The sequence below is a fragment of the Nuphar pumila genome, chromosome 3 (assembly GCF_984573655.1).
Source record: "Nuphar pumila chromosome 3, dmNupPumi1.hap1.1, whole genome shotgun sequence".
NCBI classification, from domain to species: Eukaryota; Viridiplantae; Streptophyta; class Magnoliopsida; order Nymphaeales; family Nymphaeaceae; genus Nuphar; species Nuphar pumila.
In genome coordinates, this window is record NC_143251.1 from 26320315 (window position 1) to 26464493 (window position 144179).

The following is a 144179-nucleotide window of genomic DNA, read 5'->3' on the forward strand; positions in this document are numbered from 1 at the left end:
ATTTGTTTTTAAATGAATGAATAAATGTATGAGCATATTCATTTTTAAATGAATGTATGAGAAAGTTTATTTTGAATAAATGAATGAATATATGTATGAGCAAGTTCATTTTTTAATGAATGTATGTATAAGCATGTTCATTTAATGATGAGTGCATAGGAGTGTCAATGGATCAGGTTTGACCTGAATACAACCCGTTCCCAACTATATAGGGCTAGGATTTGGTGATAAATAAGAAGGTCTGATTAGAAGGGTGCAATTAATATATGGAGTCCGGTGTTGTTTGTGAAATTTTATACGAGACCTTAGGGTTTGGTGATAAATAAGAAGGTCTGATTAAAATATGGGTTGGACTTGAGGAGTCTGATTAATATATGAAGTCAGATATTATTTGTGAAATTTCATACCAGGCCCGGGCCCAACCCGAGTTTCAACAATCTACAAAATTTTAATGTAAAAAGATAAAAAGTATTATTTTATCATGTATGGTTCAGGTCTGTTGATGTAATCCTTATGGGATCCAAATATGGTAGGTTTGATTAGACCCTGTACCATACTCTCAAATCAGGTCTGAGTTTGGTTCTACTCGAGTCCAAACCAAACCCAACCTATTGCCACCCCTAGTGGTGCTTAAGGGGAGAGGGGGATGTGCTAATGTGATTTTGTTTTGTCGTTAAGGTGCCCAAAGGACTGTTGTAGGGCGAGCTAGTAAAGGTGTAGATGGTCTAACTCAGGTTGGTATTATAGGCATGTTCAACTTAATCGGATCTTATACAATCAGATCCATATTCAAACTCAGAGTTGGTTGAGGATCAGCCAAAATCAAATCCAGATCTGACATGCTTAAACTGACATCTACATGTATATAGATTCACATTTTAGTTGGATTTGGAAGCAAAACTTGATACTGAATTCAAATATGATTATTCATCCCATTTTGGCTACCAAATCCGACCAAACAGATTTGGATTGAGTTGGATATCTGATTTGAATCTTAATTGTTTACATCACTACGAGCATGGCTTGCAGGATAGCATCAATAAGGAATGGGAGTTAGCTCTCGATTTTGTTGGTGCTACCCAATGGAATCCAATTCAATGGCTTACAGTTTTGATTCCAACAGAAATGGGTTTCTCCAGACCAGGATTAGACTAGAGGTGTTGGGATCATAAATCGATCATATGGTTTGATTTAGAGTTATCGGAAAACTCCTAGGTAAGTGAAGAAGTGTGTTTTCCTGAAGTGAGTTTCAGAAGCGCGAAATATCGTGCTTTCAAAATGCATTGAGAAGCGTACTTTTTTTTTTATATATATTTATATATTTTTCTCTTTTTCCGTTTTTCCTTCGCTTCTGGTTCGCTTCCTAGGTAGCTTTCAGTTCACTTACTGGGTCGCTTCCGAGACAATTCCTAATTCACTCCTAAGTTGTCCCACACTTTTTGCTTCTTAAAATTTTGAAAGTGCCTCACTTCTCGCTTTTGCTTTTGGTATCGCTTTCCGGTCTCGCTTTCTCGACTGGCAACCATGGTTTGATCTACCATTGAAAAAACCAAACACTAGTATGATTAAAATAATAATTTTTTTTATATTTTACACATTGAAATGTTTTGGATCTTAATTGGAACCCGGCTCACTCTGGGGTTTGGCATGAAATTTCATAAACCATACCCGGTCCATATATTAATGGGGCTCTATTTCATAAACCATACCTGGTCAGTATACTAATCAGATTCTATAGGTCTGATCCTAATTCTTAATTGGTCCTCATTCTTTTATGCCAAACCCAGATCCTATCGAACCTGGTACAAGTACCGGATCGGGATATTCCCGACCCTCTGGCACCTCTCAACGTTCAAATACTATGCACCCTCCCTCTAAGCAATGCTAGGCAGGAACGCAAGGAATTCCCCTTCCACTATAAACTCCGGCAAGTTCCTCTTCAATAAGACGTTCATCCTTTCTCCGGAAATTGGGTCCAGAAGAAGGAAATCCAGCTAGTTCTGTGATTCCCACCAAACGTTCGACGAATTGCCTGAAAGGAACCTGTCCTCTCGTGCAGCCTTAATCGCTTCATGTTATCGCGAGAAACGGTTTGAAGAAGTTATTTCTCTGTTTCGATCGATTCATTGTGATGGCAATGAATGTGGTCGTTCGGTAATGCTCTCCGTCTTGAATTCATGCTGAAAATTGTCGGCATTGTCGGGAGGTAAACAGGCTCATTCGCTTGTGATGAAGACTAACTGTGCTTTGGATGTCGTGGATAGGAACGTTTTGATCTCTGTTTATGCAAAATGTGGCAAACTAGAGGATGCGATCAAAGTGTTTGATGAAATGCATGGCAGAGATTTGGTGTCCTGGACTTCGGTTCTTTCTGGGTTTTCTCAGGATGGGTTAGCTTGGGAGGCTCTGGAATTTTTTGCGCTTATGCATGCCCAGGGCGTAGGGTTCAGTGACTATGGCTATTGGGTCGTGTTGAGAGCTTGTATCCTTTTAGATACTATTCGTAATGGAATGTTGATTCACTGTCTTGTCATGAAGACTGGTTTTGAAGCTCATGTCTTTGTTGCTAGCTCCCTTGTCGATATGTTCATGAAATGTGGCACAGTGGCAGCACCCAATATGCTCGTCGAGTGTTTGATGACATGGATGAGCGGAATGTAGTTTCTTGGACTTCAATGATTGCAGGTTACGTGCAAAGTGACGATGGGGAGGAAGGCCTTCGGTTGTTTCGTGAACAGAGAGTTAGGGTGCCTCCCGATCCATTCTCCTTCTCGTGTATTCTAAGTGCATGCGCAAATTTACCTGCTCTTGATCAGGGGAAGCAGATCCATGCACAGATCATCAGATTTGGATATGAAGTGCAGATCTTTGCTGGGAATTCTCTTGTCGACATGTATTCCAAATGTGGGTGCTTGGCAGATGCAAAACAAATACACTCAGAGATGCCAATCCGAGACGTAATCTCATGGACTGGAATGATATCAGGGTATGCTCACCATGGATTTGGAGCAGAAGCACTACACATGTTTGAATTGATGAAAGAAGCAAAAGTCAAGCGGAATGCTGTTACCTTTGTGTGTGTATTACATGCTTGTAGTCACTCAGGCTTGGTCGAAGAAGGAATCAAGCATTTTAATGCGATGAATGAAGAGTTTGGCATCGAGCCATCCGAAGAGCATTACACATGCACAATTGATCTTCTTGTGGGTGCAGGGCGTTTAAAGGAGCCAGAGGAATTCGTGAAGATGCCATTTGAGCCTAGTGCATCCTCTTGAGGTGCATTGTTGAATGCATGCAGGTTGAATGGGGATGTGGGTCTTAGTGTAAAGTGTGCAGAACTCTTCAAGTTGGAACCTCATGTTGCAGCTAACCATGTCATGCTAGCAAACATGTATGCTGCTAATAGAAGATGGCAGTATGTAGCTAGGTCAGATTGGTGTTGAAGGACAAGGGAATCAAGAAAGACGGTGGGTACAGCTGGACTGAGGAAGCAGGAAAGGTCCATGTTTTTGGTGTAGATGATAACATGCATCCACAGAGTGAGCTCTTCACTCTGTTCTTGAACATCTGTATATGGAATTGAAGGATTCAGGGTATGTCCCTGATTTAACTGATTCTTTTTCCTGAAAACAAAGAACTATTTACAGAGAAAAGAGGGATTTCTTTTTTCATCTTTAGTCTATTTTATGAACTATTTTTGGGGGGATCACTCAATAATAGCAGTCACAAATGTTGTCGGTTTCTTAAAAATCTTCCCGTTTTATGGTGAGATTTCAAAAATTGATATAGTCCAAAAAAAATGTGAATTTTCAAAGTATCATCTACTTTGAAAATATCATGTTTTTATCATGACATTATTGCATTATTAATGTAGTATTCATATATTTCATGCATTTTAATGTTTTTCTTATATTTTTATATATTTTGTTCTATATTTTTAAATTTAAATTCACCAATATTTTCCCAAGTTTTTTTCCAAAAAAACAAATCTTTTGGTTTGTCCTGAGATTTTCCTTTGCCAAAAAAATCCTGATAACTAGATTTATGACTTTGAATAATAGATTGATTGGAAGCATTCCTAAAAAAAAAGGGCAATAGATTGATTGGAGGCACAGATGTGCTCTTCTTGTGATTTTGGTGTCACTAGACAGTATGGTTGCTCTTATTAGTGCATGGATAATGGGTATGGAACTATGGTTACTGCATCATGAATCATAACCTGGATTATGCTTGCATCTTATGTTTGTTTGGTGGTTAGCAAGAGAGATTGGATATGGATTCACATAATCAAATGGGTGCTAATGCAATGGAAAGATATACAAAACAAGGAAGGTATGATTTAGGACGGTCTGAAAAAGAAAACGAAAAATGATTGTATTGTATGACAAAAATGATGCATTTTCCCAAATGCTCCAAAATTTTTGAAATCTACCTGCTATCCAAAACAGCAAATAGGCAACTTTTTAATACCTTTTTACCCTTAGAAAAGCAAACGTTACGAAGTTCGCACGATATATCATTCCACCTGCTTGTTAAGGCAAAACCTCACTTAAATGTACATTCACAAATATTTTTTTTGCACCTTTCAAGAAGCGTGCAAAAATTATGTTATTTATATGGTTTTTTTTGTTAATCGTAAAATTACAAATACCTTAATAAAATCGCATATTTTATACCAAAGTCGTGGGATACCATGCAAACCCTCTTTCTCATTTCTTTAATTGTCACTTAAATGTATGTTTGCATCTATTTTTTTGTGGTATTCACGAAGCGCACAAATATAACTTATGTGAACCTCCTTATGATCGCAACTCTCAAACATGTATAAGAAGATCACACACCTAATTATGATTTGTAATTAAGTAAACATTATTTTGTAAATGTCTGTAAATGCAATTGTAATTGAATTTCTAAATCATTATAAATTAAGTGATTTGTATATTTGTTTTAAATTTGGATGTAAATAGTTGTTAAATTATAACAGAAAATGACTGCTGAATTTTAAATGTTTGTTAAATTATAATATGAAATGCCTGTTGAATTATAGCAGAAAAATGATAGATTTACGATTTTATGAAACTCCACAAATAATTGTTGCGAACAATAACCAAGAGTTTCATTTTTTTAGAATTTAGCAACAAATATTATGCAATTTTATAGAACTTCACAAATAAATATTGCGAACAATAGCCAACACATGTGATTTTAACTTAAATGCTTCCCAACAAAGAGTTGTGAGGATACAGAACACCGCATTTATGTTTTGCGAGCATAAAGAAATTTGATATTTTCGCAATACAAAACAAGTGTTTTTCCCAGAGTTACCGGAAGCTCCTAGGCATATGGGGAAGCACGCTTCCCCGATACGCGCTTCGGAAATGCGAAACATCGCACTTCCAAAATGCGTGGGGAAGCGTCTCCCTTTTTTGGGAAGTGTGCTTCCCTTTTATGGGAAACACACTTCCCATTTATGGGAAGCGCGCTTCCCCCACACTTTCTCATTTTTTTTCATTTTTTCGCTTCCGGTTCGCTTCCTAGGTCGCTTCCAAGACGGTTCATAATTTTCTTCTAAGTGGTCCCACGCTTCCCCGCTTCCTGAATTTTTGAAAGTGCCTCGCTTTCCGCTTCCTCGACTGGTAACTCTGGTTTTTCCTCATATATGTAATTTCAACATAAGATATGTTATTTTAACCTAAATGTTTCACAACAAAGAGTTGCGAGGATATGAAACTCTGCACAATTAGATATACGATCTTCTTATACATGTTTCAAAGTTACGATTAAAGAAGATTCACAAAAGTCATATTTGTGTGCTTTGTGAATACCACAAAAAAATAGGTGCAAACATACATTTAAATAACAGTTAAAGAAAAAAGGTTCACACGGTTTCTCGTGACCTCGAAACAAAGAAAAAGCTTGTTAAAAATTAAACTTTTGTATTTTATAAAATGTGATTTGTGATGTATCTTATCTATAAGAGTGTTGTACATTATTCACATTTGTGTCAATGGTATCACCCATAATTACCAAGAAGCGAAATGGATAAAGGAAGCGATGCATGAAGCGAAAACAGAGAAGCTAGTGTTAAAAAATAGTATGAAGCGTGAAGTGTGAAGCAAGATTCATTTTAGAAGCAATTGTGAAAGCGTATAGGAAGTGAAAAAAATAAATAATAACATGAAAACACAAAAAAAACAAAAGGAAAAGTGAGAGGGAAACTAAAATGATGCTAAAGGAAAGCAAGTAGGAAGCACACTTCCCTCAAATGGGAAGCGAGTTTTTCCCACACTTACTACTATTCCCCCTTTTGGGTAAAGTGTAGCGCATCCCGCTTCAGAAGCATGCTTCTGGGGAAGTGCACTTTCCTCCCTTAGGGGGGCACTTTCTGTAACTATGGTATAACCCATATTTCAAAAGTGTTGAGATTCTCAAGACATATAATGCCAAAAAGCTGTTTTTTTTTTAACAAGGAACCCTTGCCAAAGCAAGGAAAAACCCCACGTGGGACTCCACGACCACCCTACCTTTTGTGGCCAACCTCTGAAAGCTATAGATACACTCATGCACTAGTGGGATTTGATCAGGGGTCTTGAACTCAACACCTTCACACGGCAACCTCCGCGGTGGTATAATGCCAAAAAAAAGTTGTATCATGTTTTGTGGTGATATAGCACAAGAAAAATTGTATTAGTTTATGTTAGTAGGTATATTTTTAAATGTTTCATCATTTTTCTAAGAAAACCAGGTTTTTCAATATATTATGAGATTATCCGAAGAACCACACTTATGACATTCATTTGCATGACAGTTTGAAGAAGATTCATGAATAGTATCCAATTTTTTGGCAAAATAACTCACGATAATTGATGCCTTTTTTTTTTGCTTTTGATGATTTGTGATCATTCTTGAGAGTATGGATAACCTATATTAGAGCTACTTGGGTAGCTTAAGGGACCTATTTGGGAATTGGATGTTTGAAAAAAGTGGAGGAAATGGTAAAGGTTCGTGGAGTCAAGGATTCCAAAAGTTATGATTTTGTTGTTTTGGCCTAAATGAATTATGTCTTTCAAGTGCTTGAATAGGGAAGCTCAAGCTCATGATGAAGATCTAGCCCTAGGTCCCACTACTCTCGTGCCAATTATAAAAAAATTAGGATTGGGATGTGCATAGTGAGTGATTTGAAATATAGAGGGAGAGAGGGAGATTCATGAAATGACCTTCTTCAAAGGGGGTCAGATCTTTTTTAGGGATGATCCTCATTGTACCAGGGCAAGGGGTTTTATAATCTTTCCTAGGGTAGTCGTGCTATGAATGTTCATTTCAATGGAGTTTTTATTTTAAACATTTTTGGTTTTCATGAGTTACGAGCCTACCATTTTGTGGCACTTGGGATTCTCACGTGGGAGACCCTATGACCACATTTAGATCTAATATCCAACATCTTTCACTTGTCCATATAGGGTAAACAAGCATATTATATTATAACTGGTGCATCATGTATCACTTATAACACTTCATGACAAAACATGCACCAAATAAACTTCATAATTCCTTGAGTTATATCAATATCTAAGTATGATGTTTTTTTCACATGCTATAGGTTATTTTTTTCACACAATCGTAGATTTTTTTGTCATTCATATTTAATTATGAGGTTTTTTCACATGTTATGGATTATTTCTCACATAGTTATGTGGTCTTTTCATTATCATATGAACCATAATTTTTTCATATATGGTATGAGTTTAGCCATGACATCATCGCACTCATTTCACATAACTATATAGGTTTTTCGTTATGACATAATTCAAATATTAACTCTTAATGTGCAATACCATATTCAAACAAATATATCATATTGCGGGTTCTACTTTCTTAGTTAGTCATGGAGTTCTTATGACTCTTCCATGTCAATACAATCTGACATCATGTCTATATGCACATTAGTGGAGTACTATAAAATTTTATCAACTCATGAATTCATGATAAAACATGATTTGACAAACATAGCAAATATTTTTATTTTTCAAAATTTCACCATAGTCAATACTCTCACTATTCACATGCATCATCATTATATGCAACATGTTTTAACTTTTATCAGGTTAATTATCACCTGATCATTTTAGATAAACATATTTAGATTAAAACAATCATAAATATAATTACTAAAGTTATGAATGCTACCATGTTGTATACCATACACAAACCTTCTAAAACATGAAAATATCTCTTCATGCATTTATACAACAAAACCCCATAAGGAGTATGATTTATGATGATTATTTATCATCATATGTAAATAAATATTTACATGTATGTGTAAATAATAATTCAGCTCCCACTTTTCTAATATATTTTAATTAAGAAATATATGCATATTAAGACATCACAAAACTGGTCCATAGGAAAAATAAATCTCGATGCAAGCTTAAATAACTTATGAAAATTCATGCATCACAAGAGATTGGACCATTGTCCAAATCCATTTTCTTATATTTTAAATTCAAATGGATCTACACCACACATAACATTATACATATCTGAATCTATCCAGGTCAAATCAAGACACATACAAAATATATTATTAGGACCAAATATCGGGTTTGATACTATTCAGATCCATCATAAAACTTGGACCAAATCTAGAACCATACAACATATTCGCTAGTATATTTTCCAGATCTGTTGCTTGATCAAATATGTATCAATTCCATTAGAGGTCTTAATAAGAAACTATCCAAAGTATGCATGCATCAAACTATACATAGTTTCATATATCCAAGTTAAATAAACTTGATTGTCATTGCACTAATTTGGAACCACAATAAATCTATATATAATAGGACCAAACAAGGGTTATCCATAAGCACATGCAATAAAGTAATATGCAAACATATAAAATGTTCTCAGATTTCATATGGACCCAACTCACCTATATCATGTATATATTTCATTCAAACCATAACAAGGTACATATCACACCACAAGTTTTGAGTCAAAACCAGTTATAAAACTGGATCTCAATTCTTTGATCCATGTTGAGTTATTTTACTCAATACCCAAATAACCTCAAAACTCATAAGATGACCCATTCAAATATGATAATATCGTTTCTTAAATCTAAAAATATTCAACTCGACCTATTTAGATCCATTCAGGTTCAACCAAATCTAGTATTGATCCAAGCATCATATCCAATATTGATCCAAACATTAGATCCAATATGATTAAATCCAATCCAACTTGATCCACCATAAAACTTGACCAATACTAGGTCATACCGGATCCATATATAACACGATCCAAATATAAACAAAATATATAGCATATAAGAAACAATATTCAATCAAACAAAGCATTTGCTTTTAGGATCCAATAATAGATACATGCTAAAAAAATCAAAATCTCTTAATAGATCCAATAATAGAATGAATATCATGATTTTAACCCCATACATATTACCTTAACCGAATATCAAACTCATGAAAATAATTCATGATCCAAATCTATCGGGATAAAGCATTGAGAGGTATTTAGTAAACCAAAAATACTTTTCTGCAAAATCAGAAAAGTCAGAAGGTAGATCCGGCAAAAATAACAAACCAAAACACAAAAATAGAATTTTGAAAACTTGCTGAGTAAAACAGAAAAGTTTAGGTGATTTTAAATAATTTGAGAAAGTTTGAGAGCAGTTCTGACAAAAACAAACATTGCAACTTTGTTTTGAGTATGTTTTAAAGAACAAGCATGTTTTTGAAATTTCCCGAAGTCAGAGGCCTCAGATAACAAAAAAAGAATGAGGGCAAAAAAATAAAACAACTTTAAGAAAAAGAAAATGAAACACTCTAACCTTCTCAAACCCTAACCTACCCTCTTTTGAATTTTTCTTTTTTTTTTTTTAGTTTCCTCTGCATCAGCATCCGCCAGTTCCAGCACAACTGCCTGGTGGGCCGTAGGGATCGATCGTTCGTTGGAGGGGTCTCCACCGCCTTCTCTGCAGCCTGCTTCCTCCGGCAGCTTCGTCGCCCCGCATCTGAGCACCACCATCATCGCTTGACGCTAGTGGCTTTGCCTAACTCAGCCGCCCTGTGGAGGGGTCTCTTCCACCTCCTCTAACACTGGTAGCAGGGGTCGCCGGAGTCCGGCGACCACCTGATGGAGGGGGTCTCCTACTCCTCTGACGCTGGCAGCGAGCACCCGATGGAGGGGGGGGTCCTCTGCCACTAAGGCCACCATCCTCGTCCTCCCGCTTCCCCGTCCGCGACCTTCGGAAACACCTGGTACACTGCCGTGCTCACTATCCACCAGATCCTCCTCGATTTCCATGCGGCCAAGGCCGAGCCCACCTCCCTGAAACTAATGTTCAACCATAGCTGCAACACCTTACTCACGCTAGAGATGTCTCTGATACTGGGAGGAGAACGTTTTTGGGCTTCACCCTTGTTTCACCTAAAAGGAATCCTAATTCCTCCAAATCATCTCTATTAATTTCCTCCAACTACCCTTTTCCAAACTTAGCCTATTTTTAATGGGGGAGTTGAGACATAAACAACATAGGCCATATCTTTTCAACGCTCGCAAGCGTGTGTTAAATTAAACTCAAGTATGAGGAGACTAAAATAGTTGAAAACAATTGGAAATCTTAATTTTTAGAAAAAAAATAACAAATAATGGAAATTCACAATAGCTAGAAAATTATTCCGTATCATCAACTGAGCTATCTAGTCTCCTCTTCTTCTTCTTATCTATTTCTAAATGAGATAATTATAGTTTTGATGGGTTTAAGCTTCTTAATCTTGCTTAAGTTTTACAATTATAATAAGTTTGAAAATTTAAATTTAAATTTAAATATGCTTTGAAATTCTAAACATGGATCAGATATTTAGATTCAATATCCAATACAATGTAAAAATTGGAAAATTTCCTTTTAGATGCCAACCTTTTACCCCTAATTTCAAAATACGGGCCTCATGTCTCTGAAATTCCTGACATGGGCTTCTGTTTTCTGAAAACTGCCAGATAAAGCCATACCTCTATCTATTATTTCCTATTAACTCAGGTTAAATCATAAATTACAATAATAAGCTTAATGTTCAAAATATTTAGAAACAATTTTTTATATGCAGCTGAGCTCCACTGCTGATGACCATCCATCTCAACATTTCTCGAGATGAACACCACCCCCATCTCAAGAAATGCCAAGATTGGTGGCTATCAAGCAGGACGCTGCATATAATGTGAAGTGAAATATTTATCCTTTTCTTTCTTGTAAAGATGAATTGAGTATTTTTCAATCCGGGAAAGAGGGTACTGGGAACCAAAATAATCACATTTACCGAGATGATGAATGTTAACCCAAGTTCCTTATTTAGCAGTTTTAAAGAGATCTATCATCACATATCAAGAAAAGTGAGCCCCCCCCCCCCCCCTTTTTTTTTTTTAAAATAAGAGTAAAAGATTGGCTCCTAAATGAAAACATCACCTAGAAATTCAAATTATGCAAATCAAAAACTACCCACACTGTGAATTATGCAAATTCAAATAAACCTGATCATTTTTGCAAATTTATGCAAATCAAAAGGGACTCTATTTACGAGAAAACTACCCACACTGTGAATTATCTAGGAAAGACAAAAAAAGAATTCAAGAAAAATGCTGAAAATAATAAAAAATTGCAAAAACTTCACAAAAACTGAAAATAACTAAAATTAAATAAAAATAATAATTTCAATATTTTCATCAACTCTAAAACGTCCATTATACATAGGAATCTCATCCTTTTATAGATGAGGTCTCATAAATCCCAATCCAAGTAAACTACTTAATTTGATAAAAATGGTAAAAAGATTACACTTATCTTAATTAAGATATAGATCAAGCATAAAGATTCAATATCAATTACAAAATAACCTTAAATACGAAAAAATGATCCAAATGATAAAAATATCTAAAAACATCAAAATGAATCCAATCTGATCTTTATGAACCCGGGTCTTGTGTTGTGCTCCTACATCATTCCCCCCAAAGTTTGAGAAGACTTGTCCTCAATCTTGATCTGGCTTACACTTCTTTCGTTATCGTTCCACCTTGTAGGTTATGAGCCCAGAATACGGAGCCAGATTTGCATACTGCTCCACAGATTTAGTAGCCCAAGTTGTTTAAATATGTGCTTGAAAGCTTAACATATTCTTCTTGAACCAACTAAAGTCATTTGGATCCTGAGTCAAGTATGCTTCAAATGTATCTAATGTAGGCATGATCCAAAGTGAAGAAGTATATAAGCAAATGAAATGAACATCTCGCTCTTTCAACCTGTGCTCCAAGCATTGGTCCAGATCTTATCTTTGAACCCAAAAACTCAAAAGAATCGGGCCAACCGAAGAATGAGCCGGGGTTTGAAGACCCAAATTAATGTGTCTGTCCCGAATACAGTCTGCATCGACCTGAAGCTACTTTGAACCAGTTCGAACCTGCCCAGAATCGGTGGACAAGTGACCAAAATCAAGTTCAGGTTGTGTTACCGAGACCAACCTAATTTTCAAACCAGTTTAGTTTCTTAATTGAACCCTTCCTTGTCGCTAGTGGAGGCACCATCCACTTTGGCGTCACTTCCAACAAACTGTGGGGGGCATTGGCTGCCTGGATCTGCCCAACGGGCGAACTCTGGTCAGGGTCTTCCCAATATTGTACCCATGTTGCAACTCATTGATGAAGGAGCAGACTCCCTCAGCCACCATGTTTTTGTCCACACTTATGTCAACAACGACAGGAAGAGGAGGCGCCAAATGTGGGGCACCCTCTGGTGGGGTAGGGTTTGACTAGCGGTCTATTATGAGTGGCAAGGAGAGAGGGAGGCAGTGAGGGATATGGGAAAATGAGGGAAGGTGGAGACAACAGAGCAAGGTTCACCACCAATGGGGGTTGGTTGCCCCAGTCGGTCTGCCTCGTTCGGCAAAAACCCATCGAGTGGTTGCAGGTGTGATGGTGGATAGGGTTGTGGAGACTCCCTGCCGGCCTCCACCCACCGGCATGGAGGAACAAGGTTGGTCAATGTTGGTGAAGATGGGAGGTAACAGTGGTGGTGGTAGAAACGAACAATTCCACAAGGAGGGAGGGTGGAAACCCTCCTCGTGTAATTTTTTTTTTCAAATGGTTTTATAAATCACAACAGAAATTCAAAATGGGATAAAAGCTCTCACTTATTACAGATTCACCATATCATTCACACATAAATCTAAAATTTAATATTCAAATTTAATAAAAAGTCCATTACAAAATTTTAATTAATAATATCAGAGTTCTTAAACAAATGTGAATGTTCACAATCCAAAACACTAGCAAAAAGAGAAAAGATTTGGCTTGGTTCTTACCGTAACCTCTCGCCATCATTGGTTCTCTAATCACTACCTAAAAAATATTTTAATAATATGGTCAGACTTAACAAGTCATGAGTACGAAAGCACTATTCAATACACATAAATTAAAACAAGCATGCAAAAGTATACTTCAACACTCACACATGCTGATATCAAATAATATCTTAAAGATGAATATGATGCAATGCTTACACGATTTTCAAACAATCACATTTGCATATTTCTTTCAACCAAACATAATTACACATTCATAAACATTTTAAAATGCATGAGAGTTAATAATGCATGCACTTACCATTGCAGAATGATCAACTCTTTATGCATGAGTGGCTTTAATATCTTTAATTAGATTTTTGTTTTAAATGATGTATGCCATGCCTAACTAAATGGACAGTCAATTTAGGTTTCAGTTTTTAGCCCTATGGGTACTAACACAAGTAGTAACCTAGATTAGGAGCATGGCATAGGTAGTATTTTCATATAATTATAGCTTTAGCCTAGCCGAACACCATTCACCAGTGTCGGGTGAGAGATGACTAAAGCGAGAGAAGCTCCCAATCAGATTTTACTCATGAGATTCTGTCATCAATGATGCAGTCTAATGTGGAGGGTTCTCCTATCTTCGTGGTTGGGGATGAGCAACCTTCTGTACTAAACAACGATATTCATAAAGCTAGAACTACCATTTACCCACTCCGTGTAAACATTAGTATTTAGTGTTACATGTTCAATCTTTTCTAATTCGTTGATTTCATGCAACACACATTTCCAATCAATTTAAACAATTCAGGCCTCTCCAAGGCTCATGGATGCACATGTTTCAAATGTGAGTCATTAACCATACATTAATGCACTTATATACATTTTTAACTCAAACATTCATTCATTAATATGGGTCATAAACAATTAAAGCATCCACATTGAATTATATTTCATGTTCATTTCGTTCAGTTCAATAGCAAATAACGACAAAAGCCAACTAGTGCATAAGCACTTTATTCAGTTCATACCCCAAATTCGACACTCATTCACTTCATAAAAATTTCTTTAATAGTATATATATAGCACTACTCAATTCGTATAAAAGCATATTTGAATGCCTTACAAAATATTATATGTATTGCTAACAGGGCCCTTATCCAGTTTGGGATCGGTCGGACCCCCAATTTGTCTAACTGTTACAAAGCTATCTACACTCCACAAAGTATTGCTAATCGGGCCCTTTGCGGGTTCAAGATCGATCGGACGCTCAATCTATCTGATTGTTATGACTGTTATAGAGCTATGTACACTCTACATATAGAGATGAATTTTTGAAAAATTATAGAAAATTCTGTCAGCTTTTCGATGCCATAAACCGTTCGTAAAAATTTCTCCATATGACGAAGATACAACAAGTTTAGTGCACGCCTATACTTTTTTGTTCACACTGTCACTATTCAGTGCTCACTCCGAGAACCGAGTCCAAAATTTCACATATTGTGTGAAAATTTGATAGTTTTCTAATGCAATAAACCATTCATAAAAACTTCTCTGGACGAGAGAGATACGAACGATTTACCGGTCGAGTGTTAGGGCAAATACAAAATAATGAAAAACATGCATTCGGGTGAGCAAAAATAGGCTGCCTGAATTGAAATTTCCAAAATTTATTCAATAACAACACTTCAAATATTATTTCAAAAATCTTAAATTATGAGATTACATATTTTCCTATAGATAAATCCTATTTTCACATCCGTTAGGCTAGAAAATCGATCTGTCTTTCCAAAAATTATTTGCTTAGAAAAGTTTTTGGTATTTTTCTTAGATTCATGCATAGATTCATTTTTTTTCACAACAACAATGACATATTTTCAATTGACAGCATACAATACGAATAAGGGCATCAATTCAAGAATTCTCACTAAATTTTTCATAAAAAAATCAATTATATGTTAACTTAATGTATTTCAAAAACAATTTTTACTTTTGAAAAATCCATCACACACGATTTGCATTAACCTTAGGTATTTCGAAAGCAAGTTTGACTTGTTCTTTTTTTCTTTTTCTTTCCTTCCTCCTTTTGCTCCTTTTTTTTTTCTCTTAGCTAACTAGCCCATCCTAGAAGCTTCTAGGATGGGACGGCTCCCTCTTGGCGGAGTCTCCCCTTTGGTTTTTAGTAACTTTTGACCTTTGGTTCTTAAGAGTTGATTTTTTTGTAACATTCACAAAGTCTTCAATTTAAAGTTTTAAATTGAATTTCCAACTAAACCTTGAGGTGTCAGATAGGATGGGCCCCATAGGGGATGGCCCACCTATGGACCTCTACTCTTTTATGAGTTTTAGTTAAATCCAATTTTATATTCTATTATTTCTTTATTTTATTAATTGATTTTATTTAATATTTTGGATTTCAAAAATTTAAAAGCTACATTTCAATTTTAAATAAAATGACTCTACATGTAATCCAAATTATTTCAAATACATATGAAATTCTTTTAAACACTAATTTATCTTAATTATCTAAATTTTTTCTCAAAATACCATTTTTACTAAAAATAAAATTTGAAAGCAATTTCCACTAGGGTCGGTGGGACAAATAGTTGTTTTGAAAAAAAAATCTAAGATTTAGTCTATTTATTTTATAACACTTATCATCATTATCCAATTATTATTTATAGAAATACTAACAAAAAATTTATGAAAAATTCATAAAAAATTGCATGTATTACATCCAATCTCTCCCAAAAAAATTCATCTTCGAAATTTGGCAAAGGTTACATACCGAATAGGATTGGATATTTCGCTTTTATTTCTGCTTCTAGCTCTCATGTACATTCTTAGAGCATATGGTGTTGCCATCATATATTCACTAAAGGAATCGTGACTCAATAGCTTGATCACCAACCTCACTCAAACATACAAGAGACCTACAGGGTCGCCTATATAAAGCCTCGTATGAAGCCAAATCGATGCTCGAATGATAACTATTACTATAGGTGAACTCGACTAGCTTCAAGTGTTTACTCCAATCGTCCTTCTATTTCAATGCACAAACATGCAACATGTCCTCTAGCATAAGGATCATCCTCTCTGACTATTTGTCTGCCTATAGGTGAAAAGTTGTGCTAAACTTAAGCTTTGTCCCCAAAGCTTTCTAAAGTTGTCCCCAAAACTTGAACTTAAATCTCGAATCTTTGTCTGAAATGATTGAAACAGGTACTCTATGTAACCTGACGATCCCATCCACATACAAGTCTGCTAGACTCTCTAGGGTCTGATTTGCCCTGGTCGGTAAGAAGTGCATTGACTTTGTAAGGTGATCCACTATGACCCATATAGTATCGTACTAGTGTCGTGTCCTGGGCAGACCTACCATAAAGTCCATGGTAATGTCTTCTCACTTTTATTGAGGTATCTTGATTGTCTAGAGTGTTTCGTCGGGTCTCTGATATTCTATCTTGACTTGTTGGCATACCAAATACCTCAACACATACTCTGCAATATCCATTTTCATGTCATTCTACCAGTAGTTCCTTTGCATATCCTTATACATCTTGGTGCTACCTGGATATATAGTGTTCTTGGTTCTTTTCGCCTCGTCAAGTAGCTTCTTTTATAATTGTTGATCATCTGGCACCTATAGCCTTTGATTATACAAGATGTTACCATCTTCTTCTAGATGTAGGGCAGACTCATCATGTTTGCATGCTGCAACCATCTTTGCAAAGCTTGGGTCATCCTTCTACTGAGCAATAATTCGATCCATGAGTTCAGTTTGCACAGCTAGGCTTATGATATGAATGTGACCTAAATTTGTGTCAAAAGGTCTCTAATCAATTAGATCCTTAAGTAGTCTTCACTCGTTGTTGATCATGCTTGTAAGGCTTTTTGCTTTTCTGCTCAATGCATTAGCCACTACATTGACTTTCTCTGGGTGGTGGGATATGAAAAAGTCATAATCCTTTAAGAACTCTAATCAGTACATTTGTCTTATATTTAGATCTTTATGTGAGAAAATGTACTTGAGACTTTTGTGATTAGAGAAAACCTCAAACTGCTCTCCATACAAGTAGTGTTGCCACATCTTAAGTACAAAAATTATAGCTACTAGTTTCAAATTATGCATGAGATAATTTCGTTCATGCATTTTCAATTGGCGAGAAACATACGCTATGACCTTACCATGTTGCATCAATACGCAACCAAGTTACGTACCTGGTGTGTCACTATAGACCATAAATCTTCCATGGCCTAAAGGTAGAGTAAGTATCGAAGTTGAAGTAAGTCGCTTCTTTAGCTCCTAAAAGCTTTCTTCGCATTTCTGAGTCCATACGGACTTTATCCTCTTGCGAAGTAGCTTAATCATCGATGTAGCTATCTTAGAAAAATCCTTAATAAGTCTTCTATAATATCCCGAAAAAACAATAAAACTATGGATATTTGACATGCACTTCGGTTGTTTCCAGTCTAAGACTGCTTCCACCTAACACAATTTCAAAAACACAAGATTTAAACAAGTTAGGCTAAAAATCCTAAGGAGGATTTTCTTCGAAGCATATTCATTGAGGTGAATTTACCTTAGAATGGTTCACTAACACCGTCTTTTGAGATCACATGTACCAAAAACATCACATGCTTCAACCAAAATTCACACTAAGAAAATTTTGCATACAACTGATGTTGTCTAAGTGTCTCAAAAACAATTCTCAAGTGTTCTCTGTGATCTTCCTCACTTTCTGAATATATCAAAATATCATTGATGAAGACTATCACAAACAAATCCAGATAAGGTCAAAAAATCATGCTCATGAGGTCCATAAAAGTTGTCAGAGCATTGGTTAGCCCAAAAGGTATCACTAAAAACTCATAGTGACCATATTGCATCCTAAATGTTGTCTTCTGCACATATGAATCCTTGATCCTCAATTAGTGATATCCAGATCGGAGATCTATCTTTGAGAAAAGAAGTTAATCAAACAAATCATCGATTCATGAAAGATGATATTTATTCTTGATCGTTACCTGGTTCAACATTATGGAATCAATGCACAAGCACATTGACCCATCCTTCTTGTTTACGAACAACATCGGAGCACCCCACGGTGAAACACTCAGCCTAATGAATCCCTTGTCCATCAGCTAGCTCTTGAAGTTGCTTCTTTAATTCTTCAAATTCTGCAGGGGCCATGAGATAAGGAGCTATAGAGATTGGGGCCATACTAGACACCAACTCTATAGCAAAATCGATCTTCCTTATAGATGGTAGGCCTGACAAGTCGTCAGAAAACACATCTGCGAATTCGTGAACCACTTTCAGGTGCTTCATCAGGGTCGTGCTGAGTTCTACCAATAAAACACTTGCCAAAAAGGCCTCACAACCCTTCTCCATATAGCGTTGGGCCTTCAATGCTGAGATCATTCTTATTTTACTCTCTCTCTCTCTCTCTCTCTCTCTCTCTCTCTTGCTAGCCTTGTACTCAAGCACAGGCTGACCGAAACGATTAAAATTTATTCATTGATCACGACATACCATATAAGAGTAGTGCTCGCACATCCAATCCATACAGAGTATTATGTCAAACTCAATCATATCTAGTACGATCAGGTTGGCATAGAGGTTATGCCTTGAAATAGTCACATTTACGTCTAATAAGTAAGTGCGAGCGATGAATTTACTGCTCGAGGGTGTGATAATTTTTAATATAAACCCCAAAGTATTCAGTGTCATGTCAATCATTTTAATAAACCGTGTGGACACAAAAGAATGTGTAGCACCAATTTCAAAAAAGTACTCTAGCATAAAATTTGGTGATGAAAATTATACCTTTGATGACATCAGCATCTTCTTACAACTCTTTTATAGAAGTCGTGTAAATCACCTTCTTGTGTCCCTATGCTTGAGACTGTTGTGGTCGCTACTGTTGTTGCCCATGTGGTGTGATATTTGCACCTTCCTCAGCTATTCTTCATGGCCCATCTCCCCCACAATGCAAACAAACTCATGTAAGCCTGTTGCATACTACCGTATGTGTCTTCTGTGGCAAACAAACTCCTAAAGAATCAAATATCTATTATAAAATGACCTAATTATAAAAAAATGATTCAAATAATAAAAATATCCAAAAATATGAAAACAGATCTTTAAGAACCCGAGTCTTATGCTCCCCTATTGCATCAACATCACAAACTCTATATGCCGTTCATAGAGAGCATCAACGGCTCTGAAGAAACAAGTGGAACCCCGCTAGGAGATGCTAAGTTGAGCCATGGGGTTCTGGATGACCCTTCATCGCGTGGATGAATGGCATCAGAAAAACCAGCTGTGACCTGATACGCACTCCAAGGTTAGTGGCTGATACCAAAAGTCCAAGCTTAATAGGCCTTTGCTTAGTCTGCCTGATTCCTGATAAATGGATTTGGATAAGTCAAAATCCGACCCAGATCCGAACCTCTGACATTCCGATTCCCGAGGACCAACGAAACCCTCTCCCCGATCGTTTTGAGTGCGAGTCGATGAAGAGCAAATCGAGCGGCCATAAATAATCGCCACGTCAGCAATCCAGCTGGCTCAGGATTCTCGCTGTGAATCAACAAACTTGTGGAAGTACCTACCGGAATCTACGCCGTGTGGTCATCACTAGCCCCGAATCTTTTTTAAATTACCAACGTATCCCTTGCGTCCCGGAATTTGGTATCAACGCCGAATATCACAGTAAAGAAATAAACATGAACAGTATATACGAACTTAATGTAAAAAAACCTGCAAAAAATCGAGATGAAATCACGATATAGTTGAAAGGGCCCATACATTTAACCAATTAAACGTTCTTTTGGGTAGTTCTAACTAATCGTGATAGCAGCATAACTACAAGTAGCTGCATATCGCACGATAAAATCCGCGATAAACCAACATATCGTCCACCAATTCATATCATAGATCTTCACCCGTCAGACCCGAAACCTCGACAAACTGTGTGGACTCCCCCCCTGTTTAACAACCCACCTTCACATGGTGGCGGTCTTGTAAATAAACCAAAATTCAGGGGCAGAATTGTAAGAATCTCCCTTCCCTTCTTAAACGTAGATACCATACCATCTGTCTCTCTCTCTCTCTGAGTGTCCAGCGCAAGACGGCAATCCATTCTATTTATAGCAATCGTAACACCCTCATCCCTTCTGTCAAACTCTCCTTTTGGGAAACCACAACCCTAATACTCTCTCATCCCTCCCATTTATTACCCCACTCTTCCCTTCCTTCCTCCTTCGCTCTGCACTAGTTTCTCTCTCTCCCCAACTCTCTCTCTTCCTCCTTCGCTCTGCACTAGTTTCTCTCTCTCCCCAACTCTCTCTTTCTTTCTCTGAAAGAGTCACAGAGAGAGACGTTCAGTTCTCTTTCTTGGTTGGTTGGTTTTGGGAGATATCATGGAGGACGAAGAGCAGCAGCAGCAGGAGGGGAAGAATGAGGGGGCGAGGGAGGAGGAAGAGCAGCTGTCGATCGAGCGGGTGTTCGAGAACGAGACGGTGCCGTCGTGGAAGGAGCAGCTGACGGTGAGGGCGTTCGTGGTGAGCTTCGTGCTAGGTGTGATGTTCAGCGTGATCGTGATGAAGCTGAACCTCACCACCGGCATCATACCCTCGCTCAACGTCGCCGCGGGTCTGCTCGGCTTCTTCTTCGTCAAGACTTGGACCAAGATCGTCCAGAAGGTGGGGCTCCTCAAGCAGCCCTTCACCAGGCAGGAGAACACCGTCATCCAGACCTGCGTCGTCGCCTGCTCCGGCATCGCCTTCAGCGGTCAGATTCTTCGTCTCCCTCTCTTTGTCTCTCATTCGTTGCAACTCCCCGTAACCGCTAGCTGTTTACTAAAAAAAAAATCGATTTTTTCTTCTAGATACCACTTGTAACCGACAGAGGTGTCTGCGTGGAGGAAAACGATAGAATTTTTCTTACGTCTTTTGTAGCCGCTAGCGGCTACTGTGATCGGATCCCTAAGACTTTCTTTTTTTTTTCTAACGGCTGAAGTTAAGAGTCTGACGACGGAGATTGATGATTCATATCCCTGTTCTCATTCAGAACGACGGCAGTGGCTTCTCTAGAACCGGTAGCGGTCAGATAACGAAACAGCTCCAGAATGAAGGAGTAGTTTCCTATTCTGTTAGGGTTTCTTAGTTCGTTTCAATTCCTTTCCCTGGCAATCAGATGGACTTTCTATTCTTTTCAACAGAAATCAAACCGTTTCTTGAAGTGGAAATTCCGCTTCTGATGTGCAGATTTGTTTCAGTAATATCTTTTTGGAAAGCCCATAGAAAATATCCTATAAATTTTAATTTTCCTTAAATAAGAAATAAAATTTATTTTTTCTTAAATAAGAAATAAGATTTAATTTTTCTTAAATAAGAAATAAGATTTTCTCCTTTAACATGCTTTCCTTGTCGAGTGTATATCATTTTTATATCGACTTAATTAATAACCCGGATGATATGCAAATTATGGTATAAAAAACCGGTATAGCTATGTGTCACGATTTTTTAGGAAATAATTAACCACTTTTATTCTAATATTCTCGTTTTGTTTGACTTGGGTTTTCATAACTTCAGCCTCAATTTATGGCAAGATAATATTTTTAATTAAGGATAATAACAAATAAATAAAGTTCCTTAACAATCCGCCTGTTGGTTGAATTGTTTCCCTTTTTTTCGATTATTTTTCAGATCAGCCTGATTTGATTTTGAATTGGACTCTCTCTCTCTCTTGAGAGAGAGAGAGAGAGAGAGAGAGAGAGAGAGAGAGAGAGAGATCCAGGGATAGCTTAAGTGCCTGCCTACGTGGCCATTTCATGGGCCCCACAGTTCTCTTTAGACCACATTAATCGTGGGCACACCATTTGTGATGAGTCAGGATCGGGTGCAACCACATTGTACAAAATTTGTGCATTAAGCTTCTGATTGCTCTCCATGAGCCCCCACAACTGACAAGCCTGTCTTCAAGATGAAGGGTGATCAGGTTCTTAATGCACAACAAATATTTGTGCAATCATATTGCACCTAATCTTTTTACACTTGTGATGAGTTAGGATCATGTGATGTACACTTTGAGTGTGTCTTTGCACTGGCTGCCTTCCATTTGCTTTTGAGACCCCACAACTGGCAGACTGTCAGCCAAAGATGGAGTTTAGCCGGGCACACTCAAAGTGTGCCACGTGATGGCACCTGATTCTGGAACTGCAATATATAGGACTTATAATGCATATTTAGAGGACATTTATGATCAACATTACTTGATATTAACTATTTTAGATATGATTTCGTACTGATGTAATTAATGCTTAGCTAGGAAAATTTTGATGATATACAGGCGATATACATAGCCGACAAATGATACGTTTCCAACATTCAAACATTATAAAAACTTGCTCGTGTGTAGGAATTGGATGATTCAAGAAACTATTGCTATGAAATCAAGCATATAAATCACATTTGTACAGTTAGACTTTGAAAGGAAACAAAGAACCCCGAGAAACCCATTTTTCATATTTCATTTTGTAGGTTCCCATCTCTCTCTATCTCAAAGTTCTAATTCCGGTTTTTAAGAAATAAAAAAAATTGGGAAAACAAGAATTTCTGTTATGCCATATATAACGGTGGTTAATTTTGATTTCACTTTGGTGGTTCTGATTTCTGGTTATGTAGCACACGCCCTTTAGTTTGTCAATGGATCGGACCTAATGGATCTCAATCTGATACCCAACTGATGTTTCAGCTAGTTGTAAATCCATATAACAAAAGAATCAATGGCCCACAATGTCTGAAAGAAAGGATCACGGCTAAAAAAAAAAACGTATCCAAGGGGGTGTTCATTAGCAAACACAATCTTTACAGTTTATTTAATAGAAAATATATATTAGATTAGGAATTTTTTTTTATTTTATTGTGTATTTAGAGCGTTTGAAAACCCACAGCTCATTGGTCTTACGAGATATCTGGTAGGGTGAAAAAGATCAGGTGCACAAATATTTGTGCATTAAGCACCTGATCACCCTTCGGGGGACAGGGCCTGTCAGTTGTAGGGCCCAAGGCCTGATGGAGGGCGATCTTGTGCTTAATGCTTAAATTAGGGGTCTGCCATGTGGTAAGGGGGTCCTGTGCCAAGCTCAAGGCGAATCCCACTGCCACATTGGGCTTAAGAGAACTGACAGATCATATTGCACACAAATTTGGTTTAACATTCTTTTTGACTCAATTCTATCCCAAAAACATGGCTCTTAGCCAAGAAAACAATGATGAAAAAATACACAAGTTAGGACTTGAGCAGATCCATTGTTGGGGGCGCCACATAATGGCTGCCTACTAAAAAGGCTGCCTACTAAAAAGGTAGAGCAGATTAGAAATGATTTGACATCCTGACCATCAGTTATGGTGATTAATGTGTTGGCATGTAAAATCAACAATGATAGGAAGTATTCGTGTAGTCGGCGTTCTTCTCAGCCGGTCGACGCCCACAATGAGCCCAGGCCTTAGGTCGACGGTGAGCAGGACCCTATTCCACTAAGTCCGAATGCGGAACTGAATTTGGGCAAGAAAATACTACAAGTCTCTCATCATCCTCGTAGCCCCTAACCCCTTATGTAATGGGAGATTAGGCAGTTAAGTGAATGTGGTTATTCCACATTCAAGTAACTCCCACCCACTACCCCATTACATGGTCACTAAAGTGACCCACTAGGAGGGTGTCAAACAGGGTCACATTCGTGGGTTGGACCCATAACTGATAATGCCCAACATAATGGTCACCAATACGGCTGCCAATAATGACATCATCACGGGACCATACGATTTATACAATGGACGGTGGGGATCTCAGATCACTTTTTCAACGTGATTTGGCAAATCTCATGATCTGTTCTCCCTACGCTGCTTCCTGTTAAAAAGTGGGGAAGACTTATAAAGTGTTTGTCTCGAGCACTGAGTCACGTCTTCCTCTCGGAATAGGCACCAAGAGGACCTGCAATTCATCGTCAGAATTTGTGGAAATAGAATGTTTTTTTTTACTTCCAAATCTTTTGAGAAATTAAAGCCATGGCCTTGCTATCAATTTGACTACTTTCTGATAATTAATTCCAGTTTTGAATAGTTAGTTCTATTTGGGAAATGGGCAGGCGGTTTTGGAAGCTACTTGTTCGGGATGAGCAGCTCTGTTGCCTCCCAGTCTCCAGAAGGGAACGACCCCTTCAACATCAAGGAACCTGGCTTGGGATGGATGATTGGCTTCCTCTTCGTTGTCAGCTTTGTAGGACTCTTCTCCGTGGTTCCCCTCAGGAAGGTAAACACAAAACGATGACAACGTTGGCAGTATTTAGTCTTCACCACTCATTTTTTTTTACCTTAGAAAATTGGAATAAGCTCACTAAAATTCACGCGATTCTAACAATTGTACTGCCATTTTGTTGCTAAACTTAAGAAATTCTTGTGGTTTCCTTTCTCTTTTGGCTGCAGGACATTTATGATCAGATAACTATTTCTTTTATTTGCAGATCATGGTTATCGACTACAAATTGACATACCCGAGTGGAACTGCTACTGCTTACCTCATCAATGGCTTTCACACTCCTCAAGGAGCCAAACTCGCCAAGTATTTTACCATACTAATCCCCTTGTGAAAATAAAAAATAAAAAATTACGTTGGTATTCATATTGAAGTTATAATATTTGGAATAAACAAACTCATTCAGGTGGCACTTACATAAATATGATATCAAGAGTTAATAGTCATTAAATGATTCAATTATGTCAAGGATTTGTAATATAGTAAATATCGAGAATTCTAATATTGAGAAATAGAACTAGCATATCTGAAAATCTGATGGAAGAAACGATCTTATACGCATTAGTGGCTGCCTTACGAACAGAAAGTGTTGGTACCATGGTCTGCGCACCCTTCAACTCTTCTCAATGTGTTGCTTGTATATCTTTAGGTTGGAATGATCTACAATTTCTTCAGTTGTTCTTCTCTTACATTATTTTATTTACTTTATGTTCACAGGAAGCAGGTGTCCGTGCTTGGAAGATTCTTCTCTTTTAGCTTTTTCTGGGGTTTCTTCCAATGGTTCTACACTGCTGGTGATGGCTGCGGGTTTTCAAGTTTCCCCACATTTGGTCTCAAAGCCTATGAGAACAGGTAGTTCTCTTGATGTTCCTTAGCTTCAAATGAAAAACTCTGAAAACTATGAGGTTCTAAAACTGGTGACACTGCTTCTGCAAATAGAAGGAAAAGCATGAGGTTCTAAAATTCGGCATTAGCATTTTGTGTGAGTTTGGCTATTTTGCTAATAGAAGAAAAAACATGATTTGTTTGTCAAATTAGTCCCATCGTGCATAAAACCTGTGCACCAAATTCCCATTATTATTAAGACCCATGCTCGGCCACAGTGGATATAAAGAAAGCAATCCTCTTTTTGAAGAACAGATGTAAAATGCAGAACCATGTTGCTTATTAACTGTCTACTGTCTACTTTCTACCATAGGTGTGTTAGATGATTGAGTTAGCAATATGATGCCATGAAACTGCAGGTTTTACTTTGATTTCTCTTCAACTTATGTTGGTGCTGGGATGATCTGCCCATACATCGTCAACATCTCTCTGCTTTTGGGCGCAATTCTTTCATGGGGAGTCATGTGGCCTCTGATTGGCAACAAGGCAGGAGACTGGTATTCTGCAGATTTGCCTAAAAGCAACCTTCATAGTCTTAATGGATACAAGGTGCTTTAGCATTCTCTCGTTTCTGCTGTTTTAGTTATATTTATTAACATAAAACTTTTGTAAATCCACCTGCAATGATTTCTTTTTTAGATTTTCATTTCGATCGCGTTGATCCTTGGTGATGGCCTCTATAACTTCGTGACCGTCATGATTCGCACTGCAATGTCATTCCACCAGCAGCTGAAGAAGAAAGAACCTGTCATAATCCCTGTGTCTGGCGGAGACTCACCAAACACCACCAGCTTCGATGAGCAGCGTCGCAATGAGTTCTTCATGAGAGACAGCATCCCTCTGCCCTATGCCGTCGGTGGCTACCTCGCCATCATGGTCATTGCCACATCTCTCCTCCCCAGGATCTTTCCCCAGCTAAAGTGGTTTGTGCTCTCTCTCTCTCTCTCTCTCAAGCACATCTGGAAGAGCGGAAAAGATGGGTGAGAGAAACTTTCACTTTTGAAGCGGGTATTCCAAACGACAGAAAAAATTTCATTACGTATGCAATATTTATGTATGTTATAGGTGTATATATAATACAATGTATAATTTTAATATAATATATCATAATATATATTACCTATATACCCAATATTATATATATATATATATATATATATATATATATATATATATATATATATATATATATATATTGTAGGGTCTGTATCTGGTACTAATGAAGGCACTAAAATCTTAGTTTCAAACTGTATCAACTCAATCGGACAACATCGATGTATTGAGCATGGTTTATTTGCTAGGATCAAACTATGGATCGTGGCTTTTCCATGTAAAAGTACGATTGTTTGAAACATAACGAGCTGTTGATTTTTTAAGGCTTCAAAATTATGTCATAATCACGTGATTCAAGAAGATCTACCTGATTCAAAACTCATTTTCTATTTATATGTCACAATCACGTGATTCAAAACTCACATATGTAATGTCAGATCTACGAAAGAATCCAAAAAAGAAAAAGAAAAGAAAAAATAAACGAAAAAGATTTATATTCAATTAGTACCAAAAAAAGAGGTTTTTGAACTCTGATTTTTCCGCGTCAAGCAAAAAAATGAAAATTTTTTTCAAGAAAAGTTTTTGTATGAAAGTATAAAAAAATGTTTTGTATGAAAACTTTTGATTAAGTAAACTTTGGATAAGCCGTAAAACACGTTGCACAGGTACTACATATTGGTGGTGTACATGATCGCACCGGCGCTGGCGTTCTGCAACTCGTACGGGTGCGGGCTCACGGACTGGAGCCTGGCGTCCACGTACGGGAAGTTGGCCATCTTCATCATCGGGGCGTGGGCGGGGGCTCACCACGGCGGGGTCCTGGCGGGGCTGGCCGCGTGCGGCGTGATGATGAGCATCGTCTCCACGGCGTCGGACCTGATGCAGGACTTCAAGACGGGCTACCTCACCCTGTCCTCCCCAAGGTCCATGTTCGTAAGCCAAGTGGTGGGGACGGCCATGGGCTGCGTGATCGGGCCGAGCGTGTTCTGGCTCTTCTACAAGGCCTTCAAAGTAGGCAATCCCAATAGCGAGTATCAGGCACCCTACGCGACGCTCTACAGGAACATCTCCATACTTGGGGTGGAGGGCTTCTCGGCGCTGCCCAATCACTGCTTCGAGCTCTGCTGCGGCTTCTTCGCCCTGGCCGTCGTCATCGACCTGCTCAAGTACAGGATCCTCCCCGAGAGGTGGGCTAAGTTCGTGCCGATTCCGATGGCGATGGCCATCCCGTTCTACATCGGGGGTTACTTCACCATCGACATGTGCGTGGGGAGCTTGATACTGTACGTTTGGGAGAGGACGGACAAGGTGAAGGCAAAGGCGTTCGGGCCGGCAGTGGCGTCGGGATTGATATGCGGGGACGGGATATGGACGCTGCCCGCCTCCATACTCTCTCTTGCCAAGATCAACCCACCCATCTGCATGAAGTTCCTGTCCCGCGCCCTCAACAACCGGGTGGATTCCTGGTTGAGCGGTTGAGAAGGGTTGGTGATGGAAAGTTGGTCTCTCTCTCTCTCTCTGCTTTTATCTGTTGATATTTGCTTGGACGGTCCAATTAATTGTGTGGTGCTACCGTGTGCTGCAACACTCAGCCTGCTTTTGATTCAAGTCTCTGGTTTTATTCGTATTTTATCAGTAGGCTCCATTCTTGAAATACTAGTAGGGTATGATAATACAAGATTATCTTAATTAGTTCTATCATTGACTCAGTTGAGTTGGTTGAGTCTTTATCTAAATGTTTTTCCTTTTCCAATTTATATGTCAACTTTGATTGCTCACAGATTTGAGTTAAGGATTTGCCAACCATTATTATCAATGATATGACCATGTAACCAGCATGGTTTCTTTTTCTTTTTTGGTTATGGGCCCAAGCTCGGAGACCATCCTGTCTTACACGGCTCTGATAACGTTCATCAATTACCCAAGATTCAGCCAGTTCAGCAAGATCTAGCAACCGACATGGCTAAAGGTCACAACTGTGGTGGCTGATCACAATAACAGAATTATCATAATACAAAAAGATAAGGCAGAATCAGCTAAACCGAATCCTAATGTTAAGGGATTAGATGCTGGAAACAAAATCCCTTCAAAGTGTAAATCCTAACAGCACTGTGAGTTTAAATTTTGACTCTCTGTATGCTTGTTCGATAATTTTTGGAAAAAGGAATATCTCAAATATTGATTATACACAACCGGACTCAATATCTCATATCTATTATACCCCGATATTAGTGGACTTATGAGTTTGGCGTTGATCCAAAGTATAGACCCCTAGTGAAAATGAGTCGGATCTTATGTATTATAAATAACGACTTGAACTGCTTGTATCCAACCCGTTTTTTATATCCGACTAAAATGGTTCCTCGTAGTATAAAATTAAACCGTCCCAAACTCAAACCAATTATGTACTCGAACCAATTATATTCTTGAACCGACCCAAACTCGGACCCGATTTGTATCGAAACTGACTTGAAGGGGACCTATTGGGTTACATCAACAAACTCAATGCATTTTTAATATGTTTTATCATTGATGTCCTTTTATTTAAACTTGAAATGATTGCTTGTTATTAAAACATTGTTTTTATGATTTTAAGCAAGTTTTTAGCTAAAAAGAGGTTTTCATGACGTCTCCAATGTACGAAACAAACTTGTCCAGCTAAAACTTTTCAATTCTAAAAGGTTAGTATTGAGCTTACGAACCTCAAAAGATGATCACATTTGATATGTGAATCTCTTTTATTAGAATTCAAGTTAGCTATGTTTGCAAATACTTCATGTGAATCTCTTTTTATTGAGATATTGTGACCTTCAAAAGACATACTTATCTATAGCACGAACATCAATAGATTCACTTTGTGCCAAGGATAAAATGTTATTAAAAAGTCGATAATCAAAATATTGAGCATGAAGAGGATTTTGACAAATTGTGAGACATTTATGAAATTGTGTCATTTTACAAGAACAATACATTCATTTTATGCAAAAAAATTAGGTTTCTTGCACAAGGCCTATTGGGGGGAATCCGAATATGAGTAGGGGTGTCAATGGATCGGGTTTACTCAGATCCGACCCAGACCATACCCTATAAGGTCTAGGTATGGTGATAAATAAGAGGACCTGATTAAGACTGAGGTTTGGACCTGAAAGTCCGATTAATACATGAATTTGGGTATAGTTTGTGAAATTTTATACCAGGCCCGGGCTTGACCTGAGTTTTAATTAAGACCCGCAATTATTCAATGTAAAAATGATAAAAAATATTATTTTATCGACTATGGTCGGGGTCTTGTTCATGTAGTTCTAATTATCGGGTTAAAGTATGATTTCTCTTATAGTGGACCCGATTAGACCTGGGTCCAAATCTGATACCATACCTAAAAATCAGGTTCAAGTCTGGTTTCCGAACCAAACCCGACCCATTGACACCCCTAAATATGGAGAGCGGATCCTGTAAAAACGCTGTGCGTTTACCACAAACCCCAACCCACTGTGGGTCCTACTTGTACTGAGCTACAGTACAGAGGGATGGGGATTATGGTTGTAAACGGTGCGGATCCGCTCTCCCAGGGCCGTACCTGTGTTTTATGGGGCCTGAGGCGGAGGGAAAAAATGGGCCCCCTATTAATAGCATGAGTTCTGGGGCAGGGCCGCAAAATTTTTTGAACCCCTATTAAAAATGGGCTCCCTAAAAATAGGCCCCCTAATAATAGTAGGAGTTTGGGGGCAGCGCCTCGAAATTTTTTGAGCCCCCTATTAATAGTAGGAGTTCGAGGGCAGCGCCTCCAATTTTTTTGAGGCCCCTAAAATTTTTTTTGCTGTTTTTGGTCCCCATTAAAAATGGAATCCCTATTAAAAATGGGCCCCTAAATTTTTTTTTGGCCCAGGGGCCCTGAGGCCCAAGTCCCATTGGCCTCTTGACAGGTCCGGCTCTGCGCTCTCCTATGTATGAGTTGATTATCTTTTTTGCAAGTCCGAGTTATATCTTAAATTCACAGTGACTCTATCATGATGTATTCACAAAAGAAATTTCTATTTTAATAAAATTTCAATGACACGACAATACGCAGGCACCAAAAATGCGTGAGGCAGGTTCAACTCGCAACTCAAAAAAGAAAAAAATCGAAAATAAGGACACGAAGATAAGGAAATGTTTTAATTTTTTATCCAATAAAAATCAAATTTAAAATGGTTATTTATTAAATAATATTAATGAATAACAAAATATTATTGAAATAATGGATGTTTGAGTCCATGTCCACGTGTCTCTGCATGTTCTGTTGCATCACCAAGGACACGCTGCCAAAATAGCGTGTCCCTGTGACGTAGGGTTGGGATTGCCCTACCCAGAACTCCTTAGCTGGGTGAAGCTAAAATTGCAAATGTATCAAAATGACTCAGAATTGCAATCCAAGTTTGACACCTTATTCACAATTTCCTTTGGATCCAAATTAAAATCTTGATGACTTCCAATTCCTTTTTTAGGCAATTCTTACATTAAGAAAACTTGTTCCAAGCTAATTGATTGAGTTTTCACCCTTCATCCGGATCCAGTACAACTACAACCACACAAGAAATCAGATCTAGGTTCATCTCTGCACCTGACCTTATTCAAGTCCAGAACTTAATTTCAATTTTTAGCTTCTTATCTACATTCAGATTGGGATCAACCAAAATCCAACCCATATTATATGTGTTTTCACTTGCCCAAGCTTGGACAGAACAGTTGAACAGAATACATGTTCTGTCCAAAACAAGAACAATTGTAATTGTTCAACATTTGTTTTCAACTGGACAATGACATGTATTCCTTGTGTCCATTGTTTGATTGCTTGTTGTGCGGTCAACTTGAACACATATGGATAATGGGACGGATAACTTCATTTTGGATCGTAAACCCAATCCCATCATATGAGTATTTGAACATGTTTATTATGGATTTTAGCGTCGTATATGGATCTCGGATTGGATCCAAATTCCAAAAAAAAATAAAATTTATATAATTTGAAGTAAAAAAATAAGAAATCATATTTTTTGATATATAAATGCTTTAATGAGTATCATATTGGATCCAATTATGAACATGTCAAAAAATTATGGATTTTAGCCCCAAATATGGATCTGAAATTGTATCCAAATACTAAAAAAGTGTAAAATTTATGTAATTTGAAAAAAAAAATAGGAAATCATATTTTTTCTTATACAAATGCTTTAATGGGTATCTATTGGATCCAATTATGAAAATATGTACAAAATAATTGTATATTTTAGCCCCAAATATGGGTCTCTACTAGATCCAAATACCAAAAATACTTAAAATTGGGTAATGTTTACATAAATGAAAATTCAAAAAATGTGTATTCAAAATCATATTCACCGTTCAAACACATAAAATGATTTCTCATGAGATTTTCAACTTTTTATTTTTCTCAAGTTCTTATCGGCAAAATTATGGACAATAATAAAAAAAAATTATCAACAAAATCTTTTACTGGGACATCGCCTACCTAAGTTTGGTGAAAGGTACGTACGATGCACTTTACATTTGGGGACACTTTTTAACCTTTTTCAAATTTTAGAAAAATAACACTTATGGATTGATCATGCATATATTTTGCATTTTACTCATCTTTATTTATGCATGATCCATGATAAAATCGCATTAAAAAACCCATCTTTATCATTGTTTTAGAGAATTTGCTTCGAGATTGAATTTTTGAGAAAATTTGCATTTTTCGATGTTTTTATTAGTTCATTTTTTTTAATTCGCAGTTTAATTAGATTAGGAGTGTTTTACTAATTTTTAATTAGTCTAGGAAAAACTCTTTTTGAAAAACACGTTTTTGAGGAAAACCTCTTTTAGAATTTTTGAAAATATTTTGGACTTTTATAGAAATCGTGTTTTGACCTAATTTTTTATTATAAATAGAACATTTTCAGTACACCTCCACGTTTTTTCCTCTAGAGAAAGTGCCCCCCTTTGCTCCCTCCCTCTCTTCTCTCTCTCCCTTGTTTTCGATCCTTGCCGATTTCTCCTCCCTTCTTCTTCTTCTTCTTCTTTTTCTTTTTATTTTTCTCTTTCTCTTCTCATCCAATCTGTCTTTGACAATCGTTCTTTTTGTTGGGGAGCCGTGTGTTCAGCTGGGATTAACCATCTTCTCTTCTCATCCAATCAGTCGGAAGCAGATCGTCAAGATTGCTTCTTTCTTTCCCGTTTCACCATGGTTTAGGTTTTGCATCTGAAAAAAACATAGCATTACATGTAGTTTTATTTGATTATTGCATCATCTGCATATCTAGAATAGTTTAGGTTAGTTTTCTTGCATCTGAAAGAATAAAAAATAAGAAAAAAATATAGTTTTTGTTTTGATATAGGTTAGCCGTTTTCTTGATTTAAGCGTAGACTAATCCTGATTTAGGTAAAACGTTAGTTTTAATATAAGTTTTATATTTTGTTTTCTTGATTTGTGATTAGTTTTAGACTAGATTTAGTTTAGAAAGGTTTGTACCACGTTTTTATTTGTTATTGTTTTTAGATCAAGTAATTAGAATTTTTTTTTCATTAGCCGATTAGTTCTTTTTTTTTTCGTTTTTCTGAAATTCTGTTTTGACGTCAAGTAGATAGGGTCTTATGCGTTTAATTTGAAGTCTGAGTTTTAGTTAGGTGTTGTTCGTGTCAACCAAATATTAGATCAGTCTTAGTTCGTTAGATTGCTTATTAGATTAAAAGAAAGAAAGAAAAAAATCAGAAGCATAGTGCATCGTTTTGTGTTATTAGTTTTCTTTATCAGTCGGTTTAGTTTTTTTTTGTTTCATTTTATTTTCTTCAGTCACTTACAGTCGGTCTGATTAATGGTTTGATATTTATTTGTTAGGATGTTTCACGTTTGTGTTTCTTTTTGTTTTTGTTTGTTGCGTGATTGATTTCTTTCTTTGTTAGTATATAGTATATTAGATAGGTTAGTCAACCTAGTATATAGGTTAGTTGATTATTATATTTTATATAGGTTAGGTTAGCATGCTGCAATTATTGGGTTCTTCTTGCATTAGACGTAGTAGCGTTAGTTATTATTTATTTTAGTTAATCTTCGTTAGATAGTTGTGTGATTTCATTAACCGTGATTCATTATTAGCTAATTGTTTTTAGTTTTTTTTTAGCCGTAGTTCTATAGTTTAACGTAGTTCTTTTATTTAAGTCAGTTAGGTTCTCATTGATTCATGTGTTAGCTGCTTTTCTTGCATATAGTTAATAAGTATTTAATTGATTTGGGTTAGCCGAGTTCCATCTTTTTTCCTAATTTTTGGGTTTCTTAGTGGTTAATTTTATTTTTATGCATTGTGAGTGGTTGTGGCTTAGGATAGTTTTTAACTACTTTAGTTAGTTTAAATCACGTTGGATTCATGTTATGTGTTTTAGAGTGTTAAGTTTTATTTATCATGCATAGTTAGTTAGATTAGGATAGACGATTTTTATTTTATTGTTTCATTTGATTTTTATCATAATTTAGGTTAATTTTATGTTTTTGTTTTTATTTATTAGTTTACATTAAAAAACCGTACAACATTCAGTTCATGTGCATTTAGTTCAATTAGTTATTAGTTGATTTCTTGAATTAGTTAGTTTCTCAAATTACTTTTTGTTTAGTCAGTTAGGTTGTTTTACTATTTTGTCTTTTAGTGTTATGTTATTATTAGTGGTTCATAGTTAATTCATGCCTTTAGTTTGTTTTTAGTTAGCTGAATCTTGTTTTTACTGAATTTTTTTAGTCATTAGTTAATCAATTCTTGTTTAGTTCTATTAGTACTGCTTTGTTTTGTGTTTTTGATTTTTGCAAGAAAGCGTTTGGATGTGGGGTGAGCCCCTTTTTGTACCCCCGAGATGCCTTCTGAGGTTCCTTCAGGCCCTCAGAAAGGCTCCTCCAAGCCTCTCAGGACAGCACTCTTCCTCTGATTTATCAAACCATACAAAAGTGAACAAAGAGGGAAGGATAAATTGAAGCAAATCAATTCAAGAGGGACAAAAGACTCAAACCACTGAAGACTTTTTCTCTAATTTTTAGATTATGATTTCATTTATTTAATTCATTTGGGTCTGTAATAAAACCATTTATTTATTTGTTTAAGCCCTCTTCAGGAGCAACACTCTTTTGTTTATTTAGTTAATTAATATTTTATGTTTCAAGGTAATAAAGTGTAGTTTAGATTGTGTGATTGAATACAAAATATTTTTCATTCCCTGAGTTCGACCCAGACTCCACCACTAGCGCGAGCCAAATTTTATTTATTTGGTGTATGGCTTTCACGTTGCTTTTACTTAAAATATCTTTTTAAAAATTATTTTCATAAAACTCACACCATGAGCACACTTGATACTTCTGAGGCAAGTCCTTAGTTAGAAGGTCCTTTGACTTAGGGCATCATAAAAGCATTCAAAGACTAACCAACTAGGGGCTCTGCTTGTCTGGTATGAGCAGCTTGCCTTCAAAATAAATAAATACATAAATAAATAAAAACTCAAGGACCAGGAGAACCAAACTTTGATTATTTTTCAAAACGAGGCAGTTCAAACAAGATCTTCACGAGAAGCCAAAACATAGGAGTCCCCACCCAATTGGATGTGGATTTGGGGCCATTATCATATGATCCAATCATATTTAGATAATTTTTGCTCTATATCAATGTTGTCAGCATCGGCATCAGCCCTGAATTCGTTTGGCCAACGATTCAGGTGAATCGGCCGATACTGATTCTCAAGTGAATAATTCTGAATTGGCGAAAAAATAATTTAAAAAGATTTTATGTCAATCAGAATTAATGTGACACATGTTAAAACCATTAAAATAATATTAAACAATTAATTTTAGGTATTTTTTCTATTTATTAAAAAATAACCGATTCAGGTTATTATCGTATTGATTTTCTGCGGATAAGATATGCATCTGCCCATACTGACAACATTGCCTTAAGTTGGTAAAACTCTTAAGATCCTTTCTGCCCTACTAGAGTGTACACCCAGCTTCCTTACGGCAAACAGTGACCCTCCACAGGTTTTGAACTCATGACGTTCCATCAACTTGGTGATGTTTCAACCAATTTGGCTATTTTGTTGAATAGTTTGTGCACACTTGATGTCCTAGCTTTCAGTTAAGAATACAAACAGGTCAAAGCGTCAACCCAAGTCTAAATTGGATCCGACCCACATTGTCATGACTTGTGGCACGGTGAAAATGGAGACAATCTCAAGGGTTTTCTAGTAATTTAGCATTTCTTTGATTACATGCAGAATCCTTGCTTTGGCAACTAGTACACATTACTATTAGGGTTTAGCGTGAGACGTGTTTGTTTGTTGCTCACGAGAGGGATTTATTATTTCGTTGTTTTTTTGTACCATTCCCATCTCGAAGGCATCGCTCCTAAAAAAAAAAAAGAGTAGATTACAAAAAAAAAAAAAATCAACTTGTCAGCTATTTACAACAACCTGTTTTGTTTTTCGTTGCAAAAATCACTCAATTAATCACTGTTCAGTGAAATAAAAGAACAAAAATGGCATCAAATTTTTTTTTTTATAACGAAATGGCATGAGATAAATTGTTTTGTTTAAGGCATGGTTTTAAAACCGGGCAGCTCGTCCTTGGGTGACTTGTGATTTGGCGGGGTCAACTCAGTGACTCGGTCGGGTCATGTTAAGTTTATGTTTTATATAAATATATATACCATGTATATTTTATAGTATGTTATCAATATATTATATATAATATGCATTATATGATATTTTTTATAATATTTTAATATATAATATTATTAATGCATGTATAATTATATTTGTATATGTAATATACATAATATTTATATAATATAAGTAATTATATATAAAATATATCATATATGTTTATATATGCATGACTCAGCTGAGTCACGAGAAAAAAGTAATTTTTTTCTTTAAAGTGTCATTAATTTGAAGCAGGTGATACGCATCGTATCTCCGCAGAAAATCAATACGCTGCAAGCTTGAATCAGCTGTTTTTAATAAATGTAAAAAATATCAAATTATTTTAATGGTTTTAACATGTGATACGTTATGATTGACACATAATATTTTTATTTTTTATTTTTTATTTTTGAGCAGATACAGAACGATTCTCTTGAGTATCAGTGGTATCGACTGATACAGATGGACAAACGATACGATTCAGGGCTGACAACATTGATTTGAAGTGCCCATGAGTGTGCTCCGCTCATATGACAGTGTCTATTTGTGAATGTCACGAGCTATAAAAATCCACGGTGTGCAACCTTTCTTGGGAGGCCGTGTAAGCAAGGGGGACCTAGGGTTTTAAGCCAGCCAATGAACTCGATCAGCAAGGTAGTTTTTCCCTTGTTACTCAAAAAGAACACCGAGTCATTTGATTGAGAAAACAAGCGGTTAAAAGGTTGTCTGCTTTAATTTTGCAAACAGCTGATAAGTTGAGCAGATTTTTTTATAATTCATTAAAACTTGCTCTAGAGGTACTCAGCTTTGGTCGGATGTCTGATTCAAATCTGATACTTTATTTTGGATATGATCTCAAGGCCAAAATCCGAATGAGTATCTGAATCAGATTAAGATTTGTATGATCAGACTTTCTTTATTCGTCTGTATTTGGATCAATATTTGTGTCGGATATGGATATTGATATGGATGTAGTTTAGTGCCACCATTTTGAACTTTTTCTATGTAAAACCCTATTTCCAAATTATTTTACAACATAAACTTGAATCCATATTCAACTCCATTGTATTATTTCTAATTTGGATCAGGACTCAAACTTACCTTGCTGTTTAAATTTCAAATTAAGATAGGGAAAATTTTCAAGTACCCACAAAAGTTTTTAGTGATTCATGTGAACACCAAGTTCTTGGGGGTTTTCAAATTCCTACCAAAGTTTTGCCTAGGTTAAGCAAATAACACCTGATTAGTAACTATTACTAACTTCTGTTATTTATCTATTAAATATCCATTCTATCCATGCAGTTTTAGGATAACTCTTTCCCAAATAAAAGGACACAATTATTAGGAAAGTAGCCATGCACGTCTCTCTCTCTCTCTCTCTCTCTCTCTCTCTCTATATATATATATATATATATATATATATATATATATATATATATATATATATATATAACACAAATAGTTGCTCACTCGTTGGATGCTCAAACAAAGGCCACTCAACTCTTCATGGGTGAGTTTTTATAAGGTTCAAAAAATCAATGGTTCAAAATCTTTGTAAATTTTTTAGTCTCCAAATATCATTTTTTCATTGAATTTCTCGTAAATGGACCATGCCCAACACATTTATGGGGTCAGAACTGCCAAAAAAACACGAAAGAGCAGAAAAACCCATTTAGCATATTTCATTTAACACCTATCCATTATATATATATATATATATATATATAGAGAGAGAGAGAGAGAGAGAGAGACAGAGAGAGAGAACGATGTCTAGTCCGACGTGTTAATTAGGCATCAAACGAGGTCTGACGCGCTCAACGCATCATCATCGTCGTGTGTCTAAACCGTTGACATGTAAATGCAAATCCAACTAGGATAAATAGCTATTGAAATTGGTTCCAGCTCACACAACGTCAGCTCAGGTGAATTCAACTGCTGACTGGTGATAAGACTCCTAAATGGAGATGGTAGAGCTGACAATGCTCCCTTATAGTCATTGTAAAGCAACTAAAGGAGACAGATCTGTTAAAGTGACCAAGCTTAGGTCGGCTTGGCTTGTTAAACTCAGAATGAGTTTAAGTTCGGGCTCTTGGTGAGCCAAACCAACCCGAGCTCATGATCAGCATGAGCTGACTTGCTCAAATATTGTGCGTGTGACTACGTATGAAAAATATTGGCTACACTCATGGGTTAACGAGAGCAGATCAGGTGAGATCTGTCACCGCCCATTGCTTCATGGCACGAGGACCTCATGATCCTCCCCCCCGAGTTGAAACTCATGGAAACTCTTGGTGTGCAATGTGATTGCACATGATCCCCACTCATGGTTCATAGGGCTAAAGAAAAATCACTTGTTTTGGCTTTTTAACCCTATTTATAGGACTATAGGGTGTGCTCATGTGATTGCAATCTTTTGGTGTGCTGCTGTACCTGATCACGAACCATCTATTGTTAGGTTTCACATCTGAGCTTGATTCCAAAGATAGAGGGTGATCATGTGCAACTGTACACTAAAAGTATGCAATCACATTACCCACATTGCACCTGATTAAGTGATTAGGGATGGCAGTTGATCAGGGGAAAACGGGGCCACCCTGCCTCCTCCCGTTTGGACTGGGGATGGATGACATGGAACAGGTAATGAAGGTTTAAATCAAGACCCGTGTGGGGATAGAGGCAGGAAAGAACTTACTCTTGCCCTCATCCCAACTAAGAATATATATATATATAATCCTAACATAAAACCCTTTCTCGAATCTCAACTCTCTTTCCTCTAACGAGCCGTACGACCTCCCATTTCTCTTCTCTCCTTCCTTTAACGCCGGAAGGTAGCAACAACGAAAGACGGAAGAACCAAAAAAATGGAGCTCTGCCTTGCCCCATTTGAACCAGAGATAGAGGACATTAAACCGGAAATGGACCAGAGATGGAGGTAATTAAAATCAAAACCCGTGAGAGGATATAGGTGGGGATGGAGGGCAAAAATTTGAGATGGGGAGAGGGCAGAGACCTTGTCCCCTGCACCCGCCCCAGTCCATACACCTATTCCTCCCTCGCCCATTGTTCACAGTCCACTTGGTACGTGAATAGGATGGCTCCTCATCTAGCCCAAGTCCACTTTCTGAGCCCAAACGAGCTTCGCTCAAGCTGAGCCGAGCCATGAGCATCTCGGTCACACAGTTTAACATCCTAAAATTTTGAAATGCAGAGACAAAACCAGAGAACACATGTAGGAAGAAAACCATAATTGAGTTCAATTCTTCTTGCATGAGAAGCAGATGAGTTTCAAAGTCTTGACACTCGAAACAGATGAAAACTGAACGGAAATAAAGATGCGTACGATCAGCCGTCCGGCTGATCAGCCTCGGCGTACGGGGCCTCGAGATGCTGCTGCTCCGCCTCTTGCACCTCCTTCTCCGTCTTCCTCCCCTTCTTCGACTTATAGTAGACGCTCATGAAGTTGCCTACAGCTCCATAGTTCCTCCTGCACTTCTCGTACAGCGCAGCGTCGAACATGCGCCAGAAGTTCTTCTCGCTCAGCTCAGAAATGGTGTACTGTGGCTGGTAGCCGTGGTTCTCAATCAGCCATAGCTCCAAGCGCCGCACGGCCTCTGCTCCGTCGAATTGTTCGCCGCGTAGAACGGGTCCCGGCGCGTAATAGACACCAATGTCCGTGTACATCTGAGCGTAATGGGTGTCGCCTTGCCTGCGAGCGTGCTCGAAACCGTGCTCTGGATAGATCATCGTCTTCACTGGTAGCTTGAACAGCCTGTGTGGGCACAGCCAGATTGGATACACCTGAACCAATAACCAAAAGAAACAAGAAATCTTGTTTAGACCAATGTTGTCAAATCCGGCCAATTATTATCCTATCGGCAGAAAATCGTTAATAAAGTGACCTGTCCGGGAATCGATTCAGGGTCGGAGACGATTCTCACAACATTGATTTTGACGATAAGGGCAGACGGCATTACCTAAAGTATTTAGCAAGTCAAGGATTGCATTCGTTTCACATGATTTGTAGTTACCATTGATCATCGAATAAACCAACACAAACAAGTGAACAATCTGCAAATTCTCGGAGTATGGCAGGTATAACCGTTCCCTCGGTTATATTCAATCTCCACCGCACATCTCAGTTGATAGGGATGTGCATGGACCACAGTCTTGTGCTCCCCAAGGGAAATATGTCGTTGGAGATTGAATAAAACCGAGGCAGGTTATATGTTCCTCCCCCCCCCCCCCCCGAGGGGGTTCCAAATAGCGCCACGTATAAGATGCACACCGGCATGTATCTCCATGTGTGTCCGCATCATATTGCATCGTAATTTGGTGCCGCAGCAAAGACTTAAGTACCCTTTACCGCCATTCGCTTCATCTTCCTCGAACGGACATAAATGCCCTCATTCTAGAAAACTGAATCGTCGGTTCGTGAAAAGGACAAAACTGCCCTCCATCGTTATCGCGCCAAAACGTTCTGCAAAGTTTGCGTATATAGCAAGCCTTATGTTGTAGGATTTAAATAGTTCAAAACAATCCATTCTCGCTCTAAGCAGAAAACTTTACCGGAGCATACTCTGCTTTCATCTGTTGTCGCTGGAGCATCCTTTCCTTTGTTCCAGAGCATCGGTTTCCGTCTTACGTGCAGTCACAACATAATAACCACCTTCTGTTGCGTATTAGTTGTTACCGTTGCTTATTCTATAGTTGAAATATCCAAATTCTCATCGTTTCGGTGAGTTTCGTGTAAGGTTTCTTTCTTCAATCTGAAGATTGCTTCTTATACAACGATTTGTACTTATGAACCCAAATATTCCGACGATTTCTAATCATGGTGATCGTGTAATGTTTTGTGCAGGTTAGCAATGTCTGCGCCTCATCAGATTAGAGATACCCCGTCGTTCTATGAGTTGTCTATTAGAGAAGTGATCCGCCAGTCTCATCTATCTAAGGTTTTTGAAAGATACCAAAATATACTTAAGATTGAGAACGATGAAGACAGAGAAAATGCCTTAGAATCGTATTATGCGGAGGATTATTCATCAGATATCGAGGTTGCGGACCAAAGGAAGAACTCTGAAGAACGGAAGATGCATAACAAGGATGACGAAGAGAAGGCAAAGGCAAGAAATATTGATGAGAATATAAATAGAAGGCGGAGGATTAACACATAGCAGATGGAAATGATGAAGAAGAATGTGGAGGAGTGAAAAAGATATTTTAGCTATTTAGTGGAGAACACTAAGGCAGAATGTAAGAGGAGAGACTTGGAGCGTAGTGTAATGTGAAACAAGGCAAGGCTACTGAAGGAGGCGGAGGAGAGACGAAGGCAAATGAATAAGGAGGAGGAAGAGAAGAAACAGAATATTCCTGAGTATGAGGAAGAAAAGGAAAGGCGAAGGAGGGAGAAGGAGTTTGAGGAAGCTAAGGAAATGCAAAGGCAGGAGAAGGAGAATGAGAAAAAGAAGGAAAGGCAACGAAAGGAGAAGGAGGAGGAAGAAAAGGAAAGGGAAAGAAAGAAACAGGAGGAGGAAGTGCAGGAAAGGGAAATGAAGAAGTAGGAGGAAGAGGCGAAAAGGGAGAGAGAAAGGAAGCAGAAGGATGAGGAGAAAAAGGAGAGAGAAAGGAAGGAGAAGGAGGAGGAGGCGAAAAAAAGAGAAAGAAATGATGCAGGAGAAGAAAAAGGGAGAGAGAAAGGAAGCAGAAGAAGAAGGAGGATAATAGAGAGAGAGAGAAAGGAAAGAGAAGGAGGAGGAGGCGAAAAAGGAGAGAGAAAGGATGCAGGAGGAGAAAAGGGAGAGAGAAAGGAAGCAGAAGGAGGAGGAGAATAGGGAGAGAGAAAGAAAGCAGAAGAAGGAGGAGGAGAATAGGGAGAGAGAAAGGAAGCAGAAGGAGGAGGAGAAAAGGGAGAGAGAAAGGAAGGAAAAGGAGGAGGAGAAACGGGATAGAGAAAGGAAGCAGAAGGAGGAGGAGAAACGAGAGAGAGAAATGAAGGAGAAGGAGGATGAGAAAAGGAAGAATAGAGAAAGGATGGAGAAGGAGGGCGAGAAAAGGAAGGCGAGAGAAAGGCATGCGATGGTGGAGCCGGTAGGGATGGAGATTGAAAGGCAATTGGATGCAGTGGACCCACCAGAAAGTCCCAAGTTGGAGGGAGAATAGGAGAAAATAGCGACCAAGGTAAATATATTTGTTCTGTCTGTGAAAATTTAATAATATGTTTATCGATTTTGGTATAGCGATTACTGTGTTAGGTATTAATATGTATAGCGATTACTGTGATAGTCTGTCTGCAACCAATATTATTTATAACGGTTAGTAAAATAGTATTTATAAGTACAAATGGAACTAATTTACAATTGGTAGGAATAATATGTTATTTTGTGTTACAGGGAGTTCACAGGAGAAGTAGAGCACCAGGTGAAAAGCTCGAAGGTCGGTGTCAATGGCCTGTAGTTCTATCGTGGTATGGTCAACTGAGTGCATATCAGAAAGACCGATTACGAAATATGCACTTTGGTGGCCTTTTGAATCAACAATATTTTGAAACTTGCTGGAATACCATGACCCACCTGGTAAATAAGTGGAATGATAAGACGAACGCATTCCAGTTTGATTCTTTTGAGATCACCATGACTCTAGAAGATGTGGCGAGGATCACTGGCCTTAAGTGCGATGGCAGTGTTGTCCTATTACGGCATTCAAACTATAACGCAAGGGAAAAATGCACGACCCTGTTAGGAATGTCGATGGCCGAATAGAGTCAATGTATTTCTGGTGGAATCAATTCCACATCAATGAAAGTATCATTTTTTCGTAATAAATGGGAAGGTCACTCTGCTACTTGTGCATCTGAAATAGCTGACCAAGAGTTGCGCGACTTCCTTCTATATTTTTTTGGTCTTACATTATTTTCCGATTGTTCTGGTTCGAGAATAAGTTTCATGTGGCTGCAGTACCTGGCAGACTTAGACGAAGTTGACAACTATGCCTGGGGTGCCGCTATGCTCGCACACTTGTACAGTCAACTCCACCGTGCAAGTAATGGTACAAAAACAGTTGGGGGATTTTGGCCATTTGTTCAGGTATTTGTTGATTACATACTTAGTAATTGTAGACAAATCTCATTGCAGGTTGTGGTGTTACTAATAATATTATTTTTGTTAGGCCTGTGCGTTGGAACATATTATCCCATTGCGTCCACGTTGTGGCCCTCCGATTTGTGGTTTTCCAAAGATCGGTCGCTGGGCTAGAATAAACGTCACAGTTTATAATGCTAAGTCCATTTTAGATGGGCTGCAACTAAACGAGGTAAACATTCTAAAATTGTTTACAATCGCGTCAGCATTTACCACTGAGTATTATAAATCGTTGTAATTCTTAAGTATCTATCGTTGTAGGATTGTCTTTCGTAGTACATATCGTTGTTGCCATATCATGCATAAATAAATTATAATATATTTATCATTCATTATTAAAAAGAATTACCAATGTACAGGTTTTGTGGAGACCTTATGGAGATGGGGAGGACGATGATGAAGACGTTGTTGCGGAGGCTGCTAGATTGTCTGACCGCGATTTGTGGCTATTCTGTAATTTTGAATCCGAGTTGCAGCAAGGTAGACGAGTTCTCCTACAATCTGGCTTGGGGTAGTCTATCCCAAATAAGCATTTGGAAGTGAGAAGGAAGATGAATAGTGGTGGGGGCAGAAACGTGAATTGGCGTGATCGCTACAGGGACGAATTATTAAATTAGAACTCAGGTAGTTTGCCTGCCATATCGTATGATCATGAAGGACGACAATTTGATCCCTTCTATTTCGAAAGGTATTGAGAAAATTGTGAACCCATGCCTCCCAACTGCCCCTTCTCATGTTGCAGCCCAGCCTCTACAACCAAAACGTCGTCTCTCTCCGGTTACTACGACTAGTCTCTCAGTAATAAAGCGCGAGGAAGAGCGAACACTTGCTCCAAAAGAGAACATTGTCTCTGCCGCAATGTTCGAACTTATGGAGAGGGAGAATAAGAAATTAAGGACAGAAGTAAGCACTATGGGGATTCAATTAAACTCAGTGGTAGAGATGATGACCAGTTTTCTTAATAAGATGAGCTCAACCAAGAGGTCACGCAGGATAGACAGTCTACCAATAAAAAGTGAGAGACAAGTCTATGATATTTCATCTGATTCATCAAGTGCCTCGGAATAAATCCTAGATTTTTATTTTTATCATGCTAGGTTTTTGTTGTAATCGTATAATGAGTTGTAGTAATGTGACATTCTTTTATTGTTTAATTCTTTATTATTACATCATTTCGTCTGTGGCTATCGGTAATAAATAAACTTTAATAAAAAATAGATGTTTGTTCAGAAATCGTGGCATTGCCTAACCTATTTGGCATCGCTAAGATATAGCATTTCTGTTTAGCAATCATTGTATTTGTCTCTGTCTCGAAAGAATATCGCAAAAAGGATTGGCGAAGTAAGTCGTGAACAATAATTTAGCGAGTTCTGACGGCGTAAATGATAACAGTCAATAGCGAGTTGATGCTCCAAAATATGTACGATACGGTTCCCGGTCAGCAATTGTTCATCTGGCAGGGATACTTTCAATTCAAACCGCGATAATGAACGTTTGTTGTTAAAAAAGCGATAAGGAAAGTATGTTGCATGAATATATCGATGTATCCATATACGATAATCAATAGAATAATCGTGAAAGATTATTCATACCTGGAAAACGGGTTTGTTTGGGTCGTGTCAATCTCCCACTGAAAGATTGTTATAATGCGACTGACAAACGACGAGTTTTTAATTATTTAAAAGTCAATCATTTAATTTGTGGGGTGTTTCCGAAAAAGACTAGCATGTGAAACGATGTATTTTTAAATATTTAAAACGCAAAGGGCGGCTTGTGGAAAGACGTATTTTTAAATACTTCGAACGCAATCATTTAATTTGGCGGTCAGACAATTTAATTTGGCGTGATGCGAAAAGACGTATTTTTATTTATTTAAAACACATTCATTTAATTAGCGGGCTGTTTTCGAAAAAGGGCGGCACGTTAAAGGACTTTACCTTTGTATTTGACTGAGGACGACGTTTCTGTATCTGCATTGCAAATGTGTCATCGATATCTCCTTCCAGGCATGGCGCCGAAGAAGGGGACAATCGGAGCAGTACGACCAGCCATACCGGCCAAGAAGAGGACGATGAGAGCAATACGACCCAGCATGGCGCCAAAGACGATGGGAGCACTACGACCGGGCACGACGGCAACGAAGAGGATGATGGGAGCAAAACGACCAGGCACGGCGCCAACGGAGAGGACGATGGGAGCAAAACGGCCAGGCATGTCACCGAAGAAGAAGACAACCACATCCACAGTACCAGCACTAGCGCTTAAGATGTATATTTTTTGAAACGCCTGAGCGGTTTAGTCAACATTTGCTTTTTCATGTCGTATTTGGACTAGTGTTGTTTACTATAGACAATAATTTCAATGTCTAATCTTGAATACCACGCTCATGGTGCACTCAGTTCAACATCCACAGGCAAGGGTGGGCGGCAACGCCCTCACGAGTTCGTAGATGACATCGAGCAGATGCAAGATGAATTTGTAGTTAGGAACACTATCAGTAATTTTGTAAGTATTTAACCACTATCAATTTCTAGGTAGTTCCGGTTTGTATGTTTTGAAGTTCGTAAAATTGTGCAACCAGACAGTGTGTGATTTTATCAATTACATCTAGAGCAACCCAACGAGCAATACAGTACACATCATCAGCCCTTATTTCATGGTATGTCTGGTCCGTTGTTGTTTTGTTTGCTTTTATGACGTACTCACGTTTCTTGGTGGTTAAACCTTACTATTTCGTGCAACAGATGTACGTCCGGCGAAAGCTACGGCATTGGATTCACAGATGCACTACCTTGTTGGAATAGCGATGATGAGTGCCTAGACATTTCGAAATTTGGAAAAGTAAGTGAACAAACCTCTTCTCTAAGGTTTAGTCGTAACATCCCCATCACGATATGTCTCTGGAATGAAAAATTATTTTATCGATTCGCAGATTTTACTTCCTACACTCTGGCAAAATCCCGACCATCGGGTTCTATATGAGATGATTTTTCTGGAAAAACAACTATGGTGCTACAACTCATTGGACTGCCACAGTGGCGTAGAACGCGACACTATACATTTGGTAAGCTTGTGCCCATAGGTGAATCATAGCTATTCGAGGTGGACCAGACTGTAATATATTATCCTTTTATCACAAGCGGGATTCCTTAACGGGCTTATGGGTGTCAACATTGCCGAGTGGATGTTGCTATGTACTGACGATGCTCCTTTACAAAGTAATGTGGTCGATTGTGGCATATTCGTAATGAAGCATATTGAAGCAATATACAATGGAGAAGAACCCTGTTTCCACGCTGTATGAGCTTTGTATCCAATGTTATTGGGTATTCCTATTATATATTGGTTTCACATTACATGTTTTGTTGCAGGAACATATGTCGAAAATACGCTACGAAATATGCAGAAAATTGACAGACAAAATATGTAAAGTGAAACTTATCGATTGCTATGTCTGTACAACCTAACGAGCTCCGCCATCACCATTCTCGCCCTCCTCCTCGACAGCAACCCAATCGGTGCAGTCGCGCTGAGGGTGGCCAGCAGGAGCTCCACCACGTCCTCTTCCTCTCCCTAGCGAGGAGGTCTCAGCGGAGCTGTCGTTCTGGTGACGGGTATTCATCTCGTTCCGGTGACGGGTGTTCTACGAAAAGTAAATCGTATTCAGAAAAAGTTTTGTGTTGTATACGCATAACCAATGTTGGTAAAGTTGTTCTTCAGTAATGAAAATTATTGTACGGCCAAAGATACTTTTGTGTTGTTTCTACGACGAAAGATATTTTGGTGCGGTTGCGCAATATTTCTAAAAATCGCATTTCGTGAACTTATGAATAAGAAAGGTTTGTTCTCAAAAATCGCTGTATTGCTGAACCTACGATAATGTACACCTAAGGCGATTTCTTAGGACGCGTGTGGATGTACTTGTGGATTTCTTTGAGACCCAAAAATTCGGTCCAATCGCATTGATTACTATTGAGAATAGCCCACATTGTTCAATTTCATTAATGCGGAGTGCATTTTTATTTAAGTTTTGCTTTTGGTTTAATGAAACTGACGTATATACTTGAAAACTGACGAAGGGTGATAGGACATTTCATTAATATTTGAATGACACAACACACAGTTCCACTTTGCTTCGCGAATAAGGAACCGAGAAATCGACAATTCCTGCATAAACGACTTGTTCTTGAATCGAGTATATAGGCGGCTTCAACGCAGTTGTCGTATCCGTCTATACTTTTTTCATATGTCTGCAAGATCATAATTGAAGGAAACATCGTTTAAAATTCAAGAAATTTTCTAATTCTTACACAAACGGCAATGGCTTGTCCATTTGTAATCGTTGTAAGTCAAGAAGGATTTGCGGTGTTAAATGATACTAGTATAAAGCGACAATGAACGTTGTTAAAAACCAACAACGGCTACGATATTTGGCATGAATATATCGTTGTATCCATGTTTGATAATCAATTGAGTAATCGTCAAAGATTATTCATTCCTGGAAAACGGGTTTGTTCGGGTCGGGTCAATCTCCCATTCAACCATTGTTATAATATGTAGTCGAAATGACGGTTTTTTAATTATTTAAAACCCAATCATTTAAGTTGCGCTTGTCTTTGATAAAGGGCGGTAGACGAAACGACGATTTTTAATTATTTAAAACGAAATCATTTAATTAGCAGGTTTTTTTTTCCGAAAAAGGGCGGCATGGGAAAAGACGTAAGCTAACACCACGTAAATAAAATCTTACTTAGATCATAAAATGAAACGCAACCTTGATCAATGCCCAAAAAAAACTTACTTGAACAACCCTTCACAGCCCGCTTAGAGTGACAGTCGAACAATACCCCCAAATCGTTTTAAATAATCGCCATTAAGTGATGTCATCAATCAACTTCCAGCAGAAACCAGAAATCACTATTTATCGATTAAAGCAAAAATACAAGCACAGACCGCAAGTTGTCGATGACAAATCTCTATAAACTCGTAACAAATTCGACGATGTTAAAATCGGGTCATTCAAAGAGGCATGACAACTAAACTAATAGCCCACACGAGATTCTTGTCCAGCTGACAGCACAATCGCTTTCCCGCGATATTTACAACTGGCTATGCAGCGATTACGAAGTCTACTTACGCAGCTCCAAGCGATTGCGAGAAATCGAACAAACGTTCATTATCGCTTTATACTAGTATCGTTTAACACCGCAATTCGGTGTTGACTAACAGTTTACAAAGGCCGAGTATTACAGCACAAATCGCTTTCCGTAATTTGTGTTACTCGCTATGCAGCGAATATGTAGTCGAATTACGCAATTCTACCTGATTGCCATAAATTTTGGATTTGTCGTACATTATTCATTGATCATGTTGGTTGAGCAGTAGATCTTTTGGGTCATAAATAGTCGCACAAGTACTCGACGGTGTGATTATCTTCTACTTCGTGAACCAGCAACAATCAAACTCACGGTTCCTTCATAAACCTGGACCCCCCCCCCCCGAACCTAGAAAATTGTGGTCGGTGAGGCAGACAAAGACAGCTACACAACCAACAATGGCGAATCATGCGTATATTGTCTTCACATCGTCTCTATTTTCAACAAAATTCGTCTCTTTGAACCCGTTATTTGCGATTTGTGTTGTGTACTATGTAATATAATTTTCATATCGTTCATTGCAATGTCCTTATTCATTTCAGTAGAACATCCACCGACGAAGCTGGGCGAAAACTTAGTCAATCACTCATGGACGACATCAAACGAATGCGCAATGAATTCTCAGAATGCAACATGATCAGTAATTTTGTTCGTATGAAACTAGTAGGAGTTGTCTATATACGTAAGCCATGCGTACGTGCGTTAACAACACCATATTTTCTTCAAGCAGACTATATCTGATTTCGTCAGTTATATTAAAAGCAACGCACCAAGCCAGACTGTAAGCATCGTCAGCCCGTACTTCATGGTATATCGGTTGTATTTTTCGTTGCTTTTGGTTATTGATTAAGTCTGATTGATTCGTATGTTAACGTTGTTGTTAGCAATGTTTCGGTATGCAGACGATCTTACGTCGTTTGCCATACTCCAGTGGATTTAAAGACGGCCTACCTTATTGGGTTAACGGTAATCATTGCAGAGACCTTTTGTCAAGTGAAAAGGTAAGCAAATAAACCTAGAATGCAAGGTTACAGCATGACAGTGCTAATAACATTTTTTCGATCCATTTGCAGATATTGATTCCTACACTCTGACAATCAGAAAAGCATTGGGTCTTATACGTGATGGATTTACACGAAAAACAACTTTGGTGTTACAATTCTTTGGAAGTTGACAGTGGTTTACGGCTAAACATTTCTCATCTCGTAAGATTTCATCTATATGAGTATCGTGTCCTGTACTGGGGTCATGAATTTACTTTGGGTCGCATTATTCTCGGATCGGTTTCGTCAAAGCCATTTTGGGAGTCGATGTTAGCGAGTGGATCTATCGCACGGCATACCATGCTCCATTACAAGATAATGGCGTTGATTGCGGCGTATTTGTAATGAAGTACATTGAAGCGATATACAATGGTGCAGAACCCTGTTTCGACATTGTATGCCATTTCTTGTCCTATGTTATTAGTGATTAAATGCATGTCTATTGGTTTCACATTACAATTTATTTTTGCAGGTTGATATACCTGGATTCTGTGAAGAACTCTACCAAATATTGACGTCCTTCCTAATTGCGGAGGCGAAACTAGCAAAGCCGCCACGAGGATGTAAAAGGCAACGACCAACGGTGCCCAACATGCATGATTGACAGTCACCGAATTAGATAGTGATGTGTGCAATGAACGAAGCTTGTAATGTTCGAAATGATAATAGTCAACATCGTTATGAAATGTTTGATGTGTAAACATCGCCTTATTGTTGACACGCACAGAATGAAAATCGCAGAAGAGACTTGAGATGAATGCGGTGAACAAGAGACAAAAATGTCTTTTTCGTAATTACAAATAGTACACAGCGATAAGACGAGTTTGCTGTTCAGAAATGGTGGTCTAACGTCAGCTTCACTACTACTACCATGAAATGTTGTGTAAGAATTTGAAAATTTTTTTAATTTCAAACGACTATTTACTTTAATTATGATATTGCATACATATGGAAAAAGTCTACATGGATACAACAACCGCGTCGAAGCGCCTATACACTCGATTTAATAACAAGTCGCTTTTGCAGGAATTGTTGGTTTGTCAGTTCCTTATTCGCGAAGCAAAATGGAACACATCCTTAACATGTGCGATGTGTCATTCAAATATTAAAGAAACGTCTTATCACCCTCCGTCAGTTTTCAAACTAATACGACAGTTTTAATAAACAAAGAGCAAATCTCACATAAAATACCCTCCGCATTAATGAATTTGAACAATGGCATGTCAGACAACTATTCTCAAAACTAATCAATGCGATGGGACCTGGTAGTTCAAATCACGGTAGCACGTAGCGTGTGAGTTTTATTGTAGAAATATTTTTTGGTCTTATATAAAACCACAACTTTGTTCAGAGCGAACATTACGTGCCTTTGTTACTAGGATTGGTTAAGCGCATATAACACAAAACTATGTCTCTATAAAATTTGGTATCGTCAACTTAGGATTTAATCACCTTTTATTAGAATGGTGCTTGTGCCATTCGTGTTTCACCATAGTTTTATTGAAAATGAAAATAAAAATGCAACATATTGATTATGAAAAATGAAAAATTAAACTACATGCTCATTCATTCTAATCTAAGCATAAATACTACAAATTGTAGTTAAAAAACCGGACAACACTATAAATCGTTGTAGAGGTCGTTGGAGACCCGAAAATACTACAAATCGTTGTTAAAAGACCAGACAACACTATAAATCATTGTAGGGGTAGTTGGAGACCCAAAAACACTACAAATCGTAGTAGGGACACATTAGAGACCCAAAAAAATTATAACAATGATTTGCTGAAGAATATTGTCAATCAATTAGCGATTTGTTGAAGGAGGGCTACAACCGTCATGATATGGGGGCCAAAATCAGAACATTTACAAAATTTGGATACAGGGTTCTGGTATTAAATCAAAATAAAATAGCAATTGATCATGAAAATTTCTGAAAATTTACAGAAATGAACTAGACACATAAGCGAAGAGAACCCGTTTTACGAAATTGAAAAATGATCTCTCATTAGGGAAATAAAATTCTGACAAAATGGATCAAAATCTGAGCCATTAAAATGACACAAGGTGACAGGGTTGTGGTTTTTAACCCAAAACTGGTATGAAAACACCAAAGAAATCGCAGAAATTTGGTATGGACAAACTAACTTCAATTTAGAAAACAACTCCGCAAGTTGGTCCTGATTCTGCTAAAATCCTGACGGTGCAAAATAACAGGTTTTGAACCTCGATTTTTAAAGTGGGTCAAACAAACTCAGATTGATCTGTTTTTTTGTGGAGAGAATAAAGACATATGCATGAAGTTTCAGTCAAAAATTGAGATCGAAATGAGCTCCGATTAGATACAAATCAATGGATTTAAAATACACTAGCATTGAAAGTACAATCTAAAAAGCAACTGAAAATGATAAGAGCCAACTGCACATTGAAAAAGAAATAACAGGTTCCAATGAATCCGAGAGACATCTTTGTATTCTCTTATACATATAAACTCTTCAAGTTGAACGATGGTACAGTCAGTGTGCAGGTCAGTCGGTGTTTGATGGAGCAATGTAGGATCATCTGTTGGATGTGCACAGAAGTAGAGAGAAAAGGGAGAGAGAGTGAGAGGGTTGATGTTCATGGCCTTCTCCAGGGAGAACTCTTTGCCTCTCTTGATTTCTTCTCTAGAGAAAGAGGGTTTTACAATGTTTTGCGAAGAAAGAAGAAGAAGACTTTGAATAGTCAACATCATCCTCAACTTTCTGGATGGAGGACATGTTTGTCCTTTTTTTGAACTGTTTGTTTTTTCTTTTTTGAATGAAAGGCATTTCTATCATTTTCTCAAACCATCACTTTATGAAAAGAATAGCAAGAAAGGGTACTTAAGTCTTTGCAACAACACTAGGGCTGCAAACTGATTGGATATGGGCTAGATCCTTCTTGATCTGAATCCAATTCTGAATTTTATGCAGTGAATCCAAATCTTACTATGGTCTGATGAGGTGAGATCCAAATCTTATATGGTGATACTATATCTAGTAAAAGATGACTGAAATGAAGGTCTGCATATGTGAAATGTACAAATGGATCAAACTAAATGTTATAAAACATTGATCTGAATTCAGTTTAAATAAAAAATTGATCCGAATGTGTAAATATGAACCATATCCCAATACCCATCTAGGTCTTACTATAATTATTCATATTATAAAATAAAGTATTAAATTTGGATCCGAGTGTTGGACATAACGGATCTGAGTCCAACCCATTTGAGTGACCCAGTTTGACACCTTTAGTGGGCCACATTAGTGGACCACATAATGGGGAGATAGTGGGTGGCAGTTACGTACCTAACTGCCTCCTTCCCCACTATATAAGGGGGTTGGCTGCTACGAAAATGATGAGAGTTTCGCTGCAAGTCTACCCAAATTCCACATAAAGATGACGTGGTATAGGGTCCTACTCACCGTCGACCTAAGGCCTGGACTCATTCTGGGCATCAATTGGATGAAGAAAACGTCGAACACTCGCATGCACACTCTGTAGCATCAACAAATACACTTCCAAGTACGCTTTCTGTGTATGTTGATGCCAGAAATGACAACATTGGGTTATGATCCCACTTTCACGCATGTTGTTGTGCGTGAATTATGCGTGTGGGCCTGCTGGCATTTGTTGTGATTGTAACCGTGGGGCGACCTCAGTCGCAGGTTGACAACGATAGCCATCATAAGGTGACTATTTTTTCGGTAGTCTGTTGCAGTCGTTGTGAGGCGACTGCAACAGACTGAAATTGTCGTCATGGGGCAAGAGTGTTTCCTGACCGCCCGTCAACATTGGTCGTCAATAAATGACAATTGTCACCATAATGTCGATAATCTTTCCTGACAGACTGTTGCCATGGGTCAACAACCCTCATCGGCGACAGAGTCACCCTGAGGTGACCGCCCGTCGCCGTGGGTCGATGTTGGTTACCAAATGATAGTGACAGTGGCCATAGGTGACTGCCTTTTCCCAACACCTGTATGCCGATGGCGGTAGCAGTCCCGGTGAGCCTCATTAAAAAAAAAACAAATTGAGGGTTTTACTTGTGGTCGTCAGGGGGTTTTGCCGGCATCAGGGTTGCCTCATGACATCATCGAGGGGTGTTTGCCGGATTGCCAACGTACGTCTAGCGACGCATGAAATCTGGGGATTAAAACTCCCTTTCTCTGTTCCTTCAGTCGTGGGGTTGCAGTGGATTCAGCCATTACCGGAAGAGGCGGCCATTCGATCACTGCGTCGGTGAAGTCCCTCAATCGCATGGATCGTCGCTTGAGATCCCTTGCGTTGTCGGGTTGCAGGGTGATCGGCCTGTGATGAGGTCACCGCAGTTGTCGTCGGGGCTAGAATGCGGTTGAGATCGCCGACGTTCGGGGTTTAAAAAACCCCTTTCTCTGCCCTGCTTCTTCAGTCGTTGGGTTGTTTTTTTTTTTTTGCCAGTGTTTTTTTGCTGAGGAAATTGGATTGATCGTCGTGGAGCGATATGCCGAAAGGGGCGACCGTTGGTTGTCGTCGTCGTCGTCGTTTGCTTTCGGCCGACCGTCGGTGTCTGTCGCTATGTTGCGACATGGGTTGTCGCCGAACGGGTAACAGGTTTCTCCTCTTTTCCTCGTCGAAGGGATTTTCTTCATCGCCGGTGAACTCAGTCTGTGGGAGTCACTGTGGGGTGACGTTTAGTTGCCGACAGGCGATTGTTGGTCACCGATTTTTTCTTCAGGGCGGCGTGGGTCGCCATGACATTCGGAGGAGAGAAACCATTTTGGTTTCTCAGGGTTGTGTAAACAGAAACCCTTGGGTTTCTGTGTTAATGCCTGATGACCAGATCAGGTATTCTGACCTGGTGGCATACCCAATCCAATTTTTGGGTGGATCGGGTTTGCCTGGATCCATTGACTATGAGTTCTCAGGATCGGACCCGGACCCATTCGGTGTTTGGGTCTAGGTCTGATCCATTTTGGGGTCGGATTCATATGTAGGATTCGAATCTACCTTGGATCCAGTTTGCGGTTTTGTCTCATGACCGGACCCAGACCCATAAGGCATCGGGTCTGAGTCTGATCCTGTGGACTAAGACCCATTTAGTATCGGGTTCGGGTCTGGGTCAGAACTGTCGTTTTGGGTCAAGCTTAGGATTTGATCTCCTAAAGAGACCTGGATCCATTTTGGGTCTGAATCGATGATAGGATTTGACCCGGTTGGATCGGAGTTGGACCCATTTGGTTTCGGGTCTGGTCTGATCCTTTCTAACCGGGTCAAGATCCAAAACATTTTGAATCAGGTTATGATCCAGACCCATCAAGTATTTGGGTCTGGGTCTAATTTTGAAGACCCAGATTTATTTTTGGATCAGGTTATGGTCCAGACCCATAAGGTATTCGGGTCTGGATCTAATTAGGAGGCCCTGATTCAGTTAGTATTAGGTCAGACCCAGATCCAGTTTATATTGGGTCGGATCCGATCTCGGTTTACACTGAATCAGATTCAGATTCAGTTAGGGTTCGGGCACTATTTGGCCTGAACCGGATCAGGAACTGATTCGGCCCTTTTGAGACCGGTTCAGAACCGTTCTTTACCGGTTCCTTCTAGTTTCTCATCGGTTCTAAGATGCCAAGATCATGTTTTCATAAATATTAGAAGATACAAGGATTTTGGCATATGGTTATAGGGTTTTTATGAACTTCTGTTCATGCTTAACACCGGTTTATAAAGTTCAAAACCGGTTTGGACCCTTAGATGACCGGTTTGAGGCCGTTTCAGACCGGTTTAGAGTGTTTTCAGACCCGTTCGGGGTTGTATAAGATTGATTCTTGTTTAAAGACTCCGGGTTTTACCCATATAAGCTTGTTTTAGTTATTTTTCATGCATTATAAAGTGTTATTGTATAGAAAGCATGACTTATGCATATTAATTTATGTGTTTCATGTTGGTTAAGTCATGTATGATGGTTTTAAACATTAAGCATGAATTATAACTAAATTCATGACATTTTTATTATCAAAATTAGTTTGTGCATATAAGTTGAAGCATGAACTTGTATTTTTTGATATAAAATATATTTTGTCATGAATATACAAGCATTAAAATATGTGTGCATGGGCATGCTCCATAATATGAATATATTTTCGGTAAAAGATCTTGATTGACCAATTCATGTTATCACCAAAGTGATCTGAGTCGTGTTGATTAAGAATTCTTTGGACCGTATTAAGATTCGTTATTATGATTGTGTGTGGGTTTATGAAACATTGATTATACTCAAAGGTAGGTCGTTGTGTTCTAAATTCACATAGAGTGTTATAGTAGATGTGTTTTTCAGCCCACGAAGCATGTTCGTATCCAAAGGTAGGTCATTGTGTTCCAAATAAACTTGAGTGGAGCTGCACATCCTTCAATTCAAACACATATTGTGATATCACGGGGAAGAAACGACACCGAAAAACAATATTAGAAAGAGGGTCAATCAGATAATTAAGAGAATCTAAAAGAAAGATGGAATTATGAAAACCAAATTAGGTAAATCACATTTTACACTTTTAGTGTGCCGCTGCACCTGAATGTGACGCATCTGTTGTTGGGCCTCACTGGTCGTAGGCTGTATATCAAAGATGTGTGATGCTCAGGTGCGGCACACTAAAAGTGTACAATGTGACTGTACCAAGTTCAGCCTCGTGATTATGAAATCTCTTGATCCTTAGAGCGTGCAGACTGCACAGAACAACCACACCTCTACTTAAGCAAATCCAATGTTCGGGGGCAGAACAAGGCTTATATAAGTGTTCTGTCGAACCAGGATGAGCCATATCACTTGATCTGCTCTCCCTAGTGATTCCCCCTATAACAAAAGGAGAGCCACTCTATTAAAAAAGGGGGGGGCAGTGTACTGCCCCGCTCTTAAAAGGACAACATTTAGAAGTGTTCTGCCAGTGATCTGAAAATATAAATGGATTTTGGTTGACTTAACAAGAATCAACCTTTGGATCATACTTTTTTAAGTTGATTTTTGAATCACCAAAAAATTCTGAAGACGAGTCCATAGAGTTCCATTTGGTCCAAACAACTTGCATCAATGAAATATCAAGGAGAGTTATGAAGATAGGGATGACATGGGGATGAGTGAAACCGGTTTATCACCAACCACACATTGGCAGGTCTCCTGTTGATAAAACTCTTGAGTGTACGCTACCCATAAGTGAACACAGATCCCATCATTTGAAATAGGATGGGTTTCAAATGATGGGATCTGTTTGCTCCATAAGTGAGTACACTATGTACCCCACCTTGCCACAAGGGACACCTCCCATGTGTGTAAAAAGATGAAGTGAAATCACATGCGCTACTGCATTAGAGCACCCACCATCCACTGTTGGCCCCCCCACAGCTGACATGATATACGGGAAAGATGGAGACTGCTCACGTGGTGCAGCACATCACTAGTTCCTTGTCAGTTGATAAACCACGGCCGGGTGCCTACAATTGGTAAGGCTGAGCCCTCATCTCATTGAAAATACGGATCCCATCATTTGAAATAGGATGGGTTCCATCGTACATCCAATCCTAGCCATCCAATCAACGGCTAAATGGTTCTACTGGATACGGTTAGGATTAAATGCACGATGGAACCCATCCTATTTCAAATGATAGGATCCATGTTCTCTCATGGACCATTATTGCCGAATTTAATAAGTATCTAAAGTGCGTTCATCACATATATCAGGATATTTCAAAGCCCAAAATCTAGAAATCAAGCAATTACCTCCATTTCTTGATGGACAAACTCGAGGGCATCGCCAACTTTGTGGAGAGGAACCAGCAGATCCTGAATCACATGCATGTCATGGTAGTAATGCCTGATAGCCTCCGCCGTCGTCGCCTTTAGAAGGGACACCTTGGGCGGCATCATCCACCCGAGAGTCCACCTGAACCACCATTGATCCCCAGAGGGAATAATGAGCTTCCCCTCCCAAAACAAGCTCCTCGTGTGCCTGTGATAGTAGTCCCTAGTGGGTATATACTCCACAAACTCTCCTCTCTTAACCGCCGTCTGCGCATGCTGGTAGAACCACGGCTTGAACCACCACCCGCATCTATTTATTACATTTCCTTTCCTTTTCGCTTCTTCTTTAGAAGCATATCTACCCGTCATGAACACGCCCTGTGTGGGCGAATAAATCACCCCTTCGACGAAATCAGGAACCTTCCCAGGGTTGTCTTGATCTCCATCTTTTAGTGCAAAAGAATCCATATAAGACTGAGCAAGATCCTTTAAGCTCCCCACCACTGGCTTATAAGTCAGCCTCATGTATTCCTTGATCTCTATGAGCTTGATTTCAGCTGAAACGAGAAGCCCCAGTGTTCCCTGCGACCATGGGATTGCAAAAAAGAGATCAGAGTACTCGTTGTCTTTAGTGGCTCTAACCACACGCCCATCTGCTAGAACTATTTCGTAAGCGACGACGGCGTCGGAGAAGAGGCCGTAGATGTGTGAGCTTCCTTCAATGCCGAAGCCATTGATAAGCCCTCCAACAGTAAGGTCGTCGAGCTCCGGGACCACTGCGAGGGAGAGGTTCATGGGGACCGTGGCGCGCGTGATCTGGCCCATGTTCACCAGGGGTTCGACGCGCGCTATCATCTTTTCCCTGTCTATGTCAAGGATGTTCCGGAACGCAGAGAGGTCGACCTCGAAATGGCGAGCGCGCTTGTAGTCGACGTTTCGCATGCCGACGGCCATCCAGGGCTTTCTTGCTGTGCAGATGAGGCCGTCTCTCGATGGATTCCTCTCTTTCAGCCGACTCACCACCTTCTTCACCTTCTCATCGTGCCCCTTCTGGCGTTGCTTGAAGGATTTGCACCCGGATCGGGCGTCTCCCAGGTAGAGGAGGAAGGAGACGGCGAAGGAGACGGGGAGCAGGATGAAGACGACGAAGATCCAGCGGAATTGCACCAGGAAGTCCGCCAAGCCTTTCTTCCTCTTCGGTCGAACCAGTGGCCTCTCCAGATCTGACATCTTTGCCGACTGTAAAGCTGCTATATGAGAAAGTAAGAGTAAGATTATATTCACACATAAAAAGAAAGAAAGATCGTATGCGATCGATGTCGTCGAGCTCTAAGATCATGAAATGCATCAACTGTGCGATTCTAATTAATTAAAAGGGAGACCGTAACAGGTCATTATCGTCAGACGTGCCTTGGATGCCGTTTATGCATGAAATGAATGGCAACCCAAATCCCACCGTTTCCCCTTGTTTTTCAGTCATTCATTTTTTGTTTTTGTGCTTTAGATGCCGTTCATGAATGGCTCGGAAAAAATAATTTTGTACGACCCGTCTGAAAAGTACACTATCCAAGTTGGTCACATGGATGAATGGCATCAAAGGCAGATCCAGTGATCGAACAGAGTACATTTAAAACTCTTAGGACAAGTCAATTCATCGGGATTGAAGAGGGTCCCCCCCCCCTCCGTGCAGCAAAACATACAGAAGCGGATGTTAACCAGAGCTAGGTAAAAAGCAGTGGCACATGTAATGATGGCAGGCAAGGCAACAAATGATTTCTGATGCCGTGAATTTGAAAGCGATAACGTGAGAAAGAGCCTGTGTCATCTAGTCTAACTTTGCCAAATGAAATAAATAGAGTGAAGAATGAATCATCCGAGGGTTGGAGGAAAAATGAAGACTGAAATCACAGTAATTTCTATGTTGGTTGCCTAGTTACAACAAATGCCATTTTAGCCTAGGTGAAAGATGCCACCAAGATGAAAGGACGTTACAAGTAGGGGCTGGTAGACGAGAACCGAACAAGGGTTGTTCGGGCAAAGCTCGGGCCATCTGACTTGTGTGAGCTGAGTGGAGCTCGAGCTCACACGAGCCTGAGCCAGATAAGCCGAGTCATCAGCTGGCTTGTTAAACAGGGTCCATAGTAAAAATGAAAACTCTGACATCTTAGTTGCCTACATAGCCAACTAAACCAATTGAGCTTAGGGGTGTTAAAGGATCGGGTTTACCCAGACCTGACCCATACCAGACCCTATAGGGTCCAAGCATGGTGATAAATAAGAAGGCCCGATTAATACATAGAGCCGGGTATAGTTTGTAAAATTTTATACTAGACCCGGGCCCAACCCGAGTTTTGATTAAGACACAGAATTTTTCAATGTAAAAATGATCAAAAATATTATTTTAACAAGTATGACCAGGGTTTGGTTGATGTAGTTCTTATCGTGTCTAAGTATGGTTTCTCTGTCATTCTATGTCATGAGACGCATACCAAAATCTATTGTTTTTGGCATGTTATAAGGTTATGCTGGTTTCAATTTTATTTTATTGCTTTTAAAATAGCATTCTTATCCAAAATAAAAATTAAACTAAAAGATTTCAGCTTTTCAACAAACCAAAAATCATGTCACTACAGGGAAAATGTGTATTGACGATGTATTCTATACGTCGCTAGTCTGTCGCTGCACAACTTTGCGACGGATTTTGCAACGGACTAGCGACGTATATCACCCGTCGCATAACCCTAGTCGCTAAACTGCGACAGAATTTATCTATCGCCAATCTATCGCTATGTTGTGACGACTTAGCGACGGATTATGTACGTCGCGAATTCATCGTTAAATGGAGACCGATTTGGTTATGCGACGAAATTTAATTTGTCGCTACTATTTATCGACGGATAAGTATTCGTCGCTAATTCCTGTTGAAATGCAACGACAGACATTAGCGACGGTTTAAATTCCGTCGCAAATCGATGCCTGCTTCAAATTGGCGATGGAGTAGCGACGAATAATATCCGTCGCTAATTTGTAATAAAAAATTTAAGTTTTTGTTTTGAAATATTTTAAAACTCAAAAAAAATTTATCGTACAATTCATATATCCCTCTTATAAAAAAATAGTACACATAAAAAATACATGCAAATTAAACACAAATGTTAAGTTAAGCAAACTTTAACAACCAAATACAGTCATTGCGAAGTTATAATTAGTTACAATTTTTTCAAACAAATTAAACAAAAAAATTCAATCATCGCCAAGATTTTGGGCATCATCCTCTTCATTTTCTCGATTTGCCCCTCCCTCCATGCCTCCATCAGCTCCTCTACGCTGATCATCTTCAGCATCCTACAAAAGAGAACCAAAATGTTAGTATTTATAAACAAAACATAATGAAATAAATTATATGCAATCCACCTAATCTAATGCAACAAAGTAAATGGTTGAATGAATGACACAAAGACTAGTAATAAACTGAAGGACATTAACAAAGTTATAAGGAAAAATTTATAGTAATTCAATCATGCATACCTGATGGGCACCTGAGCTCATGTTGAATGCAGATGAAGTTCTCCTGCCCTGAAAAAAGTTGCACAACTCATTACAGACAATGTTGGGAATGACTTCATTTAAAAAGTGTTGCATTTTGTCCTCAAGACGCTGACAGACACCATCCTCAGATATAGCAGGGTCAATAGGACATTGGGAGTTGATGCTGACGGAAGAACTCTGTGAGCCTGGGCTGCAGGAGGCAACGACTGGTGTGGTATTCATGTTACTCCCAAACCCGAACACACGACCTTTTTTGGGTTCATCTGTAGCAGTCACACATGCTGCAGGATCAAAAGTCAGATGTTGAGTGGAGTCATCGCCATATCGTTGTATTATTTGTTGCTCGTATGACTCCTACAAAGTAATAATTAGAATATGAATTAATAATTAAGAATTACAATATTTATAATAACATAATTTAAAGTAACTTGTATATTACAAGGTTTATTAATACAATAAATACATATCATTGTCGCTCTCGCCTTCTCTGATATAAAATCTCTCGTGCTCTTACGTTTATGTGTTTCAACAAACATATCCTTGTAAGGCAAAATGCCTCCTTTTTCTGCTTCCTGTAATGTTACATGATCAAAAAAATCAATTAATAAGTATGTAGAAATACTTACAAATTTGATTTTATATATATATATATTGATGAGTTACCATTTTCTTCTAGTGGCTCCCAAAAGTCCTAGATCCACCTGTGTGTAGTTGTACATCGGGCATCGCTGCTCGGTTTTGTGCAGCCTGGACCTGTTTTACCCAGTTTAGCTGACGATAAATCAAGTTGTCGTTAGATCCCTTTAGGTTGTCGTCAGAGATTTTTTTTTACCAAGAATTATCGTCAGAGCTTTTTTTTACCAAGAATTATTATTAGAGTTAGTTGTTGTTAGATCTCTTTAAGTTGTCGTTAGAGCTCTTTTTCGTCCATAAATTGTCATGACTCACTTGTCGTTAGAGCAACTTGTCATAAAAAAAAGTTATCATCAATGTTTTGCCAACATCAACATGTCATCAGTTGCCTTTTTGTGTGCCTTTAGGATAGAATTTTCCTTCTTAGCCTTTCAATTTCGTATTTGGAAGGCCATCCTTTTCCAAATTCACTTTCTTTAAGAAAAACACCCATCCAAGGCAATAAACCTTGCACGAATCTCAGTCATCTATTCAAAACAACCTATTTAGGAGTCATTCATCCTAATAGATCCTGGATATGCAAGAAACATATCAAAATCCACCTAGAAAACTATAAGTACAGAGTCTCACCCCCCTATTTCAGTATTTGGAATTCGCGTCTACACTCTGTCAAATTCTCTACAAGATCTAGCCTAGTATATCTAGGCTAGCCGACCTAACCTAGCTATTCAAGTCAAAACCTAGCCTTTCTATGACCCAGATCCCTAGTCTCACCCATCTTTTAGAGCCCGCGCCTAGCCAAAGTGTTACCCGTGCTCCCATATGCTCGTTAACTGTAGGAAGGGCTACCTAAGCCCGAGGTAAGACTCAGTTTCTCTTTTGTTCATATTTCTATTTATTTAATTTATTTTTCTTACATTTTGATAATCTAACATTTTATATATTGTTTATTTCATGTAATTTTCAAGTTTTGGTGGTTCCCACCACCGAACTCACCTTTTTTTAAGATTCATGAACAAGGTACAAATCTCTGCAATGTCGTCGCTCTAAATACAATGATTGAAGAATTTTTTGTTAGGCCGATCTTTGCTCGTCTGAGGAGGAAAAACTCTTTACATTGAAGAACACACCCCATAATTTTCTCAAATTCAGATATGGTTTTCTGAATCCTTTTAAAAACATTTTTCTTAGTGGAAAACTTGTATTTTTATGCCTTTTAAAAAATCAAGGATCTACTAAATGGCAATCACAATGGGACGTTCGATCAACTTGAAGATTTGAGTTTCTAAAAATTTGACATTATGAAGTCGGTACCTTCAATTTTTTTTATATGTTTTCAGATCTAGATCCACCTCAGATCCAAATCTTGTTGTTTTTATTTTTTTTATGTAAAACCCTATCATGGTGACAAAAACGTATCTCTCTTATTTTAAAATTAGTTTTCACATTTTTAGGCTCATTTGAAAGAAGACGAGCAAGGATTCATTTTATATGTTCAGACCGCTTCCAGATTCTATCGTTACGGTATCTGAAAATTAGCATGAATAGTGAAAACAATCATTTTTGTGACTATTGTTTGTCACAGTGGTCTGTAATTTTTTATGTTTCCCAGCGATCCAATGAAAAATATCTATGCTTTTAGACTCGTTGGAAAGCTGAAAAATAGATCTAACTCTGTTTAGTTTTGGGCCAAATCCCAATTGTAACGCTCCAATTTTTTAAACCAAAAATTTTAGAATTTGTTGTTTTAAAAAACCCTTTACATAATTTTTAAGAATATAGCAAAAACTCCTTTTTCTTATTTGGCTCAAACCTTGGGAAGGTTACATTTACCAACACACACTTGAGAAACTAGAATAATTGAATTATATCATTAATTAAATTATAATAAATCAAATACTAGTCTTTCAATATCAAAGTTTACAGGACTAAAGAAAAACTAATAAAGTAAACAAAATCATTCAGTCCCTCCAACAAGCCTAAAGGAACGTGACCCTCTTGACACCACCCTGATCCTCCAGTCATCTCCCTCAAGCTTATTCGTTACCTGAAATATTAAAATGTAGGGACATTAGCTATAGCTCCAGTAAAAAAATACCATACATATAAGCGTGAAAGGAACACAAATTTATAAAATATACATATTTTTTAATGCAATTAGATCATAACATGTCATAGCATATAAACTCAACACAGTTAAAGATCACAACAATAATAATTTAACCATGTAGGATTACACAATATTTTTTTCTTATCCTTAAGTGATGTACTTGCATAATCATTAGTAATCAGAACAATAATCAAAAGGATTCATGTATGCCAACATATTCAGGAACTAGAAATTACACATGATATGCATAGAAATTTACGCCAATATTCCATGAATCATTTAACCACTGGTGAACCTAATCTAATGTATTATTATTTTTCCTTAAAGGTACACACTCAGGACCTAATCCTGACTCAACAATCAGATAAGGGTTTATTATGCTACGTATTTTAATTAACTCATTGATTCGAAGAGCTAGGCCAAACATCCATTGAAGCGATCTTTAACCAAAAGAGAAACTTATAGTGGTCGAGAAAATCAATTTCTACTCTACAGAACCTAACTGTCTACCTTGAATAAATTGATAGCCTCATCCCCCTACACCGACGACTAGGAGCCCAAGAAGTGTCAATGCCCTCAAAATGTATCAGTCAACAAATGTACCTCCTACCCTTTCCAAGGTAGGCCACTGAAACAAATGAACTATTAGGTGTTATTTCCAATAGGTTCAACTACACATTAGGTACACTCTATACCAGGTTCAACATCCCCAAGCTCCACTATAGGCAACTCAAACCACAACCTCAAAATGCAAGAACCAACATCCCTTACTGTCACTAAGGTGTCCTAACATAATTCATTTGAACCCAACTCAAGGCATGTGATCTCTAATACAGAGCCACCAAGAGTCTAGTTAGAGTGTGTGTATACGAGCATGTTTAATAAAGCCAAACCAGGTACTCACAAGCACCCCACAGGTTCTACCGAACCTGACTCGTATTCGAGCCCCATGTATGCATGATTCACATGACTTACACCATCTCACATGCCACATATAACACTCCATGATGCATGACTCATTTCAATTTAGCATGAACCATAAATTTCATATAATAACGCATGCATGATCATGCATATCATTTGGTCTAATTATCATGCTTAATTCTTATGTTTAACATGTAGTCTCATATGCCATCATGCCTAAATAATTCACATGCATGAATATAGCATATTCATAGCAAATTCCACATTAACATATACATGATTAACATTTCATATCATAATTAAGTACATGATTTTAGAGGTTTTCTACAAAATCTTGAATCTTTCACAATTTGTGTTTACCTTCAAGATTTACAAAAAATAAAACATAATTTTCTTTTATTTCTATCAGATTTATTCGTATGATGTGAATAACATATCCAAAAATTAGTCATTAACTCGAAACTATTGATTTATTAGATTTTTTGCAAAACTGACTCTCAAAAATCGCTCTACACGCAGGACAAAATTTTTGTCTTTGATTGCAGCAGCCATAACCCTCACTTTTGTACCACCAATAAGGCCTAATATTTTTTTGAGATACCTGCCAAATGTCTGAAAGGTCTTCATGAAAGGGTTGGTCATTGGTGATACGATTTGAGAGGTATAATTATTTTACTATAATAGATTGGTCAAGAAAATCAAGACAGCATGGGAAATATAATATAAAGCATGAGAAAAACAAGAAAACTTAAGCATAAATATGAAATATCGATTTTTAATCATGTATCAACCCATGGACAGTATCTAAGCATCATCTATAGTAATAAAGAGATGTCATGTGATCATAATACATGCTTTAGAATCTAAACTATCAAAATAAATCATGATTTTTGCATAAAATGACTAGTTTAAGATGCTAGCATGTAAAAATATCTTAAAATGCATAAAATAAATTTGCAGAGACATGATTCATAATGTAAACACATGCAAAAAAACAAATATACATTCATTCATGTTGAAAATAATGATTTAACCATCTAAAATTATGTAGGAACATTAAACTGTGTTTCAGATTACTCAATTTCCCAGGTTAACCGTTCGGGCATAGATTTACCAAAAATGATTTTGTAGATATGTTTTAAAGCATGATAATGAATTAAAAACACTTTCAAAACCTTTTTTAAACCTATTCCAGATCTGATCCACTATGGATCAGCCCGTAGAATCGGCAAGATGCATGATTTTTGTATTTGCATTCAATCTATATTACGCATAGGATGAATCCTACCTGAAACGTATTTTTGAAACCACCAACACTTTTGTCTCCCATCCTAGCACCTTGAAGAAGCTTCAATGGCTGCTGAAACAACCCTAAAGAAAAAGAAGAAGAAGATAATAGGAAAGAAGATAGGAGAGAGTCATTCTCTGTCTTTTTTTATTTTTATACTAAAAAGTCCACAAAAGCGGGGGGTGTCTCCTCCTTAGAGTCCGACCCTGTCAAAACTATCTTATCCCTAAGAATTTTATTCCAAAATTTTACTAAATGATTACCTAATTAATTAATTTAATTAACTACTAATTTATCTTTCATTTCTAACAAATTAATTTAATTAGTTTAGGGGGTCCACTAGGGGGGTGTCCCACCCTCTCTAGATCCTTCTAGGGTTTAAAAGCCCCTTCTAATGAGGTCTCTAGAGCCTGGAGTAGATCTCACTTAGGTCCAAATCCAAAACCCAAATCTATAGATCTGGATCCAAAAGTCTGATCCAGATCCAATCCCTATTTAGGTTGGATCTACGAACCAAACAAAGAGATACAAGTCCAAAATCCATTTAAAGGTCTATATCTGTAAAACCTGTAAAATTTTAAGATTTTAAATAAATCCAGAATTAGCTTTAACTTTGAGTGAAAAATGTACTCCTATCTTTTAAATGTCAATTTTAGGTATTTTAAATGCTTAATTATATCTTTCTGTCAAAAATGGGTAAAATAGTCATTTTAAGAATTATTTTAAACAAAATATTGATAAAAATACTTAAATTATCATGAAAACTAATTGTTTTGGGGATACATAACTTCATCTAGGTGTTTTCAATGTGTTTTAAGTTTAACTAGATGCATTTTGGTGGTTGCTGAAAGAAATTCAAATGAAGGATACATTTAACATGAACTAATTTACGAGAAAAAATTTAATTAACAAATCACAATTTTAGAAAAAATACCAAAACTATGAACTATTTAGAATTAGTATAACCATTTTAGTGTTAATGGAAAATTATTAATAAAATAAATAAATTTTAGAAAAATTATGAAATTTTGAATGGACCCAGTGTTCAAGTGGGTTCAAACCCAATCGATCGACCCCATTTCATAATAAGGACTACTTTCCTTAAATTTAAATATTTAGTGAAATATATATTTTAAATTTGTAATTTTTAGAAAGAAAAAAATAAATTAAATCATAATTAATTAAAGCTTATTAGGGTAATTTGTTGTAGTATGGTAGTGTGGGAACCAGACTCAAATCAGGCCGGATTTAGACCCACTACCACTCACGCAACAAAAGAACCCTAAGCCCCGCTTTTCTTTATCCTTTCACTATTCGCAACTGACACCCTCCTCACCTTCTTCTCTTCCCCCCTTTTCTCCTTCTTCTCTTCCCCCGTGCAGGCGTCGATCGGAAACACATGCACCACCGCTGTGAACCACCATCGTCAGGACGCACCCTTTCTTCCTCTTGTTCGAGCGTCGGCCGGAGGCCGAGCCATTCTCTCCTATTCGAGCGCCAACTGCTGGGAGCCACATGATCACCACCACTGGAGTCCCACCTGCCCACGTGCTTGGTGATCCCACCCTTAAAGTTCTCCTCTCTCACTGAAGTGATTTTCCTTTTCACGGGTTTTTTGTTTGTTTGTTTGTTTTTCTTTCATTTTGGGGTTGAGAAGGGATCTCCGATAATGAGTCGTTTGGTGTGGAGGAGAAGATGGGTGCCCAATTTGAATATCAGCTACTCCTACATCCTCTCATTTCTTGTATACGATATATATATATATATATATATATATATATATATATATATATATATATATATTCAATTTATGGGCACAATTGCCATTTGTCCTATGGATTGAACAAAATCCCTCTTAGTTTAAGTTTTGGTTCCCTCTTGTTTTCCTATTCATTTTCTTTGTTGTTAATATTGGGTTTTCTTTTGAAATTGCATGGAAGATTTTTCTAGTACAATACTATTTGAAGCTCTCCTTCTTCCTTCTTTGTTCTGGTCCTGGAGGTGCAGACCGTCGGCTGTCCATTTCTTCGATAAGGTAACCTCGAATGTCCTGCATATCTTATATCGATGCTTCTTCTTTTTTTGCGGGGGGGGGGGGTATCTTTCATTTAGGGTGCAATCTTTGGCATATGAACGAGAGGTTTGTTGGGTTTTTGTTTTCCAAGTTTAACCCATTGATTCTCCTTTCTAGGTTTTCTTTTGGGTAATCATTGTCCAAGGATCTCTTTGGTCCATAGGTGAGAGTTGTCCTTTTGGTTTTGACGAGGGTTCAAGGGCATTTTAGTTTTTTCTGTCTGTTTTTCAACTCTTCATTCAGTGTATGTTTTTTTTCCTATTACTTATGTTTAACACCCCTGCATGAAATGTCATAGTATAATTATGCATCACTGCATCCATTAACATGTTTGACATTGAACTTCACCTAACCTAAAATGGGATTCATAGAGCATTTAGTTGAGTCAACATGAATTTGACTCAGTAGGAAGGTTCTTCAAGACGATCTATATCCTTCTCCTTAATGATAAGCCATGTTTTGTAATAGTTCTACTTCTTTCCAATTGGAAGTTATTATATTTTTCAATACGGTTAGCGGTTCATTAGTGGGTTCTAAGTGGTGTACCAAAAGGCAAAGCCTGCAATTTAGGTTCTTGAAATATCCAAGTTTCTTTCATGTTTACCCTTTTCAGACTTCTTGCAATGTATTACATATGTGCATCAATTTCAGTTTCTATCGTTGATTATTCATTATTTACGTATAATTCTAGTCGATTTTTATTTTTATCATTGCCTTATTTTGCATGCCCAATTTTCAGCATTGAGAATCGTGCAGGTCTATTGTCGCATGACAGCAGGGATACCTTTCATTTTGCCAACATTTCCCTATGTGTTTTCTTAGTTTTGGATTTGATTCCCAAGGGAATGTAAAAAATTTTAGAAATCGAGTACTTTGTTTTTTGTGCCATCATTGGGGTGATGCACTGGACAGCGTGCAGCCCATAGAGATGCTCCATACAACTATCTAATCTTGTTTTGGACCTGTTAGTTTGTTGCTTCGCGGTTTTCACCAATCAGGTTACTGATTTACTTTTTTATTTTTGTCGATTGTGTGAAAGCATATTATGATGTGACATGTATTATGCATGAAAAATTGAATCATCTATGACATATTCATGCATAGTAACACAAGAGAGAGAATCATGCATAAAGTACGTTAAATTTGAATCATACATGAAAGCATGTTATAAATGAATCATGCATGAGAACATTTGTAGAATAAATCATGACAAGATAGGATCATGCATGAAAAAAAATGTTAATGTCATGTACATGAATGAGAGCATGTAAGATTAAGTCATGCATATGACATAAACTGTTTAATCATGTGAGAGGGCATGGACTATTGATATCATGCATGAGGGCATGAGAGGGTTATCCTGTGAAATGATAATACTTGGTTTTGACCTATGACTTAATAAAAAAAGATAACCCTAAACCATGGGTCCACTTGTGGCGCCGATAAAATTGGGCTCTCTGAGATGGTTGGGTTTGTCCCAATCTCTTGTTCTCCTAGAAGAGGGAAGGGTGGTATAAGCATCATGTGATATATTGAGTTTTTGACGGCTGAAAGCCTCTTTTCCTCGTCCCACGGAGGTTAGGGCACAGGTCAACCACTGAGTCCTAAGTGGTAGTACCACAACTCTACAGAGTTAGGGATACATGCATGATTTTTCACTGGCAATTTTTGTTTGGTGTAGGCCAAGACCTTGGACCATTCTCCCAACTGCTACGTTGTAGTGTTGAATCGCTCGGAAAAGAACCAGTTAAGCCATAGAAGGGCAAATAAAATACATAGAATAATAAATATTTCTATGGTTGTTTTTGTATGCCTATACACTCCTTTATAGCAGATGATTCTAAATAAACAAGAGAAACAATGAATTAGATTTTTTAGAATCACTAATATCATGTTCATAAATATATAAATATGAACATGTAGAGACTACTAAGATTTGCATGATTATTACATATAATTTGTTACATGTGAATGAAAAAAATATATTTATGTTGATCATGTGATTTGACCCGTTGATACAAGCCACGGGCTCGGTTGTTGCACGTGAGGTGCTTGTGTGTGAGATACACGAAAAAGGTTGAATCAGGGCATGTTTCATTTATATATCTGAATGTAAAGTGCATAAATGTTCTGAGAAATGACATGTGAATTTATAATTTAGATAATACATGTTTTAGTCATGAATTGGACATAAGCATGCTTATTTTGAGGATAAAGAAAGTGAATGTTTACGTTTTCATGAATTATTGCGTTATACTCTACTTTTAAGTGTGCTATGAATTATGAATTCCCATTCATTTATGTGAACACTTGTCATGGATATGAATGTTTGTAATGTTGAATGCCATTATTGAAAATGAATATGAGTTTGAGTCTCATGCATACAACTTACGCAATTATGAATGCTATGGAATAAATGATGATAGATGTGATTGAATATCATGTGCATGTTTTGATGTGAATTTTCTTGACTCTCATTTTTAAAATGATGAGAATTACACTTTAATTGTACATTTACAACTTGATTTATATTCTTCAAGTTTAGTTTTGAGTTTTTTACGGGCAAGTGGTTGATGCCCTACAACATTACAGATAACCTCGTGGAAGACTAAAACGAAGTGGAGGTTGTTGCACGGCTGAAGGCTCTACTTACCTATTACGATTCCTGAAGGACCCAGACAATTTTGGATGGTAATAAACTTGTCAAGATTTAACCTTTTATGTCTCGAACTTTAAGTTTTAAGAATTATAATATTTTAGAATGAGAAGAATTCTGAATTTTGTCCTTTCACTTTCACATTGGTTATGCTTGCAGTTGAAAACTTTAAATCTTTATGTAACTCCTCAATTGTCTTAAACCTTAAATAAAATTTGTCTTCCACATTTTTTCACATGTAAGAATCTTTAAAGTAATGACCCAAATTGAGTTGTGTTTATAGATTATTATGTACTGAATCTGATACTTAGAGGCTAATATATACTCGCGCTTGCGCTTAGGTGGGTCATCTTGTGTTTGAAACGGTTGGAATGTGGCCATAGATGAAGTTGTTGGTATATTACTTTCAGTAATCATGCAGAATTTTATAATAAATAAAAAGTTTCAAATTTTTTTCAAAATTTTGGGTTTGGGAAAGTTTTTAAAATGTTGGATTTTTTAGGGACGTTACAGTTGGTATCAAAGCATGGGTAAGAGTGACCTCAAGTCGTGAGCAAGATCGCCTTCACATGTATGATATATGTTATACAAATGTATGTTATAAATTATGAAAACATAGTTTGATGTTTGACAAAAAAGCTAGAAATATTCTAGGACTCACTATTGTATTGTGTGTGGTTGCTTGCCTATCCAAATGGCATGGGCAGGATGAGTAAATGATATAATGGACACTCTAGCCACCATAGTTTAGGTGGAATGTGGCCATAGATGAAGCTATGGGGGCCAATTTCCAGAATTTGGTAGATCATTGACGAAATGCAGAGGAAGAGATTGGATATAAGAAGTTTATGAACATGGACCCTCCAGTGTTCAAGGAATGAGTAGACCCTATTACAGCCAAGAACTGGATTAGGGAGATAGAAAGGATCTTCCATGTTATTCGTGTTCTCGAGGATCGAAAGGTGGTTTTTGCCACCTATCGACTGAAGGAACAAGCTTTGCAATAGTGGGAGACAGTCAACCAGGTTAAGTTCGAGAGTAGATAACTGATGTGGATGGAGTTCACAGACGTGTTCTTAAAGACCTACTTCCCAAAGCACGAGAAGGCCAAAAAAATACAAGAATTTTTGGAGCTCCAGCAGGGAGCTATGTCTTTGCCAGATTATATCTCTAAGTTTCAAGAATTAGAGCATTTTTGCACTCACGTGTATGTCACCGACGAGGAGAGAACGATGAAGTTTACATGAGGTTTGAAGTCTACACTTCGAAACAAGGTACTTATTAGGGGACCTGAGACCCTCACCAAGGCCATTGAGGTGGCTACTATGCTTGATGAAGAATGGGCAACCAATTCGAAGGTCCAGTGGGGCAGCAGTCTAGGGGAGGACAGTACCATCAGAAAAAGAAGTTCCATGGCAAGTCGAGATTCACACCACATGCAAAGAAGCCATATGTAAGAGCTGGAGGTAAACAACAGCAACAGACTCAAAGGCAGCCTGCTAGTGACGAGAGATGCAGTAGATGCTCTCGTATCCATGTGGGCAAGTTGTGCCCTGCAGCTTCAGCCACTTGCCATTACTGTGACAAGGGTGGGCATTTTATTCAGAACTGCTTCAAAATATAGAACGATGAGAGGAGAGCAACTGAGAAGGTAGCGAAAGGTAAGCAACCTCCGCATCAGGGAGAGCAGAAGAAGACAACAAACCATGTTTATGCAGTATTTGGGAGTGCCCAGCAGGACAATAATTTAATCCAAGGTAGTATTCTAGTTACGGGTCAGGTCGCCCTGATATTATTCGATAGTGGAACTACACATTATTTTATTGCTGCTCGTTTTGTTAGTCAGTTATAGTTGCCTATAGAATCTTTGAAGCATGTGCTAGATGTTAGTAATCTTGTAGGCGATAATTGTATATGTACTTATTATTTACTTAATTTATCAGTTGAGTTGGGTGGCCAAAATTTGCCTGTCAATCTTGTTGCGCTTGACATAACGGTGTTTGATGTTATCCTTGACATGGATTGACTCTACGAGCACTATGTAGTTATTCGTTGTCGTGAGGGCACAATGGTCCTATCACGACTTGATTGTCTCAAGACTGCTTATCGTGTGTCTAGACCTTCTTTAAGACATCGTGTTGTTTCATCTTTGAAGGCTCAAAAGTATATGAGCAGAGGAGATATTGTTTTCCTTGTGAGTTTGACTTTTGGGGAGCCTAAGGTCATATCTTTGGAGGAGTTGATGGTAGTGTGTGACTACCCAGATATTTTTTCGGATGAATTATCGAGACTTCCTCCACTTCGTGACATTGAGTTCGGCATTGAGCTTTTGTCGAGGACTGCTCTAGTCTTTTGTAAACATCTCAAATTTTTCAAGTCCATTCCGGACATTCTTTTTCGCAGATGCCAAATCCCCTACAGGGCAGTATAGAGTCTCACCTCTAGGTTTATCCTGGTCTAGAGGTCAGTTTATCCTGTCTTGCTAATAAAACTATCATTTTACCCCTAGGTCACTCTTGAACCTTTCATCAGTTAGGCCTAGCCAAGCTCATTTTTAAGTTCAGAACAATTAGAATATTTGTCATTTATAGCCCCTTTGAGCTCACGATGAGCGAATCCTGATCATTTCTGACCATTTCAACTAAAATTAGCTTATTTCTCGCGAAATAAGCTCATTTTTAGCTCAAATTTTAGCCAGACTATCCCCGAGTCAACCAAATCCAATAGATCCTATCCCCAGGGGTCTAATCTGAGTTCCTAAAGAGTTTGAATGGTCCAGTTCAAAATCACTTTTTACACACTCGAATTTTCGTTTTAACTCATTTTAGCTCAATTCAGTCCAAATTGAGCTAACCCCAATTGGTTGAGCTAGTGTTCTAGCTTCGAATTTAGTGCACCTGAGTATAACTGGCTTCGAATTCAGTTCATTTCAATCCAGTCTAGTTCAAATTAGTTTAAACTGGTCTAGTACCATGTTTCTGCCCCTGAAGGGCGAAAACCAAAAAATACAAATTTCTTCAGAACATCATTTCTAACAATTTTTGAACCAGAGCAAGTCCCAAATTCATACTCGGATCAATTATTTCATTTGATATTTCATCAATATCTGAGATCCAATCCATTTCAACTCGGATAGTGGATCGAATGCTGGATCTAGTGTCCAATTTTCATCCCGGGCCTGGATTCTTCCTCTTATTCATTCAGAAATCCATATCCAAAGCCCAATTTATTCATTTAACCTAGAATATCCTATCGGATATCCAAGATCCAATTAATCATTTTGAATCATTTTAGTTTGGATCCACCTTCTGATCCGTTCAGAAGGTTAATTGAATCAATTTATGAACTCAGATTAATCTAACATCAGAGATTCAATTTCATTTCTTGAATTTTGATTCAGATCCAATATCCAATTTCATTCTCTGAGCTGGATCCAAGATCCAAATCCAAAATCCTAATTTTTTATGAATTTGGGGTTTCTCCATTCCTTAGAAAACCATATTCAGGGTTCGATTTCCATTTCGAAACAATTTTTTTTAAATCAAGATCTAGGTCCAATCTTTTTCAAAACTTCGGATACAGATCCTTTTCAAAATTCAATTTTTATCCTAATTTCAAAATCAATTCTTGAATTCCAAATTCAAATCCATCATTTTTGCAAAAAAACTTTAAAAATACCTTTGATTCAATTCATAATTCAATTTCGATTTCGAAATATCAAAATAGATCCAGATCCAGTTTCAAAATCTAATTTTTATTCAAAATCAATTTGGGGATTTTAAATTCAAAATCAAAATCCAATTTTTAGTCAAAATCAATTTGGGGATTTCAAATTCAAAATCAAAATTCAACTTTTATTCAAAATCAATTTGGGGATTTCAAATTCAAAAGCAAAATCGAATTTCTATTCAAAATAAATTTGGGGATTTCAAATTGAAAATCAAGATCCAATTTGTATCCCCAATTTCAAAAATAATCTTTGAATTTCAATTCTAAATTCAACATTTTTGCAAAAATTCTAAAAATTCAATCTGGATCCGGTTTTAACCCAATTTGGATTTCGAAAATCAAAATTGGATTCTTGAAACCAATTATTTTCAAAATTTCCCTTTTTATTTCTCATATTTTATTTCAATTTTCATCTTAATTTTAAAATAAAAAATGAAAAATATATTTTCAAAGAAGCGGTGTCACTTGGCATTTTTAAAAATAAACCAAATTCATTTTTAATTCTACTTTTAAAAACATCCTTTTACTTTTAAAAACACACATGGGCATCACTTGCAAGGTGGTGACTTGTGTCAAAATTTTGCCAAACTACCCATTTTACCCATTTGAGACTTTTCAAAAAGACTCACATGGGCACCCACTTGTAAAAGGGGTGCCACATGTGCATTTTTTAATAAATTATCTTTTTTGCCCATTTTCAAAAAGATAAAATACCCACATGGGGTTGGTGCCAACTTTGAAGAAATATTTTAAAATTTGATGCCCAAAATACCCTCATTTTAAGCTATAAATAGACCCCTTGGGGTCTCTCCTTTCATAAGTTGAAAATTTGAGAAATTGAGAGAATCAAAAGAATTCTTTCTTTCTCCTCTTCTCTCTCTCTCCTTCCTTCTTCCATGAAGTTGACGCCATTTTTGGAAAGCTCCAAGCCTTCTTCAGCCAAAGGTAAGCCTCCTTCCCACTTTTGATTTTTTTCTTTCTTCTCTCTTCTTTTCTTTTACAATTTTTTATTTTTGTAAATTAGATTTTTTCTCAATTTCTTGCTAATTTCAAAAGATAGCAATGTAGATCTATCTTAGTTTCATGTTAATTTTCATTTCATGCTTTTGATTCATTCAATTTGCTATTTGCTTTATACATTTTCATTCTAGCCATTTAGAATTGAGATTTGTTCTTCACATTCAATGGGCTAAATCAACTTCAATTTATGCTTCAATGCTTTCAATTTCATTCTTAGATGTTTTAATTATGTTTTTTTGCATCATTTTCATCATCTTCCATTATTCGAAATGATAGATCTCATGTTTGATCCCTGGATCAATTCATTAATGAAATGATATTCTACTCAATCATGTTTATATAATGTTTTTAATTCTGGTCTGATTTTAACATCATCAATTTGCATATAATTAGGCATCATTTTATTCTATTTTTTATAACATCTTCATGCATATGTTTTCGGGATATCCACCAAAAATCAGATCGTTCTGAGTTGGTTGGTCCCTCAAAAAAATTGAGATTCGGACCCTGACATTTTTTGTCATCTGAATTTTCTCTGAAATTGGATCAAGTTGTTGGAGTGATTTCTCCCTAACTAGAAATGATTTCTCAAATCTGTAAAAAAGGCTATCTCCAGCATTGAATTTAGTTTCTTCATGCAAATTTTTATAAATTTATATGGTGTTTTCATGCTTGATATTGGTTAAAAACTGCAACCCTGTTATATTGTGTCACTTTTATGATCCAGTTTTTAGTTCATTTTGCCAGAGTCATATCTCCCCAATGGGAGATCATTTTTTAGATCTGCAAAATGGTTTTTCTTCATAAATGTTCAATTTTTATGAATTCTTTCTATTTCTTTTGCTTTTTAAGTCGAGACCCTGTTTGTTTGCAATCTCAGGCATTGCTCAGGCCCATGATCGACTTGTTGCATTCATATCTCTCCAATAGGAGATCATTTTCAAAATCTGTAAAAAAAGTCTCTTTCTTAGAATGTCTAGTTTATGCATGTCAATTTTCATAAACTTTCATCAAATTTTCATCTATCATTCGGATAAAAAACCAGAATCCTATCAATTTTCTTTCACAGGCTTTTACAGGTTTTTGATCAATTTGATTGGATTGGATCTCCCCAATCAGAGATCATTTTTTAGATCTGTAAATTGAATCTTTCTCTTTTGCATATTGAGTTTATCTCTGTCAATTTTCAAAAATTTCTATATATTTTTCATATTTGATTATGATCGAAAATAAGAACCCTGTCATTTAGCCTCATTAAGCATTACTTAAATTTCATGCCAAATTGTTTTGATTAGTTCTCTCTAATGAAAACTCATTTTCAAAATTTGTAAAAACGGTTTTCTTACATTTTAAGTCTATTTTATCTATATAAAATTTTATAAAATTCTATGGTCATTCAACCCTTCATCCATTGCATTTTTTCAAAACTAATTTGATAAAAGACATTATTTTATTAAAATAAAGTTAAAATTGGCATTTTAATATTTTTAAATTCAATTCTCAAATACAATTCGTGTATTTCACGAATTGAAAATAGCTTGAATCAACTTAGAATGACTTAACTTCATTTTAAACAAATTTTGGAGTTTATTTACCTTTTATTTCAATCATTTTCAAGATATTTTCATAAAAACCTCAATTTCAAGGTTAAATTCATTTTAAATTCAAATGTTAAAGTGGATTTACCCATTTGAAACCTAAATTTCAAAATTTTGAAACTCCAAAACATCATTTTCAAATATTTTGTAAAGGCATACATCATTTGCTTTTAATTTTTCTTTTTCTTTTTGTTTTTGGGAGGGGGGCATAAAAGCCTAACTTTGGATTTTCTTCAATTTTCCAACAATTGAAGAAAATTCATAAATGTCTATATTTCTAACATGTTTGCTCATTTTACAGGATTTTCTTTCTTTTTCTTTCTTTTTCTTTATTTTTAATTTTTACAATTAAATTCAAGGGTTGTATTAATTACATTAATGAGAATTTTATTTTATGCTTAGTTTAGAATGAATGAGCATATAGATTAATGTTGATTTCTCATAATTGATTGTTTATTTTATCTTTTATTTTAAATGCACTATAAAAAACATGAACGTGCACCATTTTAATAAAGGATAAATAAAACTAAGTAAAATTTGTATTTACAATCATAGTCGGAATACGAATAATACTTAGATATATTATTCTTTATTAAATAAAAATTTGCTCTACAATCTTAGGCTAATTTTCAAAAAATCATCATATTTTAAGAGTTCATTTTCTTCCTTTATTAGAATTCAAATAAAGATTAATTCAAAGTATATTTGTGGTTATAGTCATGAATATATAAAAATTTAATCTTGTTTTAATTTTACAAAGGCACAAAATTTACTTCATTCTTTATTGAAATTCAAATAAAGATTAAATCAAAATATATTTTTGGTCATAGTCATGAATATATGAAAATATTTAATCTCATTTTAATTCTATAAAAGCATGAAATTTGCTTTTAATTCGAAATTCAAATATCTCTCAATTGAATTCTTTCAAAACTCGTTTTAATATATTCATCATTTAAGGTAGAATTGCATCATTATTTTCCGTTTACAAAATCATTCAAAATATTCTCAATTCCAAAATATTTTCCAAGTGATTTTCAAAAGTCTTTATTCCAATTTATTATCAAAACATTTTTTATTTTATTCTTATTCATTTTCAAATCATTTTTCAAGTTTATTTCAAATCACTTTCAAAACATTTTTAATTTTTAGTTCAAAACATTTTCAAGATAATTTCAAGTTTATTACAATTCATTTTCAAAATATTTTCAAGTTTATTCAAAGTATTTTCAAATTTTTGGATTTTCTAAAAATTCTCTTTTCAAAATAATTTTAACTTTCAATTTTTTACTTCAATTCCAAAAAATCGATTTTCAAATTTCAATTCCAATTTCAATTCCAATTTCAATTTAAATCTTAAATTCCAAGCTCAATTTTCAAAATAAACCTCAAATTCAATTTCAATTCTCAAAATTCAAAGTAAAATTCAGTTTAAAATTCAATTTCGACTTCTATCTTCCAAACTCGAAAATTCAAACTCAATTGTTCATTCTAACCTTTAATTTCAATTTCATTTTTTGATTTCAGAAATTCAATTTCAAGTTACAGTGTTAAACTAAATTTCTATTTCAACCTTTAAATCCAAATTCGATTTCAACTTGCAATTTCATTCTCAATTTCAATCTTTCCAAAATCTCAATTTCGATTTCAAATTACAAAACTCAATTTCTCATTTCCAATTTCATTCTTTTCCAATTCTATTTTCAATTTAGATTTCAAATTTCAAATTTTCAAATATTAATTTTTAACTCTTGATTTCCAAATTCGATTTCAACTTCCAATTTCATTAGCAGTTTCAACTTTTTCTTTTAAATTCAAATTTCAAGTTCAAATTCCAAATTTCATCTTCAATCTCAAAATCAAATCAATTTCATGTTTAATAAGTCTGAGTGGTTTTCGAAATCATTTCAAATCTGTGTCAAGTCTATTTTCAAATAATCTCTCAACATATATTTTCAAATCTATTTCGAAATCACTTGGGAATTCAATTCTGAAATATTTTCTAAATATATTCGAATCAAAGCAATTTTTCAAAGCATGCACCATATTCTCAAAGATGATATCTTCTGAAAATTTATAGCACAAGCCTGATTCAATGTGTATTTAGGACTTAGAATAATTTCTTAGGCAAATTTAGGCAAAGTAAAGGCATAACATTTGATCCTTTGTTCAATTACCCGTGGTAAAGGCACTAGGAATTGTTGAACCTCATACCGACGAGCAAGCCTCGTCTCCCCATTTTTTAGCAAAATTCAAAACAGAGGCGAGTTATTTCAAAGTCTTTTTCAAAAGGCCAAGTAAGACCTTGCGAGAGTTTTCTCTTTTCCTAAAAAGAAAAGAAAAATTTTTGCAACGATTACATCTCCAAGGCTCTGTATCGCATGGCGTCAGCTGAATTGAAGGAGCTGAAGAAGCAACTCTAAAAGCTTTTGGAGTGTGGATTTATTCGACTGAGCGTATCACCATGGAGAACGCTCGTCCTCTTCGTAAAGAAGAAGGATGGATCTATGAGGTTATGCATCAATTATTGAATGCTTAACCAGGTCACTATTAAGAAGAAATACTCGTTACCCCGTATTGAAGATCTCTTCGTTCAGTTGCAGAAAGCAAAGGTAAAGTTTTACTTTAGAACTTTGTATGTATGATTTGTAAGTGATGCTTGCGTGATTTTATTGTGATATATGTGTTGTTTGTGATCTTTTAAGGTCTTCTCGAAGATTGATTTGAGATCTAGGTATCATCAGTTGCGAATTAAGGCAAAGGATATATAAGACTGTGTTTCGTACTTGTTATGAGCATTATAAGTTCATGGTGATATCATTTGGACTCGCGAATGCTCCAACTGTATTTATGGATACGATGAATTATATTTTCCAACTATTCTTGGACTCTTTTATGATTGTATTTATCAACGATATTTTTATCTATTTAAAGAATGAGATTCAACATCAAGAGCATCTGCATGATGTTTTGAAGATCCTTAGGGAACACCAACTTTATACTAAGTTCTCCAAATGCGAGTTTTGGCTCAAGCAAGTCTCTTTTCTTGGCCATGTGATTTCCGCAGATGGCGTGGCTATGGATTCCGCCAAAGTTGAGGCAATGTTAGATTGACAATAACCGCAAAATATTCGTGATATTAAGAGTTTTCTTGGTCTGACCAGTTATTATTGATGATTTATTCAGGGCTTCTATCATATTGCTTTGTTTATAATGAAGCTTCTGAGAAAAGGAGTTAAGTTTGAGTGGTCAGATACGTGCGAAGAGAGCTTTCAAATGCTTAAGTAGAAGCTCGCTTCAGCTCTAGTTTTGTGTTTGCCATCAGGCAGTGGTGGTTTCGTGGTCTATTCTGACAATTCTAACACGAGCTTGGGTTATGTTCTAAGACAGATTAATAAAGTTATAGCTTAGGAATCGAATCAGTTGAAGGTTCACAAGCGCAATTACCCAACGCATGACCTCGAGTTGGCTACTATAGTCTTCGCATTGAAGATATTGTGACATTATTTGTATGGCGAGCAGTACAAAGTGTTCACAGATCACAAGAGTTTTAAGTATCTATTTTTTCAGAAAGAGCTAAATATATGGCAGCATAGATGGATGAAATTCATTAAGGATTTCGACTTTTCTTTGTCTTATCATCCAGATAAGGTAAACGTAGTAGCCGATGCGCTTAGCAGAAAGACTAGCGGTATTCTATCCAGTTGCCTTTATGGAGGATGGAAGTTGCTAGAGGATTTCATTGCATGGAGGCCCTTTGTTGTGGGTCAAGGCATGATCAAACTATCTAGCCTAGTCGTGCAACCCGATATCTTTGACAGGATCATCGCAGCGCAGCAGAAGGACCTTTAGTTTGAGAAATTGAAGGCCCTTACCCTAGTGAGTGAAACATCTTTCCACCTTGGAGAGGATGGAGGTATCCGTATGAGAGACCGTATTTGAGTACCCAACGATCTTGATTTGAGGCGTAAGCGCCTTGACGAGGCTCACAAATCCTGATATACCATTCACTTTGGCACGACCAAGATGTTTAAAGACCTTCAAAAAAGGTATTGGTGGAATGACATGAAGAAAGATGTTACATTTTATGTTTCGAAGTGTTTGACTTGCCAGCAAGTCAAGATCGAGCATCAGAGACCGGGTGGTCCATTGCAGCCTATAGAGATTTTATAGTGAAAATGAGAGGAGATCACTATAGATTTTATCATGAGACTACCCAATACTCGTCGTTATCATGATGCCATTTGGGTAATAGTTGATAGAATGACCAAGTCAATGCATTTCTTGCCTATTCGTGTGACTCAGACTCCTGAGAGTGTTGCAGATCTTTATATTAAAGAGGTAGTTTGTTTGCATGTCGTACCTATGATGATTATATTTCATCATGATATTCGCTTTACTTTGCGTTTTTAGAGTCAATTTCAGCAAGCTTTGGGTACGAAGTTAAAGTTTAGCACAACCCTCAGACGGATGGTCAGTTTGAGAGGACCATTCAGACCCTCAAAGATATGCTTCGAGCATGCGTCGTCTTAGATTTAAGAGGTGATTGGGATAGTCACGTGATTCTCATGGAATTCACATATAACAACAGTTATCATGCAAGCATTGGCATGACACCATATGAGGCACTCTATGGAATGCCATGTAGATCGATTACTTATTGGGATGATGTCGGCAACCGCAGTGTTGAGTCGCCTATGACAGTTTAGCATTATATAAATCAAGTGCGGATTATTCGTGATCGTTTGCGTACAACGCAGAGTCGTTAGAAGAGTTATACTGATCAGCATCGTAGAGAGCTCACTTTTGAAATTGATGACCTTATGTTCGTTAAGATCTCTCCTACCAAGAGTGTTTTTCGTTTCCGCAAGAAGAGTAAACTCAGTCCAAGGTATGTTGGTCCTTTTAGAGTCTTAGAAATGATTGGCAAGGCAACCTATCGCGTGGAGTGACCACCACAATACTCACAGATTAATGACGTATTTCATGTATCCATGCTCAGAAAGTATATTTACAACCTTTCTCGCATCATTCAGTACAAGGATGTGGATATTCAAGAAGATCTATCCATCATCGAGAGGCCAATTCAAATTGTTGACAGGAAGGAACAGGTTCTGCAAACCAAGATTATTCCTTTTGTCAAAGTTCTTTGGCAGTATCATGGTACCGAGGAGTGCACATGAGAACCCAAAGCGGGTATGCAAGAAAAGTACCTTCAGTTATTTGTATCCGAGTAAAATTTCGAGGACAAAAATTCTTTTAAGGGATGTAAGATGGAAAACCTCAAGAATTTTGAAATTTTAAATAAATAAAGAATTAGCTTTAACTTCGAGTTAAAAATGTGCTCCTATCTTTTAAATGTAAATTTTGGTTATTTTATAAAAATAATCATTTTAAGAATTAATTCATACAAATATTGATAAAATATTTAAATTATCATAAAAACTAATTGTTTTGGGGAGATACAACTTCATCTAAGTGTTTTCAATGTGTTTTAAATTTAACTAGATGCATTTTGGTGGTTGTCGAAAGAAATTCAAATAAAGGGTATTTTTGTCATAAAATAATTTATGAGAAGAATTTTAATTAAAAAATCATGATTTTAGAAAAAATACCAAAACTATGAACTATTTAGAATTAGTATAACCATTTTAGTGTTAATAGAAAAATAATAATAAACTAAAATAAAATAAATTTTAGAAAAATTATGAAATTTTGAATAGATGCGGTTCAAGTGGGTTCGGACCCAATGGGTTGACCCAGTTTCATAATAAGGACTACTTTCCTTAAATTTAAATATTCAGTGGAATATATATTCTAACTTTGTAATTTTTAAAAAGAAAAAATAAATTAAATCATAATTAATTAAAGCTTATTAGGATAATTTGATATAGTATGGTAGTGTGTGGGAATTGGATCCAAACCAAGCCCGATCCGAACCCACTACCATTCACGCAACAAAATAACCCTAAGCCCCTCTTTTCTTTTTCTTTTTCTTTTTCTTTTTCTTTTTCTTTTTCCTTTCACTATTCACAGCTGACACCCTCCTCACCTTCTTCTTCCCCTCTCTTCTCCTTCTTCTCTTCCCCCAATCGGACGTCGACCAAAAACACCTACGCCACCGCCGTGAACTATCACCATCGCCGAGATGCACCCTTTCTTCCTCCTGTTTGAGCGCCGACCAGAGGCCAAGCCATTCTCTCCTGTTCGAGTGCCAACTACCGAGAGCCACACAGTCACCACCACCAGAGTCCCACTTGTCCACGCGCTTGGTGAGTCCACCCTCAAAGTTCTCCTCTCTCATTGAAGTGATTTTACTTTTCACGGGTTTTTCGTTTGTTTATTTCTTCTTTCATTTTAGGGTTGAGAAAGGATCTCCGATAATGAGTCATTTGGTGAGGAGGAGAAGACGGGTACCCAATTTGAATATCAGTTACTCCTACATCCTCTCATTTCTTGTATACGATATATATATATATATATATATATATATATATATATATATATATATATATATATATATATATATATATATATATATATATATATATATGTTTTTTATCTATTTGTATTCAACTTCTGGGCACAATTGCCATTTGTCCTATGGACTGAACAAAATCCCTCTTAGTTTATGTTTTGGTTCCCTCTTGTTTTGCTATTCATTTTCTTTGTTGTTAATATTGGGTTTTCTTTTGAAATTGGGTGGAAGATTTTCTAGTACAATACTATTTGAAGCTCTCCTTCTCTATTCTGGTCACGGAGGTGCATACCGTCGGCTGTCCGTTTCTTCGGTAAGGTTACCTCGAACGTCCTACATATCTTATTTCGATGCTTTTTTGGGGGGTTTATCTTCCATTTAGGGTGCAATCTTTGGCATATGAACGAGAGGCTTGCTGGGTTTTTGTTTTCTAGGTTGAAGGGCATTTTAGCTTTTCCTGTCTATTTTTTTTTTCTTATTTACTTGTGTTTAACACCCCTGAGTGAAATGTCATAGTATAATTAAGCATCAGTGCATGCATTAACAAGTTTGACATTGAACTTCATTTCGCCTAAAATGTGATTCATAGAGCATTTGATTGAGTCCACATGAATTTGACTCAATAGGAAGGTTCTTCAAGACGATCTATAACCTTCACCTTGATGACAAGCCATGTTTTGTAATAGTTTTGCTTCTTTCCAACTGGAAGTTCTTATATTTTTCAATATGGTTATCGGTTCATTAGTGGGTTCTAAGAGGTGTACATATGGTTTTTGAAATATCCAAGTTTCTTTTTTGTTTGCCCTTTTCAGACTTCTTGCAATGTATTACATATCTGCATCAATTTCAATTTCTATCATTGATTATTCATTATTAAGGTATAATTCTAGTCTATTTCTATTTTTATCATTGCCTTGTTTTGCATGCCCAATTTCTAGCATTGAAAATCATGCAGGTCTGTTGTTGCACAGAGGTATCCTTTGTTTTGACAACATCTCCCTATGTGTTTTCCTAGTTTTGGGTTTGATTCCCAAAGGAATTTCTTTTTTTCTTGAATCAGGTACCTCATTTTTTGTGCATCATCGGGGTGATGCATTGGACAGTGTGCAGCATGTGGAGATACTCCAAACTGTCCAATCTTGTTTTAGACTTGTTATTTTGTTGCTTCGGGCTTTTGCCAATCAGGTTACTGATTTACTTTTTTTTGTCACTCGTGTGTGAAAGTGTATTTCGATAAAACTTAGCATTATTTGTGCAGCACTCTAGCGATCTCTCATTGTGAGAGGACGACTAGCTGATTCGTTTTGAAGTTTTTTGCTTGGTGTTGCATGTTGCGCACCAAGTGTTGGGTGTTTTGCCTATGTGGCAAACATGTAGTTTTCTGCGAGACTTTTTTATTTTTGAGTTCTGCTACCTTTTTCATAGCCCTTGTAAATTCTTATTGTTTGATATCAATCTAATGTATTCCAGTATTATGTCAAGTATGAATTATTGTGTAGCTAAGTTGATGTTCACAATTGAAATTGACTTAGATTAAATCAGTAATTTAGTTGTAATAGTTGATAATGATTAGAGGTAAATATATTACACTATGTTAATTGATTTGCAGGTACAAAAAAAAAGATATATGATACTTATTGCTAAGTATCGCTTGCGATAAAAAAAATATCATGTGCAATAAATGCAATACATACAAATGCAAATAAAGTAAATACCTGTGATAAGTAGGTAGTGCAAATGCATCATACTATATTTATTTTATTGTATGCAACACTTTCATGCTCACACACTCAGTTGAGGATATCTAGGACTGCTATGATTGTAGTTTGGAGATCATGCTAAGCATGATTTGAATGTATGAGAATAGAAGTGATCTTATTTTTGTAGTTTGCAGATCATATTGAATATGATTTTAATGTATGAAGATAGAAGTGTTTGTATGCCGCACTGTTATATGCTCACACACTCACCTAATTGTGGATATCTAGGACTATTGTAATTGTAGTTCAAAGACCATGTTGAGCATGATTTGAATATATGAGAATAGAAGTGATCGTATTTTTATAGTTCGGAGATCATGCTTGCCATGATTTTAGATAGCGAGATATGGAGTGTGTTTGTTACAGGTACATGTTTGAGTATGCATTGTGTGAAATGTATTTGCATAACTTGATGTGTTTGACATGATCGTATTGAATGCATGTGTGAATTAATAACTAAGTGAAGCATATCATATATATGAAGCATGTATCATGAGTGCACATCTTGGAATGGACGTATCGTGTGCGTGAATGTTTGTTGGTGCATATCATATTTGTGTGTTAATTATGATGTGAGATGTATTATGCATGAAAAATTGAATCATCTATGACATGTTCATCCTAGTAACACAAGTGAAAGAATCATGCATAAAGTATGTTGAATTTGAATCATACATAAAAGCATGTTAGAAATGAATTATGCATGAGAACATGTGCAAAATAAATCATGACAAGATAGGATCATACATGAAAAAGAAAATGATTATGTCATATACATACAAGAAAGCATGTAAGATTAAGTCATGCATATGGCATAGACTGTTTAGTCATGCGAGAGGGATGAACTGTTGATATCATGCATGAGGGCATGAGAAAGTTATCCTGTGAAATGATAATATTTAGCTTTAACCTATGACTTAATAATAAATATAACCATGTATCATGGGTCCATTTGAAGCGCTGATAAAACTGGGCTCTCTGAGATTGCTAGGTCTGTCCCGATCTCTTATCAGTCTAGGAAAGAAAAAGGAAGTATAAGCCTCATGGGACATATTGAGTTTTTTAGGGATGAAGGCACCTCCTGTCCCCGTCCCACGGAGGTTAAGGCACAGGTGTACCAATGAGTCCTAGGTGATAGTACCATAGCTCTACATAATTAAGGATATATGCCCATTTTTTTACCGACAATTTATGTTTGGCGTAAGCCAAGACCTTGGACTATTCTCCCAACCGCTACATTGCAGGGTTGAATCGTTCGAGAAAGAACCAATTAAGCTATAGGAAGGCAAATAAAATACAAAATAATAAATACTCCTATGATTATTTCTTGATGTCTATATCATCTTTTGTACCAGATGGGTATGAATGAACAAAAGAAACAACGAATTAGATTTTTTAGAATCATTGATATCAAATGCATAAATATATAGATGTGAACATTTAGAGACTACTAAGGTTTGCATGATTATTGCATATGATTTGTTACATGTGAATGAAAAAAACATGTTTATGTTGGTCATGTGATTTGACTTGTTAATACAAGCCACGGGCTTGGTTGTTGCACGTGAGGTGCTTGTGTATGTGAGACACGAAAAAGGTCTAATCAGGGCATGTTTCATTTATATATCTGAATATCTGAATGAAAAGTGCATAAATGTTCTGAGAAATGACATGTGAATTTATAATTTAGATAATGCATGTTTTAGTCATGAGTTGGACATGAGCATGTTTCTTTTGAGGATAAAGAAAGTGAATGTTTACGTTTTCATTTGTATTCCACTTCCAAGCGTGCTATGTATTGTGAATTCTCATTCATTTATGTGAATACTTGTCATGGATATGAATGATTGTAATGTTGAATGTCATGATTGAAAATGAATATGAGTTTAAGTCTCATGCATACAACTTATGCAATTATGAATGCTATGGAATGAATGATGATAAATGTAATTGATTATGTTTATGTTGGTCATGTGATTTGACTTGTTAATACAAGCCACGGGCTTGGTTGTTGCACGTGAGGTGCTTGTGTATGTGAGACACGAAAAAGGTCTAATCAGGGCATGTTTCATTTATATATCTGAATATCTGAATGAAAGTGCATAAATGTTCTGAGAAATGACATGTGAATTTATAATTTAGATAATGCATGTTTTAGTCATGAGTTGGACATGAGCATGTTTCTTTTGAGGATAAAGAAAGTGAATGTTTACGTTTTCATTTGTATTCCACTTCGAAGCGTGCTATGCATTGTGAATTCTCATTCATTTATGTGAATACTTGTCATGGATATGAATGATTGTAATGTTGAATGTCATGATTGAAAATGAATATGAGTTTAAGTCTCATGCATACAACTTACGCAATTATGAATGCTATGGAATAAATGGTGATAAATGTAATTGAATATCATGTGCATGTTTTAATGTGGATTCCCTTGACTCTCATTTTTAAAATGATGAAAATTACACTTTGCTTGTACATTTATAACTAGATTTGTATTCTCCAAGTTTAGTTTTGAGTTTTCTACGAGCAAAGTGGTTGATGCCCTACTGTAAAGTCATGCATTTTCATACTTAGTTAATTTAAAAAATTTAGAAAACTTGGTTAAGTACAAGAGAAATTGATGGACATCCCATATTAGGAAAGGGATAATGGAGTCTGGGTTTGGCCTAGATCCTATTGACAAGGGTCGATATGAGCCAACAAAAATGTACTAAGGAGTTTTATTATTGACCTTTAAATTCAAGCGAATTTTGAGCAAAATTTGAGTTAAAATCGGGCAAATTTCAGAACGGGATTCAAAATATATGTCATTGGATGCGCCTCAAAATCCTGAGTCCAACGATATTTTATGTCTCAATCCGAGCTACGGTTGGCCCGAAAATCATTTTTTTTTAAAAAAGGACTACCTCGACTGGACGGGTCTGGATTTGGATCGGGTTGAATCCAATGCTTTTGATACAAATTAACATGGATTCAGACTCTGTCTAGGACCCATATTAATTAGGATTTGATTAACCCAAGATCCAAATGGAGTTTGGATATGGATTTGAATCTTGAATCCATATCCAAATTCAAACCCATACCCAACAATGATATAGTCGTGAATTCATTTTTATATTAAAAGTAAAGTTAAATTAAAGTTAAAAAAAAGGCCCCAAGAGGGATAAGATACCCTCTGGAAGCTTATTTAGTAAGAAATAAGTCATGACTAATTAATTTATTATTTAATGAATATTAATTCCGAATTTTAAAACTTACCTTATGGTTAATCCTGAGAGGATCTACCCTAACCATGGAATGAGGAGAGAAAAAGGTAAGCCACAGTAAAAGAGAAGGAAAAATATTTGAAGTTTGAAAAGTTACCAAAGGGAGGTTAGAGTGAAAGTGGGGAAAGTACAAAAAGGTGAAACTATCTCTAGCCCCTAAAGAGAGAAACCCTAGAGGGGTGTCACCTCTAGGGCCTCTTATATTTTAAAAAAAGAAAGGGAGACGTAAGAGAGAGAGAGAGAGAGGAAAAACGTGAGAAGAAGAGGAAGAAGAAGGAAGAAGACCTCTTCCCCACTGTGAAAGTGAAACCATTTGGGTTCTCTCCAAATCTCAAAAAGAGGTATGAGTTCTCTCTTTCATTTCATCTAGGAAGAGAAGACCTAAACTCGATTTAGGTGGTATTTCTTCGAGAGGATCACAAATCTGATCTGTTTTTCATTTTCAAAATGTGAAAAACGTGTGTATAATGTTCTAGTTTATTTCAGATTTAGACTCTGATTTTTGTAAGTTATTGTTAGAAATGGTATCCCACCTTCAACACAGGAGAATGAGAAGCAGAGAAGGAGAGAGATATCGATGGCCGCAGAAAAAACCCCACTCAATTAGGGTATGCTATATGTTGTATTAGATATACACACATACATTTTATTAGGGTACAAAAACACCCTTTACACAAAGTATAGAATTTACAACATGTCATTAATGAGCATGTGTTTAAATACAACTTAAAAAACAGATTGGGTCTGGATCTGAGATCTAGACCCAGTCGTGATAATCTTTTCACCCTCCCTCAAGTTGGACATGGTTTTGAACCATGAACAACTTGCCTTTTAACATCTAAAATCTGTCATTGATAAGTCCTTTTGTAAACAAGTCAGCAACTTGATCAGCAGTCCGAACGTATTCTGGTTCAATTTTCTTCTCTTCGACCTTCTGTCTTACAAAATGCTGATCAATTTCAATATGCTTGGCACGACTGTGATAGATGGGATTGAATGACATGTTGATAGCACTTTGATTGTCACACAAGAGAATGCTTTTAGAAATTGATTCTCCTACTTCTGTCAACAGGTGCGATCCATGTCACTTCGACTGTATCAGCTGCCATTGATCTGTATTCAGCTTTTGTGCCCGACCTGACAATGGCCTTTTGTTTTCTACTGCTCTAGGAGACAAGATTTAGGCCAATGAAAACACAGTATCCTGAGACTGATCTACGCTCATCTGGATCTCATGCCCAATCTGCATCTGTGTAAGTAAGAAGTGTGTGGATGTGATGGTCATGCATACTCTTTCTGTATAGAAGACCATGACCAATAGTTCTCTTCAAATATCGAAGAATGTGTTTAACAGCTTCCATATGTTCAATATGTGGTTCAAGCATGAACTGGGATACCTGATTGACCGAATAGACAATGTCAGGTCGAGTGAAGGTAAGATACTGAAGCATTCTGACTACCCTGCGATATCCAGTAGGGTCCTCATACAAATCTCCATCTTGAGAACTTAGTTTCTGATGAAGTACACTGGGTGTGCTTAGGGGCTTGCAGTCTGTCATACCTGCCTTGCTAAGAACATCAATAGTATACTTATGTATTGTATGAATTTTTTTTTTTATAGTCTGGGTGATATACGCACCACCCATGAGTGAAGTTTCCTTGGGATCGGCTCGACCCGAAACCCACGTTCAACAATTTACATTTATGGTGTACTCTTTTGTACCCTAGAACAACAACATATTGGCGGCAAGCATTGTTGTCTCTTCTTATACATTTTACATTTTGACATATCGGTGCCATTGTGGCCCTCTTTATAGGGAAAGTTTTATAGGACGACTATTAGACCCGCTTTACTATATGGTACAGAATGTTGGGCTGCCAGGAGACATCATATTCAAAAATGAGTGTAGTTGAGATGCGGATGCTTAGATGGATGTGTGGAAATACAATAAAAGATAAGATTCGGAACGAAGAGATACGTAAGAAGGTAGGTGTTGCACCCATTGAGAATAAGATGCGAGAGAATCGTTTACGGTGGTTTGGACATATTCGGCGAAGGCCTAATGATGCTCCAGTTAGAAGGTTGGAGAAATGGGAAAATATATTAGTTAAAAGAGGTAGGGGTAGGCCTAGGAAGACTTGGATGGAGATGATAGGAAAGGATATGAATGCTTTGAACCTCACCGAGGACATGGCGTTGGATAGAAATGATTGGAGGAAAAGGATTCATGTGGAAGACCCAAAATGAATTTCTTTTTTGGTTCATATCGCTGACCCCAATTGTTTTGGGATGAAGGCGTAGTTGTTGTTGTTGGTGCCATTGTGGCCCTCGCCACAACTGTCGTCCAAACCCGGTGTACAACACCTCCACTTGGTTAAAGTGGGTCGATTGGGTTGCAAAAATGATTAACCGCATCCCGTGAGTAGAACGGCCACCAGGTCATCAGGATCCGTTGCAACAGTGCAACCAAAAACAAAGACCAAGGTCAAGAAATCTTTTGCCAAACCCATGCACGGGTGCTGCGGTATTTGGCAAATTCACATGGAGTTCCAAAAACAACTCCGACATTCAGCCGGAAGCAACATTAACAGGTTGTTGATCCAGCTATATGCTGGATAGGCCAGCATCACCAACGTGGTGATTCACGGTTTCAATCAGCCGAACATGTTGTGTCGACGTCATATGATCACCGAACAGATGTGGTCCATTTGCAGCCTACGCACCACCGCTCCTCAGCCCCGTGCATGAATGTATAGCAGGGCCATATGTGGTCACAACACAAATCTACGTGTTTTATTTATATATATATAATTTAAGCAGCCCAAACAGGAATTACAGGTCTGTTTGTGCACCTTGTCGTTGTTGTGTTTTTTTTTTTTCTCAGAGATTCTACCAAAGTGCAATATATACTAAGAACATCATGTTCCATTATTACAAAAATTTTCATGCGAACAAGCCTATAACATACATGTAGGACATATATATATATATATATATATATATATATATATATATATATATATATATATATATATATATACACGTGAGAGCAAATGCATTCCATAAAAGAAGTGTACACAGTCTGATTAATAACTAATGATTGTTGTGCTTAGGGGCTTGCAGTCTGTCATACCTGCCTTGCTAAGAACATCAATAGAAGTGTCATACCTTCAAGAGTCCTATCAACTTCTACTCAAAGAAAATATCGCAGTTTACCAAGATCTTTCATCTTAAATCTGTGGTTCAAAAGTTCTTTGACCTGTTCAATATGTTCATTAGAGTTACCTGTAATGATAATGTCATCCACATATATCAATAACAGGATAACTATATTCTTGCATTTGAATATAAAAAAAGAATGGTCAAGAAGAGACCGACTAAAACCATATTTTTCTACTTCAAGAGAGAAACTATCAAACCAAGATCGAGATGCCTGTTTCAGACCATATATAGCTCTCTTTAATTTGCACACGTATTTTTTGGAGTTCCCTTCAGCATACCCAGTGGGTTGCTCCATATATACTTCTTCCTTCAGAGTTCCATGGAGAAAGACATTTTTTACATCCAGTTGACTAAGAGTCCATTGGTGCTCAGTAGCTAATGACAATATAATGCGGATAGTACCCATTTTCACGACTGGACTGAAGGTCTCATCATAATCTTCTCCTAGCTCATGTGTGAATCCTTTGGCAACCAGTCGAGCCTTGTATCGCTCGATAGTACCATCCGGCTTATACTTCATCTTATACACCCACTTTAAACCAACCACATTTTGATTTCGATTATGTGGTATGGGAACTATATCCCAAGTGTCACACTCACGAAGAGCCTCCATTTCTTCGTTCATAGCTTCAATCCATCTTTTAGAATTTATTGTTTGATAAAACGTGGTGGGTTGATCTTCTTTACCCAAGGCGGTTAAGAAAAGTTGAAAATCCATTGTGAAATTCTCGTAACCCACCTACCAATAGGATGCTGAGTCCGGGTAGACCTTCTGTGTACAGGTGATTGGATGGAAGCAGAAAGAGAATTCAGCTCCTGATTAGGGTTGGGGAAGATCTCCTTCTCACGTCGAGAGTAAACAAGGCCTTTATACCTTTCGGGAGCCAATGATGATTAAGAGATCACACTTTCCTGAGTTCTTTGCACAGCAGTAGACACGTTTGCCTCATCTCTTCGATTACAGTCTGTAGAGCAAACACCATCAATACTAGAAAAGAGATCTGAGTTGAGCCAAAGGTGGTAAGTTTCAATTTCAGGAGTGACTACATTATGATCAAAATCGGATTCATCAAACACAACATTTATGGATATCTTGATGTGTTTGCTCACGGGATCATAGCATCTATATCCTTTGTAATCACCAGCATATCCCACAAATCTGCACTATAAGGCTTTATTCTGAAACTTGTGTCGCATTGAACTGTCAACATGAACATAACATACACACCCAAATATACGCAAATCGTGATAATTTGGATGCACACAATGCAAAGAAAAATAGGGTGATTTGTTTTCCAAGATATTCATGGGCAATCGATTTATGACATAGACTGTTGTATGAAAGGCCTTTGCCCACAAGGTAATTGGAATATTACTATCATGCATCATGCTCATTGCACTTTCAACAATATGGCGATGCTCCCGTTCAGCAATCCCATTTTGTTGAGGTGTATGAGGGCAAGACATCTGCCTACTTATTCCATTTGTCTGGAGGAAATTAATAAAGTCATTTGAAGAGAACTCACCCCCTCCATCACATTGAAAACACGTAATATTCTCAGAGAATTTATTTTGAACAAAGGTATGAAAATTCTGAAACAACTTGAAGGTTTCAGATTTATTTTTCATGAACAAGATCCATGTATATCGAGAATAGCTATCAACAAAAATGAGATAATATCTAGTGTCAGACATGGAAGGAACTGGAGTGGGACCCCAAACATCAGAACATATAATTTCAAATGGTCTTGAAGCTCTTTTATTAATTGAATGAAATGAGAGAACATGACTCTTACACTGAAGACAACTGAAACATTTTTTATTATCGACACTTAAATTCAAACTTGATTTGAGAATAAGACTGCTTGAAACAAACTTATCAATAAAACGACTACTACAATGACCCAGACGACCATGCCAAAGATTCGACTCAACACATTCAGAAAGATTAAAAACACTCTCAGGAGAAGCTGATGATGATGAAGTGAGCTTCAAAATGGAATCAACAGGTTGAACGCGAGAGGAAGGATTCTCTTGGAACACGTACATATTCCCTTGTCGTTTCCCTTCAGCGAAAGTTTTCCTCGTGTGAAGGTCCTTAACATGAACAGAAAAAAGGGTAAACTCGACTGAAGCATTAATGTCATCGACAAATTTAGAGACTGAAACAATATTTTTCTTGATATTAGGAGCATGAATGACATTTAAAAGAGCAAGAGAAGAGTTGAACATAGGAATTACAGAATTTTCAATGTGCAAAATATGGTGATGAGTCCCATCTCTAGTGACAAAAATATTTCTACCAACATAAGGAGCAAGATTTAGGAGCTTACTAGCATCACCAATAACATGGGTGGCTGCACCAGAATCAGCATACCAAGTACCGTGATCATTCTGTTTGATGTTCAATTCAGCCAAGGCAGATAACAACAGTTGCTTGACTTCCCCAATATTCTTCAATGTATTTGTTTCCTTTCTTGTCTCCAATTGTTTGCCTCAATTTTGCGGGTTATACCAGGAATTTGCTTTGATGTGCCCCCTTTTGTTGCAGAGAAAGCAGGTAGGTATCGTCCTTTGCCTTTGCAGATTAGGAGACATACTGGGAGTAGGTAAAATTTCATGCGCTCCTTGTCCATTCTTCTCGAGAAGCAGAAAGGGAGAGAGATATTGATGGCTGCAAAAAAAACCCCACTCAATTAGGGTCTACTATATGTTGTATTAGATATACACATGTACATTTTATTAGCGTATAAAAACACCCTTTACACAAAGTATAGAATTTACAACATGTCATTAATGAGCATGTGTTTAAATACAACTTAACAAACAGATTAGGTCTGGATCTGAGATCTAGACCCAGTTGTGATAATTTTTTCAGTTATCATGCATGATTTCGGATTTTTGACCCATGCACATATGGATACCAGAAAGATTTATGCTTTTGCGTCATAAAATTTGAGTATATGTATGCAAATATATAACATAAAGGTACTTGTACCTAAACAAGTTTGTTCAACGGATCATCGATCATATCTGGACCAATCTGGTCCATCCCAATCATGGACAGATAGGATAGATCGAAACCCTTATTTTTGTTATCCATTTTGGACAGATCTGTCCACCGTGAGAGTGGACAGATCTGTCCACCGTGAGAGTGGACAGATCTGGTCAGACCTGAAGGAATACTATACAGAGAAGAAAAAAAAAACTCAGATTTGATTTGGTTGTGTCCTATGGTATGGGACAGACTGGACTGATGAGATAGATGGGATAAACTTGTCTCAGTGTACACATTGTCAAGTCCAAACAGATTTGGACATACTTGGACTATCGGATTCTTTTTCTCGGATAAACAGGACAGATAGGATAGGTCTATCCCAATGCACCTGCCGATAGGTCTGGATAGATTTGTCCACTATAGAGGTGGATAGATCTGTCACAAAAAAATTTTGACTCAAAAGCTTTTGTTAAAAAAAAGAAGATTTTAGGTATATATAGACGTGGTAGAAAGTAGCACTTCAACAAATTGTCGGCTAGGGCCAGCATGCTGACAAACAAAAAGGAATATGTAATCTTGACAGTCGGCTAGACAGTTAGCCACGAGTCGAGGTGTTGGCTGCCAGGTCCAGCCAATTCTGCTGGACAAACGGCCATCCACTGGACTGTTCAATACATAATATACACATGAATGCATAAATATTCACATGAATGCAAAATTCTACATGCAGAATTTTACTTCAATACAAAATATGCACATGAATGCAAAAATGTTCACATGAATATAGAATTCCACTTCAATCAGAAATTGCACATGAATGCAGAATTTCACTAGGCTGCATATTTTTATATGAATACAAAGTTTACATATGAATGCAGAATTTCACTTGACTGCGTATTTTCATATGAATACAAAGTTCACACATGAATGCAGAATTTCACTTGACTACATATTTTCATATGAATACAAAGATTTTATATGAATGCAGAATTTTACTTGACGGCAGATTTTTCGTATGAATACAAAGTTTACACATGAATGCAAGATTTGCATATGAATGCAGATTTTCACATAGATACAAAGTTTGCACATGAATATAGGATTTCACATGAATGTAAAATTTCTCATAAATGCAGAATTTCACATAAGTGTAGAATTACACATCAAGGCATAATCATTTACATAGTTGCTTGTGTTATACTTATGCTGAAATTTTAATGCACATACTTAAGAAGGATTGCCTATTTGAAGCCTCTAAATATCATTACATAGTTATATAGCAAATACATGCAAAACTTGATAGAAGTATACTTTCTCATTAGAATGGTGAGTTGAGATAACTTTTGAAAGGGTTGCATAAGTGACATCCTTGTTATGACTTTAATATACCTGAATGCATTCGATGATCAAAAGTGGATCATCATGGGATGTATGAGCCTTGAGCAGGGTTGCTCCTCATCTCATTGTTTATATGCATAAAAAAAAGTATACATCGACATAATGGCTTATGGTAAATTACACTATTGCATAGGGAAGTGGTTCATAGTACCACAATGAGCTTTTGCAAGTTGACTTACAAAACAAATGTTTAGTTTTTGCATGCTGAATTGCAAAACAAAGAAATGAAATAAATCATAACCTTAAATGAAAGGATAAACATAAGAACAGTGTAATTAATGTTTTCTGGATGTCTCTTCTACTGAGGGATTCTTAGACTACAATTTTGGAGAACCGTAATGATACAGCAACTCCATGTGTGTTTGTGTCCCTGAACCCAACTAGGTAGTTCACTTACAGGCCACGGTTTTAGAAAGATTATGTCACTTTGCTTGGGAGCGGTGAGACACAGCTGTTGTTATTGATATACCAAGAAAATGACATTAGTGGATGTTGAGTTTCCCAACGTCTCGACATTAGATGCTAAATTCTAATATTCCGATGAATGGTGCTGAATCCTAAAGTCGATCGGGGACCAAGTAAGAAACTCATTATTAAAATACTAATTTGAGTGTTAAGCAACAATTAGATATCCAACTGAAACTCAAAAATTGTTTAGCCGTTTTGAGTATCTGCGAGTTATGGTAATAAAAAAGAGAAACAAAAATGTAGGCATTAAATAGGGACATGCATGCAGAAAAAAAAACTTTGATAATAACTTAATAAGTTATTCATGCATGTGCATTAAATCCATGTATGTTACTCTCCTGCATTAGATCATGCAACTTTGTTGTTCTGGAATGTGATATCTCTTGTTACATAATTCTTACTGTTAGAATGCATAAATAATCAATTGAAGCATGAGATAGTTGTTACATTTTTTTAAAAAATATTGTTTGAATCTAATTTATGTTCTTTCTACTAATTTGAATTGGCAGAGGAATTCGAAAATAGGATCTCGCATTCTGACACCTTGTGTTTTTCACAGTTGCTGAGACTCAATGATGGGATTTGTTATTCCAGAGAGCTACGAGAGTTACATGACTGCTAGACTGTTCAATTTGGTCAGAAGAGCTCCACTTTTGAGACTGTTTAATTTTATTATTATGATTGTTATTATTGCTCATGTTCATGTCTCTCATCATTACATATTTTATTGAATAAAGTTAGCTCACTTTTAGTAATGTAAGATCCCTTGTGGTTGTTGATGTGGTTACGATTGTAAGGCCCTAGGTCTCTGGGATTGTTTTTGCAATTATTTAAAAAAAAAAATTGTCACTCTTTCTTTTTAACGGTTCGGAGTTGGGGTCGTTACACCTACAACGTTACAGATAACCTCGTGGAGGACTGAAGCGAAATGCAGGTTGATGCGCGGTTGAAAGCTCTACTTACCTATTACAATTCTTGGAGGACCCAGACAATTTTGGATGGTTATAAACTTATCAAGATTTAACCTTTTATGTCTAAATCTTTAAGTTTTAAGAATTGTAATATTTTGGAATGAGAAGAATTCTAAATTGTGTCCTTTCATTTTCACATTGGTTATGCTTGTGGTTGAAAACTTTAAATCTTTACATAATTTCCCAATTGTCTTAAACCTTAAATAAATTTTGCCTTCCGCATTTTTTCACATGTGAGAATATCCTTAAAGTAATGACCCCAATCGAGTTATGTTTATGGATGATTTTGTACCGGATCTGATACTGCGAGGCTAATATACATTCGCACTTGCGCTCAAATGAGTCATCCAGCATTTAGAATGGTTGGAATGTAGCTATAGATAAACTTGTTGGCATATTACTTTCGAGAATCATACAGAATTTTATAATAAATAAAAAGTTTTAACTTTTTCTCAAAATTTTGGGTTTAAAAAAGTTTTTAAAAGGTTAGATTGTTTAGAGATGTTACAATATATAAACAAAAGATCCAAATCCATATTTGATCCAAACTTGAGTTTGGATTCAAACCTAACTCATCTAAGATTCAAAAATAGCCCTGAGTCACCCCTGGACTCCTGTGAGCCACCCTAACCGTAAGAGGCACCCCACTGGGCTGGGCATGACCCCTCTGAGCCTCTCATGGATTCTGGTTTGAGTCCAAAACACTACTTAGTCAACTTAGACTCTCGAATTTTGCCTAGATTAAAAATTATTTTTAACAAGAATTTAAAAGTTAAACTAAAGTAAAGTCGCAAATATTACATTCTACCCCCCCCCCTTAAAGAAATCTCGTCCGCAAAATTCAGTACATAATCGAATAAGTGAGGGTATTTCTCCCTCGTACTAGACTCAAGCTCTAATGTACACTCTCGATTCTGTGATGTTGTCAGCACACCTTCACCAAGGGAACAGTCTTTGATCGCAATACCTTCTCCTAAAGGTCAACAATCTTAATAACTTGTTCTTCAATGGTGAGATCTTCCTGAATCTCAATATCCTCATACTGGATCATGTGTAATGGGTCAGGTATATATTTTCTTAGCATCGACACATGAAGTACATTATGAATCTGTGAATACTGAGGTGGCAACTCTAACCAATAAGTTGTGTCAATCTTCACTATGATCTTAAATGGCCCTATATACCTAGACTGAGCTTCTCCTTCTTACCAAATCTGAACTTGGTAAGAGACACCCACACAAAAGCGATATCTTTTACCTTGAACGCGAGCTCTCAACGTCGTTGGTATGCATAACTCTTCTGTCTACTTTAAGCTGCCAAAAGTTTGTCTCGTATTTTTTATACATGCTCAATGTAATTCTCAATCACCATTGGTGCATCAACTGACCTTGCACCAACCTCATTGCAGTAGACTGGTGATCTGCACAGTCGTTCGTATAGTGCCTCGTAAGGCACCATACCTATACTGGCGCAGTAACTATTGTTATAGGTAATCTATGTCAACGCAATATGTCTATCTCACTTGCCTCTTCAGTCCAGGACACACGCTCTCAACATATCCTCCAAAGTCTAGATCGTTCGCTCTGACTGTCCGTCTGTCTGAGGATGGAAGGCTATACTAAACTTCAACTTTGTACCAAGGCCTTCTGCAACAGTCCTCTGAACTTAAATGTGAACCTCGGATCTCTGTCTGATATAATCAATAGTGGCACGCCATGCAATGGTACTATCTCCTTCACGTATAAGTCTGCCAGACTCTCTAAAGATTGATTGATCTTGATCGGAAGAAAATGGGCCAACTTGGTTAGTCGATCCACTATCACCCAAATCGCATCCTTACCCCTACGGATCCTTGATAAGCCAACCATAAAATCCATTGTGATTCCTTCCCATTTCCACTAAGGGATCTCTATCTACTGCATCAAACCGCCAAGCCTCTGGTGCTCTATATTGATCTGCTGACAGGTCTAGCACCTGAATACATACTCAACTACTTTCCTCTCCATACCAGTCCATCAGTAATTTCTTTATAGATCCTTGAACATCTTAGCACTACTAGGGTGGATGATGTACTTGCTTCAATGAGCTTCATCCAACAAGTCATCCTTAATTTGCGGGTCATTCGGCACCCACAATCTATGTCTGAACTGAATGCTTCTGTCATCCTCAAAGTGTAGGATTGCCTGATCATGCTTGCACATATCCAATATATGCGGGAACTATGAATCATCTTTCTGCTTCACGATAATTTTCTTCATCAGCTCGGTTCTTACTGCCATGCTACATAAAAAATCCTTCCCTGATCTGAAAGGATTCTACTCAATAAGGTCTTCGGTCAAACTCTACAAACTAGACAAGACATTGTCCGCCTTCTGACTAAGGGTGTCTGCTACTGAATTTGCCTTCCGTAGGTGGTAGACAATCGTGAACTCATAATCTTTCACAAACTTCAACCATCTTTGTTGTATATTTAACTCTTTCTGGGTAAAAAGATAGTTAAGGCTCTTGTGATCAGTGAATACCTTGAACTGCTCACCATATAAATAGTGCCTTCAAATCTTCAACGTGAACACAACCGTGACTAACTCAAGGTCGTGAGTAGGATAATTCCTCTCATGTACCTTTAACTAGCGAGAAGCATAAGCTATCACTTTCCTATGCTGCATAAGAACACCTCCCAAACTTGTACCTGAGGTATCCGTGTAGACTACGAACCCTTCTTGCCTTGATGGCAAGGTCAACATTGGGGCTATCGTGAACTTCTCCTTTAGAGTCCTGAAGCTCTCTTTGCACTTGACATCCGATACAAACCTAGTCTTTTTTCGTAGCAGCTTGGTCATAGGCAGGACAATCCGAGAAAAATCTTGAATAAAATGCCTATAGTACCCTGCTAACCCCAGAAAACTACATATCTCAGTGATATTCTTCGAAGGTTCTCAATCCAGTACTACCGCCACCTTGGAAGGATCTACAGATACTTCATCCTTCGATATCACGTGGCCCAAGAACATTACCTCCTTGAGCCAAAACTCACTTAGAGAACTTAGCGTACAACTGAAGTTCTCTAAAGGTCTGCAATACTATCCTCAGGTAATCTTTGTCATCCTCCATGCTCTCTTAATAAACCAAGATATCGTCTATAAAGACAATCACAAATTGATTTAAATACAGTCTAAATATTTGATTCATAAGATCCATAAATGTTGTTGGGCATTCGTAAGCCCGAACAACATAACTACAAACTCATAGTGCCTATAATGTGTTCTAAATATCGCTTTGGGAATATCTCACTCTCTAATCTTCAACTGGTGATATTCATCTTGAAAAATACCTTTAAAACATCAATAACCCAATTAAAAGATCCAAATTCTTACTATAAAAAAGAATTTTCTCAGATTACCTCCAGTATTTCCTTCCAAAAGGTGAAACTTTTTGCGAAAAAGAGGTAAAATTCAAATCTTTTCCTGTTGATCAACCAAAAGGATGTAAGAAATGTCCTCGATATGATCAATGAAAGAAATCTTCAATGATGTTGAAAAGCCAGAAGCGAATTGATATTGATCTTGGCTATGGCGCATGTTTTAAAAATGACTTTCTGGCAATCAGGCAGTGGAAATATCTCGAGCTATAGAAAGAATTCACTCGACCCATATCTTCTCATTCGTTTAAAGTTGCAATCAAATATCCGCAAAAGGGATCTCTCAACTGTCGTCAAGATGAAGATGAATATGCGAGCAGACCCCCGGGGCCAAAGAAGATTTGGATCATCTCCGAGATGAAGGAGTTTGTTAAGGATCCTTTTAGGGAAAGTTCAGATCACCGTCAAGATAAAGGCGAGTGTGATGAGCCTACCGACAAATCCTAAAAGATATTTGATTTCTGCTATCTAAAGACCTTTTTCATCATATATAATCCCTGAGAAAAAGAAGGATCGGAGCATCTCCAGGATGAAGGAGTTTGTGACGTACCCTTCCCTGAAAAAGAGAGAAAAGTCAGGACATTCAAATGAAGGATGATGTGAAAAACCGAGAAAGCCCAATGACTCAAAAAGAGTACAAAAAGATCATTGTGGGAAAACACCTAGATATCAAACTGCCAAAGTTGCCAGAAGTCATCTTTTTCCCATGCAAAATTCTTTTATCAATATCTCTTCATCTTCTGCTTTTATGAAATTAAGAATATTTCTTCCACTTCTCATATCAGGGAAATGGATAGCTTCCTTGAAGAAAATCATCGGTGATAAGATTTTGAATCTGACTCTTAGAACTGAGGAGTTAACCTCATTGGAGAAAATACTCTAAGTAAAAGAGGAAATATCTTCGCAAATACGTGCACATTTTCAAGCATTTGAATCAGCTATAATTTTATCTTATTGGCAAAATTTTCAAGCTATTCCAAGAATGAAATAAACATTCAATATCCATTTTGATGCAACCTAGCGTTTATATCTTCCAGAAGAGTTGCCTCATTCAGTTGAAGTATCTCTTTCTGTCCCATCGCGGTTTCTTCAGTCAAGGATTCTGTATGGTGTACCCACTCAAGATAAGGGTCAAACCTGAAATTTCTGCGAAAGATCATTTTATTTCAAAAGCTATTTCAGTCTCAGCAATGAGACGCCCAATTTCTTCTCCCTTTTCAAAGCTTTAGGGAACCCTATATTTCCTCCTTTCGCAAAAAACCCTCTCGGATTTGTTCGTCCAAATTCCGAAGGTCCCATCATGCTTTCTCCATTTTTGAGAACCCCGTATGGTAGATTTCCTATCCAGATTAAGAGTTAACCCGGAACCTCGATTCGTGAGATATCTTCCTTGCAGGTTTGGGTTAAACCTGAGTCACATTCCAATGAGATTCCTCGTTTTGACGAGATGTTTTCTTTCAGTCCCATCATGGTTCTTCCCATCAAGGAACCCATGCTTTGTATATCCATCCAGGATAGGATTCCACTTGAGCTTCATTTCACAAGACATTTTCCGAAAATGTCCCATCAAGACCCTCGTGTATTCCTTTCCTCATTTCAAATTCATCTCGATATATTTTCGTCCCATCCAGGATAAGGGCTAAACCTGAATCATTCCAATAAGAGTATCTCGTCTCACCCATGAGACCGGATCAAAATTCTGATTCTCCATCATTCCTGGGATTTTCATCCAAAGTCCCATCACGACTTCTTCATTCTCTACTCAATCATATCATTCTCGAGGATTTCGTTTCCCCAAAACCATTCAGGATAAGGTTTCAAAGCCTGAGAAGCCATGTTTCCCAAATAAATTCTTCCACACCCAGTTCAGATCTGCTGACTTGGGCATTTTCAAAATTTGGAGTGTTATCTTTGCCACTAAGCTCGGCTTTCAACCGGCTTAGTAGCAAAGAGAGGCATTTGTGAACAGCCCAAATTTTTCAAAAAATTGTAAAAATAACCTTTTTGCCCCTGGTTTCATTTTTTGAGAAAACCAAAGCTAAATTTTGATCATTCTTCAGATTTTCTGAATTAAAATCCATATTGATATATTCAAAATCGACTCCGGATCCGAATCCAGTACTTTAAATCCATATTTCCTCAAAATCCGGATCAAAACCCATTTCTGAAGAAATTTTCTCAAAATAGCTTTTAAATTCTCAGAAAAATCCCCTTTTATAAATATTTTTGCAAAAAAACAAAAAAAATCAATTTTAATCTTTGTTTTCTCACAAAACTTTAGGATTTTATTTTAAAAATACAAAAAAATTGAAAGATAACTCAAAAACCAAAAAAAATGGAAAAACGACGAGAAAAACAAATGAGTTTAAGCTTTTTAAATCAATTTTGCTAAAAAAATTATTTTTAACCATTTTTATGAAAAGTCTTGTTGGAGAAGCCTCCTTTCGGAAAATCCAAATTTTTTTGCAAAGGAACCCTTCTTAGGGTTTCTCTCGGAGGAGACCTTGAAAAAAAGTGGCGGCCGACTCTCTTCATCGCCCCTCTCTCTTTCTCTCTCCTCCATGGTCGATCGCACGCCTTCCTCCTCCATCCATTTGTAACAACCACAAAACCCTAAACGAATCTCTCGAACCTTCTCTTCCTCCTTAAAAGGGCATGCACGAAGCCTCATTGATCCATCTGTCTTCACCCCCGCATCCTCCTTCACTTTTAGACATCCATTAGCACCCTTCTCTCTTTTTCCTCTTTCTTCTTCCCCTTTCCTCTTCTTCTCCTCCTTATTTGCCCTTTTTCCTCCTCCCCTTTTTGGTCGATTAAGGAAGCTGCACCATAAGAGCCAAAGCCCCTCTCCTACCTCGATCAGCCATCCGATAAGCATCTCCTTTCCTGCACTTTCTCTTTGATTTCTTTTTGTTAGTTTTCTTGTTTCGACACCATCTATGCACTCCTAGTGGTGTTGAGTTGCCTGTGCAACGCCAGCCACCCCTGTGCAAAAAATAAAAGGTGTATACCGACACCGACATTTTCTTTTAATTTGTTTTTATTTTCTTTTCTTATTCTGTTCATACTATCAGATTTAATGAGGTTATATATATTTTTTTTATCTCAACCTGATTTTCCTGTTATTTTTCAATTTTATCTGCGTTTTGATCTTCTGTTCATGTTATAATCCGTAGATTATAACATTTTCTCTTTATTTTCTTTACAATTCATTTCAATTTTCCCCAGTTTATATGAGTTTAGATATGTGTTGATGTTGTTTAGATGTAATCCTATCTGTTCCTTACGATTTATGCTTCTTCCCCACTATCGATTCATTTTTTTTCTCTTCCATCTATAGGTATTTCACTTTATGCATTTTACTTTTCCATGTTTATTCTGATTTCTGAAGTATGTTAGCTTACCCTGCACCTTCTAGTTTAGGTATCGATGCTTCCTGATCTAATTATCAGTCTTATATTTCCTCTTTTTTATTATTATTATTATTATTATTTCTTTTTTATTATTATTTTTATGCTGATTTTAATTATCTATTCCTATCTTGACTTATTGTTCATATTTGATTCATTGCTTCATAATGGTAGTTTATTCTCACCTTCTTCTTTTATTCTCGACTTAACACTGTCCATTTGCATTACTAATCTCCTGTGTCAACTCTGTTTTTTTTATTTGTACTTAATCTTTTATTTTCCATGGCATCATCGTCATTCTACCCATTTGTATTTGGCCCAACCCTGATTAAATCAGTATCATCCCACCTGTATATAGCCTCGATATCATTTTTACAACCCATTCCATTTTTCTTTTTCTTTTTTCTTTTTTTTTTTGTTCTTTTAGATCATATTGATCATTAGGCAGTTTCCTCTCTCACTGCATTTTATTCACTTTAGGACTCATCATCACGCTTTCGTGTTTAGGCCATTTGTAAATAATCGAAGATTCACTCTCCATCTTTTTGCTAAGGGGCAAGAAGCAAAGAAAATCTCTCACACACGACACTCACTTTTAATATGAGTGTGCATGTCTTAAGGTCACAGAGAAGGGATACATTGTCATATACAGAAAGGAGACATCGAAGAAGAGAGTTTTGAGGAAGACAACAAGGTTTACATCTTAGGAATTCCTAATAGTGGCACATTATCTGATGAAAGTTATTCTGCAAATCCTAGAAGTCACAACGTTACCTAGAATTATGAAGAGATCGGGTGGAAGGAGCTCGTGTATTTGGCTGTGGAGGGAATTTTTAGGGTCCAAAATGGGAGTAGAATATTCAGTCGTATCAAGTGAGCGTGTGTGTTTGAAGCGTTAAAATGTAGTATAATTTCACTTAGGTTCTGTAGATATTTTCCCGTCCATCAGTTGTGCTCTTAATAAAGTCATTTGACATTATGAATTTTGAGGTGATTGATTCATTTACAGCTACAGATGCGCAGGCGTGGTTGGTACATTCATTTGACCTCTTATGTTCACCATCTTCACGAAATTGTGCAGTGCTCATTCGGGTGGCAGAAGCATCACTCTCGAATGTTAGATTTTTTTTATTTTTAAACTAATTTGATCAGATCCACAGTGTCTCTCTTCCTCTGGACTCAAGTGGACGTTGCTCCTAAACCATTGGAATTTAAGATCTCATCATGCTGCAAGAGATATCTTGACTACAAAAAAAAGAAGAGAGGAGCCGTCAAGCAAAGGCAAAAGCATCAAAAGATTGTAAAGACAATTTCTGGGAAGCCTCCTAGTTCACCAGCAAAGGCCTCCGCTACAGGTTCGGCCTACTCTTGCGTCTGTTGGTTTCATGTGTATCTTTTGTTTTTTTTTTAGCCGCAACAGATTAGTTCACCAGTTAACCTTGCCTCTGCAACAGGTGTTTATAAGCATGCATCAAGGTTACAGGCCTCTTTGTTTATCATATATATCTTAGCCACCAATGATATATCCATTAGTTTATTTGGATGTGTACGTTTGTGTTTTCAGAAATCCTCAAGATGCCTGTTATGGTAACAATTACATTCCTGGAACTGCTATGAGTTTTGATTTTGTGATAGGTTTGAAACAAAAAGGATTTGGAAGTCAGCATCTTCCTGTATATGTACGCATATGATCAAATATTTTCAATTTGTGCATCCTGCATAGCACTCACCACCATTTCACCTCATCAATGCACAACCTACCTACACTTTGCATCTCATCATTGCCCTCACCAGACCCTGCTGCCATATATGCGGCGGCGGGACCTTCACTCCATTGTTTGATGCACAGCTGCATCACCCTAATATTGCCATAACCCAGCTGAACATTGCCACGTTCATGAGTTCACCCCTCGATAACCCCTGAGAGAGATTAGCCAATAAGACATTGAGGCTGAACAAGCTAGCCCTAATACTCATTCATTTCTGGTCGTTTAACTTGGTTACCTTTGTCTAGCCATGTGGTTTTCGCCTAGCTCAATTACTGATAAGCCCAGCTTCCTATGATAACCAACTCTCAAGGGGAAGTTTCCAGCATTCCACCTTACATATATTCTTGAAGTTCCTAGATTTAGTAGTAATGAATCGTGTGGATTCATACCGTTTCAGTTTTTGAGATAGTAGTTCCCTCTCAGGTAATTAACCTATCAGCAATCAGGTAGCAGGTCGTTGACCTGTTAGCAAACTTCATTTCCGATGAGCTTTTACTGCTCACAGGGATCCTCCTCATATCTGATCTATCAAATAATCCGTTCATTGGAAATCTATCTGTTATTATGAAATGGGAAAGCAATCTGGAATTTGCTGATCTTGGTGAGACCCAGTTAATCGGGTACCCTCTGAAGCCAACAGTCAATGCTTTGAAGTTGAGTTTTTTTTTTCTTTGGCAAAAGGAGCCATCAAAGAGGTGTTAGGATATGATTTATAGCATGAATTACATCAGAATTGGGCAACCTCATCCTGTCAGAATCTGAAGCTGAGATTTACCAGGCGATTAGGACCATCTCAATAAAAATGCCAGAATATATCAAATATGTTCAAGTGGCAGAAATGGATTGCTGAAATCAGTTTGCATAGATAAATTCATTTTTTTCTGGTTCGTTGGTTGAAGAGGCACTTACAGAGCATCATTCAAACCAGTGCCTAGGCTTGGCTTCAAATAACAGATTAAATGTCCCAATATCCCTTCCGGTAGTCAATCACCCGTATGTTGTTTCTGTTAAGCTATCTACTGCGTATCTGTGAGTGGTTGCATTTCCTTTATAACATTCATTTGTTGTTAACCCGTTCCTCTGCACCTCACTTGATACAACACATTTTTTTATTTATTTCCTTTCTCTCTGTTAAAATTTTCTGTGTAACTTAGCTGTCAGTATTTTCGCCCTGCTGAAACTCCCTTTTCTATTATATAACAGCAGCATTTATGCATCTCAGCATACCCTTCCATCATTCTTTTTTTTTTCTTGCATATTTTGTAAACAGATCATGTGGGTTACTCAATCACCATGCATATGGGCATACTAGACCATTCACAAACCTTCCACAAAACTGTGTGGCATTCATCTTATAGTTAATAAATATATTAAACCTCATCTGTCATGCCTCTTTGTATGTCACCTTCATTAATGTTTCCAGTTTCTTATCTATATGTTATATTTGTCATAATCTCATTTTATTTAGTATAAGCATCATAGTTAGATAGATACGTTTGCATTTCATTATTTGTATGATCATATGTATGTTAATCCCTGATATAGCACTTTCCATCTTTCTTTATATGTTCACATTCTTGGTTTGTGTTAACTCCATTTTTTTTTGCAGGGATATGTGAGATGTTTGGTTCTCTCTTTTAGATTAAGTTTTGATTATTTTAGTTTTGATTCTCAAGATTGTAATAGCTAGATGCTAAATGAGAATATTTATATTTCCAGTTCTAGAATAGAATGAATGAGCATTGTAAATACCATTGAATTACTTGTTTTCATGAATTTTTCTTTTATTTCTCAAATTCTCATAATGGTGAAACACGAATGTAAAATGCACCATTTCGTAAGAGGTAATTGATACTAAGTTGATGATCTACATCAATGGCCATAGTCAGGGTGTGGACAAAACTTAGCATTTTTATCTTTTACAAAATAACACTGAATCCACACTGGATCCATTTTTCAAAATTCATCATATTTTCCTAAAATATTTTTCTCCTTTTATCAAAATTTAACTTAAAATTAACTCAAGATATATACCAATGGTCATAGTCAGGGTATATTGAGGATTAATTTCATTTTAAATTCTATAAAAGCACCAAAAAGGTATTTTATCCATCATTTGAATTTAGATATGACTATTATATAATACATTCAATGACCATAGTCAGGAGTGTATTATATCATTAATCTTATTTAAATTCATTTGAAGAATGAAATATAATTTTCAAAACCAATTTCAACTTATTCACATATAGGATAGAATTGCATCATATTTTCAAAATTTCTTTTTCAAAATTCCAAGTGATTCTTCTTCCTTTCTCAGATCAAATCTTATTCAAATCCAATTTTATCTCATTTCAAGATTCAAAAATTCAATTTCAAAGTCCAATTTGACTTTGAAATTCCAAAATCATTTGATATTCAAACTTCAAATTTCCAACTCAATTCAAAATTCAATTTCAAAGTTCAATTTAACTTTGAAGTTTCCGATTCATCTTCTGATTCAAAATCAAGTTTTCTTCAAGTTTTAAATCAAAGTTGAGATTGACTCTGAATCTCAAAATCCAAACCTTCCCAAGTTTCAATCTGGGTTTTCAAAACCCAGATCCATCTTTAAAAATCCTATTTGGACTTTTCAAGACCCAAAACCAAAGTTAGATCAACTTGGATCCAGTTTTCTAAATACAATTCTACTTCTGGATCTTAGACTCCATATCCAAATTGCATCATGGATTCCAGACCTTAGATCCAAATCCATCTTAGGATCCAGAACCCAATTCATCTTGGATCTCAGACTTCAACTCCAATTCCCCTTTAGGATCTAGAATCCCAAACTCACTTTGGATTCCAGATCTTGGATCCAGTTTCACCTTTAGGATCCAGGACCTAGTTCTACTTTGGATCTCAGATTTCAGATCCAATATCCATTCTAGGATCCAAATCTCCATTACACTTTGGGTCTCAGGCTTTAGATCCAAATCCATTCTAGGATTCAGAATCCAATTCTACTTTGGATCTCAGACTTCAGATCCAATTCCATCTTAGGATCCAGAGTCCAACTATATCTTGGATCTCAGATTTCAGATCCAAATACCTTCTTGGATTCCAATCCTTAAAACCAATTCCATTTCATTTCAGATTTCAGATCAAGTTCCCATTTCAGATCCTAAATTCAAATTTCAACTTTGAACTCTATTCAGAATCTAGATCTTGGATTCAGATTTCATCTTGAAATTACAACTTTTAAATCAATTCCATTTCTCAATTTTATTCAGATTTCCCAATTCCATCTTTCCTTCTGATTCAATTCCATTTTCTATTCTAATTCAAAGTCCATTTATGACTTTGAAAATCCCTTTCTCTAGATTTATTTTCCCAAGCTCTTGATTATTCTAAAAACTTAGAACTTTAAATCTTAAGTTCTGAGTTAAAAATCATCTTTTCACTTTATCAGATTCATCTCAGAAACACTTGGAAATTCTTCAAAACATTTTCAAAAAGAGCATACATCTTTGCATTTCGCACAAGCATGATTCTTTGTGCATTTAGACTTAAGATAAATTCTTAGATAAATTCTTAGCAAAACAAACGACATGAATTCGACCCTTGGTTCGATTACCCCTGGTAAAGGCGCCAGGAACGGTCGAACCTCGTACCGACGAGCGGATCCCGTCTCCCAGTTTTCTCGCAAACATTTCAAAAACGGAGGCGAGTTATTTCAAAAAATTTCAAAATTAAGGTCAAGTGAGACCCGCAAAAGAGTTCATCTTTTTTCCTTTTCTTTCTCTTCTCTTCTCTCTTTCTTTTCGTCTTTCATTTCCTCCCTTCAAAAAGGAGGCAATAGAGGTTGGAAAGGAAAAGAGGAAGAAGAGAGAGAATATTACAAGAGGAAAAATTTTGCGATGATCACAGTATTCTTCTTATGCCCCTGATGCTAACGTGGCTGATACTGCTGCTACTACTACTACTGTTGAGGTTGTTGAGGCCGACCCCAGCCGACTGATCTCCCATGTTCGACTTCCACTGTGGGCACTCCTGGTAGAAGTGTCCCTTCTATCCGCAATTTAGGCAACCACTTGTTTGCATCAGGCACAGCCTGCTAGGATGGAACAAACGACAATGTTGGCATGGTGTCCCCATGTCCTACCACTGTTACGATCTCGCGCCCTTCTTGGCCGGTGGTGCAGACGACTGCCCACCAAACTTTCTCTTTTGGCCTAATCTCCTTTGGCAACCAGACTTCTCTATGATTGCTTTCCTTGGAAGTTCTCGGTCTCTACCGAATCATCATTAAGTAAAGTGGCCACCTCAATGGCCTCGTTCAGCGTCCTAGGTCTACTCGTGTAGACCTTCATCCTAAAGGATAGCCTTAATCCTCGAACAAACTTCGTAGTCTGATTTGCCTCTTCAACGTACAGATTGGAGCAATAGCGCTGCAACCCATGGAAACTCGTGACATAGTCCTCAAGACTACCCATCTGCTGCAGGTCTAGGAACTCCTGCATTTTCTTATCTATGTCATGCTTTGGAAAGTATGGCTCATTGAAGACCTCCAAAAATTGAGCCCAAGTAAATGGTCCACTCTGGAAAAGGACTGTGTTTGTGGTCTCCCACCACCTCTTTGCGTGCTCCTTCAGTCGATAAGTCTCAAAATTGAACTGGCGATCCTCTGAAACCTTCAAAACCTAAAAAAATATGCTCAATCTTTCGCACCCAATTCTCAACCAAATTTGGATCCCTCTTTCCCGTGATAGCAAGTGAATCCATGTCCATGAACTTATTGTAAGTGGTACCACCACCTACTACTGATAGAGGCTATCTCTCTTGGGTAACCTGTTGTAGGTTGTTGTTCATGGCCTGCATCATAGTGGCCTACTGCTGGACAACCCCAACAAGGTTGTTCAGCGTGTCCATTAAGTTGTTACACATTGACTGCCAAGCCATCTATGTGAAAAATAACAAGAAACTCAAATGAGTTTTTATTCAAAACTCCCTATGTAGTATCGCTAGCATATTTTTAAGTTCACACATCACACTATAGTTTTTAAGAAACAATAATAGAAAAAGAAATCATGAATAAGTTGGATCGTACTTACAGTGATGACCGGATGCTCGATCGGTCAAGAGTCACAAATCATTTAACTTAAGTTCTGATACCAAACCTGTAAAACGCTTCAATTTTTGAAACCGAACATTTTAGGATTTTTTTTTAATCCATTTACATGATTTTTAAGAACACAACGAAAACTCTTTTTTTATTCGGTTCAACCCTTAAGTGGATGACAGTTACCAACACACACTTGAAAGACTAAAATAATTTAAGTAAATTATTAATTAAATTATAATAAATCAAATACTAGTCTTTAAATATTAGAGTTTATAAAACTAAAGAAAAAATAATAAAATAAATAAAATCATTTAGTCCCTCCAACAAGCTTAAAGGAACGTGATCCTCTTGACACCACCTCGAGCCTCCAGTCATCTCCTTCAAGCTTATTCGTTACTTGAAATATTAAAATGTAGTAGCATTAACTATAGTCCCAGTAGAAAAACATCCTACACATAGGCATGAAAAAATATAAATTCATAAAACATATATCTTTACCAATGCAATTAAATCATAGCATATAAACTCAATAAGTTAAATATCAGAACAATAATAATTTAACCATGCAAGATTACATAATATTTCATTCTTACCCTCAAAGTGATGTACATAAATAATCATTAGGAATCAAAACAATAATAAAAAAGATTAATGTATTCCAACATATGCAGAAACTAAAAATTATACAAGACATGCATAATAATTTATGTCAATATTCTATAAATCATCTAACCACTAGTAAACATAATCTAATGCATTTTTTTTCTTTCTTGTGTACACACTCTCAATAATCAAACGGGACTTTATTAGGATATGTATTTTAATTAACCCATCGATTCGAAGGGCTAGGCCAAACATCCACTGAAGCGATCTTTAACTAAGAGAGAAACAATGGTCCAAGGAATCAATTCCTACTCTGCAGAGCACCTTGAATAAATTGACAGCCTCAACCCACCAATGATTGGTGGCCCAAGAGGTATCAATGCCCTCAAAACATGTCAGTTAACGAGTGTATCTCCTACTCTATCTAAGGTAAGCCACTGAAACAAATAAGCTATTAGGTATTATTTACAATAGGTTCAAATACACATTATATGCACTCTACACCAGGTTCAACAGCCCCAAGCTCCACTATAGGCAGCTCAAACCACGACCTCACAAGGCAAGAACCAATACCCCCTACAGTCACTAAGGTGTCCTAACATACCTCATTTGAACCCAACTCAAGACACATGTTCTCTAATACAAAACCACCAAGAATCCAGTTAAAGTGTGTGTATGAGCATGTTTAACAAAGTCAAATCAGGTACTCACAAGCAATTCATTGGTTGTACCGAACCTAACTCGCATTTGAACCACATGCATGTCTCACATGACTTACAACATATTGCACATCATATACCATACTCCATGATGCATGATACTCATTTCAATTTAGCATGAACCATAAATTTCATAGAAAAACACATGCATAATCATGCATACCATTTTGTCTAATTATCATGCTTAATTCTCATGTTTAATATACAGTTTCATATGCCATCATGCCAAAAAAAATCGCATACATACATCAATCATATTCATGACAAATTTCACATTAACATATACATGATTAACATTTCACATCATAAGTACATAATTTTAGAAAAATAATTTTACAAAACAAGATATTATTTAAAATCAAGAACTGTATAATATCAAATTTTGTATGTTGTTCATAGGTCTGACAGACCCTCAAAACGAATACATATAACTCTATAAAGATTTACAATTATATCATAAAGTATTAACTTTCAATTTCAAGTGGTAGATCTAAAATACATTATTTTGTTTGCCCATGAAAATTCACAGACCGAAAAAATATTTTTCTATTCTTGACAGAACCTACCAGAATTTTGCTTACTAAAAAAATTGTCAACCCAATCCGAGAGGAATTTAGTCCTTCTAAATTTTCTAGTAAAAAGTATGCTTGTTAGTTTTTAGAATAATCTAAGCTTGTCAAAAAACTCCATCATATGAATTTTTTAAGTTTTCTAGACCAAACCCTACCTAAAACAGTTTCATATCCAAGTTTTCTTCAAAATCTTGAATCTTTCACAATTTGTATGAACCTTCAAGATTTATAGAAAATAAAGCATATGTTTATTTTGTTTTTTATCAAATCTAATCATATGATGTGAATGACATATCCAAAAATCAGCTATTAACTTGAAACCATTGATTTATTAAAATTTTTGCAAAACTGACCGTCAAGAATCACTTTGCACGTAGGACAATTTATATCTTGAGTTGTAGCAACTGTAACCCTCACTTTCGTACCACCAATAAGACCCAGTATTTTTCTGAGACACTTCACAGATGTCTAAAAGGTCTTCATGAAAAAGTTTGGCTATTGATGATCCGATTTGAGAAGTATAATTATTTTACTACGATGGATCAGTCAAAAAAATCAAGACAACATGAAAAATATAATATAAAGCATAAAAAAAATAAAAAACTCAAGCATAAACATGAAATATCAATTTTTAATCATGCATCAACCGATAGACAATATCTAAACATCATCTATAGTATTAAGGAGACATCATATAATCATAATACTTGAAATCTAAACTATCAAAATAAATCATGATTTTTGCACAAAATAACTATTTTAAAATGTTAACATACGAAAGCACCATAAAAACGCAAAGTGAATGATTTAAAATTCGAGTGATTTCACGAAATAACAAGCGTATAAATTGAGCTCACAAGAGTAGCTCACAATTCAAGCGCGCAGTTAGCTGGTGGATAACTATAACTCTAACTATATATATATATATATATATATATATATATATATAGAGAGAGAGAGAGAGAGAGAGAGAGGAACCAGTTCTCCCTAATCTCCATATGTTATGTTTGGAAAAACAGATTTGATAGATGTGTTCAGCATGTGTTATATGCCAAGCCAAGCACCTGTTAATATTTGGCTTGCCGATTACAAGAGTGGAGCACAAGCTGAACCACGAACAGCTCATCTTGTTCCCAGCCCTCCTTGGTGTACACCGGCATAAACATACATTTTGTTGAGTGCACACACACCGCACACACTGACTTTCACCTCAAGGGATCCCAGCATTTTCTGTATGTTAACCACTTTCGGAACTATGATTAAAAAATTAACACAGGCAGTGTAATAAATATTCAGTTTACAAGTGGAAAACAGATGGGGTCCCTCGTTTGACTCCACGGCCATCCCTCAGGAGCGCCCCTCATCTGGCCTGTCGTGTACCACACTATGTGGGTCGTCACAGTAACATTGTGTACAACCTAATAGCCGAGTTGTATGTTTCCCATGCACAAGTTCAATCAAAGAGGACGAGGGCATAGAAATTGAATGAATCTTCAAAACACAACAAAGCCCACAGTCACCGTTGATTTGCAAACCAAAAATCCTGTGAGCTATTATCGAGCTGCATCCAGAGGGAAAGAATTCCACAGTATCAAATGAAAAAAAAAGCAATAAAAGGGATACTTTGTGTGGATAAGTCGTCTTCTGCCAAGTGATGTTTAAAAAATGCTTCGTCATGAAAATTGACATTGGGGTTCTGGCATGCGTGGGCTTGTGGAGAGAGAGAGAGAGAGAGAGGACCCCAACAAGTGAACTTTTCATTACAAGCACATTAATAGTCAGAAGTTGGAACCATAATTGCGAAGAGAAATACCATGTTAATCCAAGAAACTGAACCAACCGAGTACACAAGCACTTAGACGTCTTCAACTTCCCCCTTCTTCGAGGAACACAAATTTTCCATTAAAATGAAATCAGAGAGCAGTGACAACGCTTGACACTAAAAGTTTATGAAAGAAAATACAGACAAGAAATGTCATCAACTTCCGTTCACCAGTACAAAACCAATCAACACATTCTTACCGATAACCACTTGGTTTTGAATGTAAAGAAGAGCCAAAGATGTAAAATTTCTAAATAAAATGTACCACAGAAGCTCTTTCAACAAATACTAGTGGACTAAAATTAGAGAAAAACACCACCTGCACGATGCCTCACAGTGACACCAAACCAAACCCTGGACACCAACAGAATGACTCGCAGCCAAGCTCAAAAACATAGAATTGAATAATTCTATCAGAGAAAAAATTTCAAGTACTTCTATGGAAGAAATCCTGAAATATCATGGTAAGATCCCAAGAATTCTAAGAATTTTTGGGGGAAAACAGGCACAGTACGGGCCCTAAAATCCCGAATTAAGAGTATAAAGGTATGATCCGCAGAAGTGCTAAAATAGAAACATATGACAAACTACATTATCCATATAGTGGCACAAATTTCAGGTGATTCGGACTCAAAATCATGAGATATAATCAAAATATGTCTGCATCTGAAATAGCTAAACCTCATCCGCTTTTGGACAGCCAACTTTGCAAAAATCCAAAATAGAAATGTAGTCGAGAACTTCAGGAAGACAATGACACAAATTTCATGGGAATCAGACAGATATCCAGTAAGATATGATCCGAGTACTAAGCACACTGAGTTTTCCTAAGAAAATTCAAGAATACCCTTCTGTTCAAACATTTTTTTGAGGCAAAACAAATAGATTTTAGAAATGTGCCCCACAGAAAAGTTGTAGAGGAGCTCGCAACATTTCCATGGAGTCCAAAATCAGTCGAACTGGCTGAGATATGAACCCGAAAGTCCAAGTCAGTCAAAATGAGGTCAAAACAACCAAGTAACTAAGCTAATCAGAGTTTCCTAGGAAAACTAAGGGATTCCTGTGGGAAAATCAGTCACAAATATTGGTATCAGCTATATATCTCGGTGAAGCTATTTCTCGCAATATTATATGTTTGGTGATAAATCTCGCTTAAAAAAAATTTAAAACATATAAAATTAACAAAAATAAAAAAACATCATGTTTAGATAATAAAATACATATATAATAAAAGAAATAAGTAAAAAATGCATAAGAAAGCATAAAAACACATTTAAGATGTAGAAAATAAATAACAGTAAAAATAATTGACAATATGGTGATATTATCATGAGAATATTGCAGCATTCTCATGATAACATCGCGATATAATCAAATTAGCAATATGTTCAAAATATCGCAACATTTTACCTATAATATCATTCACTGAAAATACAGCGATAATATCGCAATATTTTGAAAATAGCTGATATCTATGACAGGAGAAAACACACAAAAAGAGAGTTGGAAAAGAGAATACTGACTATGAAAATAACTTGATGTAGGCAAAGGCTAAGCAAGTGTAGCGGATCTCACCATGACCGGCATTTTTATAGACAATCTTTTTTGCTGGAGTTTATGGTTTTGAAGGACTTTCTTAAAGACATCCTGATTTTTGAAAAGGCAAAACATGGGTCCCTGTTCCTACCCTTCAGACAAAGATATCATGCGCAAGACATTTTCTTCTCGAACTTCATGCCTTCTTTGTAGTACTGCATACATTTTCCTCCCTTAAAAGAGCTAAAAAAATGAGCAAGGTAGGGAAATTCCCACTGATGTTTGAAAGCACCAAAACAAAGAGAGCAAAACAAGAAATCTGAAAATGGAACAAAAACTATGGAAAAATAATGAGAAAACTAAGAAAATTGAGAAAGAAACAGCACTCACCACGGGCTTAGGAAGCCCTCTCTTACGTTGATGCAATGAGCACAACCAGAGGGAGGTGACCAAGTTGTTAAGAGTATGCTGATTGGATCGGATCTGGATCTGATCTATGTAATTCCATGTAATGTGTATATCATAAATACCCAACCAAGTGAGGGGTATTATTGTAATCTCTGGTATTATATTATAAATACAAGGTCACGCCACCCACAATGGGTAACGTCTCCATTGGGAAACCATTTCCTCCTTTTCTGTTGCATTTTCTTTCTTTCTTGTCTGTTGTTTGTTCAAAAAAACTTATTTTCGAGGCGTTCTCACATGGTATCAGATGATAAGCCTGCAAAAAGGTAAGTCTCATTAAATCTTGGCTGCACATCTTATTCCACATCTAGATCTCTTCTTTTTCCCTATTTTTTGAATCAGAACTGTTTTTAAATCAGATCTGCCCCTCTCTATTTATTTTCTCTCTTTTGTGTCAGATCTTGTGCATATTTACCAAATCTATACATTTTTCTTTCATATCTGATCAGAATAGCATCATATCTAATTTCTTTTCTCCCCAAGCACTGAGATCTGTCTCTTTCCTTGCAGATCTGATCGAAATCAGATCATATCCACCACAATCGTTTAGATCCATCATTTTTCTTTAAAAGAGAGTCACGTGAACAGTAACAGAGAAAGAGGGGGGTCTTGACAGACGTCCTTGCCTGCCTTTAAAAATAAAAGGTGTTATTGTTCTTTTGATATTTTATTATTGTTCTTCTGATATTTCATCCTTCTCCAGTATTCGTTCTTTGTTTTATCTTTTCTTTATTTGTTCCCGTGATTTCTGTTGTTCCCGTAATTTTCTCAATGGTTGGGCTCAATGCTTCTTTTCTCAGCCATCAAGTCACTGAAAAACTCGATTATACAAATTTCATTACCTAGAAAAAGTATATCATCCATTTCTTATGTAGCTGTGATTTAATGGGACACCTTGACGGGTTGATCCATGTACCTATGGAATTTATTTTCCAAACAACTTCAGTGCAGGAAAGAAGTTCAGAAACGGTGGTGTAATCCCAAATTTGCAATCCCGTTTTTATTGCTTGGCAAAAAGATGATCAAACATGGTTGCATTCATCATGGCCACTCTTTCACGAGAAGTTATGAAGCACATCCCCTCTGCATTCCCGCGAAAAAAGTGTGGGATGTCTTGCATCACTAGTATGCAGAGATCTCTACGTTAAAGGTATATCAATTGAAAGCCGAATTTACAGATTTAAAAAGAGGTGATTCTTTCGTTGTTGTTTATCTTACCAAAGTAAAAGTCATCGTGAATCAACTAGCAGCTATTGGTTCTCCCTTATCTGATGAGGATATATGCACAAAACCTATTGGAGGACTGGGGGCAGAATACAATATGTTTATCACCGTGTATGCAAGCACGACACCACCCCCACCTTTTGATCGTCTGCGTACTATGTTGCTAGAGCATGGGGCAATGTTCCGATTGTCAGCAAGACCCCAAAGGAATGAAGTTAATCATGAAGTGTTGGTTGCTGCCCAAGGAAATACTAGATCATTTGTGCCTAAAAAAAGAAGCAAAGGGCGTGGACAAAATTTTGATGGTTGTGGTCGAGGTGCGGGTATCTTACCCATACCCCAAAATAATTTCAATGTTGTGTGTCAAATGTGTGAAAAGAAAGGCCATATTATCTCTAACTGTTACTGGTGATATGTCACTACTTATGGTCACCAACGGTGCCTATACCTCCTCGTTTTCATGCTTTGGCTGCAGTTTCTTCACCCAGGGTTGGTCTGTAACCACGCATTCCAGCTAATTTCATACAAAATTACCCCACTACAGTAGCTTCATCAATTGCATCTCCTTATGATATGGATACCCTTAGCATTGGTTTTGGACAGCTAGATATTAAGCAACCACATAATCATACAGGGAACTCTTGGGCAATGCAGCCTAGCATGTCAACTCCATCAGGGCCTCATCAAGGTTGGTTCTTGGACTCTGGGGCCGCAAATCATGTTACGAGAGATTTAGGTAAACTCACTAAATTTGAACCCTATCATAGAAATGGATGTGTGATCACTGGAGGTGGAAAACATCACCACATCATTCATATGGGCACTGCTATTGTCCCTACCAGTAGAGGTCTCCTTTGTCAAATGTTTTTCTTGTTCCTAATCTTCAGAAAAATTTAATTTTCGTTTCTCAGTTATGTCAAGACACTAATTCATGTATCACATTTTCGCCGTTTTTTGTTTATGTGAAGGACATTCACATGAATTAGACGCTCGCTGAGGGAAGAAGATGCGGGAATCTAAACTTGCTTGATGAAGCCTGAATCTCGTTGTTTACCTCTTCGTCTACTCCTCGTTTTTAGCTAGCCCTGCCCTGTTTTTTTATCAAAGTCTATTGCTTTCCAAGATGCCAATATCTGGCATCGTAGATTAGGACATTGCAATTTCAGTTTTATTGATAGTTTGTGTAATAAAGGTCTTATTGATGTTAAAGATTGAAGTGTCTCCGCTAGGTTAGTTGTTGAGTTTGTAAGAGTCATGAACTCTCTTTTTCGAGATCTAATAAAAGGACTTCATTTCCTTTTGAACTCATTCATTCTAATGTACGTGGTCCTTCACCTATTGTGTCTTTATCAAAATCCAAATAATATTTGATTTTTATGATTATAATCATTATACTTAGATATTCTTCTTAAAATCAAAAAAGCCATTTTCATATTTCATTGATTCAAATCGTACGTGAAAACTCAATTATCAAGAAAAAATCTTGCTCTGCGAAGTGATGGTGATGGTGATGGTGAATACATGTCAAATGAATTCACATATTTTCTACAGATAATGGTATTCAGCGTAAGTTGAGTTATCCTAGAACTTCTCAACAAAATGGAGTCGTTGAACACAAGGATCAACATGTGGTCAAAATAGCCCTAACGATGATATATGATGTGAATTTAAAGGAAGGTCTACGAACGAATTTCACACAACAGTTCACTTAATAAACAGAATGCCATTGTCCACTCTTGAAGAGTCAGCTTCTTTTCTGTTGTATGGTGTTCATCCGGATTACACCATGCTATCAATAAGTCTCTGAGAAATAAACTATCTCCAAGGGGCATGATGTACGAATTCATTGGGTATGATAATGAATTTATGGGCTATTGTTGTTTTGATCATGCTGCTAACAAAGTTATCATTTCACGACATATTTTCGATGAAAACATGTGTGGCAGCCAGTATAAATCTAATTCCAACCTCTTGCATTCTTTTTTGCCTAACTCACATGTGGTAATAAGGGTAGGACATAGTAATGTTGATGTCCCATCTTCGCTCAACACGATTGTTGATCCGGATTCTCATGCACCAAAGGCGAATCATTTTTTTTCTTTGATCAGGTATATGCTAGAAAGAGACCAGCACAACAGTCCAGCGATGTCATCCCAGTACAGTCACGAGGTGTTGTATTTTATTCTATTTCTGATCAACAACAGCCATTGATCATAGGTGGATTGGGCAACTTCATCAACCTCTTCATGTGGTAGCATATTATTTAAATCATGCATTTAGATATTCTCCTATGTTTAAAATTGACAGAGAAGTCAACAAGAGACTTTTGAATTGCATCGAAAGGTTGAACCCTGATTATAACATTCAAGATGAAATTCATAAGGAAATGGAAACTTATGATAATGCATTGTATGATATGGGGAGACATGCAACAGTGCTAAACTGTGCCACGATGCGTCCAGGTAATTTATTTTGTTTATTTCAAATTGTTATTTAGTTATGATGTCTTGTATGATTGTATTTGTTATTGTCTTACTGATTTCGCATTTTCTTGCTTTTTTCAGACATGTGGTGGGCCAGGTTTGGAAGTGATGTTTCAAATTTGAGGGCTTTTGTCATTCGCATTCTTAGCCAAACGTGTAGTGTAAGTGGATGCGAAAGAAACTGAAGTGTCTTTGAGCAAATTCATACCAAAAGAAGAAATAGACTGGAGCACAAAAGGCTCAATGACCTCATCTACGTTCGCTAGAACTTACAACTGAGGTAGATGTATATAAAATTATATAGTTTATTTGTCATTTTCATTCAAAACACAACTAATTTTAATTTTTCCATGTCATCTTTTTAGGCAAATCCAAAAGTTAGAAAAGAAGCAAAAAGAGCAATTTGATCCCATCAGTTTGAAACATTTTGATGAATTGGATGAATGAGTTGAAGAAAAAACAGACTCTTTTAAATGAAGATGACATTCAATGGATTAACATGGAAAGATCACAAGAGGTAGATAATGCAGACCCTACGTATCTTGGAGATGATGTGGATGTCGGAGGAGAAAAAGAAGAAGAAGATAATGAGGATGAAGATGATTATGATTATTGATGTACCATGTTTTATTAAAAAAAGTTGTTGTGAGAAGGTTTTTTTATGTAATATGAAAGTATGAGTCTTGTGGTATGTTTTTAATTGCAAGATATTTAATATTAGTTGATGTTTGATGATGTCATATGCAGCTCATAGGGATATAAATGCTTCATATGTGGTTTATGGTTATATTATGTGCAATTCATCATTATTTCATATGATGATTATTTTAGAATTTTTCTTGATATTTTTTTATTTTTTTAATTTTTTTATTAAAAAATTATGATACATTTATGTTACGATACGACACAATACGGTGTTACTATTGGGCCGACCAGTACGGGTAACGATACGCTACTTACAACCTTGGTTAAAACAGTCTTCTGGTTGTAAGAACATTCGGGCTGCTATGTGCTTCTTGTATATAATTCATAAATGTGTAATGCTAATCTTCATCAATTATTTGTCGCTTACAATTGATACAATATTAAGAAATAATAGTTTTTGATTGGATATGTTCAACCATATTTTGGCTTTATATTAGATATATGTATGATAAACTATTTTATAATTATATGGTAAAGAAAAAGAAACTATTTTAGGTCCAATAAGTATATTATATTAACACAAGCTTTGTGTTTTAAAAAACAAAGACGTCGTTTAACAAATCTTAGATAGTCATATAGTATAACAACTTTGACTCGTTCTATTTATGCATTATAAAACACTTCTTTATTTACTCTCTAAATCCTTCCCGTTCACTGCTCACATCCTACTTTACTTGTCCTTATAAACCTGTGTTTCTCTCTTCCACTAACCAAATTGGCTTCCCAATCCTGCTTCCCTCTTTGGCAACCTTGGTATACAATCAAAACCTCATAGTGACAATAATACAATATAGACCGCACCTCGGCTCCAGTATGCAACAATATGGGTGGGTTTGACAACATCAACAGTAAGCTAGTTTTAGGACGGCAGCGTGAACACAAGCTACTGTTATATTGTACATAAATGCATGGGTCTTTGATTTGACATGGTAGTTTATAAGATAAAAAGAAGAATTGAACTCTCACATGGTGGAGAACGTTAGATGACAGAAAAAAGGGCACACCAGATATAGTTAAAAACTTAAAACTTGTATAAAAGGTTAGATATTCAGAGTTAAATATAATATTATATATAATATCAAGTTTAACACATTAAGAGAAGCTAGGTGGCTAAGCCCTATTAAAAGATGTAGAAAGGCAATAAGAGGCAACTTAAGGAAACATGACGGAACTGCCATTTAAATGTAAGTTCAGCAAGTGTATCAAACGTTAATTCAGGTAGCACCAAATTTCGATGAGATGATGCCAACATACTGGCACTAATTCTACAACCCCGCAAACCTCCAAACAAAAAATAAGGAAAGTGGATTGAGAGAGAGAGAATTTTATTAACAAACTATATCACATGTATGCTTCAGGTACAGGGACACGCCATTTTGGCTATGTATTCCTGGTGAGACAAGCGAACACATTCAGACACGCATACTTGGACACCGACACATAAGGCATTATTTTAATATTTCAAATAATATTTTATTACATTTAAATTTTTTAATAAAAAGCCATTTTTAATGTTGAAATATTCAAGAATAGTTTTTTATTGATTTAAAACTAAAAAATTCCATGTCCTGTCCCATTTTTTAAAAAAAATCAAATTTTCCAGTTGAATCCAAATTCCGCATCCTCAGTCCATGAATCATTGTGTCATAGCATTTTTGTGAAGTTTCCAATGACTTGTCTATAAGGGGATGTGGAACAAGAGTCAAAATGGAGTATCTGTGTGGCGTAATTAACAAGCATGATTATGATGATTCACAAAAAGGATGATGATGATGATGATGGTGCTGATATGGAGAAAAAATGGAAGAAAATGATGATGGTTAGAAGGAAAAAAGGAAGAATTATGGCAATGAAGATTGTGACAACAAAGAGGAAGAAAGAAAAATGCAACCATAATGCAGAAAACAAAGGTGTGGAGGACTAGAAGGATGTGGTATTATGATGATAGTCACTAGGCCGGTAAACGCTCTTATCTGTATAGAAAGGTTTCAAAAGAATCTGAAACTTTTATTTGAAAGAATTTAAAAAGTCAACGGTCCATATTGCACAAAAGCTTTGCAATACAAAAATTGAGTTTTTCTCATTGAAACGGTTTGATCCAAAACATTTTTCATGTAAACAAGCAATATCAACACATCGACAAACAAAGCCTACAACTATAGTTTTTTGAAGTGGACCACCCCAAGGGCCCAACCAATACCCAAATTGGTTAGGGCAGACCAATTACTCTCTCTCTCTACTCTCTCTCTCTCTCTATCTCTCTCTCTATATATATATAATTCATTTGCTTATTTCTATTGATGACAACAACAATTGAACACCTAACGTCCACTGTCCAAGCCAAGTAACCCAACCAACTGGCCTACATGAGCTGAGCCAAGCAAAGCACCTAGTATTTCCCACTCTAATTGGTAGCCTTAATGAGCAACTCATGTCTTGGTACAAAGGCCTATTTTATGAGCCCGAATGAGCTCTAAACAAAATAAGCCAATCCATAAGCCTCTCAACTCATCTTGCAGCCCTAATAGTAATAATGAATGAGAAAGGGAAAGTAAAAACAGAAAACAGCTAACATGTCAGCCAAACATCATATAATTAATAATTGTCAATTGAAATACTAGATACCCAACCAAGTTCCTAGAACTAAGTTGACAAATAAGTGGGTTCACAAAGGATCGCCTACCCAGGGCTTAAGTAGAGATAAATTGAGAAAAAAAGGTATAACTGACCCCATATAATGATAATGGTGGTTGCCAAGATGCATTCCTGAGAGCAACTTAACCATAACTAATTGTAAAGTTTCCTGACAACGAAAAATTTAGTAACTTGTGCCCTAGCGCTCACCAAGTCTTTGAAGCTTCTTTTTCGTTCCCTTTGTGTTTTTGTTTTTGTGTAGTCTTCTTGATTATGTAGGATGACAATTTGCACCCCAGGGAATAAAGTAGCATTTCTAAACTAAATCTTTAAAAAAATAGTAGAAAGAGAGAACTATTACTTTGTCACCATAGGAGCACTACAAGCCTCAAGCTTGAGAAATGGCATGAGAGCCAGATACCTCGCACCAAAGCCTCCAGTAACACTGTGAAGGCATTGTACAAAGATAAAGCACAATTAATACACCACAATCAGTAGCTTTCCATAACCCAGTGAATTCAGATTCATACTCAATAAGAACAAACATATATCACACAGGCAAGTGATCAGAACATATCGGTACAAAACCAGATACCTTCTTCAAGAAGGTTACAACTTCACACAACTGTCTAGATAACTTTGAAGTAAATAAGCTTAGGTGAAGATTTTTTTCAACTGGGTACCTCCCTCACCTCAACACAATTTCACAAAAAATCAATTGTTTCTACCAAAGGCCTTTGAACCAGTTACAAAAGTTCCATCACTATCAACAGTTCCCACAAGTAAATTAAGCAATAGCATTTATCCGGCAGGAACCTCAACAATTCTGCAGTCTATACCACCAGAAAAATGTTAAAGATTCTCTTGCAGTTTCATGTCTTATTTAAAGCCGCCTCCAGAATAATGATGTACAAATAATTGAAGCTCCTAAGCATGATATCCTCCCAATATAAATGATCTTGGATGAAGCCATAAGACAAATGCAGTGTTCTTTAAATGTTTTCTGGTACATGACATGCAAAAAAAATCTAACAGAAAAGATAGACCCTCTTTCACAATATAATCCCAAAAAAAATGAAACAGAATCATCAAAAGATATCCATCCAATCAGGATGAGATCAACCTAAATGGGTGAACCAAATCCAGATCCCATGACACTGATCAAGAAATGATTCTCAACTTCAGTAGCTTCACAAGAAATCAGCAGACATACACATTGTGATTCTTCGTAATACAAACAAATATTCCAAAAATTTTAATAAACATGTAAAGAATCCCAAGACACTCAAGCTATCAAATCTACTTCCATCAAAATAATAGTGCAGCAAGAGTATGCTACCAACAATACCCTCCAAGACAGTCAATGGTTTTGATCAATTTTCAGCTCATTTGTAATTCGTGGATAAAATCAGGAACAATAAAAGGGTTTAAATCAAGCACCTTACATCTTTATGTGAAACCCAGACTAGTTTAAACAGTCATGCATTATTAGAAGGCTTGTTTTCAGGAAATGAAGAGATAAATGTCCCTCCAGTAAAGTTGTCATACGTGAAAGAATATAATTTCTGTTTCAAGCCATCCCATGAAAATGTGATTGTCCCAATGGTTGCCACAGAGAACATGGAGACAATAAAAGTCCTCCATGGTTCCAAAACGAATATCGCTAACTTCCAGAATTGAAACTATCCATCTATGAGATGCTAAGAACGCAAGGCATCATGTTTGAAAAATTAAACTCAATCTCCAAGGAACAGCATGTGCAACACAGATCAGTTACGTCCCCAAAATGATGATGCCACCAGAAATGATCAAATTTTCTTGATAACTAAAAGCAAAATTCAAATCATCTTTGATTAAGTAAACATAAAACAAATCATAGCAAAACCACCCAATTCCATGTTCTTGATATTGCCAGTCTGAAGCCAAAATGACAGATTAAGAAATGTCTTATGGTCATTGCTCTAATTCCAAGAAGAACCTTGTGCTAATCTATCCATAACAACATTGTTTGATGACAAAAAATCTGTGAATCATTCCACCATCCTTATGGAAGGGACAGGAGAATAACTAAGAAATGATCTTCAACATCAAGATGGACTGTCACATCCACTTTTCTCCTAATTTCCATGAAATTCAATTTCACAATGTAACCACCAAACCAAGAGATAGATTGAATGATTTGAGGCCAGCATCTTCAGGCTGATATTGAAAATCAACATCTGATACTCTTAAATTGCCAATGTCCTCTATGTAAAATAAAAGAGTTGTCCAAGTTCAGGTTTAGCTCAATATGTGCAGACATTTAAGATAGTTCAATGCCAGTCACTACCTAAGCCCACATGAATTCAACCTGTTACATACTCTATGATAGACATGACCTAGACAACATGAAGGACGCTTCACAAAAAGAAACAGAAAAGACCATTGAAGAGCATATGCCCGGAAAGAGCAAACAAATGAAGTGTGCTTCCTCAACAAGGCCCTGCTTCACATATCTGCAAGAATGATTCTCATAAAAAACATCAAAATTAGTGTAATACGAGAACCTCAATTGAATATGCAATATAAGTAATTCCAACAGTTTAATTGAGAACCAAAAAAAGAGCTAATAAGCACAAAGCATTCTGTATTACCAAGATGGACCAGCTAATAGTAATATCCCCTTCCTGTTGAGTGTCCACTATAAAAAGATGAATACCCACCACCACCAAGCTGCAATTTGAAGTGATAGGAAAGAGGAGCATATGCAAAGTCAAAACCAGCAAGATACTGGCATTTGGTTATATATTTAAAAGTGAATACCCATCACCATCAAACTGTAACATGAAATGAATAGAGAACGAAGTACAAGAAAAATCAAGATGAAGAAAAAATATCAATATTTAGTAATAAATTTATACTATCTATCAAGCTCTTTGAAAAGAAATTAGATGCATTTTCCACTTACATCTGAACCATGATAGTCACGTGAATACAATCCACTTCCAGCCCCCATAGGATCTTGGATAAACAAAAAAGAAAATGAATTTAAGCATTTATTCTTAAGCACAATATAGGAGAACTAAAATCACCGTGTCAAGTATGTGAATGTAATACATATCCAAATTGCATAATATCCATTTCAGAAAATAACACAAACCTTGATAACGTGTTCTATTATATACCGGATCAGAATGATCATAGCGAGGACGTATTCTACTTCCAGCATCTATGTAACCAGATTCATGCTCCTGAAATAAACAGATTTTGTTTCAACTTCTGCAAAATGTATAACCACACTTCATGGTTCAATGCAGTCTACCTACCATCAACGAAAAAGGCCGTTTTACACCATGACCAATGTCACCATAGTAGTAGGAATCATCGCCATAGTATCTACCAGCATAAGGTTGATCAAACTCTTCTTGTGAAGGATATGGATACCTCTGAGATTGGAAAGGCCTTCCACGGCCTCGGTCAAATGAACCATGCCTATGCTTCTGAAAGCCAGACTCATTGCTAGATCCATCATAAGTACTCCTGAAGGAACCCCTTCTACCTCCTGCATGATTGATAAATATGAATTACAATCAGAAAGGAAACAATTGCATCTCATTAGAAAGTAGAAACAGTTGTCTCTTTTGTTATGAAAAGTAAGCTAAAAGAAATGCTCAAGAAAAAACTGAATTTGCAAACTGCATATTCATAGGGACCTCGTCCAACAAAACTATGCCTTCCACGAGAGTCAACACTAACACCAGCATGAGAAAACCTGCCACCTGCACGACCACGGGGATGAAATCCCCTGTCACGGTGAAATACTCCCCTCTGAAAAGGATGTCTACCCATACCGAATCCTCTTCCTGTGTGATATAAGCAAATGAGCTTAGGAGTGACTGATGAAGTTAACTAATACAACAATTTATAAGGCATGACAGACAAAAAACTTACGAAAGCGAGGGTATACTCCAATGCCTGAATGGCCAATTCGAAACCCACCACGCATGCCGCCTTTAACTGCTTGAGTCTTGGGTAGAGGATTTGCAAGCCTAACTTTAGTTTTCATCTATTAAAAACATGGTGAAAAGTAGGTCCATGTCATCAACACTAGAAGTAAGGAATACAGAATCTGAATGTTTGAGCATCATGTGAAACATGTAATCAGGTTTGAGATTAAAGAAAAAAACTTATGAAAGGAACCAACACTCGAGACACAAATGCAAATTCAGCCTAAAGCAGTTCTGCAAGATACAGTTAGAGAAACAATCCTATTGATTGTTGCACATTCTATGTTATGATTACATGGATAAAACAAACAGATGCCTCAACCAACATAAATAAAGAGATCCTCAATGAGACAGAGATATGTTGAACAACTTCAAACAAAAGATTTGGCATGACATCAGCTTAGGCCCTTCAGTCATCTCAATGTGGGACACTAACTATTCACTTTTTACACGACTGGACTTCTAAAAAATGAAAGTGGAACATGTAATTTAGGGCTATAGCCACCAATAGATTCGCAAGAAAGTAAGACCAACAATATTAATTAATTAAAAAAATATCTGAAATAATTTTACATATGCAATAATTCACTTAAGGGATGCATGTAAGTTGCCTATACAGTTACCTCGAACTCAAAGTGAACTACAACAACTGTAGTGTTATCTTCAACCATTCACTACAAGGAAGAACTTACTAGACTCATAAAAGGACCAAGACCTATACTACCTCAAGAATAACAAGGAATCAAGAACAAGATACGCTCTTAAAAGCTGTGACAAAGTGCACAGTGAAAACAACTATAAGAACATAGATATACATGAAAATACAACCTTCGCAAAGACTATCATGCTAACAGTAAACAAAAATCAATCTGGCACTACAAGATTCACATGAGGAAAAATACAGCAAAATGTACTTTTTACATGAAAAACTACAATCAATGTCTTGAGCATGATATAAGATGGAACAGAGCATGTTATAACATTATATAAGATGACACAAAACATGCCATGAGAATAACAACAAAGAACAATACCTTCATCTTTCCATCACCCAGTTCACTATTGTTTAGACCATTGGCACAAGCTATTGCAGCTTCATGAGTTGTGAAGTTAACAAAACCAAAATCCTTCCGCTTGGCAGTTGGCATGTTACGAGCCAAAACAACACGTTCAATTTCCCCATAAGTTTTCAATTGTTCCTTAACACGATCTTCATCCCAATGTGGTGGCAGCCCATCCACAAATACAGATTTGACCTGTACAATGAATATATTGAGCATAATAAACTTTTAGAAAACAAAAAGAAAATAGATCAGATGCAGCATCGTTTGCAAAGATGCTCTTTTTTTGAAATAAACCTGAGCCATGATTTCCTCATCCGGTTCTCGAAGTGGTTCTGCAAATGCGACTTTTGCAGTCCTTTCAGGATGTCCAAAAATTACATCAGGTTTCTGTAGCCGCTTGTATGCATTCATTGCATCCAGATGACAAGAGAACTCTAGAAAGGAAAAACCACGGCTTAAACCTTCATTTTGGGTATCTGATACTAAAGTGATATTCTCAACCCCATCAACTCCATACTCTTTGAGCTTCCGCTTAACCTGGAATGATGATAGGCGGTCAGCCGACATTGAGAACAATTCAAAGAAAACAAAGCCCAAGAGAACATTTGATTTGAGAAGAAGCTTCTGCTTACAGCCTCCTTCGTCCATGTGTTACAAATGTTTCCAAGAAATAGCGTATCATTGTCCTCACTAGGAGCAATTCCACATCGCTTTCCCCTTATCTGAAAATGCAAACTAACTGAGAGATCATCGTGGTATTACCAAATACCCAAATCAAACAAATTACAATATATTTGTGCATATGTGTGTGCATGCAAGCAAAGACAGTGAAAGGATAAACACACCGTAGGAAATTTCAGCTCAGACAATGCACAGTTTGCTTGTTCTTTGGTTGCAAATTTCACAAATGCGAAACCCTTGTTCTTGTTTGTGAGAAAATCCTTGTGCAAACGAACTTCTACAATCTCTCCAATACTTTCAAATGCCTTCCTAATATCCTCCTCTACAGCATCTCTATCCAAACCACCAACAAATATCTCCTGTTCTTTCTTTAGCTTCCTCTCCTTCATAATCTCAGACATTTGGATCTGCTGCTCCGCTTCCATCTCTCCTGCCCCTTCATCTGGCTCAGACCCTTCTTCCTCTTCATCTCCAGACTCCTCCAAACCTTCTTGTTCGTCATCCTCCATCTCCTCCACGTCATCCTCCTCATTGAACTGAGCATCTTCATCCTCCTGTTCCTGACCAGGCTCTTCCTCATTTACCACATTATTCAGCTGCTCATCAGAAGGTTGGTCATTTTCAGAATCAGCGGCCAGTTTGACATCAGATTCTTTGGTTTCTTTCTGGTCGTGCTTCGGCACCAGAGCAGCAGCCTCTTTTTCCGCATCCACACCATTGCCACTGGCTGCAGCATCAGCAACCACGGGTTCCACTGGCTTTGTTTTTGAAGCAGCAGCCTTCCTCCCAGGAGTGAATTTAGTTTTCCCAGCTGATTTCTTCTCAGCAGACTTCGTCGCAGGAGTTGCTTTAGCATCACCAGTCACCTGAGTAGCGCTAGCAGGTGTGCTTGTAGAATCAGCAACTAGCAACAGAAACAAGGACAAATTGATGAGAAACTAAATCCGTCTTTCACGTAGTAAAAGAAAACAACCAAAATGAACAGTCTTTCACGTAGTAAAAGAAAACAACCAAAATGAACAGTCTTTCACGTAGTAAAAGAAAACAACCAAAATGAACAAATACACAATGAAGAGGCAGGCACCCACTTATCCAGGAAAAAAAAAGAAGGATATGTTGGAAATTTTTCATTGTGCTCCACAATAAGTTAATTGAACACACAGAGACTGGTCGCATGTTCTAAATAACTGGGCAAATCCACTTTCCACCAAAATCCTCTAGAATGTGAAATTGGACCGATAACGGAGATGGTGGTGAACATAAGCTTGTAAATTTCCAATAAGTACACTGCTACAAAAACAACAGATAGAAAGAAATAAATACAAAGGACTATAGAAGACCAACCTTTCACTTCCTCCACAGCTTTCGGCGTCGTTTGTTTAGCAGCAGCAGCATTGCCCCTTGTGACCTTCCCTCCAGACGCAGGGCTTGGTTTTGGCTCCGCTGCCTTTGGCGTGGACTCAACCACCGCACTGCTAGGTGGAGCCTCAGCCTTCGGCAAGGTCTTCCCGGCGTCCTTCTTTGCCACGGTCTTCGGAGATGGCTCGACGATAGCACTGTTTGATGGAGCCTCAACTTTCGGCGGGGTCTTCTCGACGTCCTTCTTTGCCACCGTCTTCTTTGCAGAGCCCGACTTCGGGGTCCTCATTTCCGGGCCCTACCAGCACTCCAGACGCCGCTGCTACTTCAACCACAAATATATCAATACCGGTGGAAAGAGAAATTGAAAAAAAAAAACTCTTTCGATATGTAAAACCCTAAACCTTAAACCCCAGATTTCCCTCCCGGACCACGAGTGCGTAAGATTGCAGCAAATCGGCTCGTATATCAACCAAAATCCCTAATCTTCACCGGTCAAAACCATGCATCATAAACAACAGAAACACAACGTCTTCACCCCGAAAGAATGAGCCATCTGAAACCCCTACAAGAACGGGACGAGACGATTGCCTAACGCTCGCTATACGCAGCACAAGCACGCACGCATCGCCATGAAAACGTAACAAGAGAGAGAGAGAGAGAGAGGAAATTGAACGAAATCACTACGCATAAGAAGCAGAAAGAACGAAGGGATCGAAGAAGGAAGAGGAAGTAAAACCCTAGGAAGGAGATTTCGCTCACCTAGATGAAGCCAACAGAGACGTCGAGACGCTTCAGAGAGAGATGGGCGGGTTTTGGATGTGTTACAGCGTCTTGTTTCGGGGGAAGCGGGTGGGTTAGGTTTGTCCGCAGGTGGGGCCCGCAATGGCTTCTAACTCTGGTTCGGTTCCGGGGTTGAGGAACCCGTGTTACATGTTTCGCCGATATAACGCCCCAAAAAACTTGTTATTTTCATATTATCGCCTTGTTTGAAAATGTTATATTTGTATTGTCATATTAATGGATAAAAATAATTTTGTACGAGTTTCATATGATTTGCATTTCTATATTATTTGTACATATTTTTATGTGTACTTATGTTTTCAAGATATTCTGCCCCCATAGAAACTCCCTCTCAAAAATATCATATGATTTTCTCTCGCTGAGATTTTCCCCACGATTAGATTTTGGAGATTAGGTTAAACCCATAATTGGACTAGTTGTTTGGGGTTTAATGGGCTTTGAAAACTATATTCATCCCAAACCAGTTGGGTTCAACACCATCACAGTAGGGATTTGGGTTTTGTTTTAATGTTTTTTTTTATTGGCAAGTTGGGGTTAGGCAGACCCTATCAGTCATCATAAGCATATAACAGTGAATACAATGCTGAAACATGAAATTAGGAATCTTACTTTTGTTTGAATATATTTAACTCAAAAAGTATTGGGTGTCATTATATTATTCCACGAATGACAAATATAAAAAAACTTATGCTTTAAGTAAAGGTAACATTCCGATGTAAATGTGCATATTGTATCAATGGGATGCAATCTGCTTGTTTGTACATTTTCGAGTATATCATGACTGTACTAATTTATTTCGCATGTTTCCTTTAGTAAAAAAGTAGAATTTAGAGACAGAATTTTCAACTGTTGTCTACCATAGCCTAGGATTCTTCTTTTATATTTGTTTTGAACATTTTATTGTTAATTTTTGTTACACCTACAATCTCATTTTTTGAATTCTCACGTGGAGAAGTGATAGCTCATCCCTCCATTACTTGCCTCTCATCAAACACTATCTTCCCCCTCTTGCCCAATAGCAGCAACGATGATCCAGACCGCCATTCTCCAATGGAAAGCCGTTGTGACTCTCTCAGTAGTTTCTTGGCATCAAGGCACGTTATTCTTCCTCTTATTTCTTTATAATTTTAGATTTTATTGCAAATTATGGTATTTGCTTTTTTTTTTGGTTGGCAATTATGCCATTTCCTGTGTATGTATATGTTTTTTTCTTTAGACTTTAATTTTAAACAATGTTTTTAGTTTATGGTTTTCTCTAGGGACTTGGAATTACATCTTAAGCTTTAAAAGTTATTTTTTCCTTTGGATTTTTTTCTTTACTATGGTATAACAATTTTAGGTTTTGCTAGGCTTTATGAGATAATAATAGTGTGTTTTTTTACTTATTAGCAACCCTAAGCTATGGATGTAATGCCTTGGATTTTCATACCCGTTATAATGGTAATGATTTAATAATTTAGGAGCTGGTGATTTGGCATTTTCGGTGGATTTGAGGCATTGTTTGGACATTGCTTGAGCTATAATCTTGTGGATTGTTTCATTGCTTTTGTTTGATTACGAGGTATGGGCTTATACTTCCATGTTTAGCTTGTGAGTATGCAGTATGTATGTAGGAATTGTGTAATTTATGTGGATTCTTGAATTAGGTTTTGATAAAAAAATTATACTTTATTGCTTTATTTTTGTAAGGTCCATGATTAATTTTGAGCTAATATTATGCGAATGGTGTTGTGATCAAGATTTTTTGTTGAAATTGCAGTTTTTGTATTTAAGCCTACATAGAGATACGAGTCAAATCGCGTAATTTTACATTAAAAGGCAATTGAGGGAAATCTATAACGAATTAACCTCCAAAATTTTTAGGAGAAGTTTATAATACGTATATTTTGATTGTCCCCAAATTTGAGGTCCGAACGACGAAAAAACTTTGTCGGTGCATGTGATTTATGGGAGATCGCTCAGAGACTTAGCGAGGGCATAAACGAGACCCATTTCGTTCGTAACGGAGATTTCTTCACTTGGGTAGCTTTGAAATGTTATTTACATTAATAATATAAAATAAAAATAATTATACATGATGGAAAAATATTTAAAATCCATTTAACAATAAAAACAGTATAAAATATTCGTTTCTTTTGTTGGTCAAGGTTGACCAAGGCCATGGTCGTCCATTCAGGATGGCCTTGGGACGACCATGGCCATGAAACCAGCTGGTCACGTTGACCAGCTGGATGGGTGGCAGTCTTGTAAGAGACTAAAAAGCAATCTTAAGGAAGGGCCACGATTGGTCCTACCCAAATCTAATCCAAAAATAATAATAATAATAATAAATATATGATAAAACTAATAAAGAATGTATGAGTTGGTGTGTTGGGAGGAGGGGGTCAACTTTTCCCTTGAGAAGTGTGTGGGCTTTGAAATCCTCTTGCCTTGGGATTCAAGGAATCCCAAAGGCTCTTCCCAAGGTGGAAGAGCCATCATGAGGCTTTGAGAGCCTCATTGGATGCATGGGGCGGCATCCACATGGAATTCTTGTTATTTTTGAGAGGATTTTCAAATCCTCTATGGTGTGTGGAGGAGCTGGGCGGTAGTGGGAATTCGTGACCCACTCCCAGCTCCATATCTTGGAGGGTGAATCTCCACTCTCCATCTTAACCAACCCCTCTTTAAGACCCTTTTGAAAAATCGAGAACCCCCAAAGGGGGCGATTTTTCAAGTCTCTCTCTCTCTCTCTCTCTCTCTCTCTCTCTCTCTCTCTCTCTCTTTCCCATACTCTCCTTTCTCTTCATCACCAGTCGTGGGTTTAGCCTTGTTGGAGGACGCCATTGCAGCCAGGACCTCCTTCCTCATCTGAACTCCGAAGGTGAAGGCTCAACATGATTTATACATTGTTTCCATACATCATGAAACTGAGGAGCCAATGCATCCATGCATGCATGCTCCATCGGTGGATTAGATTGAATAAGCTCCCTTTTTTACATTGTTCACCATGGTTTTGCATTTGTTTGCTTGCTGCATTAATATATATATATATATATATATATATATATATATATATATATATATATATATATATATTCTATTTTTTTTTTACCAATAGCATTTTCTTTTTGGAGTTTTGTTCTTGTTGTTGCCCTTTCTCTCTCGTTGTTGGGCATATTGGCATGTCCATGAGCATGTTAGACTTGCTGGGGTGCATTGGATCGAGTTGGGCTCATCCAGATGCACCAAGTCCATTTCAGCACCCCTTAGAGTGCAGGCGTGCGGTGGGTGGTGAACCGCAGCCGCCACCTCCTTCCTTGGTGTTTCGGTGTGCTGGGTTCAACCCAGTCCCAATGCATTTGGGACTGGCACAGCACAGACACCATGGTCTGGGTCACGGTGTGACCAGGCTCTACTTGGGAAAAAGGGCCCATGGCCCTTCGGTGTTATCATTTTCTTTTTTTTCTCTGGTTCTTTGAGCTTGGCGCGTCGGGTCACCCGAGGCTTTGGGCACCCGATTTAGCCCAGTTTTGGGGGACTAGGCTCACCGACCCTTGTGCCTGGTCTGAACCAAGGGTTCAGACCAGAACTCTGACAGGCCGTGTGGGTTCGGTCCTAGGGACCAGACCCCAACCCCTCTCGTTTTGGCTCAATGTCGACCCCAAGGCAGCCGCCGAAGGGCGAGCTGCTGCAGTGGTTTGCAGCTACTCGTTGCACTGCGTAGAGGTCGGTCTGAACTGTGAGTTCAAACCCCTCTTTTAGCAGCAGTATGGTCTGGTTCAGAGAACCAAACGTATGTCAGGTTCACCCCTCCTTCCATTGTCTTGGCGCCATAGATTTGTTTTTTTTTACCGAAAGATTGCGGTATTTGGGTAGCCGATTCAGGCCCATTCAGTTCGATGAAGGGTCTGGTCTGAACCGTGGGTTCAGACCAGAATCCTTTATGAGACCATGTGGTTGGGTCTGGAGGACCATACCAGCATGCATGTAACCCTGTTAAGCGGTTTTAGCAAGGGGTTATCGGGTGCCACTTGCACCCGGGTCCCTTGCTGCCTTGGCGTTTTGTTTTAAAGTTGTCACCATCGGTGACTATGTGGCCAGTGTGGCCGTTGAGTGCAGCCAAACCACTGTCTTGGTTTGGCCCACATGACCAGACCCGCACACCTACCCGTTGTCGTGTAGTTTCCTTAGGCTACCGGGTGCCATTGCACCCGGATTCCTTGTAGTTTTGGTACTTATTAGCTTGTTCTCACCATAAGTGACCAGCTGACCATAGTCGAGTCACTTGAGCATAGCCGAGATACAGTTTCGGTCTAGCCCGAATGGCCAGACCCAAACACCCATTTTTCTCGTATCATTTCAATCGTTAAGGGCCCCAAATAGGGGAATATGATTGCGAGCAATCGGATTGAACGCGCTCTGGTGCGTGTATACTTATACCGATGTAAAGCGTTTATATATATATATATATATATATATATATATATATATATATATATATATATATATATATATATATATAGTCGGGTGATTCAGTGCGACTGCCTACGGGAAACCATTTGGACACATGCACACTCGTGCTTTGTCCAAATGTGCCCATGGTTACTTTCATACTCCAATGTGAGTACGAGTCACGGACATTGTCCGATGTTTTGTTTTGGGTCCGCGGGCGCAGCACCCCAAACCGTGGAAAAGCCAATGTAATCCCCATTAGATGGGTTATTTCCAGAATTCGCTCTTGACACGTAAATGCGTCGCACTTCTTGAGGAAAATACTTGCACCTTGGTTTTCGTTCGGGTTGACTAGTTGTGTAAACGAGTAAGCACTATTGCAAACTTCATGTATATAGAGCCTACGTTGGTTACGAGTCACGGACATTGTTCAGTATTTATATCGGGTCCGCAGGCGCGACACCCAAACCGTGGAAATGATAATGTTATTCTCATAAGTTGGGAATATCCCAGATTCTCTCAGTGACACATAAGTGTGTTGAATCAAGTAGCCTAGCAAAGGTATAAGCATATGATGGTCTTTTGTGTCACAATCACATCTTTCCTCCTGCAAGAGCGACAAGCCACTTGGAATGCGAATATAATTCCCATACATATGGGAATATCGTAAAATTCAATCTCAACACATAAGTACACCTAATCGTGAGTCTTCTCTACAAGGGTGGCCTCACGTTACGTAAAGTGTCAATCTTAATGGTCTAGATCCAACTACTTGAGTGATGAAATTGCATGTGCATGCCTCTTAGAATTGAAAAATTATTCACTCACATGCACATTATCTTATTTCTCAGATATGCAGTTATATCATGCCTCTGTTCTTTATGTTTGTGCAATTGACGAAAAAGCATATGGTATCTAGTACACTTTGCACGTGGCACATCCTGACACTCGCACTGAGTAGTGCGTACCTCGACTAGTACACTGCTTGAGGCATTAACGAGTGCACAAGGTGCACTTACTTCATGAAATGAAAGGGGATGAAACATAAGTTCAAACACGATAGGGTATGAATGAACATTAATTTGTTGGACTTGGTTGGAGTCTCTGGGCAAAGACTCTTCTATCGTGAGTGAACTAACGTGTGACTATACTCTAAATTAGAAAAGTAATAATATGGTGTTAAGATCGCTTTCACGAGCGATGCGCTCTTGTTAGTCGTGTGAGGCTGAGCACGTGGATGGACAGGCGAAGTCCTCGTTTGCGTACCCCGCGGGGACCATGAGGCATAAAATCCTCGTCAAGAGGTATGACTGAATAATGAGTCTAAGAAAGATAACCCCATTTCGCCCCATTCACAAAACAGTTCACCTTGGAGAGGGTGGATGGTACAATCCTGAGTGACTTGTCGTTACAACGACACGTGTTTTGACAAGAGTTGTAGCGTCCTTTGACCTTCAGTCACTCAGAGTCAGGGAGGTCGAGGTTATCTTTTTAGGACCTCACTACTGCAGTAGTATAGATTGCAATCTTTACCAATGCGAGAGTTTCTCTCAACTACATGTTGCTCACATGAGGTTTACTCGGTCTGTAGCATCCCCGGTTACCACATTAGAAATGGAATAATAAACGTCGGGTGCATGTCTCATAGAATGTGAGGTTCCTTCGCGTATTCGAAGGAGTAATAAGAGGAACTTAAGGACTAACCAATTACAACTGACATATTGTAGTTGTTATTTTACTTGTTCAATAATTGTTTTAGTACTTTACTTGTTCAACAGTTGTTCTAGTTACTTTACTTATTCAGCAGTTGTTTTAGTTACTTTACTTATTTTGCAGTTACTTCAGTTCTGTTACATGTTTCACTTAGTTAGCACTTGTCACATGTGCACTTACCTGACACAGACACACATACATGTTATTTCACATTACTGTTTCCTGTTTTTTTCTCTTAGAAATGATATATGTCGTGGTTGTTTCTTCACCACCTTGCAAGAGGACTAACCCCATTTTATGGGGATGCAGGTGATGAATAGGTATGGTGTTGATGCGATGGCACATGGTGGAGGCTTGGGGACCCACACTTAGCTGCAGATCTTGGGCCTGGTTGTTTTGGGTTTTGGTTGTGATACATTCCCTATTTTTGAGACTTTTTGTATTATCACATTTTGTAACTTTTAAACTGTCGGGTTGTATACCCTTGATACTTGTGATTGTACCTTTATTTACGTTGTTAGTCACTTATGTTGTACTTACCTGTGGCCATCCAGACTTGCGGCCTTGTCACCTCCTTTACACTTTGTTTCCGTTATTTTCAATAAAACCTTTCAAAAAAATCCATAGAAAATTTGAGGTTTTTCCAAGGTCGGGGTTTGGGGCGCCACAATTCTAGCATGATTATGAGAAGTTTATATACTCCTACTATAACGTTTTTAAAAAATTCAACATTTTTACAACTTTTTCAAACCCAAATTTTTGAGAAAATTTTGAAACTTTTCATGCAATATAAAATTTTGCATAATTCTCAAAAGTAATATGTCAACAAGTTCATCTATAACATCATTTTTATCGTTTCACATACTAGATGGCCCACCTAAGCGTGAGTGTACATTAGTCTCTCAGAATCCAATCTAGTATGAAATTATCCATAAATACAACTTGATTGAAGTTATTACTTTAAGAATTCTCATGGGTAGGAAAAATGCAGAAGACAAAATTTACTTAAGGTTTAAGACAATTGAGGAGTTACGTAAATATTTAAAGTTTCTAAAGCATAAGCATAACCATTGCAAAAATAAAAGAACAGAGTTCATAAATATTCTCATTCCAAAATATAAAAATAATTAAAACGAAAAGATTTAGACAAAAAGAGTTAAATTGTTACAAGTTTATAACCATAAAAAATTGTTTGGGTCTTCCAGGGTGTTACAAGTTTATACAACAACAACAACAACAACAACTACGCCTTCATCCCAAAACAATTGGGGTCGGCGATATGAACCAACAAAGAAAATCATTCTGGGTCTTCCACATGAATCCTTCTCCATTCATTTCTATCCAATGCCATGTCCTCGGTGAGGTTCAAAGCATTCATATCATTTCCTATCACCTCCATCCATGTCTTCCTAGGCCTACCCCGACCTCTTTTAACTAATATATTTTCCCATTTCTCCATCCTTCTAACTGGAGCATCATTAGGCCTTCGTCGAATATGTCCAAACCACCGTAAACGATTCTCTCTCATCTTATTTTCAATGGGTGCAACGCCTACCTTCTTATGTATCTCCTCGTTCCGAATCTTATCTTTTATTGTATTTCCACACATCCATCTCAGCATACGCATCTGAGCTACACTCATTTTTTGAATATGATGTCTCTTGGCAGCCCAACATTCCGTACCATATAGTAAAGCGGGCCTAATAGTTGTCCTATAAAACTTTCCCTTCAACCTCAATGGCATTCTACGATCGCACAACACTCTAGTAGCACTCTTCCATTTCATCCACCCACCCTTTATCCTATGATTTACATCTCTATCAATTTCTCCATACTTTTGAATGATAGATCCCAAATATTTAAAAGAATCATCCACCGGTATTTCTTGCTCACCAAGCTTCACTACACTCCCATCTCTATTTCGTTGCTTACTAAATCGACATTCCATGTATTCTGTCTTACTCTTACTCAACTTAAAACCTCTTGCTTCCAATGTCTACAACAACAACAACAACAACTACGCCTTCATCCCAAAACAATTGGGGTCAGCGATATGAACCAAAAAAGAAATTCATTTTGGGTCTTCCACATGAATCCTTTTCCTCCAATCATTTCTATCCAACGCCATGTCCTCGGTGAGGTTCAAAGCATTCATATCCTTTCCTATCATCTCCATCCAAGTCTTCCTAGGCCTACCCCTACCTCTTTTAACTAATATATTTTCCCATTTCTCCAACCTTCTAACTGGAGCATCATTAGGCCTTCGCCGAATATGTCCAAACCACCGTAAACGATTCTCTCGCATCTTATTCTCAATGGGTGCAACACCTACCTTCTTACGTATCTCTTCGTTCCGAATCTTATCTTTTATTGTATTTCCACACATCCATCTAAGCATCCGCATCTCAGCTACACTCATTTTTTGAATATGATGTCTCTTGGCAGCCCAACATTCCGTACCATATAGTAAAGCGGGTCTAATAGTCGTCCTATAAAACTTTCCCTTCAACCGCAATGGCATTCTACGATCGCACAGCACTCCAGTAGCACTTTTCCATTTCATCCACCCAACCTTTATCCTATGATTTACATCTCCATCAATTTCTCCATACTTTTGAATGATGGATCCCAAATATTTGAAATAATCATTCACCGGTATATCTTGCTCACCAAGCTTCACTACACTCCCATCACTACTTCGTTGCTTACTAAACCGACATTCCATATATTCAGTCTTACTCTTACTCAACTTAAAACCTCTAGCTTCCAATGTCTGTCTCCATAATTCTAACTTAGCATTAACCCCAGTTCTAGACTCATCAATCAAAACAATATCATCAGCAAACAACATACACCACGGTACATTTTCTTGAATTGATCTCGTAAGCTCATCCATCACTATCGCAAATAGGAAAGGGCTTAAAGCAGATCCTTGATGTAACCCAACCGTTATCGGAAAATTGGTTGTCACCCCTCCACAAGTGCGGACATTGGTTACTACTCCTTCATACATATCTTTAATTATACTAATGTACTTGAGAGAAACACCTTTCTTCATCATTGTCCACCAGAGAACGTCCCTAGGTACTCTATCGTATGCCTTCTCTAAATCAATAAAAACCATATGCAAATCTTTGTTCCTCTCTCTATATCTTTCAATAAGTTGTCTAAGAAGATGTATAGCTTCCATAGTTGATCTTCCAGGCATAAAACCAAATTGATTCTCCGATATCATGACAACCTTCCTCAACCTAGACTCAATCACCCTCTCCCAAAGTTTCATAGTATGACTCATGAGTTTTATACCACGATAGTTTGTGCAATCTTGTATATCACCCTTATTCTTATATAAAGGCACCAAAGTACTCTTCCTCCACTCATTAGGCATCTTATTTGTTCGCCAAATCAAGTTAAAAAGATTTGTCAACCATTCTAAACCTTTCTCTCCCAAGCATTTCCAAGCCTCGATAGGTATACCATCTGGGCCAACTGCCCTTCTTGATTTCATTTTCTTCAAAGCCTCTGCAATTTCTTTCTTTTGAATCTTGTGCATGAAGTCACGATTTATCTCATGAAAAGGAATGGAGAAGTCTCCAAGATCTTGAGCATGACTATCATTAAATAGCTTATCAAAATAATCTTTCCATCTCTCCTTAATCTCCTCATCTTTGACTAAAACCCTTTGCGTTTCATCTTTGATACATCTAACCATACCCAAATCCTTCGATTTCCTATCTCTCATCTTTGCAAGCCTATAAATATCCTTCTCGCCTTCTTTGGTATCCAACTTGTCATAAACCTCCTTATATACCTTAGCCCTCGCGTTTCGAACAACTTTTTTAGCTTCCTTCTTTGCTATCATATACTTCTCCAAATTCTCATTATCACGACTCTTACTTAGATTTCTATAACACTCTCTTTTAACCTTAATAGCTAATTTGACATCCTCGTTCCACCATGATGTATCCTTACCTAGTGGTGCATCGCCTTTAGACTCACCCAATACCTCCTTAGCTACTTTTCTCATACCACCCGCTATCTTATTCCACATTGATTCTGAATCCTCCTCGAGACACCAATCAACTTCCTTAACTACCTGCTCTACAAACATTCCTTGTTTAGCTCCTTTCAGTGCCCACCACTTAATTCTAGGATCTATCCTATGTCTATCCCTTTTGCGGCATTGTCTAATTCTAAGATCTAAAATTAAGACTCTATGTTGTGTAGCTACACTTTCTCCTGGTATAACCTTACAATCGATGCAACAACCCCTATCTCTCTTTCTAAGTAGGAAAAAATCTATCTGACTCGTATTAACCCCACTTTTAAATGTTACTAGTTTATAACCATAAAAAATTGTTTGGGTCTTCTAGAGATCGTAATAGGTAAGAGTAGAGCCTTCAGCCACGCAGCTACTCGCACTTCGCTTCAGTCCTCTACGCGGTTATCTGTAGTATTGTAGGGCATCAACCACTTGCCTGTAGAAAACTCAAACTAAACTTGAAGAATACAAATCATGTTTATAATGATACAATCAAAGTGTGATTCCCATAATTAGAAAAAAAACAAGGGTCAAGAGAATCAACATCAAAACATGCACATAACATTCAATCATATTTATCATAATTCATTATGTGACATTCATAATTGCCTAAGTTGTATCCATAAAACTTAAACTCACATTCATTTTCATTCATGATATTAAACATTACATTCATTTATATCCATGACAGGTGTTCGCATAAATGCATAAGAATTCACAATTCATAGCATGCTTTAATATGAAATAAAACACAATAGTCCATGAAAATATAAACTTTCACTTTTTTTATCCTCAAAAAGTGCATACTCATGACTATGCTATGCATTGTCTAAATTATTAATTTTCATATCCATTCTCAGAACAAGTATTCACCTTTGCATTTAAATTATATATATAGAATAGGCCCTAATTTGACCTTTTTTGTGTGTCACACACACACAAACACCTCACGTGCAACAACCAAACTCGTGGCTTGTATCAACAAGTCAATCACATTACCAAAATAGACATGTCTTTTCATTCACATATAAAAATTCATATACAATATTCATGCAAATCTTAGCAGTATCTACATGTTCACATTCATATGTTTATACATATGATAACAGTGATTATGAAAATCTAATTCATTGATTATTTTGTTTATTCAGACTCATCTGGTAAAAAAGAGGGTATAGACATCCAGAAATAACTATAAGAGTATTTATTATTCTATCTATTTTATTTACCCTCTTATGGCTTAAGTGTTTTTTTTTCTGAGTGATTCAACCCTGCAATGTACTGGTTAAGAGAACAGACCCATGGTCCCAGGTCTTGGCCTACGCCAAACCAAAATCATTGGTGAAAAATTGGGCATGTATCACTAACTCTATAGAGTTGTGGTACTACCATCTAGGACACATTGGTAGACCTATCTCCTAACATTCGTGTGACAGGGACAAGAGGCGCCTTCAACCCTCAAAAACTCAAAATATGTCACAAGGCTTGTGCCGCCATTCTCTCTCCCTAGAGGACAAGAGATCGTGCTTGCAGGAAAAGCGATGCAAATACAATAAGGACAATCATATATATATATATATATATATATATATATATATATATATATATATATATATATCGATGGGTTACATAATGTTTCCAAACATCTCACTCTGATGCTGACAAAGCGAAACAAATTCTACAAGAGGAATCGTGAATTCGACACACTTACGTATCGAGAATGAAGTCTAGAATATTTCTAACTTATGGGAATTACATTAGCATTACCATGGTCGTTTGCCGTGCTCGTGGAACCCAATGCTAAAATGATGGTTTGAAGAAATTTCTGAGACTTACAATGGACGAAGGTCTTTATATGTATATGGGTAAAATAAAGCTCACTCGAAAACTCGTACCAACCTTGAAAATACGAATGTAATTCTTATACGAATAAGAATATTCTAGATTTCAACCTTAACACGTGAGTGTGTCGAGAATCATAGAACTGGTCCCGTAAAATGAAAATTATCAAGGTATG

General features: G+C 37.1%; 5 protein-coding genes across 10 annotated transcripts; 2 read left to right on the forward strand and 3 right to left on the reverse strand.

Annotated features, from left to right (window-relative positions):
* The first annotated feature begins 2229 nt into the window (after positions 1-2229).
* On the forward strand, positions 2230-10060 carry LOC149842371 (pentatricopeptide repeat-containing protein At2g33680-like). Its single transcript, XM_090000647.1, has 5 exons — positions 2230-2632; positions 2686-2986; positions 3299-3427; positions 3586-3593; positions 9906-10060. Exons 1-5 carry the CDS (start codon positions 2230-2232, stop codon positions 10058-10060), a joined length of 996 nt encoding a protein of 331 aa, XP_089856773.1.
* Positions 10061-20786: 10726 nt separating this feature from the next.
* On the forward strand, positions 20787-28101 carry LOC149842372 (putative metal-nicotianamine transporter YSL7). The gene is made up of 7 exons (XM_090001406.1): positions 20787-21156; positions 24518-24681; positions 24893-24990; positions 25402-25536; positions 25929-26118; positions 26209-26492; positions 27288-28101. Exons 1-7 carry the CDS (start codon positions 20787-20789, stop codon positions 28099-28101), a joined length of 2055 nt encoding a protein of 684 aa, XP_089857532.1.
* Positions 28102-39672: 11571 nt separating this feature from the next.
* Positions 39673-58693, reverse strand: LOC149842373 (delta(24)-sterol reductase-like). Its single transcript, XM_090000648.1, has 2 exons — positions 57443-58693; positions 39673-40128 (listed from the first exon to the last, which is right to left on the reverse strand). Exons 1-2 carry the CDS (start codon positions 58691-58693, stop codon positions 39673-39675), a joined length of 1707 nt encoding a protein of 568 aa, XP_089856774.1.
* Positions 58694-110450: 51757 nt separating this feature from the next.
* Positions 110451-112547, reverse strand: LOC149842374 (uncharacterized). The gene is made up of 2 exons (XM_090000649.1): positions 112521-112547; positions 110451-110891 (listed from the first exon to the last, which is right to left on the reverse strand). The coding sequence occupies exons 1-2, from the start codon at positions 112545-112547 to the stop codon at positions 110451-110453; spliced, it is 468 nt and encodes a 155-aa protein (XP_089856775.1).
* A 13675-nt stretch (positions 112548-126222) lies between these two features.
* LOC149842375 (uncharacterized) lies at positions 126223-131995 on the reverse strand. 6 transcript variants are annotated; one of them, XM_089999101.1, is made up of 13 exons: positions 131932-131995; positions 131155-131488; positions 129975-130714; positions 129762-129851; positions 129424-129666; positions 129100-129321; positions 128010-128124; positions 127772-127921; positions 127385-127620; positions 127219-127309; positions 127027-127079; positions 126713-126791; positions 126223-126574 (listed from the first exon to the last, which is right to left on the reverse strand). In XM_089999101.1, exons 2-12 carry the CDS (start codon positions 131456-131458, stop codon positions 126726-126728), a joined length of 2310 nt encoding a protein of 769 aa, XP_089855227.1. In that variant the 5' UTR covers positions 131459-131488; positions 131932-131995; the 3' UTR covers positions 126223-126574; positions 126713-126725. The 6 variants fall into 6 exon arrangements, with proteins under 6 accessions (XP_089855227.1, XP_089855229.1, XP_089855228.1 ...); XM_089999103.1 differs by having other exon boundaries at positions 131155-131491; positions 131932-131982; XM_089999102.1 differs by having other exon boundaries at positions 131155-131494; positions 131932-131976.
* Positions 131996-144179: the final 12184 nt, after the last annotated feature.

Excerpts from the sequence above, each read along its gene's own strand:
- LOC149842373 (XM_090000648.1), bottom strand. The coding sequence starts at position 58,693 with ATGTCAGATCTGGAGAGGCCACTGGTTCGACCGAAGAGGAAGAAAGGC. Across the intron at positions 40,129-57,442 it reads TTGTCCATCAAGAAATGGAG|GTGTATCCAATCTGGCTGTG; the intron begins GTAATTGCTTGA and ends TTATTGGTTCAG.
- LOC149842372 (XM_090001406.1), top strand. The coding sequence starts at position 20,787 with ATGGAGGACGAAGAGCAGCAGCAGCAGGAGGGGAAGAATGAGGGGGCG. Across the intron at positions 24,682-24,892 it reads CCGTGGTTCCCCTCAGGAAG|ATCATGGTTATCGACTACAA; the intron begins GTAAACACAAAA and ends TTTTATTTGCAG. Across the intron at positions 26,119-26,208 it reads ATAGTCTTAATGGATACAAG|ATTTTCATTTCGATCGCGTT; the intron begins GTGCTTTAGCAT and ends TTTCTTTTTTAG.
- LOC149842374 (XM_090000649.1), bottom strand. The coding sequence starts at position 112,547 with ATGTGTCTTGAGTTGGGTTCAAATGAG. Across the intron at positions 110,892-112,520 it reads TTGAGTTGGGTTCAAATGAG|GTTTTGAAGGTTTCAGAGGA; the intron begins GTATGTTAGGAC and ends ATATTTTTTTAG.
- LOC149842371 (XM_090000647.1), top strand. The coding sequence starts at position 2,230 with ATGAAGACTAACTGTGCTTTGGATGTCGTGGATAGGAACGTTTTGATC. Across the intron at positions 2,633-2,685 it reads ACCCAATATGCTCGTCGAGT|GTTACGTGCAAAGTGACGAT; the intron begins GTTTGATGACAT and ends CAATGATTGCAG. Across the intron at positions 2,987-3,298 it reads TGGACTGGAATGATATCAGG|GTTGAATGGGGATGTGGGTC; the intron begins GTATGCTCACCA and ends GAATGCATGCAG.
- LOC149842375 (XM_089999101.1), bottom strand. The coding sequence starts at position 131,458 with ATGAGGACCCCGAAGTCGGGCTCTGCAAAGAAGACGGTGGCAAAGAAG. Across the intron at positions 129,852-129,974 it reads CTGAGCTGAAATTTCCTACG|ATAAGGGGAAAGCGATGTGG; the intron begins GTGTGTTTATCC and ends TTGCATTTTCAG. Across the intron at positions 127,922-128,009 it reads TGGAGTATACCCTCGCTTTC|GAAGAGGATTCGGTATGGGT; the intron begins GTAAGTTTTTTG and ends TATATCACACAG.